This window comes from Ictalurus punctatus, chromosome 23 (genome assembly GCF_001660625.3).
Source record: "Ictalurus punctatus breed USDA103 chromosome 23, Coco_2.0, whole genome shotgun sequence".
NCBI lineage: Eukaryota > Metazoa > Chordata > Actinopteri > Siluriformes > Ictaluridae > Ictalurus > Ictalurus punctatus.
The window spans coordinates 17,230,533-17,360,565 of NC_030438.2; the positions used below are offsets into that span (position 1 = coordinate 17,230,533).

The following is a 130,033-nucleotide window of genomic DNA, read 5'->3' on the forward strand; positions in this document are numbered from 1 at the left end:
GAAGTCTGTTTTGTTGAACTTCTCCATCGTTCACTGATGGAGACTTGAGCGCAAAACTGTTTGTGGTAATTGCTGTGCTGAGGCTATAATAGCAATTTGTAGTCCTGGCCATCATAGCATAACTGTTCACATGAGTTGAGGTCTAAGGCCATCCCCATGGTCTTCAAGTGACACCATCCATAAGCAATCTCAGTGATCTTTAGGCTGCACCACGTGGGGCCATCCTCAGCAGCAGCATGTGACTTCCAATTGATGAGAACTCCAACCGGAAGTAGAGTATCAGGATGGATCAGGCAGGTCCGGAGAGCAGAAGCGGTCAGTATCACTGGTATCTCAGGAGTATCATGTATAGCTTGACAGAAAGAGAGAAGGGGAGATTATTAGGTATGCTTATTGTCCCGTAATGGTTAAGGACACTGTACTTTGCGTGAGTGGAAGTAGGGACTCTGACAAGACTAGCAATGACAGCATAACTAAAAGGGACAGCCAGAAGGCAACACAGACATGAGGGCGCCCTGGGACATAAGGCAGCCAGCCACCCCACCATCAACAAACCAGGGTGAACATGCAAAAGCGAGAGGGGGGGGCGACAGCATCCAAACATCCTAGTTCACCACCACAGTGAAGCATGTTGGAGGGAGCATCATGTTTAGCGTTACTATTGGTCTCCTGCTTGATTCTCTTCTAATCTCCTCCTTACCCAAAAGTCACTGACTTTCGGTGGACAGCCTCCTTTAGGCAGCCGTGCTTGTACAACATTCTTTCCATTTTTTTATTAATGGATTTACTAGTGGGTTTTTTTACAGGTGTATTTATACTGATATCACGTGGCACATAGGTGGACTCCATTCCAGTAATTATACAGCATGACTTTGCATGGCAAGTTGAATACTTACGCAATCACAACATTTACATCTTTCATTTGTACATAATTTTGCGAACTATATTGATTTTTCTTCCACACTTAAATCATTATTCATGACATTCATGACATTAAATCCATTCACAAATTTACCAATCCAGCTCCAGGTTGTAGCAATGTGGAAAAGCAACGGTTGTAGCAACGGGTCCTTGAGCAAAGCCCCTAACCCTCGAGTGTGGATGGAAAAACATCTGCCAACTGAATACAAACATGTGAATGTAAAACAAGCCACCGTTGGTAACATCCATCATGCAGTGTGCTGTAAAAGATGCAGTCAGTGGTGTGTGTGTATGTGAGAGAGAAATCAGAAATCTCAAGGAGAAACCAATAATCCCCGGTGCTAATTTATACTAACGACTCTAGTTTGTGTCGCAAGTTTGCCTTTTTTATTGCTCCATCCATTGTCGTTAAGAGTTTCAGAAGTATCGACTTGCACAAGGTTGGCTTTTGCGGCTTTACCTCAGCAGTGATTTAAATGCAAATTATAAATCGTGACAGATGAAGGGGCCGTGACTGAAAGAAAACAGTCGAGTGGTTTCATGGAAAACCATTAACACCTAAGCCTTGTATGCATATTAAAGCCTTGGAACAGTTTGTTGGTGTGATATAACCGTAACTTATCTAACGTATAGAACCAGGTTTGTTTTCTCAATCTTAATGCCAAGCTTCATCCAAAATGGTGCATACCTGCTGTCCAAACTCATGAGCATCATGAACCCTTAGGCATACTGGTCAAATTAAAGAATACTTTCAGCAATAAGCTGATCCAATCATGGAGAAGTAGGAAGTCATTCTTGCAGAACGTTTGCCGGCTCTGAGTCTGGACTTGGTCGATTACTCAGGAACAAAATAGTTTTGCTGTACGTTGTTATTAAATCAACGCCACCACCAGATCAAACAGATCACCAACATCCCAGTGGATTTACACTTGAATCGCAATTGCAATATGGTAAATAAGTAGAGTAATTCTAAATAGTGTGGGTAATAATCAAAAGATAATCATTTATCATATGTTACATTGTAATGTAATCTCCTGGGGCTGTAATAAATCTAGCATAGACCTCCCACTCCAACAACAGAAGAATGGTCATTTGTGCTTTTTAGTAAAACTGCTGGAGGTATATTCTCTTATGAGGTAGCTGTAGAAGAACGTTTTGTAATGTGGGTTGTGCTTCAGTGAGAATCAGTTCAGTGCAGCTCTGTGCAGGACTCTTGAGTTCTTCAACCTTGGCAAACTTTATGCACAGGGGCATTGTCATGCTGGAACATGATTGTGTCTCTTAGTTCCAGTTAAAAGAAATTGTAAAGCTACATCATACAAAAAGACTTTCTATAGAATTGTGTGCTTCCAACTTTGTGGCAACAGAACCACATATGGGTGTGATGCTCAGGTGTCCACAAGCTTTTGGCCATATAGTGTAATTATCTTCATCTCATCAGGAATGAAAGCTTCACAGTCTTTAATCAATCGACTAAATCGCCTGATATAACAGAGTTTGAAATGGTTAAAGTACAGAGAAACACCAAGCATGCAATATTAGCCACATGCTCACATTAAGGATGATCAAAAGCCTGTTGCCTTACATTCACCTAATATACCCGAGTTTTAAATGCATAAAGTGAAGAAAAATATATCTAAAATTTAAAACACGTAAGGGTTCTTTTCTTTGATTGTCCCTCTGGAGAAACCCTATGAACCCAATAACCCTATAATTGAGCATGTCCAAAACGCTAGTATTCATCAAATAGTGATTAAAAATGTCAAATGGCATGCTAGTCAAATCCCAGAGGTGGCCTCTTTCAGCAGGATAATGCGGCCTGCCACACTGCGAAAATTGTTCAGGAACGGTTTGACGAACATGACAAAGAGTTCAAGGTGTTGACTCGGCCTACAGATTCGTCAGATCTCAATCCGATCGAGCGTCTGTGGGATGTGCTGGACAAACAAGTCCGATCCACGGAGGCCCCACCTCGCAACTTACAGGACTTAAAGGATCTTCTGCTAAAGTCTTAGTGCCAGATACCACAGCACACCTTCAGAGGTCTTGTGGAATCCATGCCTCGACGGGTTAGAGCTGTTTTGGGGGCATAAGGGGGACCTACATGATAGTAGGCAGGTGCCTAATATAATTTAATGTTATGCTGATCAATGTACCTTGCAGTACATTCCACACTTGGATTTTCTTTCCCAATTAGCTCCTAGTTACTGTTTAAACAGTTGTTTTTTTTTCCCTTCTTGACTGTTTTGCACCTTGTGGCCTTGACCTTTTTCTTTTTTCGTGTTTTAAATTGAATGATGTCTACATGTGTTTTGGTCCCAGCTCTGAAGGTCGAGCACGATTCAAGGATAAGCCTCAATAGAGACTCCGTGATGAGGTCCTGTTCTCGCCATGCATATGAAGTAAGTCAGGAGAACAGTATTAATAAACAAGTCTGTATTGATGTAGTTCCTGAGTTTGTTCCACCTGGCACTTTTGAGATTGTTGCCCTGCTTTATGTCACCCATTTTAATGTCTTCAGCTCTACTAATTAGCTGAAGACTTAATAGCAGTGAAGAAGCGCTGCCATCTTTAGCATTGCGTTTAGTCTTCATGTGATACAACAGCACACATACCAATTGTATGAAACTTGTTTATTACAAGCGTAGTACAAAACAACGTGTAGTAATAATGATCGATTTGACAAATATTTACAACAGGCATTTGCTTAGGCAATATGTAGAAAATATACTTATCGGCCCACAAATATGTAGCTGAGCTAACGTTTTCATTGATTAGCTCATTGACATTTCCTCCACCAAGCTTCATTGATAAAAACAAACACACCCTGACAAACATCTCAACGAGGGTGAAGTTTAAATGAAGATTTATCTCAAACTTAATCATGCGACATCAACGTTACCCATTTTTCATATCGATTAGCTTAGCTACGATTAACGATAATTCTCCAGGAGTAGCTTCCTGATATTAACTAGCTAGCCAAGCTCACTAGACAGCTAGCTAATTTTTATCAACTGATTTTTCCGACACATGCTCAAATTTGCGACTAAATGATCTGACGTTTGGCAAAATCGGGATGTACTGTAAGTTGGCAGTGTGTATAAAAACAGAAATGGAGGCTGGACATGACCTCATGATCATATTTCTTTCCAGAGATAACAAAATTGTTTCTTGAAATGATTTTTTTTTTTTGTTAAAAAGCTAGCTATGTACATTCACTACACACATGCATAAAGCTAATAGTATAGCTAGCAAGCATAGCTTCTAGGTGAAATTCCCAGAACAAGGATCTCATAGCACCTTACAACCTTTTCCACCTCGGTGTATAAAAAAGCAATACATCATAATTTTAACCCATAATGTTGGATCCATTCAACAAGTGAAGATGTCCAAGCAGGAGAATGTCAACATAAGAGTGAAATAAGATCAGTCCAGGAGGATAAATAAGTTAACGTCCCATCCCTTGAGTGGGGGTGAAAACTTGCATGTGGTCCGTTATTAGAACCTGCAGCAGAACCCACAGCCTTTATTCTTACAGCAGTTGCAGCAGTATCGGCACAGAGAGAGGTGACTCTGACGCTTCGTCCTGAACAGCACCTGGAAAAGAAAATAGTGAAGAAGCTATAAATGACCCATCAGCCTTTTTTTGGCTTGCCTTAGGACAAGGGTTGAGTGAGTACGCAATGGTTAGTACCTCAGGACTCGTCTCCTTCGCCAACGCTGCAGCCACGCCCTGATCAATACTCCGAGCTGCTTCGCTGTCCTCTGGCTCCTCGAGCCGTACCTCAGGATCGAGCCGTACCTGAGGATCGGGAGCAAAATACGTGGAATTAAAACCGAATCTCGCGACTAAAAAGATGTAAAAATACAGCTTAAATCGAATTTCAATTTATTTACAAATTTAAAAAAAAAAAAAAAAACATAACCAAGAAAATGATGTAAATAAATATTAACACAAAGTTCATGACGCGATTAAAGAAATCAAATACAATTATTTTACGTACAATTGGAAATTTCACAAATATAACTTAGTTTACGTATTTGTTTTTTAATGTTAATGACCAAATAAACAAATCAAAAAAGACTACCAACCATACTGTATACAAATAACTATTATATAAAACAAATACAACTATTTAGGCTAGTTGTAATCAATAATTAAACAAGATATTACAATAAATATACGATATCTTAATTAAATTACAAAATTTATATCAAGTAGATATTAGATATGATATTTTATGAAAATAAACTTCAATACAATAAAAATTACATACAAAATAACAAACATTTTAGTGTGACTATATAAAAATGTTTCAGCTGCGTTTTATTCAATTAAAAATATGAAATTGCATAAAATCTAACTTTAAAAGGAAGTTTTAAGGTGAATAAATGAATAAGTAGGATATTGAAGTGGATGTAAAGTGAAGGTGAAAGGTTACCTCAGATGGTAAAGCTGCACTCTGTAACGCGCAGACGCACGCGATGATGACGGCGACGGCGCACGCGATGCTCATTGGCCTCATTTTGTCTTTTAGTTTTTTCGGGAGGTTTTTTAACCAGTCGTTTTAAAAGAAAGTTAAGAACTTTCACAAACTTTCTTTTCCTGTTTCGGGAAAGGTTCTCCTTCAAAGGTTCTCCTTCTTCTGCTGCTTCTTTTTCTCTCAGGATTCTCGTCTCCTGTCTACCTGAAAACTTCGCGCGCCGAGCTGCCATTTATGCGCGCGGTGTCCAGTACACACGCCTCCTTCAGCACAAGCCCCGCCCCTTCCCGCCAAGCGCACGCTCGGGGCAAACCGAGTGGAATTTCCACATCTAAGTTGTGTAAAAAAAAAAAAAATAAAATAAAAAAAAAAAAAAAGAAGAAAATAATTATAAAAAAAAATAAAAAATGCTTTAATATTTTCGAATAAAAATACAAATTCCTTATATAAATATGTAATATAATATTCATATCATTATCCAGCATCAGTGTTATTACTGTCATAATATATATATAAAAAAATGATTGTCATTATAAATATTTGAATAGTATTTTTAATTTATTTATTTATATATCTAAATAATATACATATTTATATATTTAATCACATTTAAAATAATGTTTTTTTATTTAATATTAAGTAATCTCCCATTATTACTCCATTAGCTCTTTCTTTCATTATATATCCATTTATTTATTTAATTATCTCTCTATCTGTTTATCTATGTATGTTTGTATTTATTTACATTAAGAATTGTGCTTTAATTACATTTGAAATGTTTTTAATTTAAATTTAAACTAATCTGACATTGTTGCGAATTTGTTTTTTAAAAAATAATGTTTTTTTTTTTTTATTTAAAAAATTATTTTAATTAAATTTAAACGTAGATTTTTGTTATATATCCCATGCTCTTATAATTCCAGAAATACAAAGGGGGTGTTTTTAGTCTTATTTCTATGTAGGCTATATCAGTGAACTTTATTTTAATTTTCAACAGTATTTTATTAATATTCTCATAAACGTGCCACAAAATGGAGAAATAAGTGTGGAAAGCTATTAGTGATCATTATTAACAGCCTGACACCAGCTTGTCTTTTACATGCTAATGGTATGAGTCCCTATGAGACACATGGCTAAGTGAAGGAAATCAAGTCTATTTAGACATTTCCATGTCTCTTCACAGAGACTGCTGGTCAGACGGGAATTCTGATGTCCGCCCATAGGAACAGGCTCAGTCATGTTGGGACCACTTGGGATTTGTCACTTCTCCTCATTTCTCAACCCTGGGAATTACATTTTACCCAAAAGACAACGGATGCATTTGAAATTACAATATAATATCATCAATGCTAGAACATGGTACCGAGCTGTAATCTGGACCTCAATTTGGAGTTTATTAGTGGTACTTTCCAATATATTGTATGTAATCAATGTACAGTAAATCATTATAAAATGTTGACCCATTAAGAATAAAATCAGGTCAGGTTGTCCTCTCATGAATGTTCCTACTTTGGAAGAAATGTCAGCCCAAGTGCTGAGTCATGTTTAAGAATCTTTGCATTACACCCTTTCAGTCTCGAGTCATGAAAAATTCCATGCGTCAGGCTGTCTCATTCAGCGATAACCTTTTGCCACTGCATATTGGCTCAGAGTAGCTGACAAGCCTGAGTCAATAAATATAACCCTGAATGGCTCCTGGTTAGATCCGAACATAGTGTCATTGAATTTTTATGTCATGTCGTCATGGACACAACGATGATCAAGTGGATTTCATCTGTGTGTTTTTTTTTTTTGTTAAACTGTGCATTTAATGAATATTTGCCTACCAAAACAAATAATTATTTGTTTCCATGTGTGGCTCTTTTCTAAATAAGGTTTCTGCAATCTGTACTCATCTGCATTTGCCATACTTGCAATAGAAATACAAAATTATGTAGGCCATAGACTGCGGCGAATGGAAATGTTGTCATTGACATTGAAAGGTATAACATGGCATAGATTAAGGTAATTCCCTCCAAAAAAATCGGGCACAAAGCTTCTTTCTACGTAACTCTAGAAATGTAAAATACCTAGAAAGGTAAATACCGCTGACAAAAAGCATCACTGTGGGAAAATGAATAGAAATTAATCAGACCCATTATAGTTTATGATAAAAATGTGTTTGATAAAGTGTTTCTTCTTAGCTTAGGAAAGCAACGCCATTTTCACCCTACATGGTTTATTTGATACAAACATTCTGGAGTTAGTGTTAATGTTAATTTGATCTGTGGCAGTATATATTATTGAATAATTAACATTCATTTGAATACTACATTTTTCAACTAATAAAATGTTAGATAAATTTTATAGATAGTAGTTGATAGCCCTAGCCAATAGAGTTCATTTTACATTAGAAATATTTCATGCAGTTGACATTTTCCCCAAAAAACTGCATAATGCATGTAAAAGTCAGATTATGACCTTTGCAGAATTTTTCGATTATGACACATCTAAGAATGGATTATTTTTCCTATGCCTAATGTACATGTCTACATGTGCACTTTTAAGGATGTGTCTGTCATTTTCCATGTGCGTGTGTACGTGTCTGTCTGTATCTCTGTGTGTCCCAGAGGAAGGGACGACAGCACTATCATAGAGGATCTTCTGGTCAAACAAAAGCTGGCACCAGCGAGACACACACTATCACCCTGATAGGCGCCACTCCACCACCCTCCCCGTCGCCCCCTCTCTCCTGGTCTAGGCCAGTGACCTCTCTGTCTCTCTGTAGTATATCCAGTAATACTAATGCACATGTTCCTGCCCTTTAATTCATCCCTGAGGCATCTGTTTATCTCTGTTTCATGTTTTCATCTGCTTTCATTCTTTCCAAATTACCACTCCTCCCAGACTATGTATTCCCAGAACAACCAAGCATGACTGTTGGTATTAACTGGTCAGATCTGACGCAAAATAAAAACACCACAAAACAAAAAACAGCCTGGGATGTTAGGAAGCCAGGTCAGAAGACACACTTATTAAATGACAATTTATAATGATAGACCATTTAGTAAATGATACAAAATCATTTGTTACGCTCACAGTTTCCATTCACGCAGCAGGAGTTACTCAATTACTTGTGTGCACACTCTGCTGCCATTTAAACACTACATCATATATTTATCTATTTCTTTCTTTATTTAATCAAATACATTTAGCGCATGTGTATATTTAATTAAAAACAAAAAGGATCAGGTCCTATCAGTTGTAGTTTTTATGAAGCACTATAAAAGGATATTTGGTTAATTTCGTACCATGCACGTGGTTATATAAACTGTATTTAAGTTAAACATACAGCCCTGTTTTTAGGTCAAAGCGATGGATCGAACTGGTGAAACCTACCCTTACTCATACCGTAGGAGTTAAAAACCGAAACTACACAATCAACAAGACCATACAGCCAATTTTGTCACAAAACCTGAGACGGTACACTTAACACTGTCCCATAATCCAACAAGCTTCGAGCTCCACTGTCAACTAATCAACCTGTTCCAAACCACAGGGTCAATCAGACCAACCAGGCAACACTTTCTTAGACCCTGAGCCAAAAAGCCAATCATGCACCAATTCCTATTCTCTGGGTCCAAAAAATTAATTATGCCCCAAACTATATAGTCAACTAGACCAACCTGCCAACCTGGTCAACACCCTTGGTCCAAAAGCCAGCCATGTCTCAAACCACAGGGCCAAAAACCCAACCGTGTCCCAAAGCCATAATCCAACAAGCCTCAAACAACACAATCAACAAACCAACCTTGTGCAAGACCCTTGGTCCATAAAACAACCCTGTTCCAAATTGCAGAGTCAACCAGAACAACCAGTGAACCCTGTTTTAAACTGTAAGCCCAAAGTCATTGAAACCAACCAGTCAGTTGGGCCAATTTGGTACAATATCTAAGGCCAAACACTCAACCATAATCCAACAAGCCATGAACTAAACATCCATCCAGTCAACCTTGGTCCAAAAAACAAACTTTGCCCAAAAGAGGGCAACCTTGTTCCAAACCACACCACAAACTGGACCAATTATTCAACCCTGTCCCAGGTCCAGGTGTCAATCAGGAAACTGTCCCATACCCTGAAGCCCATTCAACCTTTTCCTAAACCAGGGGTGTCCAATCTTATCTGCAAAGGGCTGCCGTGGGTGCAGGTTTTCATTCCAACCAATCAGGAATTAAACAGGTGGAAACAGGTGTGGTTCCTGCTTGGTTGGAATGAAAACCTGCACCCACGTCGGCCCTTTCGGGATAAGATTGGACACCCCTGTCCTAAACCATAGGGTCACACAGCACATACAGCCATCCCTGACCCTAATGCTTGACCCAACCAGTCAACTGTGTCCCAAACCCTTGTTCCAGCTGATTCGAACAAACCCTATTCCAAGCCCTGGGGTCAACCAGCCAAGCTAGCCCTCATTTTAGTGAAAATGTCAGACGTGTCTCACTTATAGCTGCACCTTCACTACATGGCCAATCTGCCCAGGAAGTCCCAAGCCTATTCCTGCTCTCCAGCCCCATGGCAGCCAAGCAGTGTGTGAAGCAGTGGCCTTCTCCTCATACTCATGTATGCTGGCTGTGTAATATATCTCTCCCCGAAGCGCATCACTTCCTGTTCCAGACCACTTGTCTATTTGGCTAAGAGTGAAATTGCTGCTTCTTTATTTGAGAATGGTGGAAGGAAAGCAGCATTGCACAGTGATTACTGAAGCCCTCGTTGAGAAGTGTCGGGGTATAATGGGATGAACCTGTATGAATAAATAAAAGCAGCAAGCAGCCTGGATGTATTCGCCCATACAAAACCATGCACACAAGCAACACACACAGGCTAAATGTCAGACTACATCCACTAAAGAAGCATTTATAAAATGTAAAAGTCAACAGAACATGATAAAAAGGAAGTGAAACCGTTTGGCAACAGTTTCATACTGTAGATTTGCATTCTAGCAAAGGTTAAAATGGGGGCATAGGTAGGAAAAGTAACACTATTTGGATTGATCAGCATATAAATGGTAAATGGTCTGCACTTATATAGCGCATTTTTTAAAACCCTAGCAGTTCTACAAAGCGCATTACACCGTGTCTCAGTCACCCATTCAGACACACACACTCACACACCAGTGGTAGCATAGCTGCCATGCAAGGTGCTAGCTTGGACAATCAACCTGTCAATCAAGAAGGACACTTCGGCATGTGGAGTCACGTGACCCAGGAATCGAACCGCCAACCCTACGATTAGTGGACAACCCGCTCTACCACCTGTTTTTAGTTCAGCATATAAAAATGTTAACTCGGTTAACTCCTTATTTTTATGAAAATGAATTCTGCTGACGGTCAGCTTTCACATATGCAGTGTTTTATCCATCTGAATTGATTCATTTATGCAGGTGAGAACAGAGCAGTCATACATGGGTGTGGACCAATATCTGATCGAGACGGTTTCAGTCCAGTTCCAGTCCAACGCTAGCTTGGTTCAATTTCAGTGACAAAGTGAGTCAAGCCTGAATCAATACTACTGCACAAAGTGAACCAAACATGCCATGTGTTTTGGGTTGTGGGTGAAATTTTTCTTTTCGATACGAGCTGATAAACTGTACTACGAGGCCAAACTGAGCCACAGTATAGTACTTAGCTGAAGTGTTGCAGACATGTTCGAGAGATTTGGACTGACGAATCCAAAGAGAAAATACAATCACAATGGATACAATCCCAAACTGTTTTAAACTGGTTATTTATCAAAGTATCTAGCATTTGTTTGAGCGTCAGCACTGTGTTGTTTATGCTTGGGTGATTTTTATGATTTCTATCTGCATTTGTCCATCCATCCATCCATCTTCTATACCGCTTTATCCTTTTCAGGGTCACGGGGAAACCTGGAGCCTATCCCAGGGAGCATCGGGCACGAGGCGGGGTACACCCTGGACAGGGTGCCAATAATCTGCATTTGTTTACTTTTTTTTCCATCGTCAGATTTCTGACCAATGAATGGACGAGGTTTATATATGCATTTTTAAGCCCACCAGTCAACATTTTCTTCGCTTTCTGATCTGTTTAATTGCATACATTACGGAAACAAAACAAACCAAATATGAAAAGTATCAAATTTCACTCCGATTCAATCTACAAAGTGTGAAAGCACACTGTGAAATATAATTTATGACACATCTGTACTCCCTTGCTTATTCTAAAAAGAGTTTTCTGAAAAGGTACTCATTTATTCAGCACTGTTCAGGTTGGACTGTCTGAATAAATAACTAGCTTTTGTCTGGTGGAACAATTCCTATAGACGTGTACGTGCTGCTGTAGAAGCAGTGGAAGGTTACTGTTTTTGAGAAAATGAAGTAGAATAAGCAATTATTTTCCCCAGCATGTAGCTGAGAGTTTAATGCTACGGTCCTGTGGGGCCGTGTGTTTATCGTGGTTATAAGAAGCTCACGCTTGTGCAGCCTTGAGTTCACATGTTTTGATATACTGTTGACATTTCTCAATGCGGAAGAACCCATGGAATCTACGATGGCCCGGCAGTACACAATACAACGGAATTAAAAAAAAAAAAAAAAAAAAAAGCAAACATACCTTAACAACACAATGGAAACGCAAGGCAGTGTCGGCATGGATACCCACCCCCCAGATATTTCTGGTGTTATCCACCGCTGGAGAAATTGTTATGGGCTAAATTTCCAGTATCTAGCAGAAGTGGGATAAATTCACACCTTTAATATCTGTATACCATGTTGATATTTCTGTAAAGCTGCTTTGAGACAATGTCTATTGTAAAAAGCGCTATACAAATAAAATTGAATTGAATTGAATTGAAGTGACAATAATAGCAGAGGTCAGATGGAGTGTGTTTATTGATTGAAAATACCTGACACCAATTTAACCTTATATACATTCAGAATATATTTATGTCACATCCCATTTGTTTAATTGGGTTCTCGTTGTCTACTTTTAGAATTTGTATGAAAATCTGATGATGTTTTAGGTCATATTTATGCAGAAATATAGAAAATTCAATAGAAAATTCACAAACATTCAAGCACCATATACATATTATATATATATATATATATATATATATATATATATATATATATATATATATATATATATATATATATATATATATAAAATGTATTTATTTTATTTTATTTTTGTTAAATCTCATTTTACTAGTACATTAACATAGTAACATAATCTAATAAGAAATAACTACAGTTTATTCAAGATGTCCTTGAATAAAGGAGCGGAAACACACCACTATAACAGCAAGTTGTAAAAGTTCATACATTTCATTTATAACGTATTGCATGTAATCTCAGTGCTAGACAGGACACACTACAAACCCCAGCTGAAGGCCGTGTCGTTGCAGTTATCCTGCAGCGGTAAACACTTACTGAAAGTGTAAAGGCCCAACAAGGGTTCAGAGATCAGTCAAACAGAGCAGGGGACACACAGACGCCTGTCTATATGTAGTAGTCTGTCTGGCTGGCGGCTGACAGACAGGGCCGAGAGGAAAAAACAGGGTTCAGGAAAGAACGTAAAAGTGAGACAGTGCTGAATAAAGGCTGCATGAGCTGAATGAAGCAGGGGGAAAAAAAAACATCACAGACTAGAGAAGACAGCTAGACAGGTGCATGAGCTGAACAATGAGCTGAGACATGACGGAGCAGATTTATGACACGCACAAATCGTGCTCCGTCTTTTCAGACTGCTAACGTCGGATCACACCGAGCAGTTTTAGCTGCAACGAACTGCGCCGAGACTCCTACTTCTCCCTGATGTCGTTTCATTCAGCGTTTATTATAAACAAGCCTCTTCCTCCAGCAGCGTGTAAAGATAATTTATAAGCAGAGCTGCAATCTATAAGGTATCTCTTGAGGAAAAAGCAATGGCAGTGAACAGCGTTCCCTAATGCAAAGATATTGTGCTTTTTAATAACAGTGTGAGAAACATTCCCACAGTAATTCAAGCATTATAAGGAGATGGTCAATAAAACTGATGGTTAAAAAGCTGTTACTGGGCATCACACTGCACTGTACATTCTGCATTCAGACACATCATATGTGCTACGTACCGTATAACCCGGCTTCGAAGTGCAATCACGGAAATGTCAAGGTACACTGCAAATGATTGATCAAAGAACTTTACAGAACAGATTATGGCCAAAACTGTGTTTTTTTCTCTACGTAATTTGACACCTCAACTTCATTAATAACATTAATATTAACAGAAATGTCATTTGGGGTAAGAGGAAAAGTGTGTACATGTCATTTTTGGTTATAATAAAAAAAATATCGTAGCAAACGAACAAAGGAAAAGTTATCTAATATATCTTATCTTATCTAAATATAAGACTATTAAGCCTCTTTCTAGACATATTTACTACTTCCAAGCTTATTCTATTGGCAGATAATTTAGCTTCTTTATAAAAATAAAAAAAAAGAAAGAAAGAAAAAAGAAAAAAATACAATAAGGCTTGAAATAAGCTAAAAGAATACAATATTCGAGAAATATGAGAAATATTAAATGAATTTATATATAATGTATTCAAGATATTTTTGTTCCATTAAAGGTTGTTCTGTTGCTTTATCAGCTCAAAAGTAAATGTTAGTAGATGAGGGACTCAGCTGACATAACTGTGCCCAGAAGGCAACTAACATAATTTCTTTAATGAGATACTCTGAGACCGACAAAGCATATTTGATTAAAACAGCTGTTTCCCACAGTTACAACTGCCCCAAACACACAAACATCTCTGTGCTGTTCGCTGTAAAGTTTTGTTTTATTGCTTTATTATTGCTCGCTTCAAGGTAGGAGATTTGAAAAAGCTTCTTGCAAAGCAGAAAAAAACAGAACAGGCAATATATAATTCGATAAGTTTAAGCCGCAGTAGTAGATCAGATGGTTGTGAGTTTAAAATCGGAGAACTGCTCAGGTCTGGAAGTCTGCTAATGTAATGCGAAGATAAATGCAGCAGCTAAAACTAGAATTATACGTGTGTACCAGCTGGTACTGATCCGATTTATTTCATTTGTGATACAATACACATATTGAAGCTGAGATTTGTCTGATACCTGAGATGAATTTTTAAGCTAATGACGAGCTTAGGATGGAAATCATAATCCTGTCTGAGCTACTTCACTTGGGGGGGAAAAAAAAAGTCAACATCGCACACGTCCAAAAAAACAAAACAAGAGAAAAGGAAAAAAAAAAAGATCAGATCAGAACACATGTTGTCAAATCCAACTGATCCAGTGTTTGAGGCCAATATTTGTCCAATACTCAGTAATAACTCAGCAATGCTAGTCATAGAATTAAATAAATAAACTCACCGTCAGTTATGTTTAAATAAGATTTATAGTGTTTTCATTTAAAATATATATATCTTTTAAAGCTAACGTGTATTATAAATTTGTGTCCAATCTGGGATGATTTCTCCTGCCTAGTTCCCAGTATTCCCAGGATAGGCTCCGGATCCGTCATGACCCTGACCAGGATAAATAGTTACTAAAGATGATGAATGAATGGTCCATCCATCCATCCATCTTCAACCGTTTACTCCTTTTCCGGGTCGCGGGGGAACCTGGAGCCTATCCCAGGAAGCATCGGGCACAAGGCGGGGTACACCCTGGACAGGGTGCCAGTCCATCGCAGGGCGATGAATGAATGGTGATAATTATAATTAAAGCTTTAAAGGTACATTCTTATTGGGCGAAAGAGGGGGAAAAACCTTCTAATTCTTATATTCATAAGCGTTTGACATCAGCTTGACTGATCTTTGACGTTATCATACCTGTCAGTGGTGGTATCACAGGGGGCAGTGGTAGTGGTTTAGCGGTTAAGGCTCTGGGTTATTACTGCTCAGAAGGTCGGGGGTTTGAGTCCAAGCACTGCCAAGCTGCCACTGTTGGGCCCTTGAGCAAGGCCCTTAACTCTCTCTGCTCCAGGGGCGCCGTATCATGGCTGACCCTGCGCTCTGACCCCAGCTTCCTAACATGCTGGGGTATGTGAAGAAAAGAATTTCACTGTGTATATGTGAAGCCTCATATAAATAAAGCCTCATTACCTACAAACAGCAGAAGAGTTTAGCCAAAAATTGAAATTCGCACAACCATCCAAATGTGGTCAGTCAGCCAAGACATTTTTACATCTGACGTTCGCTCCTTTAATTCTTGCGCTCCGGTTCTGAGGCTAATGTAGATAACAAGTAATGGAAGCTTATAGCCTCAAGCTTACCATCATGCAAACTGTATTCATAATCTTCAAAAGGCAGACTATTTCAAAAGACAGATTGGATCAGTAATACCATTTGTACATAAACAGATTGATAAAATAGCAGAATAAGTATTAAAAAACAAACAAACAAAAAATTACTATGCAAATCAACTGGAACAATATTGTCATCTGAATCACTTCCAACCTTCGATTCTGGGGTAAAGCAAACCAATTTTGGCCAAACTGTTCCTTTAAGCATCTCAGCATGAGTAAAAAGCTGCTTCGCTGATACTGCAGAAGTAAAATTACTTAATAAAAAAGGGCTCTAGCCGCAACCAGATTGCCTGAAGGCTCGTCGGCGTAGAGAAATGTAACAGATCCCTCAGTTGTAAACTGCATTTTCACACATGAAATGTACCAGCTTTTAGCGACAAATCGGCCCGTTTAGCCCATCATGGTGTGAAAGTGAGTTTCATTACACATGGCTCATTATCCATCAGCACCGTGCCCTTTCAAATGGCTACTGTACGTGCTGGCGTTTTTGCTTTATGTGTAACATGAAATTTACTTCTAAACACTGAAGAATTCATTAAAAAAAAAGAGAAGAATTCAGTTCTTCGTCTGTACTGGTCCACTGAGATGTACTTCAAGGATTCAACCTGATCTCAATCTACTGCTTTAGTATCATGGGTGTGATGAGCACAGAACAAAATGTCCACGTATTTCCCTGTCCCGAGAAAAGAACAGAAAAGCCAATGACTCGAAACTTTCTCTGGACTTTTAATGCTACTCTAAGGGCGGCTGTTCAATTCCACTGATAAACACTTTTCCGTATTCTTCAGTCAAAGCATAACACCAGCTCAGGATGTTATCCCTCCCCACCAGCAGAGGTCACACTCTCCTCAGTTCCACCGTGACCTTTAACCGCAATTTCCTGTTCACTTCCTCATTTCATGTACTGTATATAAGCTCACAGTTAGGCGTGGCTAAGTAACTGGAAATACTTCTTAACTTTATTATTCCTGTGCTATAAAGTTATACTTTATTTAAAAAAATGTTATAAAGTTATACATTATTTAAAAAAAAAAAAACCTATATAAAACAACATTCCCACGTGTCTCTCATCCTGTATTGTCACGCATTTTATACCAATCGTTGAGAACATTTCACAACTGCCCTTAGACTTCTATTACAAGTACAATTTGAGTAAACAAAGTTTTTGTTCTTTTCTCACTACAGGGAACGCTGTTGCAATGCTTGTTCATGGGCATAATGCAATGATGCATGCTATGGATAGAAATGAGGTTGAAAAGCTCTGGAGTTTTCCTTTAATGAAGCGGTGTAAATTGAATCGAACGGTAGCTCGGTAGTCGTGAGGTTCAAATAATACAGAATTACTGTTACTGACTGAATGCAAGTATATTAGCCAAGAAGCTGATATTGTGAATAGCATGAATAGCAAAATGGAAAAGTGAACATAGTTATTAAAAATAATAATAATAATAATAATGATAATAAATACTTCAACACCGTAGTAAAAAGGCCTACATGGCATAGGAATTCACTAAGTTGTGACAGTAAAGCTTAATAAATAGACAAGAATAAACTAAAGCAGGTGTCCGGGTTCTACAGCTCACTCAGTCTTTCACGCCTTCTATATTTAGCATGGAGCACTTTTCGCTTTGGAATAACACTGCTCTGGAACGCCGTCCTGTTCATCATTCAGTTCATGTTAATATGCGAAAATCCCAAAATTGCCACAATAAAAAAAAATTGTGCTTCATTTTTTTAAAGAAAGAATCTTTGTCCTCAGGCTCAATGCGATGGCACGTCTGTGACGTCTGTGGCGGCTTGGCGCTGCTGTAGCTCAGCTCGGAGCAAAGCGTTCTCGTTCTTCAGCTCCTCCACCTGAAAGCAGCAGGTTTCAATTACTTCAGAAGTCATACGTAGCTTGATTAGCACTGTTAGCACATCTTCATGCTAGCATAATCGGCCCGCGTACAGTATCTTCCTCTCCCTCTGACATGCTGACAAAGTTTCAATTTGGTGATCGGTTCATGGTTTCTCGCCTAACAGATAGTTTTTCTACAAGTGTGATATTTAACCAAGTGTTATTTTTGTTATTTTCAGTGACAAACTGACCATAAACACCAAAGTAGCTTGACTAGCATTGAAACATGGGGGGGGGCATATTACAGCTAGGCTAACAATAATTACACTAACCTGAATATGTGTTGAGGAATATATCTGTCTGGCATGAAAAGTCATTAACATAAGTAATAATTTGTGTTTACTTTTTACATATTTCCTTTTTAATCAATGTACTTTTTCAACAAACAAAAAAAAGAGAAGTGAATTAAATAAACTCCATCTAAATGATTATTTCAAAGGAATACCTACGGAATGAGAAAAGTGCCGATACAATCTGAATTTAAAAAGTACAAATCTGACTTTTATGGCCTCGGATCTCCGGGGTTGGGGGTTCAAATCCCGTCTCCGCCCTGTGTATGCAGAGCCTGCATGTTTCCTCTGGGCACTCTGGTTTCCTCCCCAAGTCCAAAGACCTGCATTGTAGGCTGATTGGCATTTCCAAAATTGTCTGTAGTGTGTGAGATTCTGCCCTGTGATGGGTTGGCACCTCATCCAGAATGTCCCGAACCTTGTGCCCAGAGTTCCTTGGGATGGGCTCTAGTCTCCCTGTGTAGGATATGCGGTATGGAAAATGGATGGATGGAATTTTGCTCTAGTGCAAAAAATAAAGAATTAAATGCCAGAAAGCGAACATCTTGGCAGAATCACGTTTAAGGGGTAACCAAAAAAATGACGTCAATTTAAAATTTTCGCTGAACTATTCGTTTAAAAAGGAGTTGCGAAAGCTGTGTACTCCAACTTCCCAGATGGCATTTTAATCCCTGGATGTTTTTTTTGGACTGGCGTGACCTCATTACTCTGGTCACACTGGAACTAAAAACAACTGTTATAATACGTGATGCAATGAGATGATGTTCAGTGAAGTAGTATAATTATCACAGACCAAGAAGAGATCCACCCTCCTGAGATTAATTATCCTACCTAACACTTCACACACTCTTTGCTCTATTTCTAGATAGTGCTAATTATGTCTTGTGTAGTACTCTATTATTTTGCTTCCTTTTAGTATTTCTTCCTCAGAATGTCACGATCTTGGCGAGGCAGGTTTTTTGGCAGGGCTGAGCTCATGGCACGCGGTCTTACCTGCTGTCGAAGGATGTCGTTGTCCATCTGGACTCTCTTCACTTCGTGGAGACTCTCGTGGAGTGTGTGGTTGCTCTGCCGCAGCTCCTGGATGTAATCGCAGGCCTTGGACAGGATGCCTCCTTTACTCTGAGACAGAGAGTGAGTAAACATGAACTAAAGGCTATTAGTAATCATTTAACTTATATTATTGCAGCTATAAACAGTTAATAAGACAGAAAAGCAGCTTGTTACGTTACAAAGGAATCAGAAAGCACGAACCATCCGTCCTGAAGACTTTCCCTTATTGCAAAACTTAAAAGTTACAGCTTTACCTCTGACTGATACTGAGCTCTGACACTGGAGACTCCTTCCAATAGTGTTTTCATTAAATAAGCATGTATCCATACAATATTGATGATTATACGTTTTATTTTTTTCAAAATAACAATGTTTAAAAAAAAAAATGATTACACAGATTATGTGGAGAGTACCTGTAAATTCGCTGTTACTATAGAAACGATAACTTATTGGAAAGAGGGCATTCATACAGTATATGCACCGGTGATTTGCCTTGTAGGATTGTAGGAACTACAATCAGAGCTGCTGTTATAGAAAATTAATCAGATCTGAGACTTAAAATGCCAATCAAATATGAGAATTTAACAGTGCCTTGGTATGATGAAAAATCAAATACACAATTTGTTTTTCTTACCTCAAAGATTAACCCTGAAACAGTTAATTAACACTGACGCATTTACCGTACAACATTTCTCTCTTTTTTATTTATTTATTTATTTATTTTTAACTGGATCTATGATAGCTATGATGGAGGCAGTGGTGGCTTGGCAGTTAAAGGTCTGGGTTACCGATCAGAAGGTCGGTCGGGGGTTCACTGCCAAGCTGCCACTGTTGGGCCCTTGGGCAAGGCCCTTAACGCTCTCTCCTCCAGGGGTGCCGTATCATGGCTGACCCTGCGCTCTGACCCCAGCTTCCTGTCATGCTGGGGTATGCGAAGAAAAGAATTTCACTACGCATACGTATATATGATCAATAAACACTCATTATCATTACACTAACAATCAATGGAGGTCTATCTCACCCAAATTGTGTTTTGTTTTGTTTTGTTTTTTGTCTTAAAATACATACCGATATCTTCACCTGCTTGCTCCACATGATACTGTTTAGCTACGAATTAGTTTTTAAATACACCATTTCCGTAGAAAATGACATTTTTACACTTCTCCACCTTTAAATGTCAGGAGGCTATGCATTGTGAATTTCAAACAACGTTCCTCTTCAAACGTGCTAAGGCAAAGGATGATTACGATTTTATGGCATGGCCACCCCCATACCGTTATATTGTTCAGCTACACGCTGTTCGTGTTTACGGATGATACGGTGAGTCACTGTATCTCCAAGACAGATATTTACTGAAAAGACATTGGGGTGAGACAGATTTCCCTTATATGTTAGCTAAATTCGTGTGAAAGAAAGCATGTACATATTGCTATTGTACTGGTTCAGAGATCGAGCTGTCAGAATGACAAGTATGACAGATGCTTCTCACCGCTCCGGTTTTAGTGCTGTCCATGCTGCAGTCTGGGATGATTTTAGACAGCGTCACGATCCAGTTGTTGATCTTGTCTCTCCTCCGTCGCTCCACTGCATATTTTAAAGTTCAAAACAGCTGTAAGGATGACCTGCCGCTGCGTTTCGGGATAGTTTTAACAATCCCTCATTTCCTCGATTTTCCTTTATGGTTAAGTGTGTATCACATACAACGTCATCCGTATCATTACGTGTCACTGGCGTGGTACCTTTAGTATGTATCTTTTACCTAGAAAGTGTACAATGGGTAACATTAAAGCTTTACTCTTCAGTAAAACCTACACAATATCCATAGTTCCAGATGACATATGCGTAGTAAAAAGGTAGAAAAGTGAAGACCCCCGCCCCAGTGACAAGGTACCCCTTTTTTCTAAAAGTGTAGTTCATTCAGGTGACTTGTAGCACGCACGGGAAGCTTCTTTATTCTTTTAATTTTCAGTCAGAACACGTTTGACCTTGGGGGCAATGTAGTTGAAGTGTTTTTTTGTTTTGTTTTTTTGTGACAAATTATTTGATTCGTTCCCTTTGAGCTTTTGTACAAAGTCATATCAGCTTGCTAACTAGCAATGAAGTCAAATCAGATGGAGTAAAATGTATACTCAGAAGTCAGAGTTCTGATATTGAAACAATCAATTTCCCACTATCCAACCAGTAATTTCAGACAATATCCGTAATATTCTCGGCAGTCTTGGAGAAGAAAAAAACAGAAACAGAAAACAACAACAAACGGACAAAAACAATAGACACAGATTAACTGGACTAATTCTAGGTGATGCTGGTCCACCTGGATTCTCCACAGATTTCCTAGAGCACCCAGGGTATTAACAGAAAGTGTTGCGTTTTTCTTTTGCAACATCGCATTCATGGTGTGAATTTTCATCATGATAAATGGCAGCAATTGTGCAAAATGGGCCCCCAAAAAGGTTTTAAAATTGGTGCAATCCGTCGAGAAGAAAGCAAAGAGACCTGGAAAGACCCACACTCCTGAGGAGTAGATAGGCACTATTAGAGAGTGGGATGAGTTGAACGGTACTTGGAATACATTTTCCCCTTTAAAAATAACATTAAATAGGCGGCCAGAAATCCAGAAGAAATCATGTGAATACAGATTCCTTGAAAGGATTATGCTCATAGTGGGGGGTTTTAGTGGATGTATTGATTTAATTGATCTTCAACTTCACGTTCACTGGTTTGTGACGCCTACATATTCACACAATCCCTGAAAGTGACGAGGGTCAATCTAGATCAAAATCACTCAAGCTTCAATGAACTTTACTCCAGGGCCGTTCAACGGGAGTGCTATCTACTGCACCTATAATGTCATATTCGATTAGCGTGGATAACAATTTCAACACTTTTCTCTGTACTAAGAAAACAGAAAACCTATTTAGTCCAAATTCACTTATGACGGATGTCTAAGGGCAGTTGTTAAATTCAGTTAAGTTGTATGGCGGTAGCTTTCAACTGGATGAGCAACTAACATGGTTGAATGACAGCTGATACCTTTTGATGCTTAACCATTAGTGATTAGTTCAAGGCTATAACTAAGACCATTTGAATTGGTTGTTTTGTTTCGCAGTGGCGTTACCACTTTTGCCTAGCGCCATGGACGCTTAACGCAGACTTCTTTATCCATTTGTCTTTGGTTTTTAAACAATCCACGTCATCACCATGTCGTGTTTTTGAACATGTCCCCTTTTCTGAACTAACGTCTCTTGCCCTGTAGCTAGTCTCTGGTGAGCTGGCTTCAGCTAAATAATTTATATAAATACATGTGATTGGATAAACCCCAACACAGGATCAGCTACAGAAGCTGCGCTGATTGATGTTTAGAAAATCGGAGTTTTCCGCTTGATTCAGTTTGCTGAAATGCTTTGTTCGTAAGCTGATGACCATTAGTGTATGATGATGCATGTTTCTGTAGAATATATATAGTGTCATTAAAAATGATTGGGCATAACTCAAATCAAACACAGAAGCACCTCACTCTCAGCCAAATGGCGCACGGACACCACAAAACCAGAGTTCATTATTTTAGTGTTGCATTAGTATTGGAAAGATGGATAAAACTCCATTGGAATAGCTCTGGTAAGACTTTCTCATATGTTTATCTCATCCTAAGACATTAAGGTGTCCAAATTCTTGTCGGTAGTAATCATCTATACACTGGTGCGTAGATTAGGTTGACTTTTCCTTTAAGTTGGTGACAAATTCAACACGGATGCGGTAAACAGTACTGGAATGCAGTGTTTTGCTAAAAGGAGCAGCACACACACACACAAAAAAAATATTCTCGTCAATTCATACCGCTCTCTAGTGGTAGACTCATGCTATTGCTGAATGAGACTTCAAAAGCAATTTTAACCTAACCCCCTGATGCTTTTCGATTGGACCCATATTTGGTGGAATGCTCCAAATACAATAACCAAGTATATCTGCAGCGTTCAAAAAACAGTAAATCCACACACACACACACACACACAGTCACCTTCATTGTGTTGCGCCCTCCTGCGTTCGTCTCTCGGCGTTCGCAGTCCTTCCATCTTCCTGCAGAAACGACAAGAAAGGATGACAAAACCTCAGTCATGACCTTTTGTTCATCCAAATGCACACAGAAGAAGCACATGTTTATACTGAAGGAAAGAAAGCAGAACGCAAAGCCCTGAGCTGGCGCGCACAGCTTGGTGCTTATCGAGGGCTTTAGAAAAGCCCACCATTCACTCTGGGGCCAACAGGGGTGTCAACTTTAAAGTGCCGGTGGAGATGAGGGGTTTATGAGACATCAGAGGGACTGATCCATATGCAGACCAGCATGGCAGCGTTGACAACAGCTTCACATCCAAACCAGAGAAAAAATATCTCGTTGCCCTTTCGTGTCAGTAGAATCATCCCGTAATAAACTGCAGCGCCCGAGGCTTGGATCCGCTCTAATGACACAAGTGTTCTCGGCATGCAATCTTCTCTCAGGTACGCTTTAATTAAATCGAGGTGAGGACAAGAACAAGGACGAGGTGCCGGAGTAAAGGGAATGAACTTCACTTTTACAGAGACCTGGACAAAAACACCATCAGTATAAGAGATGCGTTGTGTTTTGAAAGGGAAAGCGGCAGGGTGAACGTATGTCGGTGAAGTCTGGTGTAGTTTTATCAGCGGCAGAATGGGAAATCCAGACCTGAGACAAATGCAAAGGTGTTACTACCAAGCTCCTTGTGGCAAATGAGAAAGAACATAATGGTAAAGGTCACCTAAAAATCACATTTTCACCACACACACAGTGCATGTTCTCTATCTTGGTCAAATGTACTTTATTTATTTATTTATTGCATTTCTTCAACCTGATTTTGTATTATGTAAAACATTTCAGGTGGTTAAAACGAATGATTAGAAAGGAAAGTTCACCTGCTGCCTTAAAAACACGACTAAACTCAACCTGAAGACAGCATTTGTTTCAACTCAAAAAGTTACGTCTCACAAATTTTTACAAGTCACAGCAATGGATTATTATAGGTCTCATTTTTGAAAACTTAAACATATTAACTTATAACGTATTTTGATTCCGTCTAGAATGGAAAGCTAGATCCCTTGTATATAAGTGCACTTTGCTACCACAGCACACCTTCAGAGGTCTTGTGGAGTCCATGCCCCGGTGGGTCAGAGCTGTTTTGGCACCACAAGGGGGACCTACTCAATATAAGTCAGGTGGTTGTAATCTTATGGCTGATCGGTGCAATGTATGTATGTTTATGTGTCATACTTTTAATAAATAAAAAATTGTAATCGATGGAAAATTCCTGTGGTATGAGAGGAATAAAACACTTCGGGATTAGATGATACGCTAATTCCACCATGTGTCAGGTTGGATCCCGATATATAACAGCAGTCCCTGTTGTGTTTTATTCCATACATAAATATACACTACTGCGCACACGTATTTGATTCTTACTTGCACATACCGAGTCAATATCAGGATTTAGCCATTAAGAGATATCAAGTAGCGTAGATGTGTTAGTATTTGAATAAAACGCATGCGGATTGTAAAACATAAAAGAACAGAGTGCAAAAAAAAAAAGAGGTTCGGGTTCAGATATGAGGATTTCTCCCGGCACATACAAAGTGATTTGTCTCTAAAATAATGTTTTCTTGAATAACAAGAATAACAACTGAGTGGAATTTTCATTTTATGTTTCTGATTGAAGAAATAAAGACAGCTGGTGGTAACGGCGTCAGACCCTTCTATAATGCTCACTCGGTTTTCTGATGAAGGTTAGAGAGTTGTTTGTTTTTGTAAATGTTGAATTGATTTATTGGGTGTTATGAGGGTTTAAGCCTTCAGGCTGCGACGTGTGACAAGCTTTCCAGCGTAAGGAGTGACAACGGCTGTTTAGAAGTTTTTAATTAGCTATCACGCTCTCGCTCTCTCTCTCACTCTCTCTCATATATATATATATATATATATATATATATATATATATATATATATATATATATATATATATATATATATATATATATATATATATATAAATATAACATAGCTGGTCCTTTATTCATTATTGTGTTTTGTATAGAAACATGGAAGAACAGACGTCCATTACGACTGTTTATTCAAATATACAGTATAAAACTCCATATTTCCTTTTTGTTACAGTTTAGTACTACAGCTGTGCAAAAGTCTGCACACCCAAGAAAAGAAATGCAATTTATACCCAAGGTATATAGTGTGGTCCTTCATGACCATAAATAGTAAAAATGGTTAAACAATGTATTTCCCTTTCTGAAAGTCATAGAAATCTGTATTTAATAACAAAAATATACCCACCCTTTGACTTTTATTAGATCAGATATAGAGCCTAACTAAGTTTTTGTTAAGTTCTTGTTTTATACATTTTTAATCAGCTTGTACATATTCAATTATGTCAACATATTACGCCAATGAATTATAATATATAAATACATTTTTCTAGACAAAAATGTAAAAAACAACTTTTTTGTTTTTACATTAACTCACATCACACAACTGTGAGCTTAGCAGAAGCACCAACTGTGTCTTGAACTAAGTCGAATACTTTTCCAGTACTTAGTTAAATGAAATGATTTTATTTTATTTTTTAAAGATTAATCAGATGTTTGTTAATATGAAAGCAATACGTTAAATACTTTTAGACACTAACAGGTCTCAGGCCCTTATTGGCTTTTCTTTATCCATCCATATCGGGATGTTTGGCTGAAGTGCAACTTTAACAAAACCCTGCTCTATAGGCTCCCTCAAGTACAAACAATATGAATAATTTACGCCGGCATGAATGATTCTGACTTGCGTCCATCTCTGGTCTTTAAGAATTTATCCTTCAATAAAGAATTGTAGAAAAATCAATTGAAGCGCCATAAACGAAACCTCATCCGAACACAAAACAGCGGAACGCCAGCATTAACATTTAACATTTCATTATCAAATCTATCTTTAATATGTGGATAGAAAGATTACCCGGGTAGGAAAACCCACAAACCCACCAAATGTCACTCCAGACGGGCTGTTAACCGGATTCGATTTTCTCTCTCCCTTTCTCTACGACGCCAAATCCGTTATGGCTGATTGTGATCACATGATCTAGGCAGAGCTACAACACGAACGCCTTCTTCGTGTGTTTCTTTCAGTCCGTTGTATTTGTGCAGTAAAAAAACATGACACAACAAAAAGCAAAGGTGAGAAAAATATTGTTAGCACATTTCTCCTGCTGCTCAGTCCAGACTGTTCGTGATGGGTAAAACACCACGGGTCTTCTGCATCTGAAGGTTGAAAGCTTGCTGCTCCAAAGTCCAGCTGAATATAAAGTGTACACAGTGTTTCATTCATAGAGATGATGATTTAGCTATCTCTATTATTTTGGACAGAAGTAAATAGGCTGCGGGTGATCAAAGTCATGTGTAAATAAGGAATAAAACCTCTTGATGGTAAATTCATGCACAGTTTAGTTCACACACCAGGTGAATTAAACACCTTTTTCCGAGACCCACCGACCCGTGGACATGTTTGTCAAAACTCTGCAGCATCCAGATAAAAAAAATAATAATCCACTAGCAAAAAAAAATGATGAGTATAATAATGTTAAAGTGAAGCTGCTAAAAAACTGCTATGATTAGCGCCCCCGTGTGGCAGATACTCACGCTGCATATGGATGAGTGCGGGGAGCTATGGTACGTGGTGCGCCTGGCTGAAGAACTTCCGGCGTGCTCATCACGTAGAACTGACCTGAGAGAGAAATAGAAAGAGAAAGAGAGCGATTATTAAGTCAGAACCGAGTCCTCTACTTCATCAGGGTACCAATATATATCTGAATTAACTCTGTGACATTTTAATTGAAGCACCAAAATATCATTTTTGCACCTAGAGCAACATGTACACTTTCATATAGTGCAGAGGTTTGCATGCCATTAGGCCTAAATAAAGAAAACAAGTAAGGAATACAACACTTACAGGTGTGCTCTTATAGGAAAATATTCAACAAATGGGTGGTGTGATTAAGTTACTGGTACCGTCGCAATGCTCATTATTCTTCTATAACTTCAAGTGTTTTATTCTTGTTATTCTTGTTATATAACACTCTAATTTGCCAACAATTTTTTTTATCCATTTATAATTTAATGTTAAGCTAGTCCCTGTTATTACTTACATTGTGACAGTTATTTTTAGTCCTTTAGTTATAACAGTTGTGCCCTTTTTTCATCTCTCAAAGAAATTAAAGTTACCTCTGGCTGTTACAAAGCACTGACACTGGAGACTCCTTCCAGAACCATATCTCCCTGTTCGAGGGAGAACCAGTTCTCACCTGCTTTCCCACTAAAGTGAAGCAGGGTTGAGCCTGCCCAGCACCTGGATGGGAGACCTTCTCATTGCTGGAAGTGGTATCAGTGAGGCCAGCAGAGGGCGCTCACCCTATGGGCTGTGTGGGGCCTAATGCCCCAGTATAGTGACAGGGACACTCTACTGTTTAAAAAAAAAACAAAAAAACAAGCACGGCCTTTCAGATGAGACCATAGCCTAAGGTCCTGACTCTCTGTGATCATTAAAAACCCCAGGACATTTATCATAAAAGAGTAGTTGTATAACCCCGGTGTCCTGACAAAATTCCCCCATTGGCCCTTCTCTATCATGGCCCCCTAGCAATCTCCATCTCTGAATTGGCTATATCACTCTCCTCTCCATGAATTGTTTGCCCAGCAGGGGATCCCACCCCTCCCGTTTCCCATCATCCAGCTCCACAGCAGCTAAACAAAGAGTCATGATACTCTACACACAGAAACCCAACAGTGTCCTGACTAATCGTATAACACGCTTGCAGTGATAATAACATTCATTTGTTTATACTCATTGAAAATGTCAGAAAGGTCAAACGCCAGTGTACTGTGAGAAAGGGATCAATCAGACTAAATGGAACATACCTGAGAATTAGCCATTACTACAGAAATGATAACATATTAACAAGCGAATTCATATAAACCTGCGATATGCCTTTCAGCCGGAACTACTGAGCACCTGACCAATCAGAATCGAGAACTCAACAGCACTGTAGTATAAAGAAATGACATGTTTGTATGATAGGTTTGACAAATGTTCTTTCTTTCTTGACCACAAATACATAAATTAGAGCTAAAAGATTCTTCAGAGAAACATAGCTGGGGGAGAAAATGCAGAGCTTTGAGTGTGAAGCCAAAAAAATGTACTCAAAAAAGTGCTGTTGGGTGCTTTTTTAGGTTCAGGACCGCCAACAAGATTAAAGTACTTTGCAAGCTGTGTAAGAGCGAGCTCATATATCATTCCACTATTTCTAATTTAAGGACCCACATGCAGTCTGTTCAACCCAAAGTGAGTTCTCGAGGGCGCAGCTTTAAAACTTCCTCTGTTCGCATCCTCACATCCGGGTATAAAACACAGGAATTACTGCAGCAATGTAAGAAGAAATCAAACAAAAAAAATTACTAAGGGCCATATTCAGAGTTGGCAAATTTGCTATATTGTTGACAATATTTGCTGTAATTTCTCTTGGCACGCCGCCTATCTCACCTGCTGTGTGAGAGCGTGTGGGCTCGGCCGGATGGGCTGAAACTCCGGCGGTTGTCGCATCGCTCACGGCAGCTGGTGGGATGTAGGAGAAGCGTGCCTCGCCTCCGATCGTCTCTACTGCAGGATTGCCTCCATTACTGAAGGGACTCTGGATCACAGCCTACCGTTCACACATACACGGCACTTTTACTATTAAAGCTACTGAGCTGACATGCACAGAGCAGCCGAATTTCACAGAGATATTGTTTATTGTAACCACATGCAGTGTAACCAGATCTGCTGAATCAGCAATGTTTCTGTGAGAGATACAGGCATCAGGTCAGTTATAATATATAAAGTCTTTACTCGTTATCCCAGAGGACTCGCTTTTAATATCATTAAGCACCGAGTAATAGCTCTGATTCTGAATTTCTGTTTATCAGTCGAAGTGAAAAAGGTGTGGGCTCTGGATATAGCTTTGAAAAGACATGGCATGTAGATCTGTCCTTGAAAGAGGCATGACCTCTGGAGGTGTCAGTCCCATTGAAAGAGGCGTGACCTCTGGATCTGTCATTACAATGGGCATGGCCTCTGGATCTGTCATTAAAATGGGCATGACCTTTGGATTTGTTATGGAAAGAGGCATGGCCTCTGAATCTGCCATTAAAACAGGCGTGGCCTCTGGATCTGTTATTGAAAGAAGTGTGGCCTTTGGATCTGTCAATCCTTGTCAAAGAGGCATGGTGTAAGGATCTATCATTGAAAGATGAATGACCTCTGAATCTGTTCGTGAAAGAGGCGTGGCCTCTGAATCTGTCAGTCGTAGTGAAAGAGGTGTGGCCTCTGAATCTGTCAGTCCTAGTGCAAGAGGCGTGCGCTATGGATCTGTCTGTCCTAGTGAAAGAGGCGTGCCCTATGGATCTGTCTGTCCTAGTGAAAGAGGCGTGCCCTATGGATCTGTCTGTCCTAGTGAAAGAGGCAGTGGTTGGTGTCAGTTTATTCTGTACCTGTTGGGCTCCAGTAAATGAAGCAGAAGACACCACGCCAACTGTCCCACCCACCAACGGCTGATTAGTCAACTGAACAACCTGATAGGTTACCTGAGAAAAAGGAAGTAGACATTTATTACCTCACTTATAAAGACAAATAACAAACTTTAATGTTAGACACTTAACTGTATGCTTAGCAAAAGACCGGATTGTTTATGCACTAAGCACTTTAATAACACTCTTCAGATACAGAACAAGCACTTCTTGAACAATGCCTAAACTTGAACAATTTCACCCATTTCCACTGCAAACCAACCGGTTCTCAGGGGGAAAAGGGGGCTTATCTTAACTGGGAGAGTGAGTGTGCAAGGAGAAGCTCACTCGACCATTTAATGATGATATTAGTGCTGAAACTCTGTTCAGTTCGCTTCCAGCATGAAAATGCTGTTGGTCTGGAACCAAGTACAAGTGATGTCATGGGTTTGGATGTGGCCTCATCTTGTCGCCATGACAAGCTGTTAAAATATGCCTGGAGTAAGCAAAATGTTTTTTGTTTTTTTTTATATATATAAAATTACCGTTGAAAATGAATCAAGAGTTTAAAAACATTTTACTGGCAAATGTAATAGACTAAATGGGAGCTACACAATCAACATAAAAGGTCAAAGCTACTTTAATAAAAACATATTGATGATTTGACTTTAATTCACATCATGTATCAGGTATCATTAAATTATATATATATATTTTTTTTTTAATTCCAAGGCCATCTGGAAAAGCAGACAACTTCCATCTTCCCATGAACAACGTGGTGGGAATGCACCGTTCAACAAGAAAGCCAACAATTCCCAAAGAAGTTTAACCTTAGCAATGTGTTTCTCATGCTTTAACTATGCTGAGAGTGGTGTGCGAGTTAATTTAATCTATGGCGCAATAAGAGCACTAGTTGTTCACTCTGAAGAATAAGGATTTGTAAGAGTCCTACACGAGCATCCTTCCTTCCCCAACCTCCCCCCTCTCCGTCCTATCATGTGACTTTCTTACTGACAGACATGTGACCTGGGCACAGTTCCAGTCCAAGTGAGGAAATACAGTCACATGACCGCCTGCAATAATTGCAGCAGCGACCGCATCCTTTTCTTCAGCATCTGTTTAGGCTACAGCACTCGTTCTTAACGCGTCTCTTGAGTGTTATTATTTTTTTGAATAGTTAGATATATGAAGTATTAGAGAGAGAGAGAGAGAGACTTTGTAGCACGAGGTTGTTTACATAGGATCATGACATAAATGAGCAGTAATGTGCATCATAAGCAAAAATCAATCCTCTAAGAAATACCAGTTGTCGAAATGACATCAATAATCACAATTATTTATTAAAGTTTACCTGTTTTAAATGATAATTTACAAAAATATCAATCGAATCATATTTACAACTAAAATAAATACGTGAAACGTCATGGCGTTTATTAATCAAACTTTTAATGTATGAATTGTATCATTTAAAACAACTGTCTCGTGATTACTCTACTCTGTGCAAGCTTTCTGCCTTTCCTTTCTTAGCTACGCTATCCTCTAGAGCATTTTAATGCTGGACATGTGCCCTGTCTTTGCTGAGTGATTGCCTTCGAGGTAATTGGAGACCCAAAGCGCACCTTTAAGAAAAGAAAGAAGAAAAAAAAAAAGCCCACCTGCGTACCGCTGCTGTCGGGGAGAAACTGATACTGGACGCTCCGGTCAGTGAAAGCTGAAGTGTGAGGAAATGCAGCTGCTTCACCTCCTCTCAAAGCGTCTGTATCAGGAGGATATGATAAATAATTTGGGAAAGATTGGAAAAGATTGAGAGTTTAAATTCCATGACAGCCAGAGGATAAAGCCTAAGTCGGCCTAATGTCCAATAGTATTATATTAGATATACAACAAATGATATAGTCCAAGTTTTTTATTATTATTTATGTAATATTGGAAGCTGTCATTTATATCTTATTATTGATTTCAGCCTCTTGATTTCTTGAAGTTGGAAAATAAAACTCTGCGTGCATTATGTACCAGTATCTATTATATTCCTAGACTATTTGTTCAACCTAAAGTTGGACGTTAATCCATTTAGCTTCTGCCTCCTATTTTCATTTTAAATCAGCTTGATTTCTTATTAAGTTACTTGTTATATTTATTCATAACATTTCTTCTACTATTCTAGATTCCTTCCTATAATAAGGTGGTCTTATTTCTAACCACATCCTTACCACTTGCTGTATATTTATCTTAGAAAAACCTAACACGTGCATAAAAACAGCAATTGCCATCTAAAAAAAAAAAAAAAAAAAAAAAAGGATTATTATGAGCTCATCATACCTTCAGTTATCTCTGATGTGTCCTTTTCTTGTTTCATTTGCCTGAAAACCATTGAGACAATAAAACTGCATCATTATACAAGTAAAATATTTTATATTGTTAAACAGTAAGCATAAGTTTTCTACAATAAATAACTTTATAATAGTTTCAGTAGTTTTATCAAATTTATGACAAACACAAAATATAACCAGTTAAAAATATGTTCCACAAATATAAATGACACACATAAACACATCAATACTCATTTCCATACTACTTACAGACACTTTTTTTTTTTTTTTTTTTACATTTATTCTGATTTTTAAAATAAATTCTATCTATAAAATGTCTGCTTAAACGGTCATATTTAAAATAATAATAAATAAATAAATAAATAAATAAATAAATAAATAAATAAATCTACACAACAGGAAAATTATTATCTGAAATTTTAAAGAAGACACTTTGATAAAAGCTCCGCCCACTTTCCGATCACCTCAGGTCATACATATCAATTTATGTGTCATTATTATATACTGTATAAACATGTTATTTTTCTTTATAAAGCTTATAAAGCTTACAAACCAGACAAAGTAGAGTGGAAACATTTAACAACATTGGTGTCTTATATTATTTGTAAATCAATTCTACACCTGCATTCATGAAATGGCAAAAAAAATTTACTTGTTCACTCCATGTGAGGAATTTCCCAAAAACCTTGGATTTATTTGATATATTTATACTGAAAACGACATAAAACTTTGTTTTGTTTTTATAACAGTGCAATATATTTTCTTGGTTAAACATTAAAGAAATGCTTTTCCAACAGTATTTTCTGTAAAAGTCTCTCTCATTAAGATTAAGTCTTCAGTGGGAGAGGAAACTGTGAGTTCTACATACAACATCAGAAGACTGGATATGGGTTTTTATTAAGTATGCAAATTTATGTAGATTTAATTAGAGCAAGTCACATTTGCATAAATAATTACTTTTATACTTACAAAAAAACGTATAATATATGAAAAAAATACCTGTATGAATATCAGACATTAACTGGTAAAGGCTGGTTATAATATTTAATAATAATAATAATAATAATAATAATAATAATAATAATAATAATAATAACAACACTTTTAATGACCCTATTCACCTGTAGTGTCTCGCCTATAAATTACAAACTCAACATAAGATTTCTGCATTAATTATTGGCTTTTAAATTAAACTTTCTTTTATAAGAAGCAGGTGCCTCTGTAGTGCACTAAAGATTTACCTCAACGAGGAGTCCAAAGTCTGCTGCAGCACATCCATCTACCTCCAACTTCCCAAAGCGTTTAATGGAAATGTTGATCACGGGAACAAACACTTTGGTCATGTGAGAGTCCGGAGAAACACACACACATACACACACACACACACGTACACACACACAAGGAGAGAGAGAGAGAGAGAGAGAGAGAGAGAGAGAGAGAGAGAGAGAGAGAGAGAGAGAGAGAGAGAGAGAAACTGTGGCTGTGCTCCAATTCGCTTCTTGTTACACATTTAGTGCACTATATAGCGCGCAGAAGCCGTTATTTCGATGCCTATGTGTGTGCCCTAATGAAGGAAGTGAAGCGCTATTAGGATTCAGCCTGCGTCCTACGTCACGCATGTGCGTCAAAATGGTGCGCATGCGCAGTGTATAACCTTTTCGAAACTAGTGTGAATTCGGAATTTTATATGCAAGTGCTGTGTAGCTGAGAGTTCGTGTAGCGTATTAAATATTCTTATTAAAAATCTTTTTCTATTTTTTGTTGAGTTTGTCTGTTTGTCTATGTAATGCGTGGGTTGATAAGAATTTGATCAGTAAGGAAACTTGTTTAAACAAACACAATAAAAACAAAGATTGGAAAATGTTATCCGTTCTGTCCGTCTTATTATATTTTTTAAACCAATTCAACATAGTGTTAATGTTATGCACTATATGGCTAAAAGTATGTGGATACCTGAGCATCACACCCATACTGTATGTGGTTCTTCCCCGAACTGCTGCCATGAGAATGGAAGCACACAACTGTATAGAATGTCTTAATATGCTGTGGCATTGCAATTTCTCTACCCTGGATCTAAGAGGCACAAACCTGTTCCAGCTCCACGAAGACATGGTTGGAGTGGTAGAACTCCTGCACGGAGTCTTGACCTCAACGCCACTGAACACCTTTGGGATGAACTGCCCATTCCTCCCCGCCCCAACATCAGTAGCTGAGCTCACTAATGCTTTTGTGCCTGAATGAACACAAATCCCAACATCCACGATCCAAAATCTAGTGGAAAGCCTTCCCAGAAGAGTGGACGTAAAAGTAAAGAGAGCTAAATCTGGAATGGGATGTCCAACAGGGACATATGAATGTGATGGTCAGGTGTCCACAAACTTTTGGTGATATAGTGTATATACACGCCTGCTATATGTTATATTTAATCATTATGCATGAGGCTACATTTCCTTTGAAAACCCAACTAACAATTATCGGTTCTCAGAATGACCTGGGAATGTTTGCATTCATGGAACTTTCTGAGGACAGATCTCTTTTAGTTCCGGTTTCCAGGATAGTTTTCTTTATGGATTTATAATATTTCAATGCGGTTCAGAGAATATTCTTTGTAACTATTTTTGAACCTTGCACTAACATGGGTTGGTTTGGAGAACGTTAAGGGAACATCCTCTGAACCCTTAAATCAGTGGTTCTCAAAGTGGAGAACCCCCAGGATTCTATGAGTGATGTTTTTTTTTTTTTTTTTTTTTTTTTACAGTTGTGGAATTATTATTATTTTTAGTTGTTATTATTAGTCTGTTTAACTGGTAACTTGTTTTGAGTAGTGGTAGCTCGGTTGTTAAGCTGTTGGACTACTTATCAGAAGGTCATGAGGTCAAACCCCAGCACTGCTAAGCTGCCATTGTTGGTCGCTCTAACCCTAATCCTCAACTGCTCAGATGTATAAATGTGATAAATGTAACTCGTTCTGGATAAAGGCATCTGCCAAATGCTGTTTATGTAAATGTATTCTGTCAGTGAAAAGCTCTATGGTCCTAAAAAAAATAGCCAAAACATTATTTTACACATTTAAATATTGTTCATGTAAATAAATCTGTTATCAGGGAGTTTATGGAATTTACTATACAGTTAAAGGTATACCCGTCTATAAAGGTTTTGTGAACCCTTGCTTTAAATTTAAATACGTTCCTCTTATGAGACCATGAAAGAATGTTATAGGAATGTTCCCTGAAGATTAGTATGAAGTTACAAAAATAAAGTACCTAAAAACAACCTTAGTTGTCAGTTAACTATAACAGTTGTGTTTTAAAAGTTCCCAGAATGTTTCAGGGATAAGCTGACCAAAATACAACGTTCCCAGAACGTTATGAAATAACGGTTGTGTGTTTGCTGGGTAACACTACATTATAAAAAAGTGTGTATACAATAATCATTGCCTGTTCTTTATTTTATGAACGTTTAATTAATCCCAATTATACAATTAACACCGTTTATTTTCTTACAGCATAGAAATCCCACTAGTAACCTTTAACCTAGATAGGAGACACGGAACTTTAAATAGACGATGTTTCTGCTAGATTTGTGTAGCCTGCAACACGCAGCAATAGTTGTTATGTAGACCCATTTGATTGGCTCGCTTTCTGCTTTCTGGAATTTCATTGGCTAAACATGTAGGCGTTTGTTTCATGGTCCCGCCTCTTATGGTGTTGCACTGATATTCTTCCGACTGCGTTTCCACTCAGGTTTGTGATTCTTCAGCTAGCCGAGTGCTGCTACTATGACCGGCCGGGTTCTAGTCGGAGTTAAGCGGGTTATTGACTACGCCGTAAAGGTACACGTTTCCTCTCTTTACCGTCTGTTTCTTAATTTGGAAAGAAATGCATCACTTTTAAAATATTTATCTTCCAGACGGTTAACTTGAACCCAGCTGTTTGGCAGGTTAACCAGGTTAACCCCGAGTGGAATTCCAAAAAGTAACGTAGTGCACTACTAAAGGGTGCAGACGCCGCCATTTTCTCGCGTGTGTAGTGCACTTCTGTGGCAGATACGGAGTTATTTGTGATTGGGCCTTAGCCTAGTTTTGCTTGCAGGCAAGACGGTTAAAGGCAGGATAAACTTCAAACCAAGGTCAGCGCGGATAGGAACGTGTTTGGACGGAGAGATAACTACATTAAATTTATCTCCATATTTAGGGTTATAAACTTTAATACAGAATGTTTACATTTTGTTTAGCTGTAATTCAGCTGTCATAATTATGACATTTGGCTAGCAAGTGTTCCTATCTTGGGGGGTGTCTTCATTAGGGTTGCCATATTTGAATTAATACCTTCTAACTAATGGCATTTTTAAATCTTTGTTTTAGTGCGTCACTAAAACGGAGTAAACACATTTACATAAAAAAACACATTATTATAATATTATTTATAATTAGTCCTCATCTATATATCTACTCTGTATGTCTAGTGTGATAATATTAAAAACCAGACCCTTTTAGACAGGGATTCCTATCAACCTGGCAACATCGTCTGTTATATTGAATAGATAAATTTATCTATTCATTATAGACTGAATAATCCAGTAGATCTGCCATGTTATGTTATGTAAGGAATAAAACAGTTTGGGGTGTGCGGTTATGGGGAAATAATGAATGACACTGCTTCGACTAATACTACTTCGAAGTTGATTACTTTTGTATAACGGCACATCTCCTATCACAATTTGCCAGCAATTACACATTTTTATTAGCGTGATAAAGGCCCCGTGTAAGCTGTTACTATAGAAACCATCACGTTTAGAACGAGCGTGTTAAAATAAACCTGCGATTTTCCTGCAAGCTGCACTCCTGTCATACCTGCTGTTATAGAAAATGAATCAACACCTTCTGACCAACCAGAATGGAGAATTCACCAGCACTGTCGAATATGAAATTATGAATCAGTATTGTATAATTTATAAAAAAAAAAAAAAAGTGACTTTCTTCAAATAATCCTCACCTCAACCTGTATTAAAAAGCTGGAATACCGATTACTTGACTCTTCTTGTGGTTCTTGATTTTCTTCCAGACCACTGGTAGGTGAATTATTATTATTTTTAATTTTTTTTCGATCTGCTGCTATCTGCTTGATGACAAGATAGGGACACGATCAAAGTCAGCCTGGACGGCACGTAGACGCGTAACAACAATTTCGCAATATATTGCGATATACAACACCGATAATGAGCATTTAAAATATTGCACGTAGTTGTACAGGATGCTGTTTAACTAGTCATTTTTGTGCCAAATTTATTAGGACAATGCATTGTTTTTGTTTAACATCGTGCGTTCGTTTTTATCCGTTTATAGTTGCATATAATGTTTCAGCAGTAGTCCCTGTTACAAGTCCTTGTGAATGAGAAAATGAATCAACACCTTCTGAGCAATCAGGTTCACGAATCCTTTTAATTGGGAATCCTCAAGGGAAGTTTCTCCAAAAATCCACAGTAGTATCGAATTATGGAGCATCTGAGAACTAATATTATACATGATTTATTGTTCTCTCTCTCTCTCTCTTTCTCTCTCTCTTTCTCAGATCCGAGTCAAGCCTGACAAAACCGGCGTGGTTACGGATGGCGTGAAACATTCGATGAACCCTTTCTGTGAGATCGCAGTGGAGGAGGCTGTCCGACTGAAGGAGAAGAAACTGGTGAAGGAGATTGTGGCTGTAAGCTGTGGACCTCAGCAAGTCCAGGTAACACACATTCGGCATTTCTAACTCCCTGAACCTTTGTATTTATTTGTCCAGGGCTTTAAACGAGCGCTTTATTAAAGGCGCACGTGTTTTGGTGATGCCGTTACTATAAGACTGTAAATTACTATAAGATGAGATTTGAGTTACAGTCAATATCAGACAGTGTTGGTAATAATAACTGTAACACAATATGTTTTGCTAAATATATTCGTGTGATCCAGATTGGCCTGTTCCCATTATATCCGTTGTTTTCCCTAAATTACATTAAAAGTTCTAAACATTTTGGTTCACTTGTATCAATTTCTTACGTACATTCTGGAGGATTTGACTTAAACCCATTTTGTGTAATCTCAATGAAGGGTGTTTGGAAAAGTATTGTAATTTTGGAAAAACAGTTTACAACATTACTGTGGTGGAAGAAATTCCTTCATGTTTAACGCTCTGCTGAAGCTTCCAAGACACAACATGTAATATTTATATATTTATTTCATTTAAAAAAGTACGGTACATTTTCACCGTACAATCAGTACTGTTTATTTTTGTAATAAAATTCAGCTGTATTTTTAATTGAGTGTTATGTTGTCATTCAGTATCATTTTTAATAATTATCGGTCGATTGATCAATCGTTTATCGGCAGGTACCGCCCGGTCGACCTCTATTCTTCAGTGTATATATTCTAACACATCCCATTCCCTGTTTGATCCACGATCAGCATTTTTTAAATGTTCTAACAAACACTCAGTCTGATATGCATTCATGCACGTTGTGTTAGTTTTATCAAACTCGACTAACTGCTGAAATGTGTATGCTCAGGAGACCATCCGTACAGCGCTGGCTATGGGGGCAGACCGCGGCATTCACGTGGAGGTTTCCGGAAAGGACTACGAGTCTCTCGGGCCTCTGCAGGTGTCCAAGATCCTCGCCGCGTTGGCCAAGAACGAGGACGCTTCCCTCATCATCCTCGGGAAACAGGTAGCGTTTTTGAAAGGGATTTCCAGAAAATGGAGCTCGCAGGGTGCTGAGAGTGTAGACGAAGCGCCAGTGGCTTCACATTGCAGCTTTCTAGTTCTCTAAAGGTGCAAATATATTTCAGTGACCACGCGTACGTGCACTGCATTTTTCACATACTGACTTACATATCATAACGGTGTCCACTAGGTGGCACACGAGAGCCTCAGACTATCTGCTGTCCGATATACTTTTATCCATAGACTTGATTTTTTTTTTTTTTTTTTTTTTTTTAAGTACCATCTGAACAGATTTTACAGTTTTTATCTTGTATAAATTTTAAGTGTCTTATTTAATATTTTAAATATTTATTGATGAACCTTTTTGTTCGACATGTGAATAGCCTGGTTGCTTACATGGCGTTTAAAACGAATTTAATAATAATAATAATAATACTAATATCCAGTTTCCTAGTCCGACTGCAATGTTTAACGATTTCCCGCACAGCGATGTTAAACACGCTCTTGAGCGCCATTTTTTGTTTTGTTTTGTTTAGATTAGTGCAACACTCTCTGCCGTCGTCGTGACTGTTGTCATGAGATTATAATCAATAGTCTTAAAATATATCAAAAATCTTAAAAGTGCAACATGAATTAGAAATGATTTGAATTTGTTTTTTTTTTCTTGCATTGAGCCAAATGATGTACAAAAATTTATACACTTAAGTGCAACAAACAGTTTTTATTTAACACGCCTTCATAGTATTTATAAAAAAAATTTAAAAATCAATAACGACTGATCTCATTACATACCCATGATATACGAGCTTTAGAGTGAAGCAGGTCAAAGGCTTCAGGTGTGATAAAATAAAAAATAACCGTAAGTGTTTTTATGACGTGTAATGTAAAAGGGTTTGTTTTTTTTTTGTTTTTACAAGTTCATTATATTACATATTACATTTTGGGCGTTTACACAGCGTTTCAGCAAAGAATACAATTCCTGGAATTTATAACATGCTGTATATTGCCTGGTATACGAGTTGACAGAGTTTCATAGGGACTTTATCTTTACAGCGTGGGCAGGTTAAATGAACTCTTCCATGATCTCGTGGATAATGTATCATTAATATGTTTCAAGCGCTTATGATGTCGCTTTGGTTCCGTGTAGGTTTATACGAGCTCCGTGAAGGTTAAGTGAAGCACGTTCTTTGTGTGTTTGTTGTGCAACAGGCTATCGATGACGACTGTAATCAGACGGGTCAGATGACGGCCGCTCTGTTGGACTGGCCCCAGGTGTGTATGTGCTTTTTGTTTGCTCTCTCTCTCTCTCTCTCTCTCACTCTCACTCTCACTCTCAGTCTCACTCTCACGCACGCACACACGGAGAGCGTATTATCTTATTATCTCTGTTTACAACATGTGGGAATTCCATTTGGGTTGGTTCTTTGTGTTGTGACATTTGTTTACGCTTGAATCAGAATCTCATGTATTCGCCATTTACGTTTAGATGTGTTGAGAATTTATCAAAACGCACCACAATACACACAATCACACTTATTAACATAAGAGCTGTAAGGACGTTATTACCATGTTATAAGCTGTATGTGTATACGTATACAAAACCTGTACTTATAGTATATGTGTGTGTGTGTGTGTGTGTGTGTGTATATAGTATAAAGAAAATGCACTATTATAAATATGTGAAGGATGAAAATATTATATATATTTAGTGATACTATGAGTACTAATAATAATGGTAATATATTGTATACATAATTTAGGCAGTATTATTTGATATTGTTATATTAAATATAGTATGTTGCAATTATTTTTAATGTAACTTATATGAAGGATCTAGTTAAAAAAAATAAAAGCACTATATAATTAAATATGTAAGGAATAACACGCAAGCTTTTATATGAAAATAATGCACGCCTGGGTGGTGTGACGTGGCAAGACGCACAGGTGGAGTGCATAATTACCCCCAGAAGTACATAATTTTCATATAAACAGCACAGTCTGGAGTTTGTTATCCTGCTTATACCACAGGGATTTGCCAATGATAACACTGTTTAATCATGTATGTATGACACGTCGTACGTTTTAACGGTTTATTATTCGATTTAGTGTTGTGGAACATCTGAGAGACAGGTTAGTTACTGTTCTTACTTATGTTAAAGCTGTGATAAACAGTCTCACTCTCCCTCTCTCTCACTCACTCACTCTCTCTCTCTCTCTCACACACTCACACACACACACACACACACACAAGGCCAGTGATTTCCCCGGTAAAGTATAATCGAGATCCGGGTTTATCATTAGTCTTAGATTGTGTAGAGCGTCTGCTGTAAAAGTCCCTGTGTATGAGCTGTTACTATAGAAACAATAATGTATTAGAACGTGCGAATTAAATATTAACCCGTCATTCATGTTCCAACCATAACAGTGTATAACCGTGCTGTTATACAAAAATAACGCACACCTTCTGACAAATCGGATTTGAGCATTCATCCGTACTGTGGTATTTAAGAAAAAAAAAAATATATATATATATATATATATATATATATATATATATATATATATATATATATATATATATATATGAGAGAGAGAGTGAAAAATGTGTGTATATACAGTATAATGTTGGGCAGTTACTAAATTTTGCAGTATTTTTTAAAAGTATACAATATTATCAAGCTTTTGTATTACACGATAATAATTCAGTTCTAGATTGTAAGGCTTCTGACTTCTTGGATACATTTGCTCGTAATTTTTATTTAGCCAGTGTTTTAGATTACAATTACAGTCAGTTACATTTAGGGTACATGTATCCTTATCAGAGATGACCATACCAGAATTATAGCAGTGAGATAAAAAAAAAAAACTGACATCTAGTACATCATATCATGTAGAAAATATGACACAAGACCCTATAATGTCTAAGGATATAAATGTGTCGATTTGTACAGGGGATCTGATCGCTTGCTATCGGAACAGAAGTACTTATTCTCTCAGTAAACCGTGACCTTTAGCCATTCTGTCCTATGTTCAGTATTTGAAGAGAAGCCCTTGCCTTTTTCCACGTGTATTTCTGTAGCTCATCCAGCAGAGGTCAGAGCAGAGCTTCACAAGCGTGTCCTCTACAAGCCCGAAGATCGCCAGATCACCTGTTGTGTCAAATCTGTACAATATTTCTGAGCTGTAGATAGCTTACAGAGGAAACAGAGAAACGGCGTTTGTAATCAGGATCGCTGAACCGTGTGCTGTAATGAACCGATCTGTTTTCTTTAACGCAGGGGACCTTCGCCTCCGAGGTGACGTTCGAGGGAGATAAACTGAAAGTGGTGCGAGAGATTGACGGAGGACTGGAGACCATTAAAATCAACACGCCTGCGGTGGTGACTGCCGACCTCCGGCTCAACACACCCCGATACGCCACACTGCCCAACATCATGGTACAGGAGCTCTATTAACACTAATACCACCATCCAGCTTCACTGGATTATAAAATTAGTCTGGGAAATATGACGGAACAATATGAGTACCGTGATCTAATAACCTCATTTCTAAGTATCGTCATTATCGGTCACGTGGGAGCGCTGTCAATAATCTCTCTTTTTATATATATTTATATAAAGCAATAATTTTCTTTTCACACCTTTTTCTTGTAATTCTTATAAATGCTGGTGAAGAATCTCTGAACCTATAGCGGTTCTTGTTAGCTCTTTGTTAGCAAAACCTCAGCAAGATTATATATTGTGGTACATAACGTGTATCAAGTATTGTGATTGGTCAGGAGGTAAAAAAAAAAAAAAAAGTCTCTTGATGTCACATGACCTTGCCTTTCTGGAAACATGAACTTTTTTTAAGCTGGTGGTTATGCACAAACCTATGAGACATAAATTGTTTATTTAATTAAAACTCAAGGGTAGGTCTTGCACTTCAGAAAGCAGTGTCTAGAAAGTACTTTGTTGTTGTTGTTGTTGTTGTTGTTATTGTTGTTATTTACAGCTTCATATAGGAATGGACCAGATTGTAAACAAAAGCCGTTTTTATACTTTTTTTTTTTTTTTTTTTTTTTTTTTTTTTTTAGAAAGCCAAGAAAAAGAAGATTGCCAGCGTGAAGCCAGGAGACCTGGGAGTGGACATGAGCTCTCGGATGGAGGTGCTGCAGGTGGACGAGCCGCCACAGAGGCAGGCTGGAATGAAAGTGGAGTCGGTGGAGGAGCTGGTGGCTAAGCTGAAGGAGGCAGGAAACATATAAAGGCCAAGGGAGGAGGTGGAGCAGTGCGCCTACTCACTGGGGTAAAAGCCGTGTTGACAGAAATTAGCAGCATTGTTCTTATTATTAATAAAGTGATAATGTAGCAGTGTTAAACTAATGTGTAGATAATAAAGTGATGTATAGAAAAAAAAAATGGAATATGTGGTCAGTCTGATTTAATAAAAATATTCTCATCAAAACGTGATTTTAAACTAGTTTCCATGTACTAGACCGAATTATGTAGAGTAGCGCGAGCGTGATCGATTCACATAGTATTAACGTAAACGGATTACGTTCTGAAATCTTACGAGTGTTGCCACTGACTGGAATGAACAGCTATCGTATTAAATTGACGCGCTTGCAGTAGAATAGAGCCGCGAGATGCCAGAGACCCGGGTTCGATCCTCAGCTCAGGCGAGAGCACAGATTTCGCTGTTATTCAGGGCTTTGAAAATACACGATCAAATCATGTTGAATGTACAAAAACATATCGTGTTACTGTAACTCGATTCAATCACGTAAAATGGTTGTGTGCATTCGAATTAAGAGAAAAAAAATCATAGAATTTACTCGACTGTCTTTCTTTTCCAGATCTATTTTACTCCTCGCCATAAACCCTGACTCAAACCCCACGGACGTTCGACACTTTCACCGATTCTCTGACCAGCCGGCTGTAGCGATGTCCGCTCCGTTATGTATCCCGACTCCATCGTTATTTCTCGTCCTGGTCCTTATAACTCTCGCACTCATCTTTGTAGTAATTTTTCTGCTGTGTTACAGCTAGTTTCACTACACTGTCTGGTGTAGATTAATGCTGAGAGACGCTTTCTCACGTTAAAGAGAAGGAATGCTGATCTAGGATCAGTTTTTACTTCCCGTTTGATCACATCATATATTAAATGATCAGAATTCAGAGCGGTACTGATCCGTATTCATCTCTGACTGACGGCTGGAGGAACAAGCGTTTTTGCTTTTTATGCTGTATTCCGTATGTTTATTAGATACTTCAATTGGAAACCTTCCTAGATTAGCACTTGTACACTACCTGATTCAAGTATACGAACCGGTTTCCCGTTATTTTGTCCGTCCTGCGTCCGTCCCTGTTAGAAAGACGAGATGTTTATGATACGAGGGTGTGTCTATGATCCTACACTCTTTATAAACAAAGGACGTTTCTAATAAATACACACACCGTCTATAAAAACCTCGTCTGAACCGTAGATAAATCACACGAGTACCGTTTCAGCTTGAATAGTTAGAGAGTCAGAGAGTGTCTCTCAGCATGGACCAGAACGAGAGAAATGAGGTCTTTTTTTTTTGTTTTGTTTTTTACCACAAACGCTTCTGGTTTTGAGTTTTGATTGTACAGTATCTAACTGAAAATAAAAAAAACAATGTCCTTTTCATGTGCGTTTCACACGTATTTTCCTCTTCCTAGCATCAACGCTGATTCGATATTGTCATAAGATCTTTCCACTGAGAAAGGCCAGAGTGTAAAAATTCAGTCTGGTATATTGATGTGTACTCCAGTCTTGTTGAGTTGTGTACAGTACACTCGGCCAACCTGCTGAGCGAAACCGCGGTGTGAATAGCAAGACAGGTTTGCCGGTAGCAAAGGACCGCGTATCCTGTCAGTGATGCGACTTCACATGCTTCACTCGGTGATCTGTATCTCTCCCTTCTTATATCACGGTTATGTATTTGCAGAGATGATTGTACTTTTAAGTGAGGGAGAATGTTTGAGACTCGCTGACGAGATTAACTGACAATTTCCCCCTCAGGGAATTCTAAATGTTACACTAGCGTACAAATAATACAAAGCAACATGAGTAAAATGTAATGTATTTAAAAATACACTACCGATCAAAAGTTTACACACACTCATTCTTTATTTTAATCCCCCCCCCCACACATTTTAGAATATTATTATTATTATTATTATTATTATTATTATTATTAAGTCATGAAAACTCGGGAATAACACAAATGGTAATAAGAATCATTTATTTTACTTTTTTCCCCATAAAATCATTCAGCATAACTTGGTTGCAGATGTGTGCACGCCCCTAAACTAATACGTGGCACCTTTTTAGATTTTATCACAGCATTTAATCTTTTTGGGTAAGAGACAATCAGTTTGGCAAATCTTGATTTAGGAGTATTCTAACTCCGTCAGATTGGTTGGGCATCTCTTGTACACAGCCCTCTTCAGGTCACCCTACAGATATCTGATTGTATTTATGTCTGGACTCCAGAACCTAGATCTTGTTTTGGTGAAGCCTTTCCTTTGTTGATTTGCTTCGGGTCGTTGTCATGCTGAAACGTGAAATTCCTCTTCACCTTAAGTGTTCTAACAGAAGACACCAAAATTGACTGGTATTTGGAGCTAAACGTTATTCCCTCCATGCTGATTAAATCCCCAGTTCCAGCTGGAAAAAAAAAAAACAGCCCTAAAGTATGACGCTTCCACCACCATGCTTCCCCGTAGTTATGGTGTTCTTTTGGTGATGTGCTGTGGTGGTGGTTTTTTTTGTTTGTTTGTTTTTTGTGCCAGACATATCTTTTGGTATTATGGCCAAAAGTTCAACTTTGGTCTCATCAGACCATAACACATTATTCCACATGCTTTTTGGGAGACATTATTTTTTTATTATTATTGTTTGGTTAAAAAAGGCTTCCGTCTTTCCACCCTACCCCGTCGCCCAGAGATGTGAAGAATTCGGGAGATTGTCGTTACATGTAGGGAGCAACCAGAAATTGCTGCAATTTCTTTTCATGTTGCTGTAGGTCTCTTAGCAGTCTCCCTGCCCAGACACTACTAAGGACGTCCTGTCCTTAGTAGTGTCACTGTCGTGCCATATTTTCTCCACTTGTTGATTATTGTCTTTACAGTGTTCCATGGTATATCCAATGCCCTGGAAATTTTTTGTAACCCTCTTCTGATTGATATTTTTCAACAATGAGACACCATACCTGCTTTGTAAGCTCTTTGTGGCCCATTGCTTTTGCAGTTACCAAGAAGATGTCAGGAAAATCCTAAAGGAACAGCTGTACTGTCTCTGGGGTTAATCAGCCATTTTAATTGATGGCAGGTTTGAATGTGATTGGTTGATTCTGAACACTGTGCACAGGTCTGCAAACTGGGTATTGTACTCTTCCCCATCCCCCAATAATTCTTGGTTTTGTGATTGTTTTTCACTTTAATAAGTTAAAATTTCATAATATAGGTAGAAAAGGTTCTGACATCATTTATCTTGGTTTAATTTTTTTTTTTACATCACAAAATCCTGACATTTTAACAGGCGTATGTAGACTATGTATGTATTTCTATCCCCTGTATGTTCGCCAGCAGCATGTTGGTTGTGTCTTCGTCAGTGGATGTTGGTGGACGTCCACTTCTCGGTTGGTCCGAAACACTTCAGGTCTTTTTGAGTTTGTTGATGAGTTTGGCAGCAGTGTCGTGTGTGTGTGTGATGTGCTCGCCATATTTCTGGTTAAAGTCCATCGCAACCTTGTGACAGCTTCCCGAGCCAGCCATGAAAATTATTTCAATACGTTCTACTTTTGTCAAATGTGTTCATAAAGACTATGTGGGTGGGAAAAGTGTATAATATAAGCTATGCTTAAAAGTGTTCATTTCCTTTATATATAAAGACTTTTGGGAATCCCTGCTTTTGATAACACAATTTATAACACTAAAAGTATTGGTTTACTATGAAAAAAATAATATAAATGTGGTGTGTTTATTTTATTGCTGTGTGCTCTTGAGAAAATTATTAAATTTTAATATTGCGTTTATATTTTGCATTTTTCTCTGTATAATGTATTATACATTCATGCAAGTCTCATATAAAATTATTATTATTATTATTATTATTATTATGTTTGTTGTTTGTATGCAACGAAAGACAAATGAGCACGTGAAAGGGGCGGGGCTTGTAACACCTTTCTCATCCCCGCAGTGTTGATTGCGATTCGTTTTTTTTATTCTTTTACTTAAGTGAATCGAACTAGGCGAGTTTCGATTCGTTTGACTCACCTTCACCGTTTCATACTGTGCAATTATCTACAGAAAAGGATACGAAGGGGGTGTGTGTGTGTCGGATAATACCAAATTAATATAGCAAACAAATACAATACAACCGAAACGAAGTGAAAATTACGTAAAAGATCCGTTATACCTGCTTGCGAATCGACTCACTTTAAAAGAGTCGCTTAACGTGAACCGATACAGTAGAGAAGCCCTTATCTAGCTCACTCATCTGCCCTTGTCTGTTGAAAAACGTGAGTATTTTGACCTGGAGGTTTTTAGTTAGACGTCGTTTCTTTAGTGGTGGACCCTTTAAAGTTTACTTTGCTGAACCCTGCTGTTGTTCTTTCTTTAGTTTCATACAAATCTTTCGGCATCAATGTCTCATTGTCTAGTGGCCAGTCTAGCACTTCTGCTCGCGTGCAGCTTTACAGGTGAGTCACTTTATCAACTCTGTTCACACACATACACTTCTGTTATCATGTATTTTTATTATTATTATAAATCATAATTAAATAATGCTATAAAAAATATGAATCATTATAAATCTTTTGATTTTCAAAATTATTATATATCCTTTGTATTATTTAACATAGTATTTAATTATTAAATATTATACATTATTTCATTTGTATTATTAATGGTAGGCCTACTCGTTTTTGAGTTGTTGAGGTCATACGTTTACATACGCCTTGCGGAATCTGCAAAATGTCATTTTATTGAATTTTTTAAATTTAGAGGGATCATAAAACTTGCATTTAGTTTTTTTTTATTTAATCCTGCCCTGAACAAGCTGTTTCACATAACAGATGTTTACATATAATCCACAAGACACAATAATGACTGAATTTACACAAATGAACCGGTACAAAAGTTTACACACGCTTGATTCTTAATACCGTGTGTCGTTACCTGGATGATCAACGACATGATGCTTTTATGTTTGGTGATGGTTGTTCTTCTGCATATCTGACCCCTTTCCAACAGCGGCTATATGATGTTGAGATCTATCTTTTCACACTGAGGACGACTGAGGGACTCATACATGACTATTACTAAAGGTGCAAACATTCACTGATGCTCAAGAAGGCGACACGATACATTAAGAACCAGGGGGTGTAAACTTTTGAACAGGATGATCGGTGTAAATTGTTGTTATTTTGTTTAGAGACCTTTTTTTTTTCCATTTAGCACTGCCCCTCAGAAGCTACATGTTTCCTAGAAGTCAAATGATTATATATGATTAACATTTTGCAGATTCTGCAAGGCGTATGTAAACTTATGACCTCAACTGTATTAAAACACATTCAGTTCAAAGGACCAGATGAAGTAGCTAATAACTGTAAGGCTCGAACTGTAATTATTAATCACTTATAATGGTGAGTTGTGATTAAAAAAAATATTAATACTAAAACTCTAATCATTTGTATGCCCCACTTTTTGGGTCAAGGCTATGAACTATTTAAACAATTGAACATGATCTAAACATTATATTTTGGGTTGTAGGATTATAACATCTTGGAATTCTTTCTATATTTAGAAAAAATAAAGGTAACTTTTCCTTCTTTTCATTCTACTGGTATGCAAACTTTGTCACTAAACTGTATTATATGTAAGGTACGTATACATTCAAGTACAAATTTAAAAAAAAAAAGGCAAAGAGAAAAAAAGGGTTTTTCTTTGGCCATGAATAGGTTTTGTGTTCCTAAAGTAGGTCTAGCTTCACCTGATCTGGGAAACACACACCCGTTCAGAAATGGCTTAACTTCTGTGAGTGTCTGAATCATTTCATCCAAATCTCAACTGAACAACAGAATAATACTGCCAATATGCGTGTTGTATAACACATTTTCATTGATTTTAATCTTCCCTTTTGTAACCAAGAAGGAAAGTACGGAGAGTGTTAGGAGAAAGGAGTTATAATTCAGTAGTCCTTCATTAATACAACAATGAGAGATTCATTTCTCTGGTGATAAAGAACAAAAATTGGTCGACTTGGTCCTGACTTGCTCTGAAGACTTTTAGCATTGTGCATGTGCGAGTCCATGGAAGACATGATGTTTTATTTTGCAATCACAGGCACTGACTGTTTACTATTCATCTGGCCCAATGGACCTACGCTGGTTAATGCTTTTGTGGGCACCAACGTGACACTTGGCGTTTCGTATAGCGGAGTCACCGAGCCTCTAGTGACGTGGTTGAAAGGGACATTTATCCTGGCCACGTGGACCATAGGCCTCAACACTCCTCCTCCAGCCATCGCCCCGGCGTACAGCAATGTCTTATCCATCGATCAGACCGGATCTCTGGTCTTCAACAAGGTTCCCGCCAGCTACAGCGGCACATACACGGTGCAGATGGTGAAGCCCGGGGCTCATGAAGCTTCAGTCAACTTTACACTTTCGGTGTACAGTGAGTACACCTCAAACTTTGCTTTCCGTTGGTTGAAACGTGGTTCCGCTGGGCTGTGTGGATAATAAGCTACTAAGTCAAGATGTACTGTAGTACTGGCCCAGGGTTAGGTTCTGTACAAATCCGTACATCATCTGTGGTTTTACTGTATTAAGTTTATTCATTATTCAAAGTGGGTTCACACTAGACAGTTATGCATCCTGGATGAAGAAATAATTAGTCTGAGCATCGTAAACAAGCAGATTATGGATCAGTTTTTCCGTTAACGCTTGCCCTGAGGTCCATTAGGTTCAGCAGGCAGTTGATGAAATGGTCATTAGAATTTTGTTTACTTCATTCGACCACCAAGCAGCAGAAGAAAAACAAAATGCTAGTTTGAAATGTTTGTTGTGCGGAACATTTTCCAATTGGTTCACGTATTTCTCAGTACCACAAAGCGCTCTGATGCAATGAGAAGAATCCATGCCAGATAGAAATGCAATCACACCAGGGTGGGAAAAAAGCCTGAAATTCAATGTATTAGTTTTTCATCTGCGACAACACGCCACACTGAAAAGCAAAGCATTCGTTCCGTCGCTCTCGCGTTGCTTTTATCTCTTCAGTGAAAACCAATCGGAAGGGTATTGCTTTTTAAGAATGAAATGTCCTGTAGGCTAGCTAATAATTTGATGATTTGTCCACCTATTCGTATACGCACTCATATTCACATGGAAACATTTTCTGTTCACAGACATCATCACAGCCGTTTCTGTGGTCGCGGTCTCGCAAGACGTTATAGAGGGAGGACCGCCGTTCACGCTGTCTTACAGCTCTATGCAAGGACCGGTCTTGACTTCAATGTGGTACTTTAAAGGCTCGGCGGTGGTGAACAGTTCTCGGTACCTGATAACTCCGAAGAGTCTGACCATCAATCAGCCGAACCACAACGACACGGGGATCTACAGTGTGGTGCTCACAAATCCATTCAGTAACGTGACACAGAGCGAGAACATCACGGTGCTGTGTAAGTGGGTTTTTTTTTTTTTTTTTTACTGACTCAGTTTAATTGGATATTTTATAGGAGGAAATGCACTAAAAGGCCTATTTAAATATACAGTTCAAATTGGGACTATATTGTTTCTAACCTCCAATTCGGCATTTAAACTTTCCGCTGAATGTTCTAACCGAGTCTGATCCTCACAAAGAGTGAAACTCAACTACATGGAAAACAAATCCCTTTTTTTATGTGACACAGTGCCAGAACCTACATTAGCAAGTCTGTTTGTGATACTTCAGATGTTTTAAGTCAATTGTGTGACGATGCTGGCATGTAGTTAGCGCGATGCTAACTTCCTGTAAGCCTCTCTTACTTGTTAGCGGCCAACTGTAGCTCCTGGACAAAACTTAAGCAAATTTCAGACACCAAACATGTCTTGCCTGTTTGATATATTTGGATAAAAGGTTTTTAAAAATAGTGTAAATGTAATATTTGGCTGAACCGTTCACCTTAAATTAGCATTTCTGTGGGGAAATAGCTGTAGAGCTGTGAATGTACTGTATTTACACTCTTAGATTAATGAATCCATGTTAAAGTTAAATGTTTCTCAATCATAGTCTTCCCTCAATCATTCCAACACCTTACATTGACCATCGCTCGCTAGCAGTCACGTGTATTCCACGTTCTTATTAGAACATTAGACGTTTTAAGAAACGTCCCAATTGCTACCATGCGTAAAATCTGTTCTGAAAGATTTGTTGTTCATGGACGTTAATTTTTGTTGTGTTCTTATCGTACATTCTCGATAAGGTTGTGACTGTTTATATGTCGGATTTTAATACTGGCTAAACTGGCTGTGGACATGGCAATAAAATGATTGTGTAATCAAATAAAATGTAAAGTGAGCTGTATTAATTCTACCATTTAGCTAGATATCTGTTTAGCATAGCCTCACCTGTCAGGGTTTAGCGGAGTGTATTGATTTATGGTACGGAATCTCGCTAATTGCTAACCTGTTAGCTAGCCAGACCTTCATTGAGCTAAAGAATGTGATAAATGACACAGAATTATTCATTTTTTTCCCTAGTGACCTTTTGCGGTACAGTTTCTGTTTACACAGTCCAACTAATTAAAATGAAAAACTCTTGAGGAGCTCTTTTAAAAGGAATACATTTTTAAAAAGAATCTTTTAGGACCAATTAGGCTGTGTTGTACGTAACAAAGTGAGTATTATCAATTTTCTCTCATTAGCTAGTCCTTTCTACTGTAAGCCGTTTTGTTTCCTTCATCCTTTACATTGCCCAGAACGGCTGGTGTTAAAAACTTTAACACACTGTTAAAGACTTTTCTGCTTCCAAATGCTAGCATTCATACTGTATGTAGTTAGCATTCTTACTAGAATATTAGCTATTTTAAGAAATACATCAACTCATAAATACATGTGAACAGGTTAGTTACATTATTTCTAACATTATCTACAGGTCATGTGTTTTTAACAACACTCCTCTGTCAGGGTTTAGTGGCGTGTATCGATTTGATTTATATAGCATGGAATTTCGCTAATCATTAATTGGTGTGTTAGTTAGTAGACTATTAGCTAGCTACATATCCAAGCAAAATAACAGTTGTTTTTCCTAGTGACTCTTTTTTGCGATATTTTTCTTAATATTTTTTTTCCTTATAAATGGAATACATAGCAATGTGGCTAACATTTTCGAGGACAAGTTAGCACGATAGTCTTTGCTTTGTGACAACAAACCCTTGCGTCCTTATTTCATTAGCTAAAATAGCTTTGCCAAGACAGCTATTTCTGCCAACACTTCTCCATTTCGTTGTCTCCCTCCTGTAGATGGACCAGATCAGCCGGTTTTGGAGGTCAGTCCCACAAAAGCAGCCTTTGTTTCTGGAGAGACTGTCTCTCTGTCCTGCCGAGCTGAAGGTGTACCGCCTCCCTCGGCCTCGTGGGTGTTTAACGGCCAGCCGCTGCCCAGCTCCAACGGCACACTGCAACTCGCCCATGTTCAGGCGAGCCAGAGCGGCGTTTACAAGTGTGTTCTGGTTAACAGCAGGACCAGCATGGGTATTACGAGGAACGTCACCATAAACGTCTTGGGTAGGACTTATTAGTGTGAGGGGACAGGATGAGTGCTTTTCTTATGACGTTTTACAAAATCCGTGCAATCACTCCTGCACACATGTTGCCTCGAATACTACTAACTACTACTAAATCCTACACAAAGGTACTATACACCCACCGGCCACTTTAATAGAAACACCTGTACACCCACTCATTCGTTCTATTATCTAATTAGCCAATCATGTGTTAGCAGTGCAATGCATAAAATCATACAGGTCGAGAGCTTTGAATAACGTTCACATCAGACATAAGAATGGCGGGAACTTGTGATCTCGGAGACTTTGACAGTGGCGCGGTTGTTGGTGCCAATTTTTTTTGTTTGTTTTAGTAATACAGAAGCTCGGTATTACAGAACTCCTGGGATTTTCACGCATATCAGTGTCTAAAGTTTACACAGAATGTCGGGGGGGGGGATCAAATGAGTGATAGTTCTGCAGCTGGAAACACCTCGTTGATGAGAGAGGTCAGAAATGAATGGCCAGATTTAAGGTTCGAGCTGACAGGAAGGCTACGGTAACTCAAATAACCGCTCTTTACAACCGTGGTGAGCAGAAAAACATCTCCGGACACACAACATGTCAAACCTTGAGGCGGATGAGCTAAAACAGCAGAAAACCACACCGGGCTCCAGGCATGTCCGCCAAGAACAGGAATCTGAGGCTACACTGGTTACAGGCTCGTCGAAACCAGACGGTTGAAGATTGGAAAAAGTCCAGGCGATGTTTATTTATTTTTTTCCCGATCTTCAGCTGTCCCAGCCTGTTTTGCTGTTCTGATGTGCTGTGATCGTGATAAAGATCAAGGCCCATGTTGTCGATGTAAACCGTGTGAGCTAGTTGGAGTGGTTTTGTTGATGATTCAGCAAGTAATTTGAGACTCATCTTGATGCAGTGTTGCTGCTTTAGAAGATTTAACCCTTTCAGTTAAAATAGATCTTTTAAGACAAACTAAAGAGATTTAACAAAAAATGGTCATATCGTGTAGACTGGTGTCGAGCTCTATTGTGCATGATGACTTAAACATTGTGTGCTGTATATTTATACCACAGCGGTTGAATTCTTGATTCTGATTGGTCAGAAGCTTCTACGTATATATACAGCATAGCTGCTATAATGTAAGTGATAACAAGAACTAATTTTGTAGACGTTATGTAACTATAAATGGATAAAAAAATTCTTTAATAATACAAATTTTAATTGTCGACAAATTGCTGAGGTACAAGAGGAATAAAACACTTTGGGACACGCTGTTATTTGTTTGTTCGGTCTTTGCTGATCCAAATAAAAATGTAAAAATAAAACGTGTGTGTTTGGTGCAGGCCTTAGCGGGTCAGCCATTGCTGGTATAGCTGCCGGAGTTCCGTGCGCCATCCTCCTGCTGCTGCTCTTCGCAGGCCTCGTCTACCTCTCTTTCCACTGCTATAAAAAGAAAGGTAATGGACATCTCTACTCATCCATCCTTCTTACAATTTTAACTACAAATACATTTTTTTTTTTTTGCTTACTAATTAAGTCTTTAATCTGCTGTGTGCACGGAGCAGCAACTCAAAATCTCAGATATCCCATCGCAGGAGCCGTGAAGAAAGTAAGTTGACAAAGTTCTTCCTCAAAGCTCCTAACGTCACTAATAACAAATGAAAGAGAGCAGGAGTGAGTTAGCATTAATGCAAACATCTTGCTAAGTAACTGGATTTAAAGATCAGAGGTGTGCTCTTTTCTGTAGGCGGTTATCAGTCAGCCTGAACTGACCAAACCTCAGCACCTGCTGACCAGCGGCTTTAAACTGCCTCCACCCTACAATCCCCACCATCACCAGGTGCTGGATTTCACCTCCACCTGTTCTCTCATTTCACTTCGCTTGCTAAATGATGATGCGGTTGTAGCTCACGGTTCTTTTTAAAAACTTTTGAATTGTTCAAAAATAAAAATGTAAAGATTTTTAAGTCACTGCAAAATTATGAAAGGTGGAAGTCGTACTGAGTTTGTTTGTTTATTTATTTATTTATTCATTCATTTATTTGGTTTCCAGGCGCAGAGTGAACGTTCAGGCTGGCTGCCGTTAGGAATTCCACCTGTCCGAATGGCCACTACGGTGTAATACAACCTCAACTCGGTGACCAGTAATATTTTTCCATGTCCTAAAGACATTTGATAAGAGACCTGGCATTGTCCAGATCTACCTCACACACTATTCATCATCAACCAAAGCTTTAATCATTTCCTGCTTTATTCATTGTAATTTAGAGAAATTATAGTCGAGGTCATACGTTTACATACGCCTTGCAGAATCTGCAAAATGTTTTTAAAAAATTTAACATCCGGTTCAAAAGTTTACCCCCCCCCCCGGCTCTTAATGTATCGTGTTGCCTTCTCGAGCATCAGTGAACGTTTGGACCTTTTGTAATAATTGTGTACGAGTCCCTCAGTTGTCCTCAGTGTGAAAAGATGGATCTGAATATCATATAGCCGCTGTTGGAAAGGGGTCAAATATGCAGAGGATGCCGGAAAAGCAAAGAATGTGCAGGACCTGGAGGATTTCTCTGAAGAACAGTGGGTAGTTTAACTGCTCAGGACAAACAAGGGACAAACAACTCGTGAACGACTCTCACAAAACATAAACACAGTCGTTGATCATCCAGGTGACGAGAAGTGTGTAAACTTTTGAACGGGTTAATTTGTGTAAATTCAGTTATTATTGTGTCTTGTGGACTATATAAATATCTGCTATGTGAAATAGTTTATTCAGGACAAAACAAAATGCAATTTTTATGATCTCTCTCTCTCTTTTTTTTTTTTTTTTTTTTCAATTCTAAACATTTTGCAGATTCTTCAAGGTGTATGTAAAATCTTAACCTCAGCTGTACCTTAAATGTAGGAACAAATAACTGTTCAACATTTCAACAAGCTGGCCGTTAACCCAGAACACACACTCTTAACGTTCATTTGCGGCTCTGCAACCTCCTCCTTTTAAGCCACAGACCGTGAATGACTCGATAAACACAAAAAGATGCTTAATATGCACTTTTACCTTGTGAATTGATGTATTTTTATTAAGTTGATTTTTTTTTATAAATAAACTACATATATAAATGAATTCTGTATGTGTATGCAGTGGTGTATAGTGTGTTCGAAATTCGTTTCCGCTGTTTTAGTGGTATGGGTGTTTCCTACACACCTTCTGTTTTTATTTATAACTGAATGTCCTTGTGTGTTTTTTTTTTCCTCTCTCAGTAATAGTATACCGTAGTTTCTATGCTGGCTAGACTCCTTTTGTAATGGTTTTTTTTACCCTGGAAAAAGTGAATATTGGAAAATCGGAAACAGCACAGAAAAAAAAAACGTTGAAATTAATGTATGTCGAAAACTCAGGGACCAATTCACATACAAATCTTCTCAAGTTCTGAAGTATGCAGCTTGTGTCCAGAGTAAATACTCATTTTAGTCACTCTGTGTAACTGGAGGGAAATTACCAGGAGGAAAAAACTCCAACGAACAAAGCACAAGGTATTCATTTTAACTTTGAAAAAATATCCAAAGCTTATTTAGTACATAATTGGAAATTGTCAATAATTTTGGCTCAATCTGACTTCATGGCCATGGATTCAGTGATATCTGGTCTTTTATAGTATGCACTTCTGCTTCATTTTCCAAGGTAAGCCCATGACAGTGTTTGTAATAGCATAGCAATGTTGTTTTACGTTTATTTAATAATGTAGAAATGTAAAATACATGATTTGGCTCTGGGTTACTGATCGGAAGGTCGGGGGTTCAAGCCCTGGCGCTGCCAAGCTGCCACTGTTGGGACCTTGAGTAAGGCCCTCAACCCTCTCTGCTCCAGGAGTGCCGTATCATTACTGACCCTGCGCTCTGACGCCAACCTCCTGGCATGCTGGGGTATGCGAAGAAAAGAATTTCACTGTGCTGTGACCAATAAAGACTCATCACTATTGAATGTAAAAATTCTGACAGCAACATATAAACTGCACTAATGATTATTAACCCTTAAACAGTTAAATATGTTTTTTTTTTTTAAATAATGTAAAAAATAATGTAATGATGATGATTCTTAATACATACATTAAGTTGTTACTATAGATACAATAACATGTTAGAAAGAGCACATTAATATAAACCTCGTGGCCAGAACTATTGTCAAAGCTGCTGTTATAAAACATTAATCGACATCTTCTGACCAATCAGAATCGAGCATTCATCAATGCTGTGGTATAATGATTATTAACAGAGAAGAGTCCGTTTATTTATTTGCCTATTCACTGATAACATATAAAAGAAAAATACTGAAGTGGTAGAGAGAGGTGAGGTTGGAACATGATGGCGTCTTTCTTTAACTGTTCTCAAACTGATATCCTTTTCTGACACACAATCCATTTTGTTTTGTGTCCAGCACCTCCAGGACGGACAGTCTGTTACGCTGTCCTGTGTAACTCCTGTGTTCCCTGCAGTCCTGTCCTGCAGCTGGTTCCAGGTGCAGGGAGACAGATGTTCTGCTCACTGACGCTCATAAACGCTCTGGTTAGCATCAGTGAGCATTATTGCTGCTCGGCTCTTAACGAGATCAGCTACGACAGCTCTGACAGCACAAGAATTCACGTGAACCGTGAGTGTCTGAGGATGTTCTGTTTACACATTACCAATGACACAGGCTGCCTTGTTATTTCAAAGATACTCTGTAAATCAATAAATAAATAAATAAATAAATAAATAATTGAGAGAAGCTACCGTTGATTCTGAGCTCCTCCACTATGACGTCAACTGGTTCTAAGAACGCTGGAATTCCGTGACGCTGGAATTCTAGAAGTTTCGGTCTTTATTAAACAGCCCTGTGTGAACGCTCATCGTCACGGCCTTTGACGAAGAAAACTACAGATTCGCCTACGAGTTCTGAGAGAGAGAGACGAGTGAAGACATGACACGGTACGATGTGCTGAACGAGATGCGGTTGAAGGAGGAGCAGTGCGACGTGGTCCTCAGAGTGGACAAGGTGGAATTCAAGGTCCATAAGATCATCCTCTGCGCGCGCAGCCCGTATTTCCGGTAAAAGGAAGGAAAAAAAAAACCCCAATCACAATTATTCTTAAAAGTGTTAGCTAGTGGGCAAAACTATACAGCAGCTGAGTGAAGGATGTAATGATGTGTCTAAAAAGAGAACACTGAGTAATTAAAAAAATAAAAATTATATAATACAGTAGCTAACAACTATACTATAGATTACACACTATAGAGAAAACTGTTGTTCCTAATATGTTTCCTCTTCCTGATATTCCAGAGCCCTGTTCACGAAAGAGGCCCGCTCGGATCAGACGGTGTACACCTTCTCGAATGTGTCTCCAGACATCATGGAGCTTATAATCCACTACATGTACACCCAGGATGTTCGAGTCACCTCTGATAATGTGCAGGCTCTGTTGGTCATGGCCGATTACCTGCTCATGCGAGACCTTGTTCGCAACTGCTGCGACTTCCTGACGGAACATCTCAGCTGCTGTGAGATAACCGTGCTTCCCAACTGACACCGTCAGTACGAAGACCTTCTCTAGACGTGGAGCTTTTTAAAAAAAAAATTTTTTAAAAACGCTAATAAACCACACCACATTGGCAGAACCTCTGTCTCCGGCTGTTTTATTTCAAACGAGTTTATTCGAAGAACTGTTCCCAAGAGCGGAGGGGGCTCTAAAACATCTGAGGCTGTTAAGAATCATTTCAAAATCAATGATCGTTTGAACCATGACTCACAAAAAACCCCAGAAAACTTTATTACAAATCCACATCTTGCTTTTAGCCCCGTACCCGTAGCAAAGAGAACAATGTCATGTTTTTTCATCCATCCATCTTCTATACTGCTTATCCTTTTCAGGGTCACGGGGAAATCTGGAGCCTATTCCAGGGAGCATCGGGGACAAGGCAGGGTACACCCTGGACAGGGTGCCAATCCATCGTAGGACACAATCACATACACACTTACACACCCATTCATACACTACGGACACTTTAGACACGCCAATCAGCCTACCATGCATGTCTTTGGACTGGGGGAGGAAACCGGAGTACCCGGAGGAAACCCCCGCAGCACGGGGAGAACATGCAAACTCCGCACACACAGGGCCACGGTGGGAATCGAACCCCTGACCCTGGAGGTGTGAGGCTAAAAATAGGTTAGCTATTTTCTCAACGATAGCTCTTTGAAAAACTCTCAACGCCAGCATGCGAACCAGGTTCTGACGGCGTATAATATATTCTTCACCAATCGTTCATTCATTTTTCGAGTGTCAAGACAAGAACGATCCAACGCAAGTGTAGATTAAGCATTTAATCTCAGAACACGTGAGCATGGTGTTACGTATTCAATCAAAGTAACGTTTTCCTTTCTAAACAATTCTAAATCGCACACAGGTTTAGACACATGATTAGTTTTACATTCAAAGCATGTAAGATAAAACTCGATACACACAAGTGTTTTCTCTTTGACCTCGTTCAGCACGGTTTTGATGTGAGGCTCGTCTCGATGGCTTCGGCAATACCTTGCATTTTTTCCAGGGATGGAGTGTGATTGATACCACACAATTTCAGACCTCTTGCCAACGTGTATTTGAACCGTGGTTTAAAAAAAATTCAGCAATCTGTAGGTGTTTAGGTGCAGATAGTACTCATCAGAGTTGTAGAAAACGGGACTGAGTTCACAAGCCATATCGCTTGTTGATATGGCTCAGAAGGCTTTGACTCGATATGTAGTCAGACTCATTTTATATATCATGTGGCAGGAGTCTTGGGGAAGGCGGAGTTGCTGCTCAAGAGTAGTATATTGACGATCTCAGAAGAGATCTTCTAGACCTACTTTTATTTTCGCTGTTTCTTTGTTTCTTCCAAATTTTTGGAATGGTTCGTCGATTCGTTGGAAGTAGCGTTGTAGATCGTGCCAGCTGGTCTGTTCATACCTCACTTCACAGTTCTATTTGTTATCAGGTGCATCGTCACCGTTATTACAGCAACACAGTGCAGTGAAACCTGATTCTTGGAGAAATTTGTTGCTCTGATGTGATACATTGCAGAGATGTACTGCTCCATTTATGCCTGTACGCATCCGGGGAAAAGAAGTCCATTCTAACACTGTAGTCAAAATCCTCACACCATTTTCTGAACTTTTTCCAGTCACCCTCACCAAAAGTTACGGTCTCTGTAGCACGGCTCCAGTGGATGTGACCCGGGAAAAGCGCAACGTCTCCTTTTTCTGCATCGAAAAAAAAAAATCCGGCCGTACAACCGTTTGACATTACCCAATATTGAATCTCTTCATGCGCTAAAATTTTTTCTAATTTTCCAGCATTTGTGATTACCATCATTCTCGCTCGCAATTCGAAGAAGGTGGTACAAACTCGGCTGTGGATCAGGTGGTAGAGCGGGTTGTCCATTAATCGTAGGGTTGGCGGTTCGATTCCTGGCCCATGTGAAGTGTTCTTGGGCAAGACACTGAACCCCAAGTTGCTCCCGATGGCAAGCTAGTGCCTTGCATGGCAGCTCTGCTACCATTGGTGTGTGTGTGTGTGTGTGTGTGTGTGTGTGTGTGTGAATGGGTGAATGAGAACCAGTGTAAAGCGCTTTATAGAACTGCTAAGGTTTAAAAAAAGTGCTATATAAGTGCATACATTTGCCATTTACCATGATTTTCTGGGATAATTATTCAGACTAATACTGAAAAAAAGACCAAAACCTAATCTTGAGCCCAATGCGAATGAGGTCATCCTAACTGGCTCTCCTAGCTTGTGTGTGTGTGTATATATATATATATATATATATATATATATATATATATATATATATATATATATATATATATAGTTGTCATGGAGATAAACTTAATGTGTTCAATGTGTTGAAGAGGACACTCTATAGGAGTGAACTCATGCCTTCATATCCTGTGAAGCAATGGGTAAATTTTGCACCATGACACATCCCACAGAAGTTTCTTTCATGCTAAGTGTAATTTTAGTAAACTCTTAGTCATAATTCTTTTCTTGGAAACTTACCAACACTGAGAATTTTTTTTAATGTTCCTTGTAGATGTGCATTTCAAGCAAGTGCCTTGAAAGTAAAAGCCTAAGTTACTGAGCAGTTGTGACAACACAACTGCTCAAACGCAAGATAAACACAGGTGGCGAGGGAAAAACTCCCTAAGATGATATGAGGAAGAAACCTTGAGAGGAACTAGACTCAGACGGGAACCCGTCCTCATCTGGGTAACAGCGGATCGTGTGAAAGTAAAGGAAAGTTCATTATGGTTTTTATATGAAGTCTGTTTTGTTGAACTAATCCACTGTTCACTAAAGGAGACCTGAGTGCAAAACTGCACGTTGTAATTGCAGTCCCAAGGCCATCGCAGTAACCGTAGTCCCAGCAACCACAGCGAGAATGTCCATGTGGAATTGAGGTCCAAAACCATTTCCACGGTACTTCAAGCGGTACTGTCCTCAGCAATCTCCAGGCTGTAGCCTCCAGTTGATGAGATCTCCATCCAGAGATAGGGCTTCTGAACGGATCAGGCAGGTCCGGAGAGCAGAAAGTGTCTCTAGTATCTCCATATAAAATCATGTGTAGCTCGACATGTGTTTCAACACACCTGTTTCAGTTGAGCAAGAGCTTATTACGGCAATGAATAGATGGTCAGGTGGGCATGATTACGGTTGGAGCTAAAATCTTCAGGAAGGTAGATCTCCAGGAACAGGGTTGGTGACACTGCTCTATAGTATACAATTTATTTACTTATTTGTTTTATGCCTCAGTGTATTCGCTTAATTTAAATAAATAAATAACAAAATCCCATGACACTCGCTAATTATTAACACCAAAACGTTACATTTTTTGGCATTTCCAGAATATTCCAGTATTAACAATGACTACGTTTACATGGACAGCAGTAATCTAATTATTGACCTTAATCTGAGTAAGATAATAATGTGATTAAGGTGTTTACATGAGTCGCTTTTAGAATACTCCTGTCATGTTCCCGTTTTACATGTTTTAGAACATAAGGAGATTAACAGCCCGCATCATTACGTCACCGCGCCACGCCGTCCGACGTCCCTCCAGAATTTCACGTATCAACATACAGTTGGTCTTCGTTATGGTACCGTATACAGTTTTGGGTGTTTTTATTTATTTTTTTTACGAACGCTTTAAGTGCAGTTAATCATTTGTCATGCTATACGGGCTAATAGACAACTGCTTGAAGCGGTGGGTGTGTCCCAAATCGCGTAGTTACCGTCTCTATAGTAGCCGAGATACATGTATTTTTCCCCACTACAGGCCTATAGTAGGAAAGTATGCGATTTGGGTCACAGCCGAACTCTCTTGTTCGCCGTAAAACGTAAAACTGCCGTGTGTGATCGTGTCCTGTCGCAAAATGCGGTGAAAACTCCCACACGACGTTCATAATGTGATTAAGGTGTTTACATGTCACTACTACACATCCATAATGCGACTAAAACAGGAGTACTCCACCTGTCTTAATTAGATTATTGCTTACTTCGATTATGACCTTAATTAGATCAAGGTAAGTAAAAATTGCTGTTTACATGGTAGTTTCTTAATTAGAGTATGGTCTTAATCGGATTAAGAGTGGATTATTGTTGTCCATGTAAACGCAGCTAGTGACATTATGTAATGTTCACTTCCTTTAGCTGACTTGTGAGATCTGTATCTAAATAGGGCAAAGGCCATGAAACTCAACCCCGAATAAACATACTCTTATATAAAAACGCCTCCTCCCCCTCATTTCAAAATGAACTGTAATCATTAAGTACTTGTTCGTTTGTTTCGTTTTTAACATTCCCTTTTAGTGTAATTACATTTAAACATAAATACAAAAGAGGAAAGAGGGGAAAAAATGAAATCTCGAGCTTCATCGTCTTCTTCTAGTCATGAGCTTCCGTATGGATACTTTGCATAATAAATGTTCCAGCTTCATTAAAATGGTTATTTATTATTAAAGGTTCCTCCAGAGGAAGAACTTTTTATAAAGGAACTCTTTATAAAGATTTTTAAGGCTTGTCCATCCTCATGTTTAATACATTTAAAGACCTTGGAATCATAAGGTTATATTTAGCAAGTCTTTGATTTTATAACGGACGTTAAGGTTTTGACCCTCAATAATGTAAAAGCAGGTTTGATAAATATGTTTTATACTTTTGTTTATATGTTTATACTTACTTATAAGTGTTTACTTATGTAATATGTGTATACTTTTAAGCAATATCATATATCTATTCGTTGTCACGTAATTACATAATACATTTTTTGTGAAAGAAGTTCTGCTATAATTCTGCTGTAATTCCAATACGTGTGTGTGTGTGGGGGGGGTATGTTTTTATATCTTGGTGGGGACTAAATGTCCTTACATGGACAGGAATATTTGACAGTTTTGACCATTGTGGGAATACTTTGCTGGTGCCCATGAGGAAACTTGCTTAATTTATTTATGTATTCATGTAGTTTCTTAATTTAAAATGCATATATATATATATATATATATATATATATATATATATATATAAACAAAACACTAAAAGAGCTCAAAGGTTTGCTTTTGGTTACTGAGGTTAGAGTTACAGTAATGCAGTAAGAATTACAGTAATAATTATGTGAATGGGATGTTCTTATGAGGGTAGTAAGACAAATGTGTGTGTGTGTGTGTGTGTGTGTGTGTGTGCGTGCACGCAAATCAGTGGTCATGTGTCACTATGAACGTGGCCCCTCATGTTCAAACAGCACATCCAGTCACGGCCTGAAAGAAAGTGTGAGCTTCAGCATGTTGCATTGACAGCAGCGCAGCGTTACTGCAAGCCTCTGCACATCCACCGTTCTAGAAAAACCCATACAGGAACAAAAAAAAGGGGGCCATCACACACATACACACACATCCATCCCCTCCCACTACCATGACCCAAGTCAAAACACTGACCACGGGTCACGTGGCTCCGGCCGGCTCGAGTGCATTTGTTCGGTGTGAGCAAATGTGTGTTTTTAAAGGATTTTGCCACCATCGACAGAAAAGCCGGGATAACTTTTTGGAATTCAGCCTAGGAGGTCTTCTTTAGTGTTACGCTCTCTGCAAGCTTCCCATCTCCTCTTTCTTCCTCTCTCTTCCCCTGTAAAAAAAAAAAAAAAAAAAAAAAAAAAAAAACACTTCAGAGTTTTTCTTTATCCTGAAGAACTCAGGTAAGAATTTCTTCATTTCTTCTTCTTCTTTTTTTCTTTTTTTTCCAGATGATTAGCAAAAATGTGATCTGAAAAATGTTCAGAAGTTAGGTCCTGTTGTTCTTCAACGCTAACTATGAAGAACAATAATTCCTTTTAAGCACCTCTATGGTTGGCCATTTGCCAGTAATTTATAATAGTAATAACAAATAATCAGTTATTATTATTATCCTGTAACAGCCATTGTTTTTTCCTGTGTCCATGCAAATAGTATTACTGCACCGGGTATTGACTCCAGCCAGGAACATTTTCATATGATTAGTATCATTTGGTGGTACAAATGGAGGCCATTTTCATACTTTCCAGGAGATCAGAATGGCTGAGACACAGAAAACCAGAACAAATGTGATGCTCAGAGCATAAATAGTTCAATTTCAGCTCAGAAGCTGGACTGGACAAACCCAATGAAGTTTCAGACTTTAGGTCTAAAGATTATAAGTCGTAACCTTGATTTAACCTTGCTGTCTGTGAAATTATTTAGGTCCTCTTTTAAAGGGAGGGTAATTCAAGGAAGAGATCCTTGTTCATTGTTTGTGATGGCGTGAAAATAAAGACCTCGGTTTAAACTGCAATGCTGTGAATATAAAGACTGACAAATGACTTTACTTCTAGGGAGAAGTTGAATGTAGGTGTGTTTTAGAGATAAAGTTGACAGTAGAGTTGGTGTATAGTGACTTCCTGGGGAATTTTAGTGACGTTTGATTAGATGGTGCATAGATAACATTTACTAGTAGATAAGTTACCATTTCCTAAAGGCCAAATATTATGTCAAGGATCTCAGATGCCTATTTGACAGTGATCGTACTATTAGCTCTGTATCATGCAAAAACCTACTGCTTATTTTTTTTTTTACGTCACTTAAAAAGCAAGCCCATGAGCTCTAATTACTAACGTAGGTGTTCAGAAGGCTGTCGCTAAAAGAATCCAGACCAGTATAAAGGAATTTTTGAAAGGTTTCTAAGTCCCAAGCTCTGGAATTTTCTCCATGAAAATTTCGACTGTACTGATACAGTAAAATAATAATAAGAAGAAGAAGAAGAAGAAGAAGAAGAAGAAGAAGAATAAAATAATAAAACAAACCATGTAAATACAACATTGTGTTAAGTTTAAAAAATAGATTTTAAGTGTTTATATGTTTTGTTTTTATTTCATATTAAAATTTTTGTATTTTCAAGTCTCCTGAATATCTCATTATTTAATAGCAAATTAAAATACAACATGAATATCTAGTGATTTTTACATTATATTATAATTTGTCCCTTATCTCTACCTATTTTGTGTTTTTTTTTTTTCAATATAATCCGGTATATAAACTTGTAAAGTGCTAAAAGTACAGCAGGTACTTTAATAATATTTCACTGGCAAAATGTGTTAAAAATGTGCATTATGCTTTGAATATGCAGATTGTATGTATGTGTATATGTATGTATTTTTTTTTTCACAAAAAAAATATGTCATAAGGAAACAGACACATAGGAGAATGTTATTTTGTCACAAGATTGAAGAGCCTATCATGTTCAATATGCAAATGTGGACAGGGAAATGGAATGGGGTTTGTAATGGTTAGACTATTGATTACTTGCTGAGAGTAAAAGTGTTGGCACTTGTTCCATTTTCTTACTAGTTTTTAGGAGCGAGATGTCAATTTACTTCTCAATATAGATACACATTATTATTATTATTATTATTATTATTATTATTATTATTATTATTATCATTATTATTACTGTTAGTTACTGCTATTTTGATATTATATGTAATATTTTGATCCACTATTCAGTATATTACGAATAAAATTGAATCAGAAACTGTTCATTATGTTTTATTCTCAAGCAAGTGAGGATCATTATATAAGTACTGTCCCCAAAAATCACTGATATACTATACACCTACTATATACATAAACCACAAGATTACCAAGTATTGTCTGTCAAAAGTGCAAAATTAGGCTTCTGAGTGGTCTTCATTTGCAGTAAAGATCCACAGCTGAAAAATTGCTGAAAATTCCTGCTTTTCCTAACTGTGCCGTCTGATCTGTGCGTAGTGTGTTGAGCGTCAATCAGGATGTACAGCTTCATGGGAGGAGGCCTTTTCTGTGCCATTGTGGCCAACATCCTCCTGGTGGTGTCCACAGCCACTGATTACTGGATGCAGTACCGCCTATCAGGCAGTTTCGCTCATCAGGGCCTGTGGCGCTACTGCATGTCGGGCAAGTGCTACATGCAGACGGACAGCATTGGTAAGTCAGTCTGGATTCACTGCTTATTAAACTAGATTGAACTAAATGTACATCTAAACGTTCTTTAAGAAATGAAAAGTTGTCAGCATTGGCAGCTTTGCTGCGGTATAAGGGGAATAAAACATTTCAAGACATGATGCTATTGAAAAATAATTAATCAGGGTGATAGCAGTAACTCGCGTCATGTAAGGCCTCATCACACCACCCCATCGTTGATTATTTTCCCATAACAGCACACCCCTAGGTGTTTTATTTCTTAATTAATGCCTAGATTAGTATCATAGCTTCTGGTTTAACGGTAAGATTATCCATTAAAAAAAAAAAAAGCTGTCCAAAGCTGCCCATAGTGGCGGTTTCATACTTAAGGTTCTTCAATAGTGTCCATAACGGCCCAGTTAATTTCTTGGTTATATTTATGGATTGGATTCGGCTTCATTTGTACATCACTTCATTTTGATCACTTCAAGATCTCCCATAATGCTTAGCTAACTTTTATATTAGGAACTAGATAGTTTATTAGGAACTAGATAGGTGCACTTGACAGACTGGTCTGTCTGGATACTGTCTAATATCAATGAAATATTTGTTCTAATAGTACAGCTTTATAAAAATGTACTATTAAAAATAAAAGTTTTATTAATAATCTTGCAACTTTTCAAATTTCACATCAGTTCTAAAAAAAAAAAGGCTAATTTGATCTTATCTTCCTTTTTGTTTTTTTTCTCTCTCATGCAATTGTTGTCAGCATACTGGAATGCCACAAGGGCCTTCATGATCCTGTCATCGATGTCATGCTTCGCAGGGATCATCGCCGGCATTCTTTCCTTCACCCACTTCTCTGGATTTGAGAGATTCAGTCGTTCCTTTGCTGCAGGGATCATGTTTTTCGTTTCGAGTTAGTTCCAAAATCTTTTACTTTTAACATTCTTCAAACAAAAATGTCGAGCTTGCTAACAATCTCTTCGAAAAAAAGGTTCCATCTTGCACCATAAAGGCTGTATTCAGAGCCGAGTCATGTAACATGCACATCAGTATTCAGACTTAACAGATAGTGTCCATAATGGCCTAGTTAATTTCTTGGTTATATTTATGGATTGGATTCGGCTTCATTGCCAAAAGTTTGTGGACACTTAGCCATCACACCCATATGTTGTCCCCTTTTTGCTGTTATAATAAGCTCCAGTCTTCTGGGAAGGCTTCTCACTAGATTTTGGAGCGTGGCTGTGGGGATTTGCGCTCGTTCAGGGTTATTCATTCATTGATGTAACTTTTGAACTCTGAATATGCCTCAAATGGTTTAAGTAAGTTAATGTAGGACATAGAGTTTCTCTTTCAGAAACTGATCCAAGTCACACCTCTTTAGATAACTAGAACCATCCAAAAAGCCTTTTGAGGAACCCAGTTTTCTAACTGTAGTGGATGAATAGGGCCAGTTACCTAAGAAAGCCCAGACCCTTTTACCCAAGTGCAAAATTACCTCAGACTGCTCAGACTGTGATACAGGGAGCTAATTCTGAATGTCAGCTACTCAATCCTGGGCACTAAAGTCTAATATCTTTTGTAGCTCTCTTTGTTTTTCTGGCTATGGCGATCTACACCGGGGTGACGGTGAACTTCCTGGGAAAGCGCTTTGGTGATTGGCGTTTCTCCTGGTCCTACATACTCGGTTGGGTTGCTCTGCTCATGAACTTCTTTGCAGGTAGTAACATATGTAAATAGTAAGTAAACAGTCATGTTTCCTGATATCTATCCGTGTAACTATTGTTTCTTTTTGTGTTTGCAGGTATATTTTACATGTGTGCTTACAGGATGCACGAGTGCAGGCGAGTCGCCGGATCACGCTAGATGGATAAAAACAAGAGGAATCCATAGTGGAATTGTAATATGTTGTTAGTATATTGCTAAACATAAATGAAAGATATTATAGTAGATATTAACTTCATAGGAAGGACAAGGATAAGCAACTAGCAAGCCTCTTTCCAGAAAAATCAACTCACTCAATCAATCTCAAGAGTAAATCAGAGTAAATGGTGGAAAAGCATTAAAAATGTCCTGAAGATAATGGCAGTCTCTGTTTAACTCTGATAAATGACTTTCCCTTTCAGCAGTAACAACATTATCATCATCAAGGCAGTGTCGAAATTTAAGTGGCAAAGTGAACAGGATGTAGATTGAAATGTTGCATTCAAACTGGGCAGATTTGGGGCAGAATAAATGATCAGACCATTCTGAGATTTTTTATTGGCTGTGTTTATTTGAGTTTAGAACACATTGTGTGGTTTTTAATAATGTATAGTAAACATTTCATATGCCAGGAAGTAAGAAATATTTGCCTGAACATCAGTGACAAAGTACATTGGCTACTTTCAGAAATGTAATCCCATCAATAATGTAAAAAAATAAATAAAAAAATAAAAAATAATAATAAAAAAATGGTTAAGCACTTATAACAGCATAATCAATCAAGACATTAAATTTGACCTCTGACCTCATTTTTCTTAACTCTTGAAAATGAATTTGTGGCCCATATTTGGCCCTGGGACTGCAATTACAACATGTTTTGCCCTCGGGTCACCTTTAGTGAACAGTGGACTATTCCGACATACAGACTTCATATAAAAACCATAATGAACTTTCCTTTACTTTCCCACGATCCGTTGTTACCCAGACGAGGACGGGTTCCCTTCTGAGTCTGGTTTCTCATAAGGTTTCTTCCTCATATCATCTTCGGGAGTTTTTCCTCGCCACCGTCACCACCGTCTCGCTCAATAGGGATAAATTCACACGCTTTCAATCTCTATCCTGTGTTTATATATTTCTGTAAAGCTGCTTTTTTGTCTATTGTTAAAAGCGCTATACAAGTACAATTGAATATAAAACATGTGATGACATGAACTAAAAAAAGGCCTAAACATTCTACATAAAGCACGTGTGCAAGCGTGTGCAAACACAAGACAGTACAGTAAGTAATAAGTACACAGTTCTAGTATGAAAATATCTGATCTAACAGAAACTTGGTTAGAATTCATAAAATAGGTCTCAAGAAGTTGACTAAATGCAAAATGATGTCTCATTTGGCTCATAGTTGTGTGACCAAATGTAAAGCCACTGAAAGACAAACACAATACACCCTTTTCTCTATAAGTCTGTGGTAGCATTGTGTATATTTCACCAAAGTATAAATCATTAATCAAATCAATCAAAAATGTCAGTTCTAGTTGTTGGGATCTGCGTCAGCTGATGAATTTGTCAAAAAGATTTATTTCAAGCTCAATGTTTAAGGAGCGCAATCATTGTAGGATCTCTTTATTTTCTGGTGTTACTATTGTGATGGTCAAATTCCCGGGCTTTATCAGAGTTAGAATCTCCCTCAACACTCAAATTGGGATGGGTGTTCAAGCCTAGACGGCGCCTAAGTGAGAAAACTCTAAAGAGGGACATTTTGGTGGTGTTGCGATACACACTTGAGGAGAAGTAGAAGATGATAGGGTCCAGGCAGGTGTTGAAGGTGCTTAGGAGCAGTGTGTAGTACCTCCATGGTGGGCTGTTTTTGGTGTTGAAGCCCACCAGATGAGAGATGTTGTAGGGCATAAAGCAGATCAAGAAGACGCTCAAGGTGCCCAACGCCATTCCAATGGCCCTTTGCTTCTTCTCCTTTGTTATGCGGGGCCTATGGTAAAGGATCCAGATACAGTTAAGATAGCAGAACACGCATATAATCAGGGGCACCAAACAAAGAACCACAAAAAACTCCAGCCGCACTGGAAGTACAACGCTTTTCTGGTCATCGGTGAAGTTCTCGTAGCAGGTAGTCTTGGGTTCAGTGCTATTCTCCTTGCCCATATGGACGACGAAAAACACAATCGTGCAGTGTGCTCCACTGAACAGCCAGATGAAAATACTGCCAATGGTGGCATAGAGAAGCTTGCGAAACTTCATGTAGGTGACTGGGAAGGCCACTCCCAAGTAGCGGTCAATGCTAACAGCCATCAGCAACAGCGAGCTGGTGTAGATGGTGCTGAAAAAGACAAATGACACGATCGAGCATATGGTCTGGGAAAGGTGCCACTGTAGGCCTGCTGCTGCCTCATACATCTTCATTGGTAAGAAAAGCAAGAAGAGCAGATCGGAGAGAGTCAGGTTCAGCAGAAGGACATCCGTGGGTGTGGGTTTTTTGCGAAGCTTCCTGATGAAGGCATAAATGGCCAGGATATTGGCTGGTAGGCCGATTAAGAAGGTTATAATGTAGGCTGAGAGAAGCACCCAGTGGTTTATCATTTTGGTAACTGCAGGACACTGGTGGAACAAGAATAAGAAACATCATGCGGCACATGGATTGCAGCTTTTGTCTACAACATATAGTACATACGTACATAAATATCAGTCACGTATCTGACTAATTCTTTTTTCTGTGCACAGGTCATTCCATGTATGTGGTGCCTTTTGGACGTAAAGCATTTATGGTGCAAGCGCTTAGCCTGAAAATATATTATATGTAAAATATATATCACTGATGTGAGCAAAACATATGCTGTGTAAGCAAGCACAGGCCTAACTAGTTTGGACCTAAGAGGGTGAAAATACCTTTGGTATCAGCAAAAACATTCTTTGTGGTAGAATAATAGTTGACCCTGGATGCTTGGGAGTGCTGCCCTACCAGAGAAACATAGTCACCACCAATTTGGCACCTCTATCCAAGTCATTGTGCTTGTGGGTATGGTGACTGTTTGGAATGAATTGCCAACTGAGGACTGCAACTAAGCAGCCCAGGAAACACTCCTGAATATAAGAGCCCTTAGTAAACAGGCCTTGTTTTCCTTTTGGTGGAAATGGTCCTACAAATGACGTGCACCTCGTTAGTTGGATCCAGTGCGTCGCTCTTTCCAAATTATTCTCAAAATATCTTTGTGTAAAAAGTATGCGCTGGCCATTGCAGCACACTATCATTAATGGCATATATCTGGGGGATCTTAAACTTATTACACCCTTTCTGGAAAGCTGAGGCATTTCCATCAACCATGATTTCAAAAAGTCCAGCACAGAATCAAGGCTAGATTCCCTTAAATCCCCTCCTTATTAGCCTATGCATGGTGCCTTTGTGCTAGTTATCTCTATCTGACAAAAGAGGCGCACCTTGCATGAGTTGGTAGACAGATGACTATGGAGTGACCTTGTAGATGAACCTGGGATTTCTACTCAAGGTTATATTACCCAATTTTGTAACACAGTCAAGTGACCATAGGCAGCCTGCAGAGCATTACTGGCCATCCAATCAACTATTCTGCTACAGAAAAATGATAAAGGCCGTTAGACATGTCCAGCCGCTACTGTGGTTGGTCACTCTACAAGGATTGTCTCCTCCTCATGGGCATTACTTAGAGCAGGAGGCTTCCATTTGATCCACAAAGGACTAGTATGTTTGTAGGTTTTTATTACAACCAAACAGGGGCGACACCTGATTCCACCTGTTTAATCATTTACTGTATTCTTTGTCTACAACCAACTATCAATGGTGCCTCCTAAAACGTTGACAGTTATCAGTGTTTCTCGAGACAGAAAAAGAAAGTACCACATAAAAGGAATGACTCGTTGCATTCATTGCTAATTGACTGCTACGTATGCACTTTAGACTTTCATGATACACTGTACGAAAAGTATAATAGTGCATTCTCTTTCTGGATTTCCTGTTTTGGTTAAGCATAATTATTTGAGCAGAATAAAAATAGTGTTATCTAGTGCATCAGCTTCAGAATACTGAAACTGTTTATCATCACAGAATCACATCTTACGCCATCTATACCACACTGTTGCTTTCACCTGCAGCATGAGCTCAAACATTAACTCAAAAACTTCCTTGATGTCTCTACGGTTTTATAAGAATAACCACAATACAAATAAAGAATTTAATTGCCGACATGCAAACATCTGCAAACAGTGGTTCCCCTACCCATTTTCATTTCCTGTATTAACAATTATTATGTATGAGTTCTCTGTGTGACCATGTCCTACCAGTAATTTTAAAATAGATTTAATAAAATACTACATGATTCAACTCAGGCATACTAAAACGAGGCATTAAGTATTAAAAGTGGATTAAAAAATTTCATTAATGATTCATCTATAACAGGGGTTCTCAGATATTTTGCTGCCAGAGATGCCTTTAACTATAAAAACCCATTTCACAAACTCTGTCTAAGCGTAATCCAACTATTCATATATTATGCTCATTGTTTTCAAATATTTGGTGCGCTGGAGCTTTTTATTCCTTACGTTTCCACCAGCAGAACCCATTAGGTCTTAATTGAGATTATGTATAGGCTGGCTTGTTTTTGAGTTATTGAGGTTCGGATTAAACACATTCAATTGACATGATCAGATTTACACTACTGTAACATAATTTGTAAATAAATAAATAAATAAATAAATAAATAAAATAAAAAAATTAAAAAATTAAAAATTACAGGCATCCTGGCTATGTCTGACAGACCCTTAGGGTTCTCCGGTCCCCTCTTAACCATTAATTTATAATATCTCAGACAGAAGTAAGAGAACAGTGTAACTTATGGACACAGCAGTATTCAGGGTCTTTGATTAAAATTCTTTATAGATTGCAAAACTGAACATTTCATGTTTCTTTGTCTAGATACAACTCGAGGCACTGTCACTTTTTAAAACTTACCCTTTGACAGTATTGTGCTCCGGGGTTATGAAAACCAAAAGAAGTCTTCTTACTTCTTAATGAAATGAAAAGCAATCCATATGTTGTAAACGTCTCATTTCAGCTTATAGGTCCAGCTGCACTTGAGTAACAGGCTTGGAAAGCACAAGACTTCAGAAACTTCAGGAAGTCCATGCAAATCTGATTGTGTTGATGTCAGTTAGGAAATGCAACACCCCCTGAATGATAATGATTATTAACTGTATGCAGCAGAGAGCTGTGAGTGCTCAATCTGGTGTCTAGGCTTCAATAATACTCATTGCTAATGGAAAAGTTTTTTCTAATGTGCGTTTATTTTTTCTTAGTTTTGAGAGTTTCTTTCAGTTTACTGGTCATTGTCTGCATAAGCCTCGTGGATCCATATAGTTCACTAACACAGAAGAACCGCATATGAGAACAAACCACACTGATAGGATACCACACAGTATTTATTTTCTGCACGCTGCTTTAATATGGAGAGCTGAAACTGAGGTTTTTGACTTTAGCGTAAGGACAGCCAAGAGATCAGTTAAGATATTTTACATAGAAAAAATTTTCATTTTGCTCATTCATAGTTAGTTGCATCATTTATAGACTTCTACTCAGCCCTCTTTTGCATAACATCTTATTGTCATTCCATGTTTCTTCACAGTGCGATTGCACGATATATATTTAAAAGAGTATCAATAAACCAAGACAAAGCTCATACTTGGTCAAAATATTTCCTAACAGCCATTTAAAAAACCCATTTCTGTCTTTGTGCTGCTATTGCGTCAGACAATTTCCCTCACAAAAGCAATTATTTATTTTTTTATCTCTTCATCAGTGTCCATAGGACACTGGCCACAAGTGAGGATGTCTCTTAAATTTCACAAAAGCACAGACACGACCCTGAATATAACATTTAAATGATATTTTCCATTTAAAGGTATTTTCATCTTGTTGTTGATGAAGGTTGAGAGTTATAAAATATGTAAACATGACAAGGGAGTGGTATTTACATCACAGGGTTCAACTTGCCTAGCAAAACCTTATACTTCTTGGAACCGGCATAACTTTAGATAGCAAACTCTGGATTTATTGACTCCAGTAAAGGATTCATGCAGTTAGAAACAAACATTGTGGGTTGAAGGGCTGAAGACATTCTCTGGCTTCCTCCCAATGTAAATAAAATGGAATGAACTCTTCAGACAATAAAGTCTGAATGGCAGAGTGACATAAATGACGACTTTGTGAGCCTCACGATCCCGGGAGTGCCCGATTGCTGCATCTTTCACCTAAGATGTGCTAAGTTTGGCGTCGATTTTTGTCCCAGCAAATTTGGCACCAACTTTTTGGCCTCACTGGAACTTTGCGTTAAACATATTTTGTTACCGAACAAAGTAAAGATACCTATTCATGTGGATTCTGCTATTCTGTCAACCAACTGTGAAGGTCTTGCAAGACCCCAAAATTTGGTTCTAAGAGGTTTGCAGAAGATCAAACTTTCTATGGACATGGCAATTCACTAGCATCGTTATCGGGTATATTTTCAGTATGGTTGCCTTGTATCACTCGATTCGGTTTAGTGCAGACATTTTCTATCACCTCGCCAGTGTAAGCAGTCTTAGTCCTGGGTCTTAGGAGAGCCTTCAGATTTCCTTGGAAGGCAGCTGAGGAGAAATAAAAAGTGATTGGGTCGAAGATTGTGTTGACGGTGGTGAGCAGCAAAGCATCAGATCTCCAGATCACGTTGTCCCTGGTGATGTAGCCCAGGAGGTGTGTGGTGTTGTAGGGCAGGAAGCAGACCACAAAGACCAAAAGTGTACCCAAGGCCATGCCAACAGCCCTCCGTCGCTTCCCCTCATTGAGGCTGGCTGTGCGCCTGAGAATGAGGATGAATTTTGTGTAGCAGAAGGTGCAAACGATGAGTGGGAGGAAGTAGAGAACAACGCATAGTTCTAGACGCATGGGCAATACTACATCCAGCTGAGACTGAGTAAAGTTGTTGTAACAGTCATGGACCTGGCTATCCTCTCCAGTCAGGTGATCCACAATATATACGAAGCAGAGATGAGTTGACGTAGTGATCCAGATAAAGATGCTGCAGATGACTCCATATACAGGTTTCTGGTAGATCTTATACTTGACTGGGAATGCCACACACAGGTAACGGTCAACACTAACAGCCATTAGCATCAGTGAGCTGGTATAGATGGTGGAGAAGAATATAAACGTGGTGAGGGGACACAGGTAACTAGGGAGGAGCCAGCGCATTTCAGATGCTGCCTCGTACATCTTGAAAGGCAGGAAGAGTAGGAAAAGAAGGTCTGATATAGTCAGATTGAGCAGGAGGAAGTCCGTGGGGGTGGGTTTGTCACGGAGCTTCTTGATGAAGGCGTACAAGGCAAGTGTGTTTGCCGGCAGGCCAGTCAGGAAGGTAAGGATGTAGACCGTCAGGATCACCACCTCTGACACCATAGCTCTGTCAAATATCTAAACAAAGGAGAATCATCAGATATTATGGATTACTCAAGCCTGGATCTGTTTTTGAAAGCACGATTGAGACAGATAACAGAGTCTGAATTTAAAATGACAATGCCTTGCATGAATATTCTTAACTTCTCAGTATAAATACACCTGTTCCTGAAAGGTCTCAGAGAACATACCTAAACAAACAGCATCCTGAAGACCAAAGAGCTCTCAATACAATTCCAGGACAAAGTTCAGGGATAAATAAGAGTTTTGTTATAAAACAAATCACAAACTTTGCACATCCCATCGAGCACTATTAAATCCATTATTTGAAAAAAGAAAAGAATATGGCACAACAGCGACTCTGCCTGGTGTTGATCATCCAATAAAAAGTCAATGATTGGATAAAGAGGACATTAGTAATAGAAGCAATCAAGAGGCCAAAGGCGACATAAAAGAGCTGGAGCGATCAGATAAAAGAAACTGTACACTGGACAACCTTAGCCTGGACACTTTACAAAGCTGGGCTTTTTGGAAAAGTGGTGATTAAAATAAATTTAGCCAAAAATGCACGTTAGGAACTCACATGCATAAGGTTCTCTGTTCTGATGAACCCAAAATTGTACTTTTTGGGCTTGGCACAAAGCAGTATGTTTGGTTAAATCTCAATGCTGCTCATCTCCCTAAGAACACCATCATCACAGTGAAAAATGGTGGTGGTAGCATCATGTTTACCCTTGGCCTCTTGGTTGATTCTGTGATTAATTCCCTTCTTACTATACCTTGTCACCGACTTCTGGAAAGCAGAGTCGAAGTTGTGTTATATTTTTTTCTATTTTTAAATAATAGAATTAATCATGGTGCGCTGTGGGATGTTCAAAGTTTGGGACATTTTTTTATAACAACACCCTGACTGATGCATTTCCAAAACTTTGTCTAAGATAGTTTTATATATATATATATATATATATATATATATATATATATATATATATATATATATATATATATAAGATAGTTTTATATGAGCTCTTTGGTCCTCAAGAGCTCGTTGTTTAGGTATATTTTCTAACAAACTCTGGGACCTTCCAGGAACAGGCGTATTAATATTGCGATCACATGACACTTACATTGTACACAGATCAGTTTTTTGGGGTTTTTTTTTTTTTACTTGCAAATATTTTTGCAAACTATATTGATCTTTCCTTTCACCTTACGATTATGTGCAATTGTGTGTAGATTCATGACATAAAAAAGCATAGGTAGGTATGTTTCAGTTCCACGTTTTAACACAAAAGTTCAAGAGGGTGAAAACAAACTTCTTCTTCTTCTTCCTTGGGCACTCACTTTTCAGATACAAATACCTCAATACCAGGTATTTAGTGTTTTGTATTATTTTGGGGTAGGTTTCTTCTCACCTATGAGAGAGGGATAATCCCCAAGGACCAAAAAAAAAAAAAGAAGAAGAAGAAGCTTGATCTATTTTTTAGCATGAGTGTATGTAAACAACAGACATTATGACAATTCTTGGAATTTTTTTTTTTAACAAATATCGACAATTTTGTTCTCTCTGACCTGAGAGAATATTTTGTCGCTGTGTGATATTTACCAAATACATTTTGAAACACACACTTATGCATAAATTTAGTGTCACGTGATGAGACTATTACATGCCTCTCCCACAAGCAGAAAAACAAACGCAAACAAAAAAAAAGCAGAAAGAATTTGCTAAACAAGAATTTGCAGAGCAGTAAAGCAGGACTGAGAGGGAGATTTCACTGTTTGTATTTAATGAGAAACTATGGCACATTAAAAGGTCTGTTTCATTTCAGGATATCAGTTAATTAATTTCTGTGCTGACATCTCCAGATATGATTAATTTATGTCGATAAACTGAGTCGGAAGAATAATAATCAACTGGACGGTATTAATCAGCGGTGAATAGGTTTAATTTATTCTAATCTTATTTGTAGATAACGTAAGAGGCAGAGAAGTTAAACGAAAGAAAACATACACAATTTTTTATGTGTCCAATACATTTTTCTTTGTAACAGCTTTGTAGGAAGTTTAGCATAAATGTCATTTAAATAATAATAATAATATTAATAATAATAATAATAATAATAATAATAATAATTACTAACTTACTAACCAGCACATACAATTGCTTAACCTTTCCAGTCATCAATAAGCTAATGTTTACAATACAAGTCATTATTAGAGCAGCCATGTTTGCATATGTTTTGTAAAGGAGCCAGTATAAATGACTAATGATACAGCTCTATGGCTCCTCTGACTTCCAAAGTCCAATAACCGACCACTGTTTTGCATTTGATATTATTAGGATTATTATATTTTTGTAATATTAATACACACAATATTGAAAGAGTACTTACATTCAAGCCAGCAATATGAAATGATAAAGATGAGTCTTCTTCTTTTCCGTCACCACCGTTGCTACTAAATCAGTCCAAATTCCTCAAATAAATGCATTGTAACCCATATCCACCGACATTAGAAATTCAATATTTTATTAGTAAATTATTCCGCTTCATTCTTCTGCATGCTGATATGCAACTTTGCTCCTTGGTCTGTACTGCTTCTTGGTAAGTCCTCTAAGGATATGATGTAGTATTTCCTTCAGTCTAAGTAATGAACACAAATAAATGAGGCTTGTAAACCTTGGGTGACTTTTACGACCAGGCAGGGCCATCTGTTTTTATTCGGGTATGCGTAGGACAGGATCTCTTTATAATCCTCTCTGACCGTGGGATGCCTGTTTATATAATGAGCTACATATTAGATTAAACAAGGCAAGGGGGTTAATCTAAACCGTTCCACCTGTGCGAGTTTACACCACTCTGAACACCCCTTACTCGTCTTTAATAACAAAAAGAACTCATTCATCAGCTGACATCCAAAGATCTTAAAGTGGTGTTTTAATTCAGTTCAAATAAGACATGGTTCAGTACAGCGTTAGTATTTTTCCCCCTCTCTGTATTCGTGTTAAGACAAGAGAGCCGTTCTTTGTTTAACGATACTTCATTTCAGGTTTTATCATATATACAAAAATAGATACTTAAAAGTACATACTCAAAAGTTACAATTGAATGAATACAAAAAGCCTGCTTATGTATTATATATTAATAAATAAAGTCTGTGCTCTGCATACATATATATATATATATATACATACATATATACATATGTATATGTATATATATATACAGTTTGTACAGTGTGAAAGTAAATGTAATTAATGTTCAGTTCAGCTATTTTAAAATGACCACTGCGTCAGTGAAGGAAAAGTTCTCAGTTAAATGCATTGCCATGTTGATTCCTCATGATTCAGGAACTTTTATCATAATTCTGGTAGATACAGGACTCTGCGTCCTATCAAACAGAGAAAGAACAAATTCAAATCGAATAGTTACAATCAGGAATTGTTATTATTTCACTATTTATTTAAAAGTAATATCATCTGAACCATTCCTCACCGATAAAAGACGTCATTGTCTGTTTTACTGACCAAAACTGACCGCACAAAGGGGGTGCACTAATGGAGTCAAATTAAGGAAACTCACTGCTAGGCTTGTACATGATTGATTTTTTTTTTCCTACTTGTGATTTAAAAAAATAATAATAATCCATTTGTCCAGCCTAATCCAGTAGCCAAAAAAGTTCATGTTTAAAGTAGATTACGACTGTGCAGTCGGGAACTGCTTGCCGGCAGTGGCAATCACGAAAACTCAACTGGATGATGGATTTTTTGGTGATTCCTTAGTAATGCGCAGTAACCCCCATAAAAACAACAATAACAACAACAACAACAACAACAACAACAACAATAGTACAACGTCAATATAATTCTTTTACATTTAATCCCTTCTAATTATCATCAGCATTGACATAATTTATAAACTGTGAGATCTGATACTTTGTTCTAGGCCTATAATCCGTTTAGGTCAAACTTTTCATTCCTTTTTTTTCCCTCTTTTGCCAAAAGAAATGACACTGCCGATTTTGACCATTTACGACCTATTTTTTTTTCGCAGGCATCCTTAATAAATACAGTTATCTGATCTCAACTATATTCTTGTGTAATGTTACCCAAGTCAAACATACATTAGTAGATTTGATTTGATATTCTCCATTTAGCTTTGCACATATCACGACGCCCTGCAAGCCCTGAGAACACATGAGGTGGGGGTAAGGGGGCGGGGCTTCCAGGCGGATTCATTTAATATCGAGAGTTCAAAATACAAATCGTAAATCGTTCCTGATTCTTATGTCGACTGGCTCGTCTTCCATTTTCTTAGGGAGAGAAAGACTGCGCCTTAGGTGTGTTTTTGAGTGACAACTCGTGATAACTGTTTTGGAGATGCTCTGACCCAGTCGTCTAACTCTTGTCAAAGTCGTTCAGATCCTTACGCTTGCCCATTTTTCCTGTTTCCAACACATCAACTTTGAGAACTGACTGTTGAGAACTTGCTGCCTAATATATCCCACCTCTTGACAGGTGCCATTGTAACGAGATAATCGATGAAGTGGTTTGAATGTTATGGCTGATCGGTGTATATAAGTATCGGCACTTTATAACAGTCAGAGGTAAAACTATTCCTTACACAAGAGAGATAAAAAAAGAAAGGTTGGTGAGGGAATAACTGTTTATAGCTCCTATAACGTAAATGACAACAGGAACTAGCTTGATTTGTCGGCATTCCTCAACATGAAATGTAACTTTAAATGGATAAAAAGTGTTGTTTTTTCAAGAAATAAAAAAATTCCCTTTTGGTCAATTCCTGTAGTATAGAAGAATAAAGCACTTGCTGTCATTGGAAAAGAATTCACTTAGGAGCGATAACAGCGATCCTTGCTTATTTTCCTTTAACAGCACACCCTGTCGTGTTTCATTTCTTGCGTGCTGCTCGGTTTTCTATGTCACCTGTTTGTATTCAAATGACATAAATTTAACTCAACAGTGAGCTTAACAGCGAGCTGACGCGATGACTCTGATGCATTAGAGTAGATACACAAGAAAAATGTTTGTTAAGGATTTGTGTTAATGTTACCTGATCTTCATAAACCTGTTGACCGTGCACTGCGTTAACATACAGGTCTTCATCTGACTCCAAACTGTAGTCATGGCACGTTTTATTAGCCGTCACATGCTGGGCAGTGGAGAGACCTCCACGTGGCACTGCATGGCGTCTAAATACACAAAGTCACGCTCATTACAGACACATATAATCTTTAATAATACATATGCGCTTAATAATATAAAATTCTCTGACTTTGATCATTCTTGAAAAACTTGTGAGCCCTGTTTTTCTCATACTTGCTTCTAGGAGGTTGTTAAGCTACGTACATAAGCACGTTTAAATATAAATAGAAGATTTTTATGGTAAAAATTGCACGGAGAGAGCATTTACATTTAAGTTCCGATCCAGTTTGAGGTGTGAACTCAACCATCTCCATAAGACACTCTTGAATTGGATATTTACAACAGAACAAAACCAAACAAAACAACAATACAACTAATCTTAGCTAGCTGATGATTTGCTGATATTCTTTTCTTTAACAGACATTTATTTAGCAATTGAGGCTTTGGTTAATTAAATATGCGTAAACGTGCAAACCAATAATCTAGTATTGGAATGATGTTTGAATTCAAATGTTTATTTCACTCTCACGGAGAATGGATTTTTTTTAATGTATTTTTTTTTACAGAAAAGTTTGTTGGAATACCGATTTTTCTCATTGTTTAATCAAGAAAATATAGTACTATGCTGCAGAAATGTTTTCTTGTCTTTTTTCCTATTGAAAATCTAACATAGATCCATGAAATATCAACATTTTGGGAAATTCCTCTATATTATCCTTCTGAATATGGGATAGGAATGAATATGTAAACGTTCATGAATGCAGTAGGTTCTGAATATAGAAGGGGGAAAAAAAGCCTTTACAAATAAAATGTGCTTTGATGTGTTTCCACTCTAGTTAGCGTGATTTGTAAGCTTTATAAGGGAAACTGACGTGTATATCAAAATGGACATATTTATCAGGAAATGAGTTTTTCAGGGCTATATGACATGACGTAATTGTAAAATGGGTGGAGCTTAAAGCCTTAATTAAAGGTGCTATGTATTAAGATTACATGGTGGTCACGAGAGGATAAAAAAAAAAAAGTGAAATAAACATTTAATAGGTTTTATGTTTTGTTCGTAATAATAGAGCGTGAGATGTGACGTGATATAGATCCAAAAATCTGAAACATTCATGATGTTACCAAAATTCTCCCTTGTACCTGCAGTGTCTTGTTTTAATAGAGACTCGGTGATTCTTCTTATTTCTAAAAAGAATGCGGAAAAACCTTGCAAAACCACTTTACCTCTTTTTCCAAATCATGAGCACTGTCACAGCAAGTCCTAAGATGACGCACACCCCGACAGACGCCCCAACCACCGCAAACACTGCTGAAGTATCCCCTTGAAGCACAGGGAAAACATTCATTAACAGTGACATCAGACTACTGCGTTTGCTTTCAAACCACGCCGGCCTGAACAGTACCTTCAGACTGGACAAGTATCTGGGTAAATTCGGAGCCCACAACATTTGTCGCCATACAGGTGACGTTGTGGCCCTGCGGTCCAGTCAACTCTGACACCGTCATGCTTCCATTGTGCTGAGTCGTGGTGTTGAAGGGTGGAAAAACCTCACTGCTGCCATCTACGGTCCAAGAGATGACAGCACTTGGCTTGGCCTCTGCTTGACACACACACTGTAGTTTTCTGTTCTGCATGGAGCAAAATAAGCCTTGCACGATCGATGGAGAATCTGAGATGCAAGGGAAGATATGTGATTTGGCAAATTAAAGGCTTGAATGTTACAAAAATGTGTTTTTTTTTAATATAATTTTTTTTTTAAAAACAACAACTGAAAAGATGTAAACATGCCTGCTTGACCTTTCCATAGATATTATTTCAGAGTTTCAATACTAAGATGTAAAGTGGACGTTCATTCTGAAGAACTGGACAGTCTGTTTTGTTTGATTTATTTATTTATTTCTGAGATACCTCTCCAGGAAGGAAGCCAAAGTGAAATACTACAACGCGACTTCTAAAAATGGCGTTTACACAAAATGGTGAGAAAAACAAAAAACATCCACTCAGCGGCAGTTCAACAGGCGGACATACTCTGTCAGAGGTGAAGGCTACAGGAACTCAAATGACCACTGTTTACAACTGTGGTGAGCAGGAGAGCATCTCCGAACACACATGTCCAATCTTTACGCACTTCTGAATGCAGACACAAGCAAATGGAGCTAATAAAAGACTCAGACTCACTGCTTCTTAAATTAAACTGAACCAAGTAACTAAAGTACCCCATCAATGTTTTTTTTTAAAAAAAACAATACTGTAGAGCAAAAGCTCAAGTTAGCAAATTCAACATCTCTTCACTTGAGCCTGAGAAGGCATTGAACTTGTATCTGGCACAGAAAGAATCCACAGTTCTCTTTAGGATCTTTCGTGTTGGATATCCAATAACTCCATTGTTAGATGTTTCTCGTAGTCCTGTGGTCTAAAAAGTGTTGGCTGCACAGATGTTAACAGACTCTAACCACTTGTTTTACTACACCTTTCGCTTTCATGTTTCGCGTTTACCGTACTAGTCACCCTGCTGGTATTCTTGACGCACATTTCTAACTCTGATATGTAAGGAATAAAACACTTGGGGTGTGTTGTTCTAGGAAAATAAATAACGACCGGGTGGTGTGATGAAGCGGAATTACAGTTCCCACACTTTATGCATTCATAAAGTTGATTATTTTGCATATGCAGAACTCATAGTTGAATCAATGAATGCAAGCTGTCCAGTCCCTGAGGCAGAGAAGCAACCCCAAACCATAACATTTCCACCACCGTGCTTCACAGTTGGTATGTGGTGCTTCTCTTGAAAAGCTGTCTTTAGTCTGCGCCAAATATGTCTGCTGTAACTGTGGCCAAACAACTCCAACTTTGATTTGTCTGTCCAGAGCACATTATTCAAGAAGGCCTGGTCTTTCTCTATATGCTCATTAGCAAACTGTAGTCTTGCTCTAATGTTCTATTTAGACAGCAAAGTCCTTTTCCTGGCACGCCTCACATACAGGTCAAATTTGTGCAATCTCTTTCTGACTGTAGAAACATGCACTTTGACACCAACAGTTGCACGATTACTAGCAGATCCTGTGATGAAATTTTGTGGGTCCTTGGAGACCCCTTGCATCAGACAGTCTGCTCTTTGGCTGCATTTGCTGGGACAACCAGTTCTGGACAAATTGGCACTCGTTTGAAATCCGTCCCATTTGTAGATGATTTTCCTTACAGTGGAATGATGTATTTCAAATAATTTGGAGATCTTTTTAAATCCCTTGCCAGACTCATAGGCATCCATAACCTTTTTTCTCAAGGCCTTACAGAACTCTTTAAATCTTGGCATGATGACTCCACACACCTCAATAACAAAGGGCAGGTTCTAATCCCTGGCACCCAATCCTGAACACCTGATTCTAATTTTATGGATTTGAAGGTGTGATAAACATAGGGGTGTACTTACTTTTTCCACGTGACTGATCTGTTTTTTTTTTTATTTGTTGTTGTTGTTCGTTTAAACTACAAAATGTTAAAGTTATGTGTCATTTGATAGACTATACAGTATCACTGTTTCAAAGAGGATCAAATGTTTGCTTGTCCAAATATGTAATAAATAAATAAATAAATAAATAAATAAATAAAATACAATTTCTATGGGGTGTACTTAATTTTTCACATGACCGTAGATCTCTACAACATCCTGCTCAGGTGTTTAGAAAGAAACTTAACAGGAAAACATATCAAGACTACTCACAATGGACATTGAGCGATAACTGCTTTGATTCACCGCGTCCGATGGTGTTAGTGGCGATGCAGGAGACCGACGTGTCTCTTCTCACATCTCGAAGGACAAGAGTACGTACTTTGTAGTGCCTGGTGGTGTTGTTCTGGGTGACGAGCCACTCATAGTGTGTGGGTGTAGGCCTGCTATCGCTGACACATCTAAGTGAGATCTCGTTACCCTCGAGCACCGTGGTGTTCTCTGTGTAATCTACTTTCACATCCATGGGGGCATCTGATGAAATGTGTTAAATATAAAATGTTTATAAGTACAGCCTCATTTTTATACCCTATAAAACCGGGAGATTTTTTTTTAGGTAAATAACCCCTTTAGGCCTAATGTCCTTGTCGGCCATAATTTTTATTTTAACTCCAGATTTTAAATTTACAACAACCGTAACATATGAACATTTTATCTTATGTCAGTAACATATGTCTATGTTCTGACTAAAAACCAAAGGAATATTCCTTGCACTGTTGTACCAGTCTAGCGGGAATGGTGGGCTTACGCTGCTCGAAAGGCATCACGAGCAGCATTGGTCACACACTTATCTGCCTATCTGATCTATATCTGGAGGATTAAAAGTGATCATGTGCTGTATTCAAAAGTACTTACTAATCTAGAAACCGCAGAAGAGTGGTACGCAAAACAGAACTTTTGGTAGATCTGAAGGCTGTATGAAATTATATTAGGAAAACCGGTTAATATTATTACTCAACAACAATCTAGAATAATATGTAAGTTTTGAGACATATTATAGATTTGCCTTTGGTGATGTGGGGGAGCAACCCACAGTTTAGGAACCCCAGCTATAAAATACTTCATTACATCAGTTCTGTCCATGGTACAATTCAGCCAAATACTTAAAGTTCATGAAGAGTACATTTATTTGTAATCTATTAACTTTTATTTTTGCTTTACTTGCCTTGTGAATTCATTCGGTATTATACTTAGCTATGAAGCAAGAAAATTAAATAGTAAGGAGTCACTTGGAACACCGGGAAGTCCTAGGGAAGCCTTGAGGTGCACACAGTGAAACAAAGAACATTATCATATGTGTCTGAATTCCACTAGAGCAAATAAGATCTGGCTTGCTTATTATCTGCATATGGAATAATAATTGTATGCTAATATCACATTTCATTTTATTCAAATATTGATTTTAATTGGGAATGCAGATTCTGAACTCATTCGGCGAGCCAGATTTGAACATTAATCAGGTCAGTCTCAGCCCACGGGTTGTACAGTGGTGCTTGAAAAATTTTTGAATGTTCCAGATTTCTGCATAAATATGTCCTAAAACATCATCAGATTTTCGCACGAGAAATTTCACATTTTAGGTCACATTTACGCAGGAATATAGAAAACTCTAATGGGTTCACAAACTTTCAGGCACCACTGTATGCTTGACAGCCCTGATCTAAAACATGCATTACTCCCACTACAGAAAGGGCCACTAGTGACCGCTTGGCATTTGGACATTTAACCACTGAGAAACAACCGTCCAGATTTCCAGGTGTACGTGTTAAAGGAGACAGAAGAAGATTTATTAAATAAAGCAAGCCGAGGCAAAATAAACGTAGACATACTACTTCCCAAACGAAACTGAGACACATAATTATAGAACCCCATTAATTATTACAAAAAACAAGTGATAACCTTCACTCTCCACAGCTGGTAGCTGTTATATAACATGTTATATAACGTTTGAGAGCTAGCTGGTGGGACCAAGACCAGCTTGAACTTGCTTGCTAGATTGGTACAGACTAATCACAAAGCTTTCTGTCTTGAAGACTTAACCCCCGTGGTGGCAAAAGTAAAGATGGTTACGAAGCTCTGACACTGGAGACTCCTTTAATACAGTAAATCCTTAATAAGTGTCTTCACGGAAAACTTCACCCTATCAACAATTTTACCATTTTTACCAAAATTTTACAAGTTTACCTGGAACCTTCACCATACAAATGTACCACACCACACATTGTAAAATAGCTGATACTATAGAAATGCTGACGTATTAGAAGGAGTGCATTAATAATATATTATAGAGAATGAGCCAACACCTTCAGACTAATCAGAATCGAGAATTCAACCAGTATAAAGAGGAATACTATCTAGTTTGTGCAATGTTTAATGCATGCTGGATAACCCAGTGACTGAACACAGTATATGCCCAATGAGACAATGCAACATGTAATAGAATGTTACGTAACATGATTACTAACTAATCAAACACCACTTTTATGCTGGATTGAGGATCGCTAATCTCTGTGGCATACCCTTCTCAGGAGGAGCAAAAGGAAACCGAAACACATCAAGACTACTCACAATGGACATCCAGTGATAGCTGCTTTGATTCACCATGTCCGACGGAGTTAGTGGCGATGCAGGAAACGGACGTGCGTCGTCTGACATCTTGAAGGAGGACAGTACTTCCTTTGAGGCGGATAGTGTTGCTGTTTTGGGTGACGAGCCACTCATAGGCAGTGGGTTGAGGCTTGCCCTTGCTAGTACATTGAAGTGAGATCTTCTCACCCTCAACTACACTGGTACGTCCTATGTAATCTATTTTCACATCTGTGGGAGCGTCTGGTGAAATGTATTAAATATAAAGTGTGTTTATAAGTATATATATATATATATATATATATATATATATATATATATATATATATATATATATATATCAACATATTCAACATAATTCTTATAGACTACTTACATGAGATGTCGAGCGAAACGGAACCACTCTCTAAAGTTTGTCCACTGAGAACGGTCCTGCAGCTGAGACGTGCGCCCTGGTTTTGGCGAGTTACTCTGAACGTAGCAGTGGCCTCAGTTTCCCATAATCCCTCCACGTCCTTCCTGTGGGTCAATACATTAGAAGTGGAACTCAAACCCTGCCAGGACATCTGTGGTGGAGCTGAGGGGCAGGAATGGCGGAATCTGCATGTTGCGGTGAAAGGCTTCCCCTCGACCTGTGTGTTGGCCACAGACATATGAGGTCGCACGGGATCCACTGTGAGAAAAGAATAGATGTTAATAAGATTGCAGACAGCATGGCCCTCCAGTTTTGCTCCCAAGGTTATTGGGTGTGCTTAAATGTGCTTCTACTCTCAGATTTGTAACGAAGTGTAAAAAAGTCCAGGTGTATACACACCTCATGGCCAAAGCTATATGAACACCCTATTTAATTTGTAAGTTTATTTCAGTCACGTCCCATCATTACCCAGTGTATAAAATCAATCATACAGCCATACAGACCCACAATGGCTGTTGAATGGGTCGTATCGAAGAACTGGTTTCCGGACAGTTTTACGGAATGGATTTCCATGTCTGAGCATTCGTATACAACCTTAAGATCATAATGCTCAATGCCGAACATTGACTGGAATTCTGTTTTTATATAATAATGCCCTATGTTTTGGAAGGAGACTATGTATACAAGCATCTATGGATGTGAGATTCACATATTTTTGGCCATGTAATGTGTATACATGTACAGTATATTAGGAGTGTAACACAATGCCACTATTTGTATCTGTCTAGATCACATTATCCGCTCATTCTGGATACTGGATTCATATGTGGTTATACCTAAAGTATGCAGCATATTATGTCTATACTCACATATATTTATTTTGATGGTTCTGTCATAAAATCCTTTATCTTCCCCACCATATTTCCAGATCCATACGTACAGGTCCACCTCGCTGTCTTGTTGCCGGACGTTGTCAATCTTTAAAGTGCAGTTTCCGTTTAGTGCATTTGGGACTGATGTCCTTCCTTTAAACTCATCCATTATCTCGCTGCGGTCGTTGGAGTACACAACTGGGTAGCTCATTCTTCTATATGCGTACCACTTGACATTCGTGTAAGTTACAGTGTTGCACGGCACCAACACGCAGCTGCCCCTGACGGCTTTGACTGGTCCCTGCACGTACGCTTCCCAGCAGTGACACACATCACCAAGCAGTGCAACTGAGAAGATAAGATAGACCGTTCATTTCTTCTTGTTCATAAATCGCAAAACACAACCAGTGGTTTTGCTGGGTTTGCGTTAAATCGGTAAGAGTGCAGCATTTGCAGCAATTCTGAAACTTTGTAGGAAACAGGTTCCTGATTACAGAATGAAATCATACTCTGGATAATTTTAAGGATTGCCATTATGTTCTAAAAACGTGTGGAAGCTTTTACAGCACAGCAACATATATGTTATATCTTCTGAATGATTGTTTGTTTTTATGTTGTTGGTTTTTTTTTTGTTGTTTTTTTTTTTACACTAGGCCTGTTACTACAGCAGTTATAGAATTGTACTTTTACGATCTATACCGCCTATACAAGAGGATTTTGTTGTCGTTATATATATACACGGGAGTACTTGCTATAAACGTGCTAGCATTAAGAAAGCATTAGAATAATGAATACAATCTAACATACAGTACATACTGCACCGCAAAAATCTGATTTTAATCTGATTGTAATCTTAATATTTCACAGCCTATAATTATAGTAGCTCAATCAATCTTAATTGTCTGCATTGAAGAATATTTTTTCCCCTAGTTCAAGAAATGACTAACATATCAAGAAGATTACACAACAAAAATGTTTTATCTTAATCAACCATAATACAAGGAGAATATTTGAAAATGGTGAAAAAGCATTTGCACAAGCAATTTTTTTAAATTCTAGATTATAAACGGTTCTTCAAACAAGTACTATTGGGCCACTTGTGTTAAAAAAAAAACACACACATTTAATTGCTGGAAAAACAGCTTTCAAAGTTCTAATGCAATACCAACATAAAGGGGAAATAATCTGCTGGCAGTTTATTTAAAGCATACTGAGAAAGACACACGCTGCAGTATTTGCGTGAACACGAGTTCCGTTTTTAAAATTTGTTCTGGAAATAAAACTAAAACCGCATCCTGCACTTCTCTCGTAATAGGAAAAAAAAACCTTCAATCTATCTTGTAAGATATAGTACCAATAACCACATGCAACTAATGTAAGCAAAGTCCTATCTTTGCAAAAAGTGTTAGCTTTTCAAATATTCAAATCATAATCCTTCAAACTAGCTGCAGTGTATTGTATAAGTATTCACCCTGCTTGAACTTTTCCACATTTTTAACGTTACGACTTGGACTTATAAATCTTACAGATGGACTTAACTGGGATCATGCACTCACTGACTACTTTATTAAGATCCCCTGTACAGATATACAACTGTCCACTTAATCAATAATGTGGCAGCAGCGCAATGCAGATACAGGTCAAGACCCTCCTGTTCACATCTAACATCAAGGTCAACATCAAGATCTCAAGGACTCTGACTCGTGACATGGTTGTTTGTGCCAGATGGGCTGGTATTTTAGAAACTGCTGATCTCCTGGGTTTTTCTTACACAACTGTCACTAGAGTTTTCCCAGAAATGTGTGAAAAGTAAAAAAAAAAAAATCCAGTGAGCATCAGATCTGTATGCAGAAATGCCTTGTGGAGCAGAGAGGGTAGACAAGAACGGCCAGACACGTAGATGAGTTACAACAGAAAAAAAAAACAACACACTCCTGTTGGAGTCTGAAGCTACAGTCGGCTTTCTGCTATTGTAGCCCATCCACCTCAAGTTTCCTCAATATAGTGCGTATTCTGAATTATTTTTCTCCTCACCATGGTTGTAAAAAAGCGCTTGAGTTACCGTATTCTCCGTGACAGCTCAAACTAGACTCTCTGGTCCCACCAACCATGCCACAACTACTTCCCAATTTAATCTTATGGGGAACTTTGTGGAGATTCATGAGATGCAATCCCAATTAAGTTTCAGGTTGTATCGCTACAATATGTATAGTTCTGAGCAAAAGTCTTGCAAAAGAAATGCTGTAGAGCAAAGATGCCTTCGAAAATAATGAAATTAAATGTTTCTCCCTTAAAACAAAATACTCTGAAGAGCAGTAAACAGTAATAAATGAAACAACTGCAATATTTAGTGTGACGACCGTTTGCTTTAAAAAAAAACAAATCGTCTCAGGTAGAATTCGTGAAGTTTTTTTATAAAGAAAATGAGCTGTAAGATTTATTGATCATTTTGCCGAACCAGCCACTACTTCTTCTGGAGAGTTCTCATTCTCTCGCTCGCTTCGTATTTTTTGCAGCAAAAGTCCAGCAGGCTTCATTATGATTTTGTCTGAAAAGTGTCTCTTACCACTTAATATGCTGCTTTATTTTACTGACATGCAAACATTTTTCTGTATTTCATTTTGTGCTGGAAAACTAATGCTTGGACATCTAAAATGTTTTTGTACTGACTCGATAATGTAGAAGTCATAAATTAAAAAGTCTATAACAACGTTTGTACCATAAAAAATAGGGTGCCTAAAGCTATTTCACAGTAATATTATATATATATATATATATATATATATATATATATATATATATATATATATATATATATATATATATATATATATATATATTTGGGAGCTGCATTAATGATTTGTTAAGGCATGTACTAATCTGGAACTAATGAAGAACTAACCTTAACTCTGACGTGAGTCTTATGAATTCATGCGTGAATAACGAACATCTAAAGTACATGTTAGTACATGTTTGTTGGTTAATGTATTAATTAACATGTACGGGTAAACTAAATCAAACATGCTGTATAAGAAAGAATATGAATGTGACCTGCATAATTTCAAATTGTTTATATAATTTGCCATATGCAGCTGCGTACACGGACATCACTGGATGAGTTAAGGTTAGTTATTAGTTCATATTTATGTATTAACTCAGGAATTAGTACATGTTTATTCATACACTGCTAGAGTAAAGTGTTACCAAACACACTAAAGCTACGTTTCTGTCTTTTGTCCTTTTGTGTAATTAGTACTATTATTTGACAGTGTGTCGGATTAGAAAAGAATTCTATTTTTCAAATGTGTGTTAATCGCAGATAAGACAATGAGGATGCTAAAGACACACATAAAGGGGACCCTTAGCCCTTCTAGCCCGTTTATACGAGCTGCCCTGAGAATAGCATTGGCAGAGCGATAGAGAGGAACACATCCTTCATTGCAGATGTGAAACTGAGAGTTAGGCTTTTCACCCTTCCACATTATAATGCTCATTAATGCAGTTACCTTACCTGCAATGAAGAGCCGAGTGAGTGTCCCAAATATATCCATTACTGGAGGCTAGCCTGGAGAAAACAAGAAATAAAAGGACGCTTTAAACAGGTTAACAGGGTCCCACTGGCTTTTATTCACAGCTGCACAAGTAAAAGTGCATTCAAGATGAAAAAGAAAGTTGGTGGTTTGAAGCTCCTGGGAAAAAAAAAACCCCACAGTTTCTGTTCATATTCATATAATTGTGTAATACAGTGTAGTGTAGAGTGTAAAGTTACACTATTTGACCTGTAATACACATCTAACAGTGGATATAATCTGACAGGGATACTGTCGATTTGTACACAAAAGCTCTACATCTAACTATCTAATCTATCTAATCCATGTCCTGTTGCTCGCCCTAGGACTTTTATTCACTGCTCATACACGCTGAACATCCTTTAAACACCCTTAGTATTATTTGTCTTTACTCTTCTACAACTGACTATACAGCAACGATATTATTATAACCCCATGATACAGATACACCCAGAAGAGGATGTCGAGAACAAAAGAAATGAACGGAAAGGTTAAAAATAATCATTCACAGACATGCGTCTACCTTCAGAAGATGCAAAGTGGCTTCGCTGTTATGCTGCTTGCTTGCTTGCTTGTGGTGATGGGAGTGTACACTTTGCTCTTTTTAAGTCAAGGAGCTCAAGAGACCAACAGCTCAGCCCATTTATTTTTAAGGCTTCTCTACAGTACATGCTGGTATAGTCTGCACTAAGTTGCCAGTTTATTACTAGATAACTTAATAAGGCTTAAACAGGCATTTTTTCTAAATATGTATCTCACTGTACCATCTTTGATGTTTTAATATCGTAGGGATGAAATAATCCTATACATACTATGTGTAAAGTGTTGCAATACAGTGATGATGATGTTCTTACCTTACTCTCCTACTGTGCAGACCTGTTTGTGCCAGCAGGCTCCTAAGTTTCTGAAACAAACCGCACCCTATATCCTCCCAGGACAGTTCCTCTTTGCCTAAAACATTGTCATTTTGCATGTGGTTTTTTGGTTTTTTTTTTCTTCCTCAGTGCAGCTGTTGAACACTAAAACACATTTGATGGCAAAATCGGATCTGAAAGTGAGAAAACTGAACAAGTGGTATTGTCTGTGAGAGTGTTGACCACTGCTTTTGCTCTTTGACAGGAAGCTCAGAACTTTCAGAGAGCCACCTACAACAATTATCAAAGGATGTTGTGGTTTTTGGGATCATACAGTCAACGGGTGTGGATGAAAAAATCTTCCGGAGGTTTCTGCGCCGCCCCTGACAAAGGAACTCGCTCCATAGTTTGTTTAATCAGAAACAGGTTAGGACAAGCAGAAATCTCACATGTAGGAAAGAAAACTGAACTCCAGTGAGTGCTTTACATTAGTGGTGGTGATTATTAATGAACACCTGCTTTTCCAGTAAAACTTTCACTGTTATATCCAAACGTTTACAAAACAAACTGCCATTCCTAATAAATGTGTAATGTAAAAAATGACACAGAATGTAAATGCAAGTAAGTATGAAAGTATATACGACATAGTAGTATACTTGATAGTATATGTAAGGCAAGTGTTGTAGTTTGTAAGAATGTAAATACACAAGCATGGAAGTATGTTAGTTTGAATGTATGCTAGTATCCAAGTATGCTCGTATTAAGTATGCTAGTATACAAGTATGCTAGTATCCAAGTATGATCGTATCCAAGTATGGTAGTATCCAAGTATGGTAGTATCAATGTATGATAGTATCCAAGTATGATCGTATCCAAGTATGCTAGTATCCAAGTATGCTAGTATTCAAATATGATCGTATCCAAGTATGCTCGTATCCAAGTATGCTAGTATCCAAGTATGCTAGTATCCAAGTATGGTAGTATCAATGTATGGTAGTATCCAAGTATGTTCGTATCCAAGTATGCTAGTATGCAATCCCAGAAGTAGGAAAGTATGCTAACTAGTGTGCAAGTGTAACAACTTGACCAGTTTTCTAGTTTACAATTATGTAAGAATGCAAATATGGAAGAATGTTAGGGTTATATGCAAGTAGGCAAGGTATGTAAGGAAAGTAGGCAAATGTGTGAGTACAGACATGGGAGCATGTAAGTATGCAAGTCTGCTAGTATGGAAGTATGTGAGGAAAGAAAGTATGGAAGTATGTGAATGTAGTGAGGTTTGCGACGTGTTTACGTGGACAATGAGCTATCGCACTATCGGGGTTGGTGTGTGTGGGTGGTCTCTGGACTCCCGTCTGTGCAGCATGGCAGTTTATTGTAGTGTAATTAAAGTGCACCTATTATTGTTTTTCAGATATTACCTGTCATGTAGTGTGGTATAGAGCTGTTTGTGAATGTAAAAAGTCTGCAAAGTTTCAAAAATCAAAGAGCACGACAAACAGAATCATTCAGTGCGTTTATACATGGACAACAATAATCCACTATAAACCCGATTAAGACAATACTCTAAGAAACTAGCATGTAAACAGCCATTTTTAATTACCTTAATCTGATTAAAGTCATACTCGAAGTAAACACTAATGGAATCAAGACCTGTGGAGTATTCCTGTTTTAGTCGCATTATTGACGTGTATTACAGACATGTACACACCTTAATCACATTGTTAACGTCGTGTGGGAGCTTTCACCGCATTTTGCGACAGGACACGATCACACACGGCAGTGCTCGACATTTTACGGCGGATAAGAGAGTTCGGCTGCGTCCCAAACCGTGTACTTGCCTACTATAGGCCTGTAGTAAGAGAAATACATGTATCTGAGCTACGATATAGACGGTAAATATGCGGTTTGGGATGCAGCCCACGGCTTCAAGCGGTCGTCTATTTGCACGTATAGAATGACAAATAATTAACTGCACTTGAAGCGTTCGTAAAAAAAATTAATAAAAACACCCAAAACTGTTTACGGTACCATAACGAAGACGAACCGTATGTTGATACGTGAAATTCTGGAGGGACATCGGATGACCTAATGACGTGTGCTGTTAATCGAACTATGTTCTATAACATGTAAAACGAGAACATGAGAAGAGATTCTAAAAGCGACTCATGGAAACACCTTAATCGTAATATTGCCTTACTCAGAGTAAAGGTCAATGATTGGATTACGGCTGTCCATGTAAACGTAGTGAGTGACTCCCAAAAGAAGGAACAGATTCGTTAGTAACGAAACGAGTCATTAGTAATTCCAGACTTTACTTCCTGTACTAACCTACATAGGTTTGTAACAAAAAGCCCGATACACGCTGACAGCGGTAGACCAATCACATCACAATCACAATCTTTGCTGCACCTTAGGCTTTACTTCACTAAGGGTCGTTATTATTGTTACTATTGTTGTGTCATTATTTGCAGTGAATTTTGTGGGTATGATTCTAATTGGTGGGTTTTTTTCCTTTTGTATAGCTGGTGCAGCCGTACTAGCCTGCCCTTCATACAGGAAGCCTCAGTCCTCCTATGACGATTATTGTTAATTCCTTCTTGTGTTCTGTTTGTTTCATTCGACCAGTTGATTATGTCAGTTTCTGGTTTTAAATCATTCTTGGACAGTATGTAAGCAGGAAAGTATGAATGTAGGCAAGTAGGAAGATATGTGAACATTCTTGTAGGCAAATATGCAAGATTGAAATCATGCAAGCAGGCAAAGTAAGTTTGTGTATGAACATAAGCATGAGGAATGCTTGAGGAAATTTTTATTTGCACTGATCATAATGAAATGCATCATGTTTCAGTGCTGCAGGGATGAAAGAGGGACGACCATTTCCAAAATGCCTCCTCCAGACAGACGAGCAAAACTGCTTGATAAACCATTTCCAAATAAAGAGAAGTAAGTCCTTATAGTCTGTGTTTGATGGAAACACAGTCCTAAAATTTGCATATTTTCAGAGAGCATCTCGATCTGCAGAGGCTTCTTTCGTTTGTCTCGACCACGTTTTATAAGCCGCAGGTACACATAAGTGGACAGGAAATCCTGTGCTGATGCTTTGAGGTGTCATGGTACAATTGTGGTCTTTCAAGTCATGTTTTGAGCACATGTAATGACATTGTTCACACATACTAGTTTGCAGAGTAAATGTAGAAAACCCCAGAATTCTCCTCAGATGAATGAGAACAGGAAGTACACGAGGTACACCGCAGCAGAGGCAGCAGGACTTGATCAGTTCAAGTGAGTGATTCTAATACTCTCTATGGCAATCATCAGTTTCCTATTAATCCATTAGGTCGTGTTTATACTTGGCTAATTTGGTTAATTTGTGTACCAGTATTCTGGACTTCTAGATTAATAAATACTTTCAAATGCAGGTAAGTCTGTCAGCAAAGCCGCTTCTGGCATCACCAATGTTTCCACACATGCAGTCATTCATCAGGCATAAACCAAGCCTTATACCTTTGAACAAGCACGGGAAATGTGGAAGTGTGAATCATAAAAGGTCTTATTTTTGAGTCAACCTCGGATTTAAACTTTGGAAGTGTTCATTGAAATCAACATTTTCAAGATATGTAATACAAGTTTTTTTGTTTGTTTGTTTGTTGTTGTTGTTGTTGTTGTTTTTAATAATTCACCATTTTCATTAGAGGAATCAAAAGCGTGCCATACAGTTTCAGGCATTAAAATGAAACTTTTTTATATTGTTCCACCTTGAGTAAAAGTTTGGACCCGAAACCAGTCATATGTACATGCTTGTAATATAGTGCAACTGATGGATCTTTAATCTTCCACAGTGTGAAGTACAGAGAGCAGAAGCATTTCTCTGGACATCCTCATCACAGATCTTCGCTGATCCTCGACTCAACTGCAGGTTCCCATATACACAAACACGTCACTTGAGGATCTCGCTGCAAAGCACTCAACACTTATTATCCTCATTTTTCTTTTGGGAAATTGTGTTCCAGTGAGTGGCTGGACCATTCCTCATCCGAAAACATCCTCCGGGTTCTCATCTGCCTGAGACTGTTAATAAAGAGCCTCGTTACCAAGTACGGATCGTAATTTTGGCGTGACTGCACTGTGATCTTTTTATGTTTAAATTATTTATGTAACACGGTAGGAAGTAAGGTCAGAACCAGGAAACAGCTTTCCGTCTTGAAAACACTGTCGGGGAATATAGACATCATTAGCTAATGTTAGTTAATGACTAAGGCTAGTATTTTTTTTACTGGGTGATAGTGGAAACCAGGCCAAAATGTCAGGAACAACGTTTCCCTCCAAGAAATTGGTAAATCACTATGAAAAGGCTTCTTATGCCTCACAGTAATTACAATTAGCATCAAACAAACACTATCACATTACGAAACCTCAACATTTTGTCATGACTCACACACTTCCCAGTAGTAACACAATAAACACATACATGACCTGATTTAAACAGGAAATCTAAGCTCAGAAAAAAAAAAAAGATACAGTACAAGGACACACTAGAATGATCCTGGCATGTTTACGTTGCTTTTTCTTTTACATTAAGTGTTTCATGTTCGTGTAAATTGTGTAATGCCGTGTTATTAGTTCTAATTTTTTGATCGTACTATTGTTCACACTTTTTTTTTCTCTATGTTCGTGTTCACATTTCGTGAACCTTATTTTGTGTTACTTATTAACACTTGCCTATTTCCTCCTTTCAGCTCTGTGGCTAACCGCTAGGCTTGTTACAATGAAATAAGTGTGAGCTCGCAGTTAAAGAGCTGTTGCTTTGTTTTTATGATGCTTTAAGGTCAAGTCTCTTTTTCACAAACACTACCATATGTAAACGCTGTGAAACTTAATACAAAGCACACGAAGCTCAAGGAGCTCAGGGAATGTGTTCTGAGTGGATCTGGGAGGAAATGGCTGCAGAAGGAATCAGGAAGCATTAACTCACATGGTTTTTTACTTATTTTTTAAATCATCATGGATACAATATTGTGTATGAGTCATTTTAACCTGTGAGCAAGAACATGTTCAATAAAGACTGATCTTTAATCTTCTCACCAAAGCATGTGTCTGTTTAAATTTCCACATGGAGTCAGTCTGCAGTGCATAGCTGGAAAATAAAGAGTGTGCACTGGAAACCGACCTTGGTCTGGTTTGTGACCTCAGCATCACATATTTGGTATTTATAGATGATGTGGTCCTGTTGGCTTCATCGAGCAGTGACCTCCATTATGCTCTAGTCGGTTTGTAGCTGAGTGTGAAGCGGCCGGGACGAGTGTCATCACCACCAAATGGCCATGGTTCTCAGTCAGAAAAATGGCGGGTCGGAAATGATTCAGGTCGGAAATGAGATACTGCCTCAAGGGGAAGAGTTTAAATATCATGGGGTCTTGTTCACAAGTGAGGGTAGAGTGAAATGGGAGAATGACAGACGGAGTTTCAGGAGCTTGGACATTCGAGGTTGTTCCTCTGCATGGAAAGGAGCCGGTTGAGGTGGTTTGGTTGAGGTAGACCAAGGACTAGATGGAGAGATTATATCTCTTCTGGCCTGGGAGCACCTGGGTATACCCCTGGAGGAGCTGGAGCAGGTGGCCAGGGAGAGGGTAGTTTACGTAGAAAGTTAATGAAGATGATAATTTAGAGCGTTAATACATCTTTTTTGTTTGTTTGTTTGTGTTTTTTGTTTGATTACATCTTTTGTTGTAAGATGTAATTATTAATAAAAAAAAATAAAATAAAAAAAAAGGGGATATGTATTCAAAAGTCTGTATTTTTAATGTGTTTTAAAGACATCTTGCAAAAGGGGGGCCTCGGTCAAATGTTAATATTTGGGGGCCTTGCCCTGGAAAAGTTTTGGAAGCCCTGCTGTATACATTCTAGCCATGTTATATATTTATGTTTTCATTTCTCATGTTCTCGATTTTCCGTCCCGATTCCCCATTTTTTCAGTGACTGAGAGCAAAGGGAGTAAAATTGGCCATGCTTAGTAAATGGCTGAGGGAGGTAAACATCTTCAGGACGTCACATGAACTCGCCCCTTAGTTTGTTTAACCAGAAACAGAATAAGACATTCGGAAATCCTGAATTATCCCTGTATTTGGTAGGAGAGAAAACGCCCACAACTCGGAATGATGCCGTTATTTTAAATGTATTTGTTTATCTGCCGACTCTTCGTGTGTGCTCGCGCTGCAGCGTCGAGCGTCACCATAGTTACACAGCAGTCTCCAGCATCGCGCTTTCTCATTGGTTCCTTCCTGTAGACCTCGAAATACGGGGACATCCGGTTCGTTCACGGGCTTGTTGCTATGTTGACTGTATTTTGACAATTAAAGTTGCGACCTTGAGATTAAAACATCCAATGGCCGCTGGTGTTTTCGATTAAAAAACAGGTGAGAGAAGCGGAGGACATTTTTGCGGCGTAGTGAACCTGTCAATAATGAATTATTTACATATTTGACATTTTACCAGTTACACTCTCAGACCTAACTGAATTCCTGTGCTTTTCATGAGTGGGGGCGATTATTAATTAGCACCTACTGTTTCAGTAAAACTTTTACAATTATATACAAAAGTTTACAAAATAAACTGCTATTCCTTTTCTAATAAAGAGGCAGAGTCGTGTGCAATGTAAAAATGCAAAGAAATGTAATTACATGTAAGTATGGATGTATACTAGTGTGGATGTATGGAAGTGTACCGATATGTAAGTATGGAAGTATACTAGTATGGATGTATAGTGTACCGATATGGAAGTATGGAAGTATACTAGTGTGGATGTATGGAAGTGTACCGATATGTAAGTATGGATGTATACTAGTATGGATGTGTGGAAGTGTATCAATATGTAAGTATGGAAGTATACTAGTGTGGATGTATAGTGCACCAATATGTAAGTATGGATGTATGCTAGAAAGTATGGAAGTATGCTAGTTTGAATGCATGACAGTTTACACTTGGAAGTATGCACGTATGCGTTAGTAACTAGATCCAGGTTTTTCTTTATTCTATTTTTATATAGCATAAATAGATTATAGATAGCTGTATTTATCTAGAGATGTATTTAGAAATATATGTATCTATTTTGTTATATATATATATATATATATATATATATATATATATATATATATATATATATATATATATATATATGTGTGTGTGTGTGTGTGTGTGTAAATATGACCTAAAACATCAGCAGGTTTTCACACAGGTCCACAAAAGTAGATAAAGTGAACCCAATTAAACAAATGAGACAAGAAATATGGAAAATTCCAAAGAGTTCACAAACATTCAAGCACCACTATACCTACTAGAATACTCTCTTGAAACACATAGCTAGACACACTGAATTCCTCAACAAATGGTTAAGAAATGCAACATGGCACAATACTGCAAGTGTTCTAGTAGGTGTGCAAGTATTCTTGCATGAAAGTATGCTAGTATGGAAGTATGATAGTATGTAAGTATGTTTTTTGCAAGTACGCTAAACATGCCATTGGGTAAAAAAAAAAAATATAATATTTAAGGCAAACACTTAAATATGTAAGTATGTAAATATAGAAGTTTGAAGATGTGCAAGTATGCTAGTATTTTAGCATGTAAACATGCAGTAAACAGGTATGATAGTATGGAAGTATGTTATTCTGCTCCAAAGGAATTATGCAAGCAGGCAAAGTATGTAAGGGAAGTTTTCTACTTTGTAAGAATGCATATATGCAAGTATGTTATTTTGAATGCATGCTCGTATCTAAGTATGCTAGTATGTAAGCATGCTAGTTTGCAAGTCCAGAAGTTGGAAAGTATGCTATCTAGTGTGCAAGTGTAACACAACTTGACAAGTAAGAATGCAAAAATGGAAGTACGAAAATATGCAAGTATGCTAGTAGGCAAGGTATGTAAGGAAAGTAGGTAAGTAAGTACAAACATGGAAGTATGAAAGTATGGAAGGAAAGCAAATATGGAAGTATGCAAGTGCAACAGCATGTAAGTAGGCAGTATCCAAGTATACTGGTATGCAAGTATGAAAGTGTGCAAGTATGAAAGAATGTATGTATAAAGTATGTAAGTAGTTATGAAAGTATGCATCATGTTTCAGTGCTGCAGGGATGAAAGAGGGACGACCATTTCCAAAATGCCTCCTCCAGACAGACGAGCAAGACCGCTTGATAAACCATTTCCAAAAACTAAAGAGAAGTAAGTCTTTATAGTGTGTTTGATGGGAAAATAAGTATATTTTATTCCCATTTTGTATTTCCTAAAAATTTACATATTTTCAGAGAGCTTCCTGATCTGCGGAGGCTTCTTTCGTTTGTCTCGGCCCCGTTTTCTAAGCCACAGGTACAAATAAGTGGACAGGAAATCCTGTGCTGATGCTTTGAGGTGTCATGTTGCAATAGTAGTCTTTCAAGTCATGTTTGGAGCACATGTACTGACATTGTTCATACTGTACATACTAGTCCACAGGAAATCAGAGTAAAGGTAGAAAACCCCAGAATTCTCCTCAGGTGAATGAGAACAGGACACACACAAGGTACACCGCAGCAGAGGCAGCAGAACTTGATAAATTCAGGTGAGTGATTCTAATACTTTCTATGGCAGGCATCATGGCAGTCATCAGTTTCCTATTAATCCATTAGGTCATGTTTATACTTTATACACAGGTGCATCTCAAAAAATTAGAATATTGTGGAAAAGTTCTCTTTTTTTTCTGTAATTGAATTTAAAAAGTGGAACTTTAATATATTCTAAATTCATTACACATAAAGGGAAATATTTCAAGACTTTTTTTTTGTTTTGATTTTGATGATTATGGCTTATAGCTCATGGAAATCAAAAATCCCATATCTTAAAATATTAGAATAAAGAATTTATAATACAGAAATATCAACTTTCTGAAAAGTAAGTTAATTTATGCACTCAACACTCTTTTTAAATTAAATTACAGGGAAAAAATTTTACTTTTCCACAATATAATTTTTTTTGTTTTTTGAGATGCACCTGTATAGCTAGCTATGACTTGTGTACCAGTATTCTGGACTTCTAGATGAATAAATACATTCAAATGTAAGGTTAGACACAGACGGAGACACTCACTATGACGGTGAACGGTGGATTTTTAATATCGTTCAACCCTGAGTAAAAGTTTTGACCCCAAATCAATCATACGTACGTTTCCAATATAATGAAAGTGATGGATCTTTAATCTTCCACAGTGTGAAGTACAGAGAGCAGAAGCATTTCTCTGGACATCCTCATCACAGTCTCTTCTCAGATATCTTCACTGCCCTGATCAAAAACCGACTCAACTGCAGGTTCCCATATACACAAACACGTCACTTGAGCATCTCGCTGCAAAGCACTCAACACTTATTATCCTTCTTTTTTTCTTTTGGGAAATTGTGTTCCAGTGAGTGGCTGGACCATTCCTCATCCGAAAACATCCTCCGGGTTCTCATCTGCCTGAGACTGTTAATAAGAGAGCCTCGTTACCAAGTACGGATCGTAATTTTGGCGTGACTGCACTGTGATCTTTTTATGTTTAAATTATTTATGTAACACGGTAGGAAGTAAGGTCAGAACCAGGAAACAGCTTTCCGTCTTGAAAACACTGTCGGGGAATATAGACATCATTAGCTAATGTTAGTTAATGACTAAGGCTAGTATTTTTTTTACTGGGTGATAGTGGAAACCAGGCCAAAATGTCAGGAATATCAACGTTTCCCTCCAAGAAGTTGGTAAATCACTATGAAAAGGCTTCTTATGCCTCACAGTAATTACAATTAGCATCGAACAAACACTACCACATTACGAAACCTCAACATTTTGTCATGACTCACAAACTTTCTAGTAGTAAACACATACATGACCTGATTTAAACAGGAAATCTAAGCACAGAAAAGAAAGGTACAGTACAAGGACACACTAGAATGATCCTGGCATGTTTACGTTGCTTTTTCTTTTACATTTAGTGTTTTTTGTTCGTGTGAATTGTGTTATGCCGTGTTATTAGTTCTAATTTTGTGTTCACAAACACCACGATACGTAAACACTGTGAAACTAAATACAATGTACAGGAAGCGTAGAAGTTCAGGGAATGTGTTCTGGGTAGAGCTGGGAGGAAATGCCTGCAGAGGGATATATATTATATAATAATAATAATAATAATAATATAATTATTATAGTATAGATACAATATTGCGTATGAGTCGTTTTAGAGTTGATCTTTAATCTTCTCCACCAAAGCATGTATCTATTTAAATTTCCACATGAAATAAATAAATTTTTAAAAAATGCTTTATAAGGTTACATAAGGTCGATTTCTTGAATTTATACTTTCTCCTTTTAGAAAGTGTTTCATGAGCTTGACGGCTTAATTCACCTTATAAAGGTAAGGATAATAAGGATAATAGGAAATAATACGCTAGTATAGCTATGTCCATTGATGTTTATTATAACACCAGTATTATAAATTCTTTGGAAATGTTTTCAGCATGTTTTTCCTACTTTTTCAGTACATGGAGTCAGTCTGCAGTGCATATCTGGAAAATAAAGAATGTGCACTGGAAAACGAACAGCTCGTCACCATGACCTGTAAGAACCACTCGGAACGACAGTATGAAATTTTTTATTAGTCACTACTATTTTATTTTTAATGTTTTGTTTTTTTTTCAACTTTCCTCGTAGATGTGTGTCAAAAACTGGCCATGGCTGAAGAGCAGAGAAAGTGGCTGATTGACTGTGAAGCTCATAAGGTTGGTTTAATTAGAAAACGTTTAGTGGGACTGTGGGTTGTCGACTCTCTCCAGCTACTAATCCAGCTAGTTAGCTAATCAGCCTTCAATCTAGTCATTATGACATAGAGTAATAGTGGAATTTCCTTGCATCCGCTCTTAAATTCCTGGTTGGAAGTGTGTGGGAAGGTTTTCCGTCATGATGAATGTAGACGATGAATGTCGATCCTTGTAATCCTTAGACTCTTGTAAAGCTCCTTTCTGCACGGGACAGTAACGTGTTATTGGGCGCCCTTCTGGCCCTCACTACTCTAGCAGACAGGTAAGTTTTTTTAATATGATCAATGCTGATGTACACATTACTACACTATTAGACTGTAACTCACAGATTTTCAAAGCCCCGAGTGCAAGGAGAAGATCGGAGAGCTGTCTGTTGTGGAGAACCTGCTGGTGATTTTGCAGGAATACGACATGTTATCAAAAAGGTAAGACCCAGTTAGCTTCATGGAGTCCATTTTTCCTCCAGTATCAGTAGAGGTGTGCATCTTTATGCTGCTTTACTTTTCTTGATAATAAGCTGTACTATTCAGCATCACATGGAGAACAGTGCCTAACATACATAAATTGACTGTTCATGAAAGGGTTAAGAAATAAAAACTGCTGAGATATAAGGGGAACAGCTTGTGATGTGCTGTTATAGGATACTAATCAGTTTTAAGCTGGAAACAGTAACTCTCACTGACTTTGTGTGTGTGTGTGTGTGTGTGTGTGTGTGTGTGTGTGTGTGTGTGTGTGTGTGTGTGTCTCCATAGGCTCAGTGCGGAGCTCCTGCGTCTGCTCTGCCCAGTACCAGCCGTCCGTGAGCAGGTGTGTGAATGCGACGGCATCCCCGTCCTACTGAGCATGCTCCATGCGGATCATCTGAAGCTGCTGTGGAGCACGGTATGGGTTCTGGTCCAGCTGTGCCAGGATCCGGAGGGCAGCACCAACATTCGAGCCTGGGGAGGAATTCAGCAGCTCCTGCGCATCCTGAACGGGTCATTACTCTCTTTTACACTTCAACTTTCTCCATTTAGCGCATGTCAGTGTTAGCCCGTCCATATTAACTTTAGCTGGGGTTACACCGCATTACATTTTTGGGCTAGGTCAAATTTCAGAAGTGTGCAAGAGGCAAAGTCTACTGATTGCATTTCAGACTGGAGTGTAGCACATACTGGACTTTGGATGTAGTCTAGTAATGTCTTCTTAGCATTATTGAAAAGAGAGGTGAAGCAGACTTTATGCACCAAACATCTGGAACACATTACACATCTGGAACACTACACATTTCGCAGGCTCCATTTATCAATATTTCATTATGTAGCATTTAACAAGTTTTTATTATTTTCCTTATTTGTACTGCCATGTTTCTATTATTTTAATTATTAATTTTTAATTCTAGTTTTTTTAAATTATTATGATGATTATGTTTTTGTATTTTACTGGGTTTTTTTTTGAATGACATTATAAAGAACTTTGAGACCCTATTTAAAAGTATATAAGGTGCTATATATCTATCTCTCTATCTATCCATCCATCCATCTATCTTTCTACGTATCTATATTCTGTGTAGAGAGCGAGTGTATGTGTCTGATCGCTCGTCCATAGCGACTCTCTCCAGTGCTAACGCTGCTGGCCGTCTGCACACACAGCATGTATGTGAGGATCTGAGTCCACACGAGGCTGAAGAGAACATGGTGGCCCTGCATGCTGGTGAGCTCCAGTGCGCACACACCGTCATACACACACGCATATTTAACCTCATACTTACTCCGCTTCCTGTACATGCATTATACAACTGCTTTACATTTGAGTTAATGAATCTGAGGAGTTATATGACCTCTCACCTTTGTCGCTGTTGCTAGCATGCTGTGCTGCGATAACAGAGCTGGTGCTGGACGACGCAGCGGCCCACCATGTGGTGCAGGTAACGAAAACAGCCATCTGTAATGTCCAGCTACCACATTTCCCACTGTACTGTACGGTACTGTAGCTAGAAAGCCATTTACTACATGGTGTTTCCATATGGAAACAATTATTTTATCTCCAATTTTTTTGATCCATTTGCATTTGCGAAACAATTCAATCAGCATTCAAACTGACACATGCTTGCAGTGAATCATGGGTAATCCACCAAGTCTTGTTAGAAATTTAGCATACAAGTTCTAGTGTTTGAGGATGTTTCTGAAATTAGAGCTTTAGATTTTGGTAGTTGATCTTCTTTCTCATCCCAGGAGAACGGTGTGTACATAATAGGCAAACTGATCCTGCCAAATGGACCAAAAACAGCATCACTCCAGGTATATAAATATACTATTTAAATCAAATTTTACTCAGGTTATACTTCATGCTACATAGCATTGGTTTTCACTAACGTCTATACATTTCATCTAAGTGTTACGCGTTCCGGACTCTGCGCTTCCTTTTCAGTATGGAGCGTAATAGACATCTTTTTAAAAGGTATAAATGATGATATAATACTGCATCTTGTTAAATATCTTCTCCGCATCTTTTTCTCTTTTTTTTTGCTTACTGCATATTAAACTTTAATTTGTCCGGACAGGCTCTTCCCACCGGATCTGTTTGAGATGTTTATAGACATCGGGCATTATGTCAGAGACATCTCAGCGTACGTTCCTCTGCAGGAAAGAGTCTCAGTGCTTTCGGTAAACCATTAACGATCATACTCTTTTCATATGTCTGTATACATTCTATGCATGTCATATATTTCTGATTTATTTCCTTATTTGGTACTCGATTTTCGGTCCGATTTCCCATTTATTCCGTGGTTGGCAGCAAAGTGCTGTCTGGGTGAGAGGGATGGCATGCTCTCTCTCTCTCCTGTCAATCACAGAGACACTAGGAAATCATGGGCGTCTGTGAGGTCATGTCGGAGGAAGAGGGCAAATGGTGCTTTCCTCAGAGTGTTTTACGTTGCCCTGTAACGCTACATGGGCAGCAGTTTGAAAAAGATACAGTTGGCTGGTTTCATTGACTCGTAGCCATTGTACGAGCGGGCTGGTGGGTGGGAACTGGCAGGTGACCAGCCATATGGATGGGGAGAAGATTGAAGAAAAAACTGTTGAGGACAGTACTTTCATAGGCTTCTCTTGTCTTGTCTTGTAGATGCTGTCTTGCTTTGTAGATTCTGTCTTGCTTTGTCTTGTCTTGTTTTGTAGATGCTGTCTTGTCTTGTAGATGCTGTCTTGCTTTGTCTTGTCTTACAGATGCTGTCTTGCTTTGTCTTGTCTTATAGATGCTGTCTTGCTTTGTCTTGTCTTACAGATGCTGTCTTGCTTTGTCTTGTCTTGTAGATGCTGTCTTGTAGATGCCGTCTTGCTTTGTCTTGTTGTGTCTTGCCATGCATTCATACATTTTCTCAATGCATTTTGCATAATGTTAATGGACATCATTGTATTTTGAAACACACGTTCTTGTCTGCAGACTGAAGGATTAGACGGACTGAAGGAAAGGATTGAGGCAGTGAATCAGAACCGTCCTCCTCTCAAAGTGATTAACGGCTACGCCATTCTCGATCCTCTGGGCAGTGGAGCCTTCGGCAGTGTTTTTAAGGTAAAGCCTTTTTTAAAGTCATGCATCAATTGAACTGACTTCCCAAAGATCTGCATCAAATTGAGTATCATTACTAAGTACACAAGTTAATATTAGCGCACTGTTAGAGTTACATTACAGGAGAATTAATTCTTGATTACTTTCCTTTAATAGACTCTGAAACACTCATGACCAGACATACAAGATACATATTATTGTTGCATTTAGAGATAACTTAATGTACATTGTCCAGTGTGCTGTGCAAACTGGATATAATGGCAATATATAACTATACATAACTAGACAATATATAACTATATAACTATACAATGCTTTGACATATAGTCCATGTGGGTATATCATATATATACAACTGGACAGGTTGTGGGAACACAGCTGGATTTTGCCTTCTTTTTAAAGGTCCGCAAACAGGGAGCACAGAACTGTTTGGCACTGAAGGAAGTGAACCTCCACAATCCCGCTTTCGGCCACGACAAGAAATCCAGAGACAGCAACGTCGAGAAATTAGTATCCGAGCTCACCATAATCAAGGAACAGGTAAGAAGTACCATGTACTCTCAAGTGTGTAAAGGAAATTGAAAAAGTGATGAGAGCCATCCCTGGAGAGGTAAGGTCACTATTTAGAAATTTCTCAGATGCCCCAATACACAAAAAAAGATTTTATAGCTTTATAACTTTAGAAGGTGTAGATAATAGAAAATGTAATAATAAACATATTAAGATCTATTTGCAGAGGCAATACTACGCCCCCTTGTGTCATATATATATATATATATATATATATATATATATATATATATATATATATATATATATATATATATATATATACACACACATACACATACATACATACATACATACATATATATATATATATATATATATATATATATATATATATATATATATATATATATATATATATATATATATATATATATTTCAACACAATGACAAAGATGTCAATCTTACTTTTATTATACATTTCTTTATTTTTGGGAGGGTATTTCTACATAAGATAAAGATAAGAAAATAAACCTAATTTTGAATTATTTCTAATAGAGTTGTAATGTTAAAAGATTGTAATGGTCATAAGATGGTAAAACTATGTAAAAAAAATAGTAAAGCAAAATATTTGTTAAAATCTTTCATTTATAGAAGTAACACAGTAATGCTTATATATTTTTCTTTTTTAATTTCTTTATACCTTTTATGTACATTTCTTTGAATGTTGTTGAAAATGATTGATGTTACTACTACTACTACTACTAATAATAATAATAATAATAATAATAATAATAATAGGTAGGTAATAATAAAAGTAGATGAAAATGAAGTGGTCTAAGCGGATTCCAGTTGTGTGTGTGTGTGTGTGTGTGTGTGTGTGTGTGTGTGTGTGTGTGTTAAAGAAAATATTTATTTCTAAGGGTAAAGGTCTGTAAGTTGAAAACAAACCGAAAATATATGTATAATCTTTTTTTTTTTTTTTTTTGGGGCGGAGTTTGTGCATGGAAGGTTCAGGAATAAAATATATTGCATATATTTGCCTAATATGCTATGTATTTACATATTTGGAATATAGTCGTATAATAAATGGTTTGAGACCCCTCGGAAAAACACAACAACTCAAGTCTGTAATCCTTGCGGTATGATCATCTTTACTGCCCCCTTGTGTACATAATGATACATTGCGTTATTTATCACAGGCATGATGGACAGATGGACTTAATTATGGGCATTTGAGTGTTACAGTAGCAAAAAGAACTCACATTAATTACAATTAATTACATGTAAATATGCAATATTGATGAATGCGCTGCATGTTTTTTAGATGACGCATCCAAACATTGTGAAGTACTTCAAGACATTTTTAGAATGTAAGTATACTCATAATTTGTGTTACTTTTTTAAAAACTTTGAATCAGGAGCTCTTCTCATCAGTGATTGTATACTGGATTTTGGATTGATGTCATTGAGAATAAAATATATTTTAAAAATGTATAAAATAATGCAAAATAAATGGCAATAATTACATATATATATATATATATATATATATATATATATATATATATATATATATATATATTTATATATATATATATATATATATATATATATATATATATATATATATATAATCTTTATAGATTATAAATTATAATCCTTAATCTTAATTTTTAATAGGAACACTTGATTAATATGGTAATTGCCAATATTGATATAATAATCATGTTACCAGTGTGTCACTATGTATTTAACCAGAATGCATTTGTGTATCAGGTGACAGGCTGTATATCGTAATGGAGCTGGTTGAAGGCGCACCGCTCTCCGAGCACTTCAGCTCCCTGAAAGAAAAACAGCAGACGTTCACCGAAGAACGAGTGTGGAATATTTTCACTCAGGTGATCAAATGACAAGCGATGGAATCGACGGAATTGATCAACATAGAGATTTACATCCATTACAAGACCAGCGACTGCTTATTGTGCTTAGTGTCACGAAATTGTAGACTCAAAAGGGATAAGTACAAGAATGTTTTAAGAATATTTTAAGAAGATGACGTGCAGCTTCACTACATGATTTGAGATGTATTAAATTGACATAATAAAATTATGTCAATTTTAATATGACATAAGCTGTTATGACACCATGACATCATGTCATGATGTCATAACAACTTATGCCATTTTAACATTTTTGCAAAGTATGCTCTAGTAAGTGTATACAACAAGACAGATGTTATTACACATACTGTATGACAACTGTCGTAACACTGGCAGCGTAACATTTTATATCACATGATTAAAATATGGTACACTTTTATGCCAGTTTGTGTATGATACAGCCTGAAATTACCATCAACTGCCCCAAAATACCACCATATGATCGCTTTAATGCTACACAATGACGTTACTCATTCATTCTATAGTTTTTTGTACAGTTGCTTGTTATTTCTTAAACTATTACCTGTGTTTAATATTCTACAAAATGCCTGACTAGTGACCCCCAGCATCAAACACTGACACATATGATGACAATTAATGATAATGTTACATAATTATATGCTATAATACTAGACAGACGTAATACTGGATACGTCTGTATCATGATGCAAGGTTCAAGTAGAGTGTTACTAAAAAATAAAAATAAAAAGATCTAAACTTCTAAAACCCGCAAACAGATTCAGGGCAACTGTGTTAGCATGTAAGAGAAACAACAATGGAGTCGGACTGCATCTTAGCGGATGTAAAAAAGCCAGATTGTAATATTCATCAGTCTGGATGTGGTCATTAGTACATGATACATGCTTTCGCCAGAGTTGCACAAGCTCACAAGGGCAAATCTGAGATAAAAATCACCCTAAAGTGTCTATAATAAAACTTTAGAGCTCTACTCTATTATAACATTAGGAACGCAAGGCGAAGTAGCTTTTAAAATTCCTCCCTCGATTATGAAATGATTTAATCTCGTAATTCATTGTAATTGGTGTTCCACAGATGTGTCTGGCATTAAGGTACTTACACAAGGAGAAGAGGATCGTCCACAGAGACCTGACTCCTAATAACATCATGCTGGGAGAGAGAGATAAAGTCACCATCAGTCAGTAAAACACACACGTTTCTAACACAAGAGATTATACTACTGCAAATATTAATGCTAATAATACTAATCCTTATTATACCATGACCATAGACAATACTAGGTTCTGATTCGCCGACAGGTGTTTATTATTTTTTTATATCAGGACAGTGCTAATGTAGATCCGATCAAAATTTTAACATCTAAATCACTGATATAGTGTAAGCACAAAATTACCGTAAAGAAGTGTTTAGAGTAGCCCTATGACAAACAGTTACAGTTGGTGTTATGTTACTACATAAAATTAATTGTAATTGTAAATGTAAAGGAGTAATAATTTAATTATTATTAATTTAAAAGCAACATATTCTGTTGTTACACTGGAATTTGGGTAATAATAGTCATAGATATACAATGTGTTTACTTTTTTTCTTAGTTTGCTCTTTTTTTGGGGGGGGGGGCGGGGGAGTACGTACTATAATATCTGTATATGTTCTTTTCTTTTTTAAACCCAATATCACTTTACACAATCAACATAAAAAATAATAAATAAAACAATCGTAAATAGTACCAAAAATACAGTGTGCTAAATAAATATTGGATGCCTCAACATTTTTTTTTTTTCAGTAAATATATTTCCAAAGAGGTTGTTCACACGATATTTTCACCAGACATCGGTATTAACTCAAGAAATCTGGAAATGTAAAGAATTCACAACATTAAAGTCCATAAGTGAAGTTATGTGTAATAAAGTGGAATGACACAGGAAAAAAGTATTGAACACGCTAAGAAAAAGCAGTTCTCCAAGGCAAGGTAAGGCAAGGAACCAGCTGAAATCCGTAAGTAATTATACCCCCTATCTGTGCAGATTAATATCAGCTGGGTTAGTAAATTGCTGGTCTATAAAAAGACTTTTCGTTACCAAGGTGTCACACAAGAAGCATCTCATGATGGGTAAAAGCAAAGAGCAATACTTATATATACATCCAATACTTATTTCCACCACTGTAGCCATTTCTTAAAAGTTATTGCAGATTTTAACAAGAAAATTTTATTCATTTTTCAGCTGATTTTGGTCTCGCAAAGCAGAAACAAGAAACCAGCAAACTAATGTCCGTTGTCGGGACCATTCTCTACTCCTGGTCTGTATTGTATTTGTGTGACCGTATTCTCTACGCATGAGCTCATTCTCATTGTTTACGTTAAAGCATATACAGTATAAAAAAATTCTGTAACTTCTTGGTGATGCAGGTTTATTACCTCACTCGTTTTGTGTTAGTCCAGAGATCGTGAAAAGTGAGCCGTATGGAGAGAAGGCTGATGTTTGGGCTTCCGGCTGTGTCCTGTATCAGATGGTCACTCTCCGACCTCCGTTCTACAGCAACAACATGCTCTCGCTCGCCACCAAGGTCACAAAGTTTAGTCTAAACACTTCTCTAAGCAATTTATTTGGGTAGAAGATTAGCATATTTGCACACTCTGAATTCCAGATGTGTTGTGTTCACACTGTTATTAGTGCTCCCTAGTACCCTATACTGTGTTGCCTTGTTGTTCCAAATAGCAACCCATTCATTAATAGACTTAAGAAGAAGAGGAGAGACATTACCTTTTTCTTCTTCAATGTGATTTCCATCATGAAACTAGATTTATTAGTGTATGCACTGAATTACCACATAAGTAAGTATTAGCTATTACATATTCGGTATAATATGAGTCGAGTAGATCTTTATTATACAATGTGCAGTACACAGTGAGATGAAATAACATTTCTCCTGGACCCAAGATACATGACATACACAGTGCTGACAGGACACAAATAAACTAACAATAGGAATAATAATGATGCAAGGAGGGGGTAGTGGGAAACAGTGGGGCGAGTATACAGGGGGCAGTAGAGCATAAATACTTCAATCACAAAAACATTTCACATGACAGTACGACATTACAGTAAACACAACAAGGTCCAAATATATACAGTAAAATTATAACAGAAGTGTGTGAAATATATACAGTACATAGGCATCATGGCAAAGGTAATGAGTCTGATCTTGGACTCTGAATTGACTTGGACTTGTTATATTTGGACCTGCCTTAGTTTTTTGCATCGGTCTCGCTAAATATGGTCCTTGTTAAAATAACGTTCATGTTGTCTTTGCTATTCCCATTCACAAAGTTTGACAAGCAGTAATAGCTTCTTCTGGGAAACAGCCTAATCACTGGCGCAGTGTACAAGTTAAGCCAACTAGTTGAGAGAACTAGCATATTTGCTATAAGTTCAAATAATGATTTAAGAACGGGTGTTGTTTACCTTGTTTACCAATGGCAGGGCGAGAAACTACGTAATTCGCAATGAATACAGTAAGCATATATTCCTTTCCTCTTTGACGTAAAGGCTCAGCCTCGATTTGATGGTTTTGGATGTCGATCTTTACTCGGTCTTGCTTTCATATCGACTCGATCTTGACTTGGCCACAACGCCCTTGAAGCATAAGACTTAATCTGAGCTAGTTCTGGACTTGGGCTTGGACTTGGGCTACAACAGTGGCCTTGGCTACAGCCTTAGGGTTAGATCCTGACATCTTTAGTCCTATATTTTTACTTCTTACTTTCTGTTCCTATTCTTCCTAAACTGTATTATTACCTGGTGTTGGTTTCGTTTCAGATTGTGGAGGCTGAGTTTGAGCCAGTGGAGAACACGTCCTTTTCAGAAAGAGTTACAGACATGATTAAATGGTGAGACTGTCATAGGGTATAGTTGTCTACCTACCTACCTACCTACCCACTTACTTACTTACCTACTTACTTAGTGTCTCACTCTCGACAGGTGCCTGACCCCTAATGCGGATTTGCGGCCCGACATCGTGGAGGTCAGCTCTAGAATCTGTGACCTGATGATGAAATTCCTGGATGGTGTGAACACCTCACATAACATGCTGGAGAAGAGAGCCGAGCGTGACAGGAGGCGAGCGCAGAAATACTGCATTGAAAGCAACCGCCTGAAGCTCACATGCTGCAGGCCGCCTCAGGTAGATTCCAAACATCAGACTGAACACAGAGCAGGACTCCATACGATTTTTTCACTTTTACATTTTCTTCTTGTGGCACTTTGACCAAATATAGTGGTATACATTCTACATTGTTCAGATAAACTGTTGTAGCCTCAGACCGATCGAATTTCACACTGTTCTAATACGTTACCGTTCCTGTTGTAACAACTTACACGTTCTTTTTAAAGAAAGTGTGTAGTTGTTGATAGGGTGAAGTTTTTTTGTGAGGAGATGTTTATTTAGCATTGTTTGGAAGGAGTCTCCAGTGTAAGTGTATTGTAACAGTCAGAGGTAAAAAAAAATAAATAAAAAATAAGCACAAGAGAGAGAGAGAGAGATGCTATAATGTAAGTGATAACTGGAAATAACTTGTTTTGTGTAATAAAACCTCATAAATATTAAAACGCCATTCTTGAACAAATGTTGATGAGAGACCGTGATATCGGGTCGTACCGATATTCACACATCCGGAGTGTTGAATTGTTGATTGTTCTGTTACCTGCGATAGTAGTATTGCTGTACATTCGCTGAATTAAAAACTCATTCATGAATTTTCAGGGAATGGACTTTAACAGCGAGCTGCTGGTTGGACAATACGCTCAGCAGTCTGAGAGACGGGAGCGAAGTTTCTCAGACTCGGTCGACGGAGAAGCTAATGTGCAAGGTTAGTAAATGATTTGAAAGAAAAGGTCCAGAGGTAATGGATATGATGTAGATATGACTTTCACTGCGCCGTCTTTATGATACAGTATATTCACATTACATTATATGTCACTTTTCATCCAAAGTGGATCCAAACACAGAGCTGACCTAAAAGCTCAAAGACACAATAATGACTCTCTGGCAGTGATTTCAACTTACAACCTTCTAGACCCTAGGGCAGAACGTTACCCGCTTAGCCGTGGATGAGTGATTTCAATCATTTGCATCAAATTAAGAATTTGATTTATATACGATTAATGAACCTAATTGTGCGGCATGACCGCGAGCTTGAGATTCTGGAGATTGGAGTTCAATGGTCGCATAGATACACTCTATAGCCAACAGTTTGTAGACACCTGACCATCAAAGCCTTTTGTCCTTGTTGAACATACCATTCCAGATTTAGTCCCCCTTTGCTGTTATGATAACCTCCACTCTTCTGGGAAGGCTTTCCACTAGATTTCGGAGCGTGGCTGTGGGAATCGGTGCTCATTCAGACACAGGAGCATTAATGAGATCAGGTACTGATGTTGGGCGAGGAGTTCTGGGGTGCAGTCGGTGTTCCAGTTCATCCCAAACATGTTCAGTAGGGGTGAGGTCAGGAGTTCTTCCACTCCGAACTTCATGGTTGGAGTCTTCATGGAGCTGGCTTTGTGCACAGGGGCATTATCATACTGGAACAGGTTTGGGCTTCTTAGTTCCCGTGAAGAGACATCTTAATGCTACAGCATACAAGAACATTCTATACAATCGTGTGCTTCCAACTTTGTGCGAACAGTTTGGATGTGTTGAGTGTGATGGTCAGGTTTCCACAAAACTGTGGCCATGTAGTGTACCTAATATATCCTAATATACAGTATATTATCTATAGTACAGTATATCCTTATATATTATCCGAAGAAATGCTTATGTGAAGGAGCACAGAAGGTTTAAAACAAACAAACAAACAAAAAACTATAATATAATAAGATCTTGGACTAAATGTAACGCTGCTGTTACTTTTACACAGATTTTTCGTCAAGTCATGTGTCAACAACTGCCTCTGTCCTGAGTTCAGCCTCAGCTCAGGCACATCTACTCCAACATCGAAGTAAGGCCTGGAATTTACTAAAGCTTTATCACTGGCACATTTCTCCCGAACTTATTTGACCTTTTTCCTGAAATGTGTACACTCAGCCAAGAGCCCCGACAGCTTCTCACTTCCAGACGATCAAAGCCGAGCTGGGTATGTTAGTATAAATTTATTATTATTATTATTATTATTATTATTATTATTATTATTATTATTATTATTATTATTCGTTTTTTTAATTAATGGATACATCTGAATATTACACTGAGTTGCCAAATCATTACTCATTAGACTGGGTTATTAGTTATTATAGTGGCAATGTAACTATAAATGGATTAAAAAAAAAGGATACAACATGTTTTTAATGAATCGAAAACAATGAATGAATATCAGCAAATTGCTGTTGTATAAGAGGAATAAAACACTGTGCTGTTACTGCGAAATAATCAACTTCATTGATTCATCATCATTTATTATTTTCCTTAACAGCACACGCCCATGAGTCATTATCTTTTTCTTGTATTTCAGTGGAGACGTTTTAAAGCCTAAAGCTCGACCAGGTACACTGCACTTATTTACTGATTGAAGCAATTGACAGCCAATATCCTGTCCAATTGTAATATTTATAATGTCTTAAAGGGGCAGTTTGTCATTTTCAGAGCTTTCAGCTACCTCTGAGCCGGTAATGAAAATATGACAAGCCTTATCCTTGAACCAACACACTCCTCTAATGAAATTAGATATACCTTGTTAGTGTACTTCTAAGGAAAAGAGCACAAAGCTTCACAGATTTATCACAACTGAAAGCGCAGCTCATTTCTGGGCCAGAAAACTATCACTATTAGAGGTATAAAAACACTTTTAAACATTACCAACTGCACCTTTAAAATCGGTTAGCAGCACTTTAGTACAATTTTTAGTTTTTTTTTTTTTTTTTTTTAAATCCTGGCCATCAGGGTTTGACCTATTAGCATGCTGTAGCTCTGACCAGTTTCTGTTAATGCCTTATACCTGATTATTTTTTTCCCCCTGTGGCCCACAGGATCAGCGGCAATCTGTGTATCCCACAGGAAAGTCCGTCAGATTGACGATCCCAACCTAAGGCTTCTTGAACTGCTCCATAAAATCATATTCGTCACTCAGGTGAGACCGTATATATGTTTTTAGTGCAACATTAACCCTTTAAACCCTTTAAACGCTTACAATAATACACTCTTAAGGATAGTCTGAGAGTTTAAGGTGTAAATCCTGAGGTAATGTAAACATATTCCTAAAAAATGATGACTATTACATTGTGATCAGCTTCCACCCGGACCTCAGACCAGTTTTCAGCGGCGTGCACTAGAGCGCTTTAAGAAATCACTGTTCCAGCGCGGAAGCAGTCCATTTCATCTAAAGATGGAGCTCAATAAGGTAACACACACACAAAATATGAAATGGCAAGCTTTAAACAGATTTAAATAATCATTTGTGCTGAAGTTTTCTGTAAAGGGAAGCTTATTTGACATTTTTGGAAGGAGTCTCCAGTGTCAGAGGTACAGTCGCCTCTGAATCTGTTGGAACGGCAAGACCAATTCATTTGTTTGTGCTATACACCAAAGATATTTTGGTTCAAGATCAAAACATGGAGATGAGACGAGAGTTTAGGATTTCAGCTTTTAGTTCCTGGCATTTACATCTAGATGTGTTAAACAACATAAAACATAGAACCTTTTGTATCAGACCATCCAGTGTTGGGGTGATGTCACTGACATCACGTGATCTTTCGGGTTTTTCTTCACAGCTCTCCCAATGGTCAATGGTCAGTGGTCTGCATTGTTTCGGTCACCAGCTTTGGTTATTTTCCTTAACCGACCCATTCGTGTGTCTGTTGCTCAGTACACCATTTGGTTTCTTTCTTTTATGGACATTCCAAATTGTAGTACTGGCTATGTCCGATGTTTCTGCGATGCCTCTGATTGACCTTCAAAATGCCTTGCTTTTCTCCCATAGACAGCTCTCTGATCTTCATGTTGGTTTATCCTTTTTAACAACAAATGCAGTCTTCACAGGTGAAACTGAAGTCTGAAACCAAGACTAGATGTCCAGAGCTATTTATTATTTAAACAATCTATCTAACAGGACACACCTGGGTAACAAGAAACACCTCGGTCGGTCGCGTGTTCCAATATTTTTGCTCGCCTACAAATCGGGTGTTTTGATACAGAATGTGCTATCTTCTATGTCGTCTAACACATCTACATACAAACACCAGGAAGCTGAAATTCTAAACTCTCTTCTCATATTCATCTTTTGATCTCAAACCCAAATGTCATCAGTCTACAGCGAAAAACAAACGAATTGGCCTTGCCGTTCCAATAGTTTCGGAGGCGATTGTAGGTTAGAGGATTTCGCATCTTTGTACCTACATGCAGATAAAAAGTATGGCTTTTATAAATGAAAATGTTTATAAATCATCCACCTATTGCTACTACAGTATATTCGAATCAGTAGTAGATAGCTTAGCATTAGGACAGTGCTTTGTTCGTTTAACAGGTGCTTCAGGGAAGTCAGGAGGCGGTAGAGCTGGGGTCGGGCAGCGTGGACTGGTGGACCCTGGTGAAGTCTGGCCGAGCTGAGACACACGGTAGGATAAACATACTTTTTTCCTATCGTGCTGATACGTAATTAGGTAAAAAAAAAAAAGAAAAAAAAGAAAAAACAAAACACGATCTCTTGTAAATGTTTGTTTTTGTAGGGGAATTAGGTTATTCAAGTCCTCAAGAGGGCATCACTTACGAGCAGTTACAGGTCAGTTTGTAAGCTTCGTCCTCCTCGAATACAGTATCACCTTCAGAGTTACTGCAGTTTCCACTGTTTTACATCTGAACACGCTTGCTCTTTCTCAGGTCATGATTGAGGAAGTGCTGGAGCAAAGCGGTTATTACAGCACACCGCCATCCAGGTAACCTTCTCAAACTCTGCTCGAAGGTATTCTGTACGCCGAAATTCATATTTCTACAAATTTATCCCAGACATGTTTTGTGTCTTATGTTTTCTTTGATAGTTTTGCACTTGACCTACAATGCTAATGTAGCTCACAAGCTAGGAGAGTTAATAAATATCTTCTTTTGACCCTTGACTCCAACCAAGGTTATGTATGTAATGTTTTGCTACTCCTGTAAGTTTCTTAATGTAACACCAGCATATTCACTAGATTATGATGCTTGATATATATATACACTCGGGTGAAAAAATAAGTACACCCCAAGCAAATTGTTGGATTTTTTTTATATATATATATTTGGACAAGCAAACCATTTGATCCTGTTTGAAACAGTGACATGTCCTCTCTGCAGGAGCGAGTCAGAGACAGGAAACAGCCGAAGTGCCGACCCGTGACTTTGCGTGGTGATGTAATATCCGTGCGATGCATAAATATGCAGATTACAGGAAGCCTAAGAACTATTTTGTTCCACTACACCGAGGCATTTTGCTTTGAAACCAAAGAGTCCGGAGTGACATGAACTGAAGACGTGCATGTTCGGAAATACCTGAAAATGAGCAGGTCCACCTTCTGAACTGTAGTGAATGTAGCCAGTTGCTTTAATCTACTTGGTTCAAGTGTTCATCTTATTCGAATGTATTATATTTGTTCTGACCTTGCATTCTGCCTGCACGAATCTGCACACAGCTAGCTCTGAACCTCAAACAAAACGTCTCATCTGTAGACCCTGCGGCCTTGAGCTCATCTGCGTAAATGTGATTTAATATAAGCATTAACAGGACCTCATCACTTTTATTCTCAGGGTTACGGATGTGGGATTCTTTTCTTTAACTCGCCGCCTTGCAGTTCAGGTTTCGCTTCAAATCTCAGGTTGAGTTCATGTAATGCACTTTACCTTACAAACAGAAACTGTTCAGATATTCCCAAAGAAATTCTACTTATAAAATAATAATAATAATAATCTAAAACATGTGTATATATAGCATTAGATTGATATTAGTTTTCTGTCCTAATTAGTCATTTGAAATTTGAATAAAGGGCTGTTTGTTTTTCACACTGATCTTCCCCGTCTTTTTATTTGACTTTTTATCTTCTGGGAAACATGTTAATGAAGGGCGGTATTAAATAATAATAATAATAATAATCATCATCATAATAAAGACCTTTAAACAAAATAACAATTACACCGATCACCCTGTTCAAAAGTTTACACCCCCCTCCCCCTCTTGAGAATCAGTGAATGTGTGCACCTTTTGTAATAGTCGTGTACGAGTCCCTCAGTCGTCCTCGGTGGGAAAAGATGGATCTCAACATCATATATATGTTGGAAAAGGGTCAGATATGCAGAAGGTGCTGGAAAAGCAAAGAATGTGCAGGACCTGGAGGATTTTTCCACACCAGGCTCCATTACATTACCCCATCGTTGATTATTTTCCTATATAGCAATCTGCCATGTGCTTTATTCCTTACTTTAAACGTTTTTGCATTTTTATTCTCACTATCTCATAATCAGAATGGAGCCGTACATAAATATGTCCTTAGTGATGGCCGACTCTGACCAATTAATTTCCAGGTCACAGGCTTGAACGATGTAGGATAGACGAGTCAGAGAGAGAGGCATTGCCTCCTTAAACCCACACTGAATTAAATTATTCCACAAATGTACACTAATAAAGTACTGGAACATCCTTTAAAATGTTTCTCGCTATTCCACTGAGAGAAAATGAAACACGGACACTTTTATATAGTTGACTAATAGATATTTATTTATATACTATATATAGATAGATATCTTACACAACAGAGCACAATGTGGACATAGAGAATATAACATTACATTACATTACATGACATATATAGCGCTTCTTTAGCATGGTTTACGTATTAAAAGTCCGCACTGTCGAGCTGCATAGTCATGAGGAGAGGAGGTTTCCACTTAATCTCTTATAGCTTGCTTCAGAATCATCTTTAAAGAACACACACATGCAACCGTCCGTATACACTTCCTGTCAAGTCCGTAGGTGCTTTTGTTCTTGATAGAAAACATTTCTCCAGTGATGTTACCACGATGGAAGATGTCCTCCAATGGGTCATCCTGCTGTGGTGTCAGCGTTCTGCATAGACTTACATACGGAGCTTTTACGTTCACACGCACGTGCGCGTCAGTTCTGATCCGCGTCACCGTGTCGCACCGACTTCCCGTCTTTTAAAAGCGCCGCCTTAACGTGCAGCCTGGCTAATGTTATACATTCATGAATAAAATACAAAAGACATTTTACACACAATGATATGATGACGACGATGGAGGAGGAGCCCAAGCTCCAAAAAAAAACAACAACAAAAAAAACGGATAAAGTAGGACGTTTTTTTGAACAGGATGCCACAATAAACTATTCAAATACACAGAAATCATGCGTTAGCACCTATTGCACCTTCCAGAAACTTTGATACAATTCCGTCCTTTTGTCGAGTGTGCAAAGAGTAGTGCAGAGAAGCAAGCGCAGGACCTGGACGGTCATGACTCGACACGCTCGGGTCGACGTTACAGCAGTGATCTCTGTCTCCGTCTCACCTGTGCTGTCCACACCATCGATACCACAACGTGTGCAATTCAGACTTTAAACAGGTTATATACTGTATATATTATATACGTACACCAAAATACAGCATTCTGTTCCTTATAAAAGTCCAGAGCTGTGATGTAATATTGTTTTGTTTTTTTTCTTTTCTGTCCTTGTTGTAAGGAATAAAACACTCAGCAACATAATCAACAACGGATTACTGTTCCCACCCTGAAGCTTATTATTTCCCTATACCGGTATGCCCTGAAGTGTTTTACTCCTCTTCAAGTTACGGTACAGCTATAAACGGTCATTTCCTCACCAGCCTCTCGTCAGACGTACACTACCGGTCAAAATTTAGACATGCACATTCTAAAAATTAACCCCCCCCCATTTTAGAATAATAATAAAGTCATCAAAACTCTGGAATAACACAAATGGACCTATGGAAATGATGTTGTGATAAAAAAAAAATCCAAAACAAATCAAAATAATTGAATATTTTAGCATCTTCAAAGTAGACGCCCTTTTTGCCGAGAATTTCCAGAAATGTATTCTTGGCATTTTCTCGACCGATTTCTTGAGGAATTTCCCTGAGATGATTTTTAAACAGTATTAAAGGAGTTCACACCTACGCCGGACTCTCATCGGCTGCTTTTCGGAATATTTCGCTCCGAGTCGTCCGTCTAAAAAATATTTTTTTTGTCATCGAAATGTTCGTTTTCTAATGAAAGAAGCGTTTAATCCCACACCTTCAGATCAAAAGGTTTTTAAGATCGTGAGAAACATTTTGGTCGTGTGTCCACAAACTTTTGACCGGTAGTGTACTGTAGAAACGATAACATATCAGAACAATCGCGTTAATATAAACCTTCTATTTGATTTACAGCCAGAACTACCGTTAGACCTGTAGTTAGAGAACATGAATCAACATCTTCTGACCAAGCTGGCCAAACATTAAGGTCTAAAGACCAACCCTAACCCTTCCTCATCTAATTTCATCCTAGCTGTGGGGGGGAAAAACAAGAAATTATCCTAGCTAATATTACATTTAAGTGCATGAAGCTGGAGGTTTATTTGTAAAGGGTTTAAACTGTGACTGAATTTAAAAAAAAAAAAAAATAAAAATTTCACTCCAATCTGGCAACCCATTTATCTTATACTTTGCTGTGCGAGTGTGAGACCGAGACAGAAGAAAAAAAATAAATAAAAAATACACCACTTCTCTGGACTTCCACAGTTCCTAAAAACTTTTGACATAGTAGTAGTAGTAGTAATAATAATAATAATAATAATAATAATAATAATAATAATAATAAATCCTTTGTGTTAAATACATTCAGGAGGGAAATGTACAGCCCGGTTTGGTCCGAGAGAGGACAGCACGTCCGTCCCGTTTTTAAGGGTGGACCTTGAAGGAGAGCAGCTCCTCTGAGTGCATGTTATTGAGGGAACGAAGCTCCGGCAGCTTCAGCAGCAGCTTGGTGAAGACGGCCGCCTCGTTCGAGTGGTTCTTCGTGATCAGGTTCCTTAAAGCTCTGATCAGGTTCTCCTGCAGAGCCTCCACCAAGCTCACGTCCTCTATCCCGGTGCGGTCTGGAAACAAGTAACATGATGTTAAACTCTGCCTTGATTTTTTTTTTTTTTTTTTAAACCACTGTATATGTTTTTTTGGTGTTCAAAAATGTTGGCAGACATTTAAAAGTTAAGTCTACTACCAAGTACAGTTTTTTTTTTTTTTTTAAAGTTCTAAATTTTGTACCGGCAGACACGAGCACGAGTGCAGTGAAGAGGCTCGTCTCCTCGGGGCTGAGCTGCAGCGCCACGAGCTTCTCGCTGAAGTCGAACATGGACGAGAGCAGTTCTCCGGCGCCCATGGAGCGCAGAGCCTCCACGCTGTAGCTCCGCCCACTCAGGAAGCTCACTGTGCGCTGCTTCACGTCGAACAGCGAGGAGAAGCGCACCATCAGCACCTGCATCAGCACACCATCGGAGCAAAGTTACAGTAAAGAAGGGGTAAACAGTATACAGACGGTATAATATATATTATATATAAAATGTGTGTGCTGTACCTCGAATGTTCCAGCCTTGAGCAGGCTGACCTGGTCGTGTTGCGAGAGCTCGCAAAAGCCGGGAATCTGCCTGGCAAACTCCACCACCTCTCGCACGGCAGGAGTGAAGCTCATAGAGAACTCCTCCCATATCTCGTGGCTGGACTTGGACGGGTCCACTACGGGTGAAACGTTCATGGGACACACCTGTAGGACACACGAATGTTTTCAGCGTTTGAATACAAATCCAACATAAACGTCGTATTAGTAGTAGGTGGAGGTTTTTTTTTATAAAGACTTTCTCTATTGAGCTACCGAGTAGCCCAGTGTGACGCTTCCACCACCATGCTTCACTGCCAGGTTTTAACACTACAAAATGTGCAAAAGGGGGCAAATACTTAGGCGCACCAATCTGTCCACTTTACCCATCTATGTAACTACAAACTTCTGTTTGTTGATTTATTACATTTTGGCGCCAAAACACGCAGACACTCACCAGGTGCCGTCGGTTGGCTGGTATTCCAGCGAGCTCGTTCAGATTGGGTCTGCTGTAGTGGCAGTACGAGGCGTTATCAGGCTGAGCGCTGCTGTGGTACCGGATAGTGATTTGCTGCCGACTTTCACAGGGAGAGTTGTGGATGTTTGTCGCGTTGCTGTTGCTCAGTCGTTCTGAGAGGCCCAGGGAAAGGGCGCCCCCTGTTGTAGGAAAGATAAACACCAAATTCAGAGATCTAACACATTTGAATCAGAGAACAGTACTTAGAGAGATTTTAAAAACAAAACAAAAAAAAAAAAAAAACAAAAAAAAAAAAAAAAACATTGCTTTGCTTTTTCGTATAGGACAAATGATTGTGAACGCCGGTTTAAGCTAGGCACACTTCATAATATATAACCATAAATGTCCGACGTATATTTAGCGACGTATTGAAGTTTATTCTTGCTGTGTATTACGCTAACATGGCTTCAACAGACAGAGGGCGAAAATTAAACGTTAATTACACCCTGATTTTACACACCCGACTGTGCGAGATGAAATCCGTCAGGTCGAGGCGCCGGATCCTCCTCGCCGCTGTCTGAGGAACAGGACGAGGCCAAGCTCATAGTGTCCATGGGCACGGAGGACTCGGAGTCAGGACAGCACTGCGGTGAGGACGGGGGTGATGGAGAGGAAGAGGAAGACGAGGGAGAGCAGGAGCTGGACTCTCGGAGCACCTGGTGCAGCTGGGCGCCGGTCATCACGCTGTTCATAGCGTTCTGCATTTCCAGGAGCATGCGCTGCTTCTCCCGCTTTGGAATGCGTCCAAACCGCACGGCTGCCGGAGACAATTGCGCGTCGTTAAACTTACTAACACGACAGAAAATCGAGTTTATAGGCGTGGGTCAAAAATGTAGTTTTAATCGTTATGTAACCAGCTGGACAGAGGGCTAACGTTACAATTAAAGGAAAACAAGCGAAACTGAGTGACATTACAATAACGGTATGCTGTACTTACATAATAATAATTACATAACGGCTTAACTTAGTTACATAACTGAATAGCTTTATATAATATAAAAAATTATTATGTGATCGCAGAGTACAAACCCGAACAGGAAATAATTACAGTGTGACCATGAAACGAGTGGCTCACTATAGCTCATTTGAATATTTTGATTAAAAATGTCATCATTTACAAGTTACTCGTTCCTGAATGTACATCTCATTCATTTTAGCAGACAAATTACACCACATCTGTCTAGAAGCACAGAAGAAAAAGCGCTCACCGTCCCGTGACATCCCCACTGCTAGGCATTTCTTGAATCGGCACTGCTGGCAGCGGTTTCGGTTTATGCGCATGATGGTGCAGTTCTCAGACTTCATGCACTTCTTATACTGGATATTCTGCTGAATGCTCCTCCGGAAAAAGCCCTGAAGGTTTCAGCAGGAACATTGATCAAACATATGTTTGCTAGAGGTGATTAGATTCAATTAGAGATATGAAAACTTAGCAAATTAAAAATATCGGTTGATTTTACAGAGAAAAAGAAAATGGAAGTATATGGATTAAAGTGTGATTTGTTCTAACCTTGCAACCTTCACAAGCGTGAACGCCGTAATGAAATCCTGAAGCCACGTCGCCACACACTTTACACAGCAGCACCATGCCGTTCAGCTCTAAACACACAAAACACAAAGGCGTGGTGTAAACACTGATGCTGGACATATTTCTGTCAATTCAATTGTCAGGCATAGTGAAGGAGGCATGGCCTTTCTACTTCTCAGTCATAGTGAAGGAGGCGTGGCCTTTGTGTTTGTCAGTCATACTGAAGGAGGCGTGGCCTATGTGTTTGTCAGTCATAGTGAAGGCGGTGTGGCCTCTGTGCATGTTAGCCACAGTTGAGGACATGTGGTCACCTCCTAACCAATTATTTTTTTACCTAAACAGCTTTAAAGCTATAAATCATACAATACTGGATTGTTGACTATTTAAAATGCATCTTTTATACATCAAACTGCCAATCACTTATCACAAAGCCTATGATAAGGCAATGTGCATGTTTTATTACCGTTCCAGCAGTGCAAATTTCCCAAAAGTGTCGGCGAACAACAACAATAACAAGCCAACCATTTCGAAACCTTTTTTTTTTTACCAGAAGTCCAGACTTACTCGTGATGCTGCTCTTGGTTGCGCTCTTCTCTGACACAGGCATGCGAGAGTTGGGGGGTTTAGGGACACTCAGAGGCCTGGCGCTGGGCATTTCCATCTTCAGGCTCAGTGCTGTTGAAGGGGGAGGGGATGAGGACTGTGAGTGGACACTGGAACAGTCATTCAAGCAGGATTTGGAGCTGGAGGCAGAGCCGGAGGAGCAGATGTATGCTATCACACCAGCTGGCAAAAGAGAAAGCACAGGAGACATGTGAGAAGATAATAATATAATAATAGAATTGTAGCTATCTATGGATAACTAAGAGAAGAGTGGATTTGATCAGTTACAGAGTTAGAGGACAACTGAGCCTGCAAGCTATATTATGGTTTTGTTTGCTTGCTTGTTTGTTTTGGCAGGGTTGGGATGAGCTCTTGTAATATAGCAAAGACATTTCTGTGTACACTTATCGTACCCAGTCCAAGTGCAATCCAACTGAACAAAACGCTACACTTAATTCAGATCAATGCTAAACTCTGTGAAGAAGTTGCTAATTCTGCAATGTTCTGTTTCCTGTCTGGGGGTAGAAACAGGTCAGTAGATGGACAGACTGTAGCCAAGGTGCTTTAAGCCTAGGAGTTATAACGCATTTAAAATTCCATGTCTGGGGGTTAAAAGGTGCAACGGTGGGTCTCTGCCTGGTTTCTCACGTTACGACGGCCCAATTAAAGGAACGACAAGGTTAAAGCATGAGCATAAACAATAGCAATTTCATACAAAGGTCAGCTTTAAACCCCTTGACCTTCCAGGACCTGCAGTAACGCGCGTACATTCCTCACTCCCTAAATTACACAGCTCTCCTATGAGTTTCACTGCAGTTACTGAATAATTCATAGCGGTTAGTGAATAATGTGCTTTAGGGGTGAACATGGAGAAATAAAGCTGTGAGAAAAGAAGAAAAAAATGGTTTTTGAATTGCAAATTCAGAAGTCAGTATTCAACTTTGCTTTTAATTACAATTTTGGTAGTTTCTTACATATGGGATTAGATTTGTGCCAACAGTAATGAGCGTAACTTTTAAAGAAACAAACAAAAATATAAAAAGAAGAAAGTAAAAAAAAAACGCTCTAAAAACTGAAAACAGTGAAGTCCGTGGCAAAAATTTAACATTGTCTTTAAAATAAACAGCGTTCTTGGTTTGCCATTCTGGCAAAAATCTTAAATATGGGTGGGGCTTAACATCAATTTACTCTCATTGGCTAGTGAGATTTGGATTGACAGTTTGAGTGTCCAGGAGGAGGAGGAGGATGGCGATGATGCTCTGTTCCGATCCCGAGAGCTCATCTCGACAAAAGAGTCATACGAGACTTCCCAAACCTCAAATATTAATAATGAACTAAGACACTGAGTAACTAAGTAATAACCATACAGAGAACCGCATCCGGAACGCTCTCCAAAATTCCAGACTCTTCCTGTCCCTACTTCCTGGTTCAGGGAGTTCAATGTGATGTCAGGTCCATAACGCTGCTACAAAACTGCTCTATATAACAATTCATTAAGACATAATAAATCGATAGAGGGGCTCCTGGTCACAGATTTTCTTTATTTATCACTGTATAGAAAATATTTAAAGCTGTAATAGGCAATTTTTTTTTTAAATTCCTCACTTGTATATAAACCTGAAAGATATGTAGAATATGATAAAACAAGCCGTGGCCTTCGCTAAAGTGTATTATGTGTGGAAAATGTACTATAGGTCCAAAATTCTTGCCTGTGTTTGGATTTGCTTCCTGTCAATCATTTTAGAAACGCTCTATGGGATACTGCAGATCCTGGGGGTGGAGCTTCGTGGATGGGAATCATTCGAAGGTCAAACCCTAATGCACCCTTTAAGGGATTGTTTTGAATGTTAGAGTTTAATATGTTAATATGTGTATAATTCAATAACAGATTCGAAATAATAAGCGTGCGTCTGTGCAGGAAATTTTCACATGTAGACGGGCAGTTTTGCAATAAAAAAAAATAATAATAAAAAAATAATAATATTCATTGTAAATAAAAATATGGCAGGCTACAGTACATGTAACTACTGTATTATATTGTTTCATTATATTTTAAGTATCATCTTAATATAAATAATAATGTATATTATGCATATTTATATTAATCATTATATGAGTGTTTCAATGCAAAAGACAAGGTTACCTAATCCTGCGTGACTGAGGATTCCCAGACCCACCCACACGTGTCTGTGGCGTACTCGCAAGGGCCGTATCCCAAACGCTATCCAAGTGCCCTAAATAGGTTGCACAGCCCACAGTATATATTTCAATAACTGAGGCGCCACCGTATCAAATATGTCACACCGGCACTCCGGTTCTATTTTAAACTCGCTATTTTAGTCTGGGATTTGGGTGTACTCGTTATAAGATACCCAAGAGAGTGCGCCTACGTAGGGAGCTGGGATCGATTTGAACTCGGGCCTGAAGAGAGAAAAAAAGGCAATCTAGGTCACAGCACCTGGCTCACATGCTGCTGCGGAGACACTCGCGCCGAATTATGCAAAGAGATACGTCACGGAAGTTCTCGACCAATCAGAAGGCAGAGAACGCCGGCTCGCGTACATAGAGGCACATGTGCAGGCGGGACAAGCCATGTGAGCAGGAGGAAGAAGAGTACAAGCACATAAACACGGTAGCGCTGTAGTGTATGCACACCCCTTAGTCACGCATAAAAGCGTAGAATATTATAAAAAATAAAGACAATAACCAGAACAATACCGGTTTTACCAATGCAGTATTTATTTACATTATTCATTTCAGCATTTAAAAAAATTATTAAAGCCCCCTTACCTGGTTTTGTTGAGCCCATTTTCGTCTTAAACAGCTTCGAAGGTTCAACCTCAAACTGTTTTAAGGTTGGTTAGCTAAGCAGCTAACTAACGTGTAAAATATATATATATATAGTCCTCAGAGTTGTAGCAGTGAAGAGAGACAGCTCATGTCGCTCCAAAGATATCCGGGAATCTCCTCAGGAACCTCCCTACTACCCCCCCCCAAAAAAACTGAAATAGAATAGAAATGAAATGAAATAAATGCGATGTATGTGAGAGGAAGAAAAACCCCGCTTCTTATACGAGAAGAATTGTTAGTATATAGTAGCTGTATGTCCGGCGGATCTGCAAGTGACTGCTGCTAAGAACTGAATGTTCTGAGGTTTGTTGCTATGGGCCATTTCTCCGCCCCCCCCCTCCTCCGACACGACCGCGCGCGCGCTACAGTCACTTTAACCCAGTGACACAGTTTCCACAGAGCAAAGGGGGCGGGGTCAGAGCGCTCAGTTCAGCGACGTCACTGCTGGCGCGAGGGCCGTAACATTCCCGATGAGACAACAGAGCAGATCAGTGCTATGAGCGGTGTAATACAATATACCATAGTCAGTGTGTGTTAAAGGTGATATATATATATATATATATATATATATATATATATATATATATATATATATATATATATATATATAATTATATAATTTCTTACTTGTACTATTAACCTGGAAGACATGCAGAACATGAGAAAAGCCGTGGCCTTAGCAAAAGTGTGCTAAGTAGCTGAGAAAACGTGTACTAAGCGTTTGGAAAACTTGTTTGTGTTTGGATGTGCCTGCTGTCAGTTATTTTCTAGACCACGGGTGGTCCAGTCTTTTCCACAAAGGGCCGGTATGGGTGCAGGTTTTCATTTCAACCAAGCAGGATTCACACCTGATTCCACCTGTTAACTCAGTTTATCTTGGCTTTGGCCTTGGGGGCCGCCAGGGGGCGCCCGGGGGGTCTGAACAATTTGGTGTAAAAAAAAAAAAAAAAAAAAAAAAAAAAATATATATATATATATATATATATATATATATAAAATTTTAATATGTATTGTTACATGTGTATTGTTATATATATATATATATATATATATAAATATATATATATATATATATATATATATATATATATATATATATATATATATATATATATATATATATAACAATACACATGTAACAATACATATTAAAATTTTACCACATTTGCTATACCTAACTTTCTAATTGCTAAAAAGTCAAAACATCAACGTAAAAAATGGGGATATATTCAGAAGTCTGTATTTTTAATGTGTTTTAAAGACATCTTGCAAAAGGGGGGCCTTGGTCAAATGTTAATGCCATTTAGGGGGGCCTTGCCCTGGAAAAGATTGGGAACCCCTGTACTAGACCATCCAGATACCTTTGGGGTACTCATTTAAACTCTAATTATAATCTCGGATACTATTTAGGACAGATAGTATTCAAATTGAGACACAGGGATAATCTTGAATAAAAAGACTAATCTTACCTAACGCACCTTTAAATGAACCCTCAACTCTGAAACACGTTGTTTATTTTGACACATTTTGTCACGCTTTTAATGTTTCAGATGTTCATTTTTAATTTTTTTTATTTCATGCTATACACACCTCACATTCGTTCAGGTTTACAACATCTGGAAGATCTGGCACATTTTCTATCCACTCAGGTGGTTGATGAGGTCCTTCTCATTTTGACTCGTTCCTGGCGTGCCATCCAACCCTTGAATCTGATCCGGAACGCGGCTGCAAGACTTATTTTCAATCTCCACATGTTCTCCCACAAAACCCCGTTGCTGTACTCCTTCTTCCTGTAGCTGCAGATTTAAAACACTGATGCTCGAATACAAAGCCAAAAACAGATCAGTGCCAACCTATCTGAAGCCACCTAGCACTTGCTGTACTAACCTCCCCCTGACAGATGGTATTTATATTGAGACCCTGACCTAGTGAACTCGCATGAGAATATGCTTATGATAGAGCCTACAAAGTACTTCTGTAAATTATTCTGGATTAAGAATGCAACGCAGCTGTAGTTAGCGTTTGACCTTACTCTTACTCGGCTCAAACCGATCTACAAGATGATGGCGTTCACGGCCGTATGAGCATGAACGTTGAAGCTTTGGAAGCTGATCTGATTGAAC

General features: G+C 38.2%; 11 protein-coding genes across 21 annotated transcripts; 5 read left to right on the forward strand and 6 right to left on the reverse strand.

Annotated features, from left to right (window-relative positions):
* Positions 1-3,539: 3,539 nt before the first annotated feature.
* On the reverse strand, positions 3,540-5,602 carry hamp (hepcidin antimicrobial peptide). The gene is given in 3 exon segments (NM_001200201.1): positions 3,540-4,518; positions 4,616-4,723; positions 5,364-5,602. Coding segments are annotated over 3 exon segments (291 nt in total). The 5' UTR covers positions 5,448-5,602; the 3' UTR covers positions 3,540-4,419.
* Positions 5,603-16,969: 11,367 nt separating this feature from the next.
* On the reverse strand, positions 16,970-33,271 carry LOC108256657 (upstream stimulatory factor 2). 3 transcript variants are annotated; one of them, XR_006980923.2, is made up of 11 exons: positions 33,114-33,271; positions 31,862-31,902; positions 31,198-31,298; positions 29,528-29,620; positions 28,542-28,701; positions 26,645-26,729; positions 22,968-23,026; positions 20,439-20,533; positions 18,890-19,018; positions 18,107-18,352; positions 16,970-17,563 (listed from the first exon to the last, which is right to left on the reverse strand). XR_006980923.2 is itself a non-coding variant. In XM_017453737.3 (10 exons), the coding sequence occupies exons 1-10, from the start codon at positions 33,149-33,151 to the stop codon at positions 17,471-17,473; spliced, it is 894 nt and encodes a 297-aa protein (XP_017309226.1). In that variant the 5' UTR covers positions 33,152-33,270; the 3' UTR covers positions 16,970-17,470. The 3 variants fall into 3 exon arrangements, 2 of the variants coding, with proteins under 2 accessions (XP_017309226.1, XP_047006164.1); XM_017453737.3 differs by lacking the exon at positions 18,107-18,352 and having other exon boundaries at positions 33,114-33,270; XM_047150208.2 differs by lacking the exons at positions 16,970-17,563; positions 18,107-18,352 and adding an exon at positions 19,738-19,871.
* Positions 33,272-35,565: 2,294 nt separating this feature from the next.
* On the forward strand, positions 35,566-44,222 carry etfb (electron transfer flavoprotein subunit beta). The gene is made up of 7 exons (XM_017453369.3): positions 35,566-35,704; positions 37,443-37,601; positions 38,416-38,574; positions 39,780-39,842; positions 41,849-42,007; positions 42,646-42,857; positions 43,408-44,222. Exons 1-6 carry the CDS (start codon positions 35,651-35,653, stop codon positions 42,814-42,816), a joined length of 765 nt encoding a protein of 254 aa, XP_017308858.1. The 5' UTR covers positions 35,566-35,650; the 3' UTR covers positions 42,817-42,857; positions 43,408-44,222.
* A 3,083-nt stretch (positions 44,223-47,305) lies between these two features.
* vsig10l (V-set and immunoglobulin domain containing 10 like) lies at positions 47,306-55,464 on the forward strand. The gene is made up of 7 exons (XM_017453365.3): positions 47,306-49,258; positions 49,989-50,261; positions 52,084-52,347; positions 53,690-53,803; positions 53,912-53,955; positions 54,094-54,186; positions 54,400-55,464. Exons 1-7 carry the CDS (start codon positions 48,880-48,882, stop codon positions 54,466-54,468), a joined length of 1,236 nt encoding a protein of 411 aa, XP_017308854.2. The 5' UTR covers positions 47,306-48,879; the 3' UTR covers positions 54,469-55,464.
* A 1,693-nt stretch (positions 55,465-57,157) lies between these two features.
* On the forward strand, positions 57,158-57,992 carry LOC108256462 (kelch-like protein 10). Its single transcript, XM_017453370.3, has 2 exons — positions 57,158-57,425; positions 57,658-57,992. The coding sequence occupies exons 1-2, from the start codon at positions 57,298-57,300 to the stop codon at positions 57,899-57,901; spliced, it is 372 nt and encodes a 123-aa protein (XP_017308859.1). The 5' UTR covers positions 57,158-57,297; the 3' UTR covers positions 57,902-57,992.
* Positions 57,993-60,949: 2,957 nt separating this feature from the next.
* lim2.5 (lens intrinsic membrane protein 2.5) lies at positions 60,950-68,109 on the forward strand. 3 transcript variants are annotated; one of them, XM_053674900.1, is made up of 6 exons: positions 60,950-61,108; positions 61,408-61,509; positions 65,683-65,877; positions 66,623-66,772; positions 67,442-67,576; positions 67,661-68,109. In XM_053674900.1, exons 3-6 carry the CDS (start codon positions 65,703-65,705, stop codon positions 67,720-67,722), a joined length of 522 nt encoding a protein of 173 aa, XP_053530875.1. In that variant the 5' UTR covers positions 60,950-61,108; positions 61,408-61,509; positions 65,683-65,702; the 3' UTR covers positions 67,723-68,109. The 3 variants fall into 3 exon arrangements, with proteins under 3 accessions (XP_053530875.1, XP_017308860.1, XP_053530874.1); XM_017453371.3 differs by lacking the exon at positions 61,408-61,509 and having other exon boundaries at positions 60,952-61,108; XM_053674899.1 differs by lacking the exons at positions 60,950-61,108; positions 61,408-61,509 and adding an exon at positions 61,683-61,935.
* An 85-nt stretch (positions 68,110-68,194) lies between these two features.
* si:ch211-231m23.4 (free fatty acid receptor 2) lies at positions 68,195-72,895 on the reverse strand. Its single transcript, XM_017453380.3, has 2 exons — positions 72,557-72,895; positions 68,195-70,173 (listed from the first exon to the last, which is right to left on the reverse strand). The coding sequence occupies exon 2, from the start codon at positions 70,153-70,155 to the stop codon at positions 69,184-69,186; it is 972 nt and encodes a 323-aa protein (XP_017308869.1). The 5' UTR covers positions 70,156-70,173; positions 72,557-72,895; the 3' UTR covers positions 68,195-69,183.
* Positions 72,896-73,005: 110 nt separating this feature from the next.
* LOC108256467 (free fatty acid receptor 2) lies at positions 73,006-77,855 on the reverse strand. Its single transcript, XM_017453381.3, has 2 exons — positions 77,425-77,855; positions 73,006-75,049 (listed from the first exon to the last, which is right to left on the reverse strand). The coding sequence occupies exon 2, from the start codon at positions 75,032-75,034 to the stop codon at positions 74,063-74,065; it is 972 nt and encodes a 323-aa protein (XP_017308870.1). The 5' UTR covers positions 75,035-75,049; positions 77,425-77,855; the 3' UTR covers positions 73,006-74,062.
* A 95-nt stretch (positions 77,856-77,950) lies between these two features.
* Positions 77,951-92,265, reverse strand: LOC108256465 (B-cell receptor CD22). 3 transcript variants are annotated; one of them, XM_017453375.3, is made up of 10 exons: positions 92,001-92,265; positions 91,089-91,142; positions 87,575-87,925; positions 86,667-86,963; positions 86,273-86,533; positions 83,918-84,178; positions 81,599-81,865; positions 81,420-81,516; positions 80,101-80,239; positions 77,951-78,421 (listed from the first exon to the last, which is right to left on the reverse strand). In XM_017453375.3, the coding sequence occupies exons 2-10, from the start codon at positions 91,126-91,128 to the stop codon at positions 78,377-78,379; spliced, it is 1,758 nt and encodes a 585-aa protein (XP_017308864.1). In that variant the 5' UTR covers positions 91,129-91,142; positions 92,001-92,265; the 3' UTR covers positions 77,951-78,376. The 3 variants fall into 3 exon arrangements, with proteins under 3 accessions (XP_017308864.1, XP_017308863.1, XP_047006041.1); XM_017453374.3 differs by lacking the exon at positions 92,001-92,265 and adding an exon at positions 91,670-91,759; XM_047150085.2 differs by lacking the exon at positions 83,918-84,178 and having other exon boundaries at positions 92,001-92,263.
* A 6,050-nt stretch (positions 92,266-98,315) lies between these two features.
* Positions 98,316-118,815, forward strand: nek10 (NIMA-related kinase 10). Of its 4 annotated transcripts, none has more exons than XR_001810305.3 (37): positions 98,316-98,416; positions 100,123-100,220; positions 100,304-100,364; positions 100,484-100,596; positions 101,240-101,338; positions 101,435-101,519; positions 102,373-102,414; positions 102,539-102,617; positions 102,711-102,778; positions 103,000-103,079; positions 103,156-103,242; positions 103,570-103,794; positions 104,370-104,509; positions 104,662-104,723; positions 105,031-105,096; positions 105,192-105,256; positions 105,360-105,462; positions 106,241-106,369; positions 106,769-106,906; positions 108,204-108,249; positions 108,656-108,777; positions 109,873-109,975; positions 111,021-111,096; positions 111,234-111,363; positions 112,617-112,687; positions 112,779-112,980; positions 113,560-113,665; positions 114,713-114,793; positions 114,880-114,928; positions 115,304-115,335; positions 115,818-115,918; positions 116,078-116,188; positions 117,311-117,401; positions 117,513-117,565; positions 117,664-117,719; positions 117,822-117,912; positions 118,114-118,815. XR_001810305.3 is itself a non-coding variant. In XM_017453373.3 (36 exons), the coding sequence occupies exons 2-35, from the start codon at positions 100,159-100,161 to the stop codon at positions 117,721-117,723; spliced, it is 3,138 nt and encodes a 1,045-aa protein (XP_017308862.1). In that variant the 5' UTR covers positions 98,316-98,416; positions 100,123-100,158; the 3' UTR covers positions 117,724-117,745; positions 118,114-118,815. The 4 variants fall into 4 exon arrangements, 2 of the variants coding, with proteins under 2 accessions (XP_017308862.1, XP_017308861.1); XR_001810306.3 differs by having other exon boundaries at positions 117,822-117,907; XM_017453373.3 differs by lacking the exon at positions 117,822-117,912 and having other exon boundaries at positions 117,664-117,745.
* Positions 118,816-119,499: 684 nt separating this feature from the next.
* On the reverse strand, positions 119,500-128,253 carry nr1d2a (nuclear receptor subfamily 1, group D, member 2a). Of its 2 annotated transcripts, none has more exons than XM_017453731.3 (9): positions 127,851-128,253; positions 125,022-125,243; positions 124,440-124,528; positions 124,138-124,282; positions 123,390-123,686; positions 122,870-123,069; positions 122,395-122,580; positions 122,085-122,295; positions 119,500-121,918 (listed from the first exon to the last, which is right to left on the reverse strand). In XM_017453731.3, exons 1-9 carry the CDS (start codon positions 127,867-127,869, stop codon positions 121,722-121,724), a joined length of 1,566 nt encoding a protein of 521 aa, XP_017309220.1. In that variant the 5' UTR covers positions 127,870-128,253; the 3' UTR covers positions 119,500-121,721. The 2 variants fall into 2 exon arrangements, with proteins under 2 accessions (XP_017309220.1, XP_017309221.1); XM_017453732.3 differs by lacking the exon at positions 127,851-128,253 and adding an exon at positions 127,519-127,767.
* Between the last annotated feature and the right edge of the window lie 1,780 nt (positions 128,254-130,033).

Bases quoted from the DNA above. Each gene is read 5' to 3' on its own strand.
- nek10 (XM_017453372.3), top strand. From the start codon at position 100,159: ATGCCTCCTCCAGACAGACGAGCAAGACCGCTTGATAAACCATTTCCA. The intron at 101,339-101,434 runs GTTCCCATATAC...ATTGTGTTCCAG, and splicing joins AAAAACCGACTCAACTGCAG to TGAGTGGCTGGACCATTCCT. The intron at 102,779-102,999 runs GTTGGTTTAATT...TGTAATCCTTAG, and splicing joins TTGACTGTGAAGCTCATAAG to ACTCTTGTAAAGCTCCTTTC.
- LOC108256465 (XM_017453375.3), bottom strand. From the start codon at position 91,128: ATGGATATATTTGGGACACTCACTCGGCTCTTCATTGCAG. The intron at 84,179-86,272 runs GTGAGTAGTCTT...ACATTTCATCAG, and splicing joins GCTATCACTGGATGTCCATT to ATGCCCCCATGGATGTGAAA. The intron at 78,422-80,100 runs GTAACATTAACA...TCTGTTTGATAG, and splicing joins AACAGGTTTATGAAGATCAG to GACGCAGAGTCCTGTATCTA.
- LOC108256467 (XM_017453381.3), bottom strand. From the start codon at position 75,034: ATGGTGTCAGAGGTGGTGATCCTGACGGTCTACATCCTTACCTTCCTG.
- lim2.5 (XM_053674900.1), top strand. From the start codon at position 65,703: ATGTACAGCTTCATGGGAGGAGGCCTTTTCTGTGCCATTGTGGCCAAC. The intron at 66,773-67,441 runs GTTAGTTCCAAA...TATCTTTTGTAG, and splicing joins GATCATGTTTTTCGTTTCGA to CTCTCTTTGTTTTTCTGGCT. The intron at 67,577-67,660 runs GTAGTAACATAT...TTGTGTTTGCAG, and splicing joins GCTCATGAACTTCTTTGCAG to GTATATTTTACATGTGTGCT.
- si:ch211-231m23.4 (XM_017453380.3), bottom strand. From the start codon at position 70,155: ATGATAAACCACTGGGTGCTTCTCTCAGCCTACATTATAACCTTCTTA.
- LOC108256657 (XM_017453737.3), bottom strand. From the start codon at position 33,151: ATGGATGTGCTGCAGCAGACTTTGGACTCCTCGTTGAG. The intron at 31,299-31,861 runs GTATGATGAGCT...CTCCTGATACAG, and splicing joins CACATCAGAGATAACTGAAG to ACGCTTTGAGAGGAGGTGAA. The intron at 20,534-22,967 runs GTGACTGTGTGT...TAAAATATGCAG, and splicing joins GAGGGCGCAACACAATGAAG to TGGAGCGACGGAGGAGAGAC.
- LOC108256462 (XM_017453370.3), top strand. From the start codon at position 57,298: ATGACACGGTACGATGTGCTGAACGAGATGCGGTTGAAGGAGGAGCAG. The intron at 57,426-57,657 runs GTAAAAGGAAGG...CTGATATTCCAG, and splicing joins GCGCGCAGCCCGTATTTCCG to AGCCCTGTTCACGAAAGAGG.
- etfb (XM_017453369.3), top strand. From the start codon at position 35,651: ATGACCGGCCGGGTTCTAGTCGGAGTTAAGCGGGTTATTGACTACGCC. The intron at 35,705-37,442 runs GTACACGTTTCC...TCTCTTTCTCAG, and splicing joins TTATTGACTACGCCGTAAAG to ATCCGAGTCAAGCCTGACAA. The intron at 37,602-38,415 runs GTAACACACATT...GTGTATGCTCAG, and splicing joins GTGGACCTCAGCAAGTCCAG to GAGACCATCCGTACAGCGCT.
- vsig10l (XM_017453365.3), top strand. From the start codon at position 48,880: ATGTGCGAGTCCATGGAAGACATGATGTTTTATTTTGCAATCACAGGC. The intron at 50,262-52,083 runs GTAAGTGGGTTT...TCCCTCCTGTAG, and splicing joins CGAGAACATCACGGTGCTGT to ATGGACCAGATCAGCCGGTT. The intron at 53,804-53,911 runs GTAATGGACATC...TGCACGGAGCAG, and splicing joins CCACTGCTATAAAAAGAAAG to CAACTCAAAATCTCAGATAT.
- nr1d2a (XM_017453731.3), bottom strand. The intron at 124,529-125,021 runs GTAAGTCTGGAC...TTGTGTGTTTAG, and splicing joins AACCAAGAGCAGCATCACGA to AGCTGAACGGCATGGTGCTG. The intron at 122,581-122,869 runs GTGAGTGTCTGC...TGTGTCCTACAG, and splicing joins CAGCCAACCGACGGCACCTG to GTGTGTCCCATGAACGTTTC.